The sequence below is a fragment of the Nyctereutes procyonoides genome, unplaced genomic scaffold (genome assembly GCF_905146905.1).
Source record: "Nyctereutes procyonoides isolate TBG_1078 unplaced genomic scaffold, NYPRO_anot_genome, whole genome shotgun sequence".
Classification (NCBI taxonomy): domain Eukaryota; kingdom Metazoa; phylum Chordata; class Mammalia; order Carnivora; family Canidae; genus Nyctereutes; species Nyctereutes procyonoides.
This window is the reverse complement of record NW_026575025.1, coordinates 11,055,439-11,172,394: the sequence shown is the minus strand read 5'-3', so window position 1 is coordinate 11,172,394 and position 116,956 is coordinate 11,055,439. Positions and strand designations below refer to the sequence as shown.

The 116,956-nt window shown below is 51.0% G+C and overlaps 5 protein-coding genes, 1 long non-coding RNA gene and 1 pseudogene across 17 annotated transcripts; 5 read left to right on the top strand and 2 right to left on the bottom strand.

The window, feature by feature from the left end:
* Positions 1 to 1,854: 1,854 nt before the first annotated feature.
* CDC42EP2 (CDC42 effector protein 2) lies at positions 1,855 to 14,043 on the top strand. Of its 2 annotated transcripts, none has more exons than XM_055315105.1 (2): positions 1,855 to 1,949; positions 7,226 to 12,432. In XM_055315105.1, the coding sequence occupies exon 2, from the start codon at positions 7,577 to 7,579 to the stop codon at positions 8,219 to 8,221; it is 645 nt and encodes a 214-aa protein (XP_055171080.1). In that variant the 5' UTR covers positions 1,855 to 1,949; positions 7,226 to 7,576; the 3' UTR covers positions 8,222 to 12,432. The 2 variants fall into 2 exon arrangements, 1 of the variants encoding a protein (XP_055171080.1); XR_008663123.1 differs by lacking the exon at positions 1,855 to 1,949 and adding an exon at positions 13,693 to 14,043 and having other exon boundaries at positions 7,226 to 10,359.
* Positions 14,044 to 18,182: 4,139 nt separating this feature from the next.
* Positions 18,183 to 32,645, top strand: DPF2 (double PHD fingers 2). The gene is made up of 11 exons (XM_055315104.1): positions 18,183 to 18,312; positions 22,907 to 23,067; positions 23,504 to 23,611; positions 23,972 to 24,135; positions 25,550 to 25,642; positions 25,806 to 25,884; positions 27,481 to 27,618; positions 27,732 to 27,860; positions 27,951 to 28,063; positions 29,303 to 29,384; positions 31,349 to 32,645. Exons 1-11 carry the CDS (start codon positions 18,281 to 18,283, stop codon positions 31,423 to 31,425), a joined length of 1,176 nt encoding a protein of 391 aa, XP_055171079.1. The 5' UTR covers positions 18,183 to 18,280; the 3' UTR covers positions 31,426 to 32,645.
* A 2,390-nt stretch (positions 32,646 to 35,035) lies between these two features.
* Positions 35,036 to 37,796, top strand: TIGD3 (tigger transposable element derived 3). The gene is made up of 2 exons (XM_055314362.1): positions 35,036 to 35,131; positions 36,052 to 37,796. Exon 2 carries the CDS (start codon positions 36,068 to 36,070, stop codon positions 37,484 to 37,486), a length of 1,419 nt encoding a protein of 472 aa, XP_055170337.1. The 5' UTR covers positions 35,036 to 35,131; positions 36,052 to 36,067; the 3' UTR covers positions 37,487 to 37,796.
* Positions 37,797 to 40,733: 2,937 nt separating this feature from the next.
* Positions 40,734 to 42,572, bottom strand: LOC129502942 (elongation factor 1-alpha 1-like; annotated as a pseudogene).
* Positions 42,573 to 48,983: 6,411 nt separating this feature from the next.
* SLC25A45 (solute carrier family 25 member 45) lies at positions 48,984 to 55,251 on the bottom strand. Of its 7 annotated transcripts, none has more exons than XM_055313810.1 (6): positions 55,122 to 55,251; positions 54,069 to 54,112; positions 53,761 to 53,832; positions 53,214 to 53,456; positions 50,583 to 50,841; positions 48,984 to 50,424 (listed from the first exon to the last, which is right to left on the bottom strand). In XM_055313810.1, exons 1-6 carry the CDS (start codon positions 55,156 to 55,158, stop codon positions 50,156 to 50,158), a joined length of 924 nt encoding a protein of 307 aa, XP_055169785.1. In that variant the 5' UTR covers positions 55,159 to 55,251; the 3' UTR covers positions 48,984 to 50,155. The 7 variants fall into 7 exon arrangements, with proteins under 7 accessions (XP_055169785.1, XP_055169787.1, XP_055169791.1 ...); XM_055313812.1 differs by having other exon boundaries at positions 53,271 to 53,456; XM_055313816.1 differs by lacking the exon at positions 53,761 to 53,832.
* A 3,711-nt stretch (positions 55,252 to 58,962) lies between these two features.
* Positions 58,963 to 83,828, top strand: FRMD8 (FERM domain containing 8). Of its 5 annotated transcripts, none has more exons than XM_055312602.1 (12): positions 58,963 to 59,105; positions 59,385 to 59,469; positions 60,955 to 61,119; positions 65,388 to 65,489; positions 65,882 to 65,940; positions 66,072 to 66,238; positions 68,193 to 68,411; positions 70,561 to 70,684; positions 70,787 to 70,915; positions 71,571 to 71,714; positions 78,291 to 78,495; positions 81,994 to 83,828. In XM_055312602.1, exons 2-12 carry the CDS (start codon positions 59,385 to 59,387, stop codon positions 82,110 to 82,112), a joined length of 1,518 nt encoding a protein of 505 aa, XP_055168577.1. In that variant the 5' UTR covers positions 58,963 to 59,105; the 3' UTR covers positions 82,113 to 83,828. The 5 variants fall into 5 exon arrangements, with proteins under 5 accessions (XP_055168577.1, XP_055168561.1, XP_055168586.1 ...); XM_055312586.1 differs by having other exon boundaries at positions 60,952 to 61,119; XM_055312595.1 differs by lacking the exon at positions 58,963 to 59,105 and adding an exon at positions 59,114 to 59,226 and having other exon boundaries at positions 60,952 to 61,119.
* A 12,405-nt stretch (positions 83,829 to 96,233) lies between these two features.
* On the top strand, positions 96,234 to 113,906 carry LOC129501436 (uncharacterized). The gene is made up of 2 exons (XR_008662736.1): positions 96,234 to 111,587; positions 113,685 to 113,906. It is a non-coding gene; the product is annotated as an uncharacterized LOC129501436 (long non-coding RNA).
* Positions 113,907 to 116,956: the final 3,050 nt, after the last annotated feature.

Sequence of the window (116,956 nt, the reverse complement as noted above, 5' to 3'; positions counted from 1 at the left end):
TTACACACAGCCAGAGAAGTTGTGTAAAAAAGTCAATTTTAGCAAATGAAATCCTGTTTCATAAATGTGCATTAATTGCAGGGCTTCCACAGCAGCTGGGTGTGTATGCAAAAATCCTGCCTATTCAGCAAAACCTTGAGGAGAGGAGCTGTCAGCAAGCTCCTTAGGGATTCCTCCAGCCGCAGCCTAGTGACATAAACTCATCTGCGCATGGAGAGAATGAACTGCTCACCTGAGTGCTTGTAAAGCACAGAACCCACCACCAGACCCAAATCATGCCTTGGATGTAGGCTTCGTGCGAGTGGGCCCTGAGCTCTGGCTGATGGCAGGAGTATACTGAGCACCATGGGGAGATAGCACTTAGGTGGAAGCTTGTCATGTCCAGGCGGATTTAAACAGTCCCCAGAGCACAGACGGTGATTCCTATGCTCTGAACCTTGGTTAGGAGTCCTGGCCTGGCAGCCATGCTAGAGAGGTTTCTAACTAGTCCCTGAAGGAGGTAGCAGGGGCTAGGGCCAGGCTGAGGGAGCCAAATCTGCTGTTCTCTGCTAATCCCCCAGTGCTCCCCATTGCCCACCCCCTCAGCCTCTCCAAAGAGTTCTGGAACTGGTTCCCAGTTTCATGTGGCCCACCTGCTGTCCCCCAAAGAGACTGTTAGCATGTATGCATGAAAGTGCCATCTGTGGGGCCTGTGTTCCCATCCACAAAACACACATGTTTCTTATCTTGTTTGGGATTCATATAACTCTCTTTTTACAGGCAGAGAGGCTCAGAAAGAGACTGTCCTTTGCCTGTGGCCACAGGGCAAGAGGACAGCAGAGCCAGCCCAGAACCCACGACCATGGCGCAGAGGCAGTCCTCAAGGCTTGGCACAGAGCTGTAGTCCTCTCCCAGGGCTGTGTGACAGAAGGCAGGGCAGCACAGAGGGGACAGTGTCTGGGTGAGAAGCCTGAAGCAGGAGGAAGGCCCAAAGACCACAGGTCTTGAACTTTCAGGCCAAGCAGATCACCATCAGGGCCCTGAGCTTCAGTTTTCCATCTTTCCTAGGGCGCTGAATCCCCAGCGACAAGAATAGCACCTGTCACCTAGTAGATGCGCAAATCTCTGTTGAATCACTGAATGGAGAAAGGGCAGTTTCCTTCCACCTGTCTCCAGCGCCCTGCAAAGGGCCTGCCCTTCAATAAATATTTATAGTACTGAGTGAGTGAGTGAGTGAGTGAGTGGGTGAATGAATGAATGAATGAAACAGTTGGAAGGAGTCTAAGTATGGATTCCACCCTCGCCCCGGAAGCCACCTAGACTGATGGCACACCAGCGTACCCAGGTCACTGCCCACACACCCTCCGTGCCCTCTTTTCAAAAGGGCAGTAAACTCCTTAAAGCTCTCACCAAGTGTGTAATATTTTAGCCCGGGGGCCTCCAAGGCCTCATTCATTCCCTTAGCCCCCACTGAGTACACTTGCGCCGGCCCCTCCCCGGACCCAGCCCCCAGGAAGGGAAGGGTCCAGAGGCACTTGGTGAATCCTGAAGAACTGTAATTCGGTCTTCCGGCTGCCGCCCCCTTAGGCCTCCGAACACCGAGAGTTTGGGGCCCCGGCAGGCGCAGCGGGAGTCCGCGGAGTCAGCCCCGGCCCCCACACCTCCTGGCCCGCAGCCGCCGAGCCCGCGCTGGAACCCGCGCTCGCGAGCGCCACGGGCGGGGGAGCACGGGCGGGGCCCGGAGGGGCGGGGCCCGGAGGGGCGGGGCCCGGAGGGGGCGGGGCCCGGAGGGGCGGAGTGTGGGCGGGGCCCGACTGGGGCGGCCTGGGCATTGGCTCCGCGGGCCGGGGGCGGGGCTTCGGGGGCCAAGGACCTCTCTGTGGGTTCACAGCCCGGATCGTGTCCCAGAGCCGCTCCGTCCAGCACTCGAGCTGTCGTAGCCCGCGGGTTCACCGCCTGCGCGCCTCAAGGTAAGTTCGGCCCGGGACTCTGCAGCCCGTCTGCGACTCCCAGGGGCCCCCGCGAGAGGGCTACCCCCGTGGGGTCCCTGCTCTTGTGTCACTACCGCACAGGTCCTTTCCCCGGAGCCTCGGGCTACACGGTGTTTCCCGCCCGCGCCTCGGTCCAGGCGGCCACGCCCGCGCCTCCTCCGCCTGCGAGGCGCTGCTCATCCCGCACCCGAACTCGTGGGCCCGCCCTTCACTCTGCGCCTTCGCCCCCTCCCCACACCCCGGACGCGGGAGCGCCCTCCCGCCGCCCTGCGTCCCCGCCCGGGCTGGGGGTCGTATTTTTAGTCTGTGATGAGGTGTCCTCCTATCTTTAGCTAGGGCCGCGAGTGTCCTGAAACGGATCCGGGCTGGGCGCTCGGGCAGAGGGCGGGGAGGGGTCGGCGCGGGAACCCGAGCTGCGGCTGGGGAACCGGACCCGCGGGAGCCAGGGGTGGGGGCCTGCACGCCCGAGCTCTGGCCCTGCGCCCAGCGGACACTCGGACATCGCCCAGGCCGGAAAGCACGCGGGAGGCTCCTCCCAGAGCTTGGAGACCCTGGCAAGGTCCCCATCATCCCCCCTCCCCCCTACTGTCTGGTTGTGAGACCAGAACGCTCCGAGACAAGAAGATCCCTCGGACAATCAGTCTCTGGTACGTGAACGTGCGGCCCCTTGGAGGGCCCCTGTCTGGAACCCCAAGCGCGCCGGAGACCCTAATGCGCGCCGGGACTCCTCTGAGAAGCGGGGCGACAGAGCGCGCGCCACCTAGCGGCCGCGGAGCCGAGCGCCGCCCCGCGCAGGGACCCCGGGAGACTCCGCGGCCAGCAAGCGAGCCTGCGCCCTCCGCCCCCAGCGCAGGCAGGCAGAAGGCGGTCGCTTGGAGGATGGGGGCATTCGTTTTTGGTCTTGTTCAGAGCACTGTCCTTGGATAATCAAAATGCTCGAGGAAGGCCCTACGGCTATTTGCGGAATGAATTGACAGGACTGACAGTGACCCGCTAACCCTGTCTGTTGTACTTCTGCTCTCACTTGCACTGTGGCGGCAGCGTCTTCCAGTAGCCCTCTGTTGATGGCTTTGTCAGCCCATTTTATAGATGGGGAAAGTGAGGACCAAAAACCTGAGGGTCACAGAGTGAGTCCCAGATGGACATGGATTCAAGGTCCGGCTGCTGATTTCAACATCAGGGGGCTGCTCTTTGAACATCATTAGTGGAGAGTGGCCTAGTACTCCTCAGGCGACAGAAGGGGCTGTGCCTCCCGGAAGTCATTTTCTCTGAAGGAGGCCCAGGGCTCCTGCCCAGAGTAAGCTCCTGTCTGCTCCTCCCACTGCTGGGGGAAGCTGCCCCTCTGAGGCCCCCCACAACCTTGTCCTGGTGGAGAGCTCATTCTCATATCTCTGGATCCTTGCAAGTTGGGGACCAAGTGACCCCAGCCTAGCTGGGAACCTGTCCTGCTCCTGTTTTCAGAAGTTGGGTGGCCCACTGCGTCCGAGCCACAGGGACCTGGTGCGTGCTGATACTCACTTGTCCTCTTACCAGCTGGGTGACCTCAGCAACATTCAGGTCTGTGAGGTTCAGCTTCTGCCTCTGTAAAAGGCAGTGGTGACACCCACCGTGCTGTGCCTGGGAGCTTTAAAATGGGAACTATGCAAGGGCAGCTGTAGCCTGGGGTCTCACACTTGCCAAATCAGAATACTTGGGGCTTGATGATTGCAATTCCCAGCTCTCCCCTGGGTGGCTGACGCTGGCCCAACCCTCCCCACCAGCGCCAGTTCTCCCCACATCTGGAATTGGGCGGGTACATCTGGCTCAGAGTGAGACAGCTGTCAGGGACGCCTGATTTGTTGTGGAAACACTCAGGCTGTCTTGGCGCCCTGTATGATTGGAGGGGGGACGACAAATCCCACCAGTCTGTCCCACTCCTTATGAGTGGAAAGGAAGGAGAAGCTGCCCCAGGACTGCTCGCCTACCAAGGAGACAGGTAGGATGTGTATGGGCATGCCCCCTGGTCTGGCATGGTAGGCACAGGTAAATGTCTGTTCAATGAGTGAGGGATAGGATCCCAGGACCTCGAGGTATCCACTGCCTCCCCCACTCTCCCTCCAGATCCTTTCAAGCTTAGCTGGAATTCTGCCATTGGAGACTCATTCCTTTGTTTCCTGTTAAGCGGCAGGTGCTCAGGGAGGGGCAAGATGTCCGGTCTCTGTGGCTCAGTGTAGCTGACCTGGGGTGTCCGGTCCTGGGGTGGGGTTTCCTGAGTGAGGGCCTGGGCTGGGAGTTGGGACTCTGCCTCTCCTGTATCCTCCTTCCTGCTCCCTCCTACCAGCCCCCTCATTCTCCCTTCTCCTTGCCCAGGGTAGAGAATTGGACTGGCCAGGCCTCCCAGCCGTTTCTCCGCCCCTCTCTGGCCTATTTCCCACCTGCTCAGCTCCTGGCCGCCTGGGGAGGGGGCCGTGGAGGAGGGGTGCTCATCTGGCTACCCTCTGGATGACCTTGGACACGTTTCTTTCTTTGCTTTTTGTGCTCTGATTCTCCATCTGGGTTCTCTCGGATCCATGTACAGGGGCCAATCCCCCACCGTGGGAACACCAACAAGGGCTTGCAACCCTTCCTTTTTCTATTAAGCCACTATGACACCCCACCAGAGTGCTCTTCTTTTCTCCACAATAAAAATAGTTTTATTCTTTCTGATTACATAAATACTATGTGCACCTAAATAATACATGCTTATTATTAAGAACTGAGCTTATAGGGATCCCTGGGTGGCGCAGCGGTTTGGCGCCTGCCTTTGCCCCAGGGCGCGATCCTGGAGACCTGGGATCGAATCCCACGTCGGGCTCCCGGTGCATGGAGCCTGCTTCTCCCTCTGCCTGTGACTCTGCCTCTCTCTCTCTGTGTGTGACTATCATAAATAAATAAAAATTTAAAAAAAGTCGCAAGAACTGAGTTTATAAAAGTATGAAGAAGAAAGGCAAAGTCATCTGAAATCTGCCACCTGAAAGATGAAAGAACCATCACCAACATTTTGGCAACCATCCTTTTCACAGTTACATATATCATTTTAGAATAACAGTACTGAATATCGCAGGGAATTTTTTTTTCCAAGAGAAATGTTTTACTTTATAATGTATCCTTTGGTTACCTCAGCTTACTTTCCCAGCAAATATCACAGATAATTTTTATCGAGGACACTTTTCCTCCTTTGGCACTGACCCCACCCCACCTTCCCTGCCCCCCACCTCAGTCTACACAGCCCATATAACCCAGTGCTGGTCTTCCAGATTCTTCTTTCTCTTCCCTAAAGATAGATTATTTATTTATTTATTTATTTATTTATTTATTTATTTATTTATTTATTTATTCATGAGAGACACAGAGAAGCAGAGAATTAGGCAGAGGGAGAAGCAGGCTCCCTGTGGGGAGCCCAATGTGGGACTCTATCTCAGGACCCTGGGATCACAACCTGAGCCAAAGGCAGATGTCCAATCACTGAGCCACCCAGGTGCCCCCTCTTCTCTTTTTATATAGGATATTATCCTATTCGTACCTGTATCTGTAGGTACACGTGCATTCACGGAAAGGGACAGAGAGGAGGGGAGTTGGTCACTGCTATCAGAAATGGAATCTTTGGGCAACCTGGGTGACTTAGCGGTTTAGCACCACCTTTGGTACAGGGCGTGATCCTGGAGACCCAGGATCAAGTCCCACGTCAGGTTCCCTGCATGGAGCCTGCAAGCCTGCTTCTCTCTCTCTCTCTCTCTCTCTGTATGAATAAATGAATAAAATCTTAAAAAAAAGAAATGGAATCTTTTTTTAAGATTTTATTTATTTATTTATTTAAAATATTTTATTCATTTATTCATGAGAGACACAGAGAGAGAGAGAAAGAGACAGAGACACAGGCAGAGGGAGAAGCAGGCTCCATGCAGGGAGCCCGATGTGGGACCCGATCCCGGGACTCTAGGATTCTGCCCTGGGCTGAAGGCAGGTGCCAAACCACCGAGCCACCCAGGGATCCCCTATTTATTTTATTTTAGAGAGAGCGAGTGCTTAAGTAGGTTAGAGGCAGAGGGAGAGAGAGAATCTCAAGCAGACTCGCCACTGAGTGCAGAACCTGTTTTGGGGCTAAATCCATTGACCCCGAGATTGTGACTTGAGCCAAAACCAAGAGTCAGATGCTTAACCAACTGAGCCACCCAGGCACCCCAGAAATGGCATCTTCCATACTACTCTTTTGCATTTTGCTCTCTCCCTCAGCAATGCCTTGTGCAAATCCCTCCAAAATGTTTTCTGGCTCCAATTTTTATTTTTTTTAATTTTTTTAAATTTTTTATTTATTTATTTATGATAGTCAGAGAGAGAGAGAGGCAGAGACACAGGCAGAGGGAGAAGCAGGCTCCATGTACCGGGAGCCCAACGTGGGATTCAATCCCGGGTTTCCAAGATCGCGCCCTGGGCCAAAGGCAGGCGCCAAACCGCTGCGCCACCCAGGGATCCCTGGCTCCAATTTTTAAATGGGGATGAGAGGAGGGTGGTTGCAATGATGAAATGAGATGCGTTTGCAAAGAACTCAGCAAAATACCAAGCACAGAGCAGAGTCCCCCAAAATATGTGTACCCTCCACTCCATCTTCCCCTCAGGTGCAGGGCAGGGCAGAGGGATGGTAACTATGGTTAGACTCAGTCCCAGAGCAAGGAATTGCACACCTGGATGATAAAAGAGGAGCTGTGAGGTGACCTCACTTCCGGATGGGACTGAGATTGGGTCAAACAGAAGGGATCTGTCATTCAGTCCTGTTGGCTGAACACATACCATGTGTCCAGGCCTGGCACAGACAGGTAGGAGAGACAGAGGTTACGAGATCTCTCTCCTTGGTCAAGCCGGGGATTGGGACAAGTCTGTGAGAACCCCACAAACTTGGCACTTGCTATGTCTTGGGGCACAGTCAATGTGCAGTAGGTGGTGAGTACCCAGACAATGGTGATGAGCAGAGCCAGAGCCCCAGGGCAAGAGACTCAGGCTCCCAGGACTCAGGTTCGCCACTGGTCAGGAGAGGGGCTCGGTTCTAGCAATCAGGCTGTAAGGTGCAGGGAGCCTGTAAGCAAACACCTGTTTCCTCCAGCATGGCTCATCGAGGGAGAGTCACCCCACTTGGACTCCCCTGGGGCGGCTGATGCAGGGGGCCCGGGGATGACACGGATGCTTCTGCCTTTTGTCCTTCTGTCTCTGACTTTAATACCTTTGGTGTTTCATCTCTTCAGCCCCCAAGAAGACACCTACGAGAACAAGACCTGAGAGCATCGCTGCATATGAGAGCTCCACCTTTCTGCTGCTGACTTTCCAGATCCATTTCAACTCTTTTGGGAGAAAGTGATTTTTGTTGTCTCAGCCTTCTGACTTCATTGACTATTAATCTTTCTTTTTCTCATTCCTTGGGCCAACTTCGATCACATTCCACACCATAGTCTTAGTCCTTTGGTAGGTTTCTGTGTCAGGAAACCACGCTCAGGGTGTCTCTGGCCGAGGTGGTACGAGGAGGCAGCAGGAGGCTTCTGTCCCCACGGGTGCACTGTCCCCAGCCCCAGGAGCCAGGCCGGGGCACCGAGATCACCATGTCCACCAAGGTGCCCATCTATCTGAAGCGTGGCAGCCGCAAGGGCAAGAAGGAGAAGCTGCGGGACCTGCTGTCTTCAGACATGATCAGCCCGCCACTGGGGGACTTCCGACACACCATTCACATTGGCAGTGGCGGTGGCAGTGACATGTTCGGCGACATCTCCTTCCTGCAGGGCAAGTTCCACCTCCTGCCGGGGACGGTGGTCGAGGGACCTGAGGAGGATGGCTCCTTGGACCTCCCCTTCCAGTTCACCCGCACTGGCACGCTGTGTGGGCGTGAGCTGCCCGACGGGCCGTCCCCTCTGCTCAAGAATGCCATCTCCCTCCCTGTCATTGGAGGGCCCCAGGCCCTCACCCTGCCCACCACCCAGGCCCCACCCAAACCCCCGCGCCTGCACCTGGAGATCCCACAACCTTCCCCGCAGCCTTCCCCACAGGAGGCAGGGAGTGTGGACATCTGGAGGATTCCAGAGGCTGGCTCTGTGCACAATGGGCTGACCCCTGAGTTGGGGGCCGAGGAGCCCTTCCTGTCCCATGCCAGCTCCCTGCTCTCCCTGCATGTGGACCTGGGGCCTTCTATCCTGGACGACGTCCTCCAGATCATGGACCAGGACCTGGGCCATATGCAGATCCCCACGTAGGACCAAGGCTGGCCAGGCCAGGAGATCAGGATGGAGTGAATGTTAGAAGGCAGAGGGTGGCTGCAGCCCTGGCCTAGATGTCGGGACCCCGAAGTCCCACGGTGTGGTCTCTGGCCAGTGATTTCTTTCTTTGAGCCTTTGTTTCCCTGCCTCCCAGCCTCTCCCCAGGGGCAGTGTGCCTTACTGCTTTCCCCTAAAACCCCCTGAGGACACCTGCGGAAGTCAGCCCAAAGTGCTCTGAGCATCTTGGGCCAGCTGGACCCCCAACTCCTCCTCCTGCCCTCACATCCCTTGGATGAAGGTGCTGTCAAGGTGGACTCCTCTTCCCACCTGACTTCTGCCTCAGCCCCATGGGAGTTTGGAGGCAGGGGAAGCAGGGCACAGCCAGCCAAACCTTTGGCTCCTTGTTCTGGACTAGGAACATGGCATCAGTGACCAAATGTCCCTCTGCCCCACCCTCTCACATGTCAGGAATTCTGGTGGCAATAAAACTTGCTGCTGCTGGTAGTCACACTCCCCACACCCTTAACCTAGGTTCCCTCCTGAAAACAGACCCATCTCTATGACCTGGGCTCACCTTGGGAAAGACCCCAACCTCAGAAGTCTTCGTGCCCTTTGAAATCTTCTACCTGATTCCAAGCCCATAGTAAAGAGGGAGCAGGAACAACCCAAATGGCAACTGGGGCAATTACAACATTGCTTCTGGTTTACAAGAGGTGGCTGAGAGCTGGTGTAAGTCAGGTGCCGTCCCCAGGCTGCTGGGGTCTATTGGGGAGACCCGAGCATGAAAGAATAACCCCAAGGCCTAGTGCAAGGAACCAGCAGCTTCTCCAGCTTCAGAGGACTAAAGGAGCACACAGGAGGGAGGACCCCTGCCCGGGGCTGAGAGGGATCCAACAGCGCTCATCAGCACTACTTAGTGAGCATTTACAGGGTACTCAAGGATGTTCCAGGTGCTGGGGATATCAGGCAGACTCAATCCCTGCTCTCCTGTAGCTTATATTCTAGTAGGAAAAGATGTTCAATTTGTAAGCAAGTAAGATGATTTCCAATTTTGTTGAACACCATGAAGATAATGAGATCAGGAATTCCTGGGGTGGAGGTGCAGCTGGTATCAGGGCCCATTAGGATGGTCAGGTGTGACTCTGAGCCAAGCCTGAAGGCTAAGATATGCTTGTGCATAAGCAAAGGCCCTGAGGCACCAAAATGAATGACAGAGGAGCCTCCATGTGGTGAAAAGAGCATAGATCTCGGAGTGATCTAATCTGTATGAAACTCAGTTTTTCCATCTCTAAAACAGAGTCAATGGTACCTACCTTGCAGGGTTGTGGGAAAAATTAGGGACAACGTTTATGAATTGCCACGTGGAAGGTATTCAAAAGTGGCTGTGGACATGAAGGAAGGGGCTTGGGAAAGGCAGGACTGTGAAGCTGGAAAAGCAGGTTGGCGTCTGCTGGGAATAGCTTTGCTTGCAAAGCTAAGGAGAAAATGGGGAGCTAGAAGGATTTTAGCAGGAGAAGCATGTGGTCAGATCCAGGTTTTAGAAGGATCACCACCCAGGCCAATGGATGATGGACCATAGGTCAGAAAGGAGGAAGCCATTGCAGGATGTGGAGGCCAGGACGGGCCAGGGACAGTGGGGACAGAGGACGGGACAGTGTTAAGGTGGGGGTTGTGTCTGATTGGTACAGACCACGGAGGGGGGCCAGAGGCAAGTTCAAGTCTTGGTCTCCCCTTCTTCCATTCTCTGCTAATTCTTCTCCATCCTTCTGACCCTGCGAATCCAAGCCTCCCACCTTGCCCCCAGTCTTTCCTGCCTCCAGCCTCTGTGTCGATGTCATAGTGGGGAATTTGAATTTGACCAGGAGGCATTTTGTTGGCCACAGGGCTATGAGTGTGTGTGTTAAAATATATACAATATGAAATTTACCATTTTAACCATGTTTTAAGTGTATGATTCAGTGCCATAAAGTACATATTTTGCAACCATCACCACCAACCATTCCAGAACTTTTTTTATCTTCCCAAAGTGAAACTCCATACCCATGAAACACTAATTTCCCCTTTCCTTCCCCCAGCCCCTGGCAACCACCATCTACCTCCTGTCTCTATGAACCTGACTACTCTGGAGACCTGATGTAAGTGGAGTTACACAGTATTTGTCCTTTGGTGACTGGCTTATTTCGTTTAGCCTGACGTCTTCAAGGTTCATCCACCCTGCAATGTGTGTTGGAATTTCCTTCTTTTAAAGGCTGAATAATATTCTATTATCTACCTTTACCACCTTCTGTTTATCCACTCATCCATCAATAGACACCTGGTTGCTTCTACCTTCAGGCTATTATTGTGAACAACGCTGCTATGAACATGAGTGTACAAATATCTGTTTGAGTCCTTGCTTTTAATTCTTTTGAATATATATGCAGAAGTAGAATTGCTGGATCATACTATGGTATGACATACTGTCATTCTATATTTAATTTCTTGAGGAACCACCATACCATTTTCCATAGAAGCTTCATTATGTTATATCCCCACCAAACTTTGTCTTTTTAATCTGAAAATTTTGCCATCACTTAGAGATTAGGGATTTCACTATCAGTAGTGGGATTTTATTTTTTTTTAAGATTTTATTTATCTATGAGAGACACACAGAGAGAGGCAGAGACGTAGACAGAGGGAAAAGCAGGCTCCTCACAGGGAGTCCCATGCAAGACTCGATCCCTGACTCCATCCCTGGACCTGGGATCACACCCTGAGCTGAAGGCAGACGCTCAACTGCTGAGCTACCCAGGTGTCCCAGTAGTGGGATTTTAACCCAGGCCCGTGCCTCTACCTGACTACAACCCCCTCCTCCAACAGGGTTTCCACCTTAGCCCCTGGGAAAGTGTGAGGGCAAAGCAAGAGGAGCCGAAGCCCAGCAGCTCCTTGCCTGCAGGCTACCTCTCTGTGCTTAAAAGGCTTGTCCCTTCTGCCTTGGAAAGGGGAGACAAGAAAAAAGGAAACCCTCCTTAGAGCTCTACCCAGCTGGAAGACCACACCTTCACCCTGGACCTGAGCTGAGGTCAGGGTAGCCATGCCTGTCTTGGTTCCCCTGGAACCATTCCTCACCCACCCTGCATCAGGGACCCAAGGGCTCTGGGAAACCACTCAGGGCTGCTGTGTCAAGCTGGAAAAAGGGGCCTAGGCAGGGGACCTGAAGCGTCAGATGAACTAAATTAGGAATACTTGTGAGACACCTGGGTGGCTCAGTGGTTGAGCATCTGTCTTTGGCTCAGGTCGTGATCCCAGGGTCCTGGGGTGGAGTTCCACATCAGGCGACCTGCAGGGAGCCTGCTTCTCCCTCTGCCTGTGTATCTGCCTCTCTCTGTGTTTCTCATGAATAAACAAAATCTTTTTTAAAATTAAAAAACTAGGAATACTTGCTTGCACCAAAGTAGCCATGGATGAACAGAAGGATCTTTCCTCTTCAGTTTGTACAGTACTACCCGGGCACTGTGCCCTACAAACACCACCCACAAAAAGGAATTCCCAAAAATAGGAACAGAAGCTGTGGGGTGGCCAAAGAAATGTCTGATGCCCCTATAGTCTACTGTTTTAAATGCCCAACATCCATGCAGTACTTACTATAAACGTAAGATAATATAAGCCTCCCTAGTATAATGCATCTACTCTTCTTTCTGTCAAAAATATATTCACACACACACACACACAAAATATATACATATATATATATATATATACACACACACATACATATATGTATCTATTTACTCTTCTTCCAAAGGGAGACAACTCAAAATCTTGCCAATGATCATATCCACTTACAAGTCCAGGATTCCCAGGTGTTTTGTTTGGGGTTTTTTTTTGCAATTTTTTTTTACCAACCCATCACAATGTTTTGCAAACTATGAACCATGCTGTAAAGTTAGTTACCTCCAATACATCCTATATTTGGAAGTGGAAAGGAGAGAAGAATGGGAAAATTAAAATATGTAAAAATATACTTGACACAGCAAGAAGAGAAGTATCTGTAGAAGCTACAAACTTTGGGACGCCTGGGTGGCTCAGTGGTTGAACGTCTGCCTTCGGCTCAGGGTGTGATCCTAGAGTCCCGGGACAGAGTCCCCACATCGGGGTCCCTGCATGGAGCCTGCTTCTCTCTCTGCCTGTGTCTCTGCCTCTCTCTCTCTCGGTCTCTCTGTCTCTGTCTCTCATGAATAAATAAATAAAATATTAAAAAAAAAAGCTACAGACTTTTTCTACAATGGAACTATAGCTGGTATGAATAACTTCTCTTCCTTCACTATCCAGTTTGTATTCCCTTTGCCTTCAAAGATTTTCTTTTACTTTTTTTTTTTTTTTTTTAGGGATTTTTTAAAAAAAGATTTTATTTGACCGAGAGAGAGTACAAGCAGAGAGAACAACAGGCAGAAGGAGAGGGAGAAGCAGTTTCCCTGCTGAGCAGGGAGCCCAATGTGGGGCTCTATCCCAGGAAATGCAGGGCTCAATCCCAGAACCCTGGGATCATGACCTGAGCCAAAGGCAGAAACTTGACCAACTGAGCCACCCAGGCGTCCCTATTTAAAAAAAAAATTTAAAGTAACTCTACCCCCAACATAGGGATTGAATCCACAACCCTGAGATCAAGAGTTAGACTTCTATTTTTAAAGAACCCGAGTCCTCGGTGGATCTCTCTGTATAGAATTGACTTTTTCCCCAAAACACTTACTTTGAAACATTTCAAACCTACAGAAATACTGAAAGACTAGCACAATGTACATCCACATACCTTCATCTAGATTTGCTCATTTTTACCATTTGGCCTCGTTTGCCTTATCTCTTTGCCTATAAAAACTTTTTTTCTAACCTTTTGAAAATAAGTTGTGGACACTGTTACCCTTCATCCCAAATACTCTAGCCTTTATTCCCATGAAGTCTTTATTTAGCTTGCTTTAGTTTTATTTGGCTTCTTCAATCTATAGATTCACATCTTTCACATTGTTGGAAAATTATCATTTTCTTTTCAACTTTGCTCCTGCTCCTTTCTCTCTCCTTACCCTCTGACATTCCAATTACAATTACCCTCTGGCATTCCAATTACAATTAATGTGTTTTAGGGGGCACCTGAGTGGCTTAGTTGGTTAAGCATCTGGCTGTTAGTTTCAACTCAGGTCTTGATCTCAGGGTCATGAATTCAAGACCTGTGTTGGGCTCCACACTGGGTAGGGAGCCTACTTAATAAAATAAAAAATCTTAAATGTATAATAGATCTCCCAATGTATCTGTTTCTGCTCTACTTCTGTATTTTTTGTTTTGTTTTTCTATGCAGTATTAAGGACAATTTCTGCCTACCTAGCTTCTAGTTTCTATGTTCCTTCTTCAGCTATGAGTAATCTGCTTAAAGAATTCATTCACTATCTTCTTTTTTTTTAAATTTATTTATTTATTTATTTATTTATTTATGATAGGCACACAGTGAGAGAGAGAGAGGCAGAGACACAGGCAGAGGGAGAAGCAGGCTCCATGCACCGGGAGCCCGACGTGGGATTCGATCCCGGGTCTCCAGGATCGTGCCCTGGGCCAAAGGCAGGCGCCAAACCACTGCGCCACCCAGGGATCCCTCATTCACTATCTTCTTAATTTTGGTTATCTTATTGTTCAGTTTGAGAAGTTCCATGTTGTTCTTTTAAAATTCTTTTGTGGCACTTCTTAATAAGTACTTGTCCCCAAAAGATGTTTTTCTGCTCATTTTTAACTCCTCTAAACACAGTAAGCAATGTTTTTTTATGGTCAATATAAGATAATTCCAGTATGTTCAATCTTTGGGTCAATTTCTGTCTTATATTTTTTGTATTGTTTCTTGTGCCAGGTTTTTCCTCTCTGTTTGCCTGGGTATCTTTGATTACAGGCTGGATGTCATATCTGAAAAAGCTAAAAAAATAATTTGAGGACCAGGATAAACAGTGCATTCCTTCATAAAACCTATTACTCCATACCAATATGCATGTTTCTGCCAGGTGACCTGGGGCAGGATAAGGATGGGTCTATTTTAATCCAAATTCAAGGCTTAAGCTTCTCTGAACCACCCAGATATAATTCTGGGCTACAAGTCCAAACAAGTTGGGATCCTATCTTAAAGTTGTCCGTCTGTGGAGGGGTGTCCATCTTCCTCCCTTCAGCAGGCTTTGGATTTTGATTTTTAACCCTCCCCACCAAAAACCACCAACCAACACCTCAGTTTCACCTCAGTTATATCCTCCAGATTAGTAAATGTCCCCAGGACAAAAATTGCTTCGAATTCTGAGTTTACCTCTTTGGGTTTTAGTTTCCTAAATATCAGTCCAGTTATTCTTCACATCATTAGTTTTTCAATACCTTTAAAAGTTTTTTTTTTCATTTCCTGTTTTTTAGTTTGTTCAGTTGATAAGATTGGAATTAAATACCTAACTAGGAGCTTGTCTCTCATTAACTACCCAAATGTAATTTTAGGGAGATGCCGAGTTTCATTTATATTTCTCCGTGCCCCCACTGGTTAGTAAAAATCCTATTTCACCTTGACAATTAGAATCAATCACCCCAGCCAATAGTAGTACTTCCTTTTTACTTTTTTGCTCAGTGGCAAGCTGAACAAAAAAATAGCCAATTGGCAGTCTTAGTTCCTAATTCAAAGGAATCATTGTTGTGCCCCCTGGTGGAAGCATTCCTCCCTTGGCTCAGGCTGAACCCAGAGGCGCAGGAATAGGAAACATTTTGCAAGTCATTAGTTGAGATTGGGAGAGACTGCATCCCACTTCCATTCCTTTGTTCCTCCCTGTATATGCAGGTCACTGGTTCAGAGCATCTGTTGTTCAGTGATGTGGCATGTCTTAAAAGAATCCTAAAAGAACTGAAAGACATTGGTTCTGGGTCCTTAAACTACCTTTCTGGTTATACGGAAATGGCCTACATATTATTTCTAATGTTTTTCATTTTAAATTTTTTTTTTTAAGATTTATTTATTTATTCATTCAGAGAGAGCGAGAGAGAGGCAGAGACACAGGCAGAGAGAGAAACAGGTTCCATGCGGGAAGCCCGATGTGGGACTCGATGCCTGGTCTCCAGGATCACACCCTGGGCTGCAGGCGGCGCCAAACCGCCGCACCACCGGGGCTGCCCTCATTTTAAATTTCTTATTGAAATATACATGCTGTGAAGTGCCCAGATTTTGTGTGGTTCAATAAAATTTTATAAAGTGAACAAATCTATTGTACCCACTACCAGATGAAAAAGAACATAACTAGCACCTTTCATTTTTTTAAATAATAAATTTATTTTTTATTGGTGTTCAATTTGCCAACATACAGAATAACACCCAGTGCTCATCCCGTCAAGTGCCCCCCTCACTGCTTGTCACCCATTCACCCCCACCTCCCGCCCTCCTCCCCAACTAGCACCTTTCAGTAGCCACCTCATGGCGCTTCTTGTCACTATCCTCTGAAGAGAAGTACTCTTTGAGTTTTCACCCCAGAGATTAGAGTGTCTGTGTAAGTTTTTATAAGCGGAATCATACGCCATGTTTTCTTTTGAAACTGGCTTCTTTCACTCAATATTAAGTTTTTGAGATTCGCTCATGTTGTTGTAGAAAAATAATTTGTTCTTTCCATCTTGTTTAATTCATTCTACTGTTATGGGCATTGGTTTTTTTTTTGTTTTGTTTTGTTTTGTTTTTCAGGCTTCAAGCTACTACAATTAATGCTGTGGTGTACATACTTGCACATGCTTTTTGGTGTATATATCCACAAGTGAAGTTGCTGGGTCATAGTATCTCTGTGTGTTCAGCTTTAGTGATAAAACTGTCTTAGTCAGCTTGGGCTACTATAACAAAATATTATAGACTGGGTGGCTTAAACAACAGACATTTATTTCTCACCATTCTGGAGGCTGGGAAATCCAAGATCAAGGTGCCAGCAGATTTGGTGGCCGGTGAGAACCCGATTCCTGGCTTGTAGACATCTGACTTCTTGCTGTGACATTACATGGCCTTTATCAGGGAGAGAGATCTCTGTCTTCCTCTTCTTATAAGGGCACTAATCGCATCATGAGGTCCCCACCTTCATGACCTCATCTAAACCTGATCACTTCCAAACAGCTCACCTCCCAAATACCATCATGTTGGGGGTTAGCACTTCAAAATACGAAGAAGGGGAGCACATACATTCAAGCCACAACATACACTGTACTTTTCACTCCTGCTTTGGAGTCACCTCTGATACTCTTTGTTCCCACAATCATTTAGTTCCTAGGGGTAAAAGAGTGGACTGGTATTGTTTCTGTTTTTTTTTTTTTCCCCAAGCTGCTGGCACCTATTCTGCAAGTTGAGTGCAGGGTAGGCAGTGACAAACACCCTGCAACTCTCATCTGCCAAAAATTATTTTAAGGCACAGTGATGGTAAGATGTCACCTGGTCTGAAATATTAAAATAGAGGATGGGGGCAAGAAATATAGGCATCTCGGAATTTATGGAATGAGGTATATGGCAAAGACGGAAGACCATGGCCTGAGGACTGTGACATTTACAAGTGGAACAAAGGACAGACTTAACAAAAGAGGTAAAGGAACTTCAGTGTGCGTAGAGCACATCTAGGAGAATGCTGGTCTCTGAAAAGAGACCCTGAAAAGAGCTTGAAAAAGGAGGGAATGTGGGGGGAATGTGGGTTGAATGCTGGACTCTTGATTTTGGCTTAGGTCATGATCTCAGAGTCATGGGATCAAGCACCCCCACCCCCATCGGGCTCCTTGCTCAGCGTATCCCTCTCCCTCTTCTTCTCACCCACTCCTTGCACACGCTCTCTTTCTTAAATAAATAAGTCTTTAAAGAGGAAAAAGGAGGGAATGGTCAGTGGTGTCATGGTGTCTGTGTTTCAACGAACCAGTAGGAACAAAATCACCATTAAACTGGGCAGAAGGGGCCTTGGAAATAAGTCAGCAGAGATATGGAGTATAAACAGAAACTTTGCCTTGAAAGGATGGAAAAAAATGGGACGATAATCCAAGGCCACCATGGGCTGCAGGAAGGGCTCTGATTCTTATTTTTTAAATTTTTAATTTTTGTTGTATTATTTATTTATTCATGAGAGACACACACAGAGAGAGGGAGGGAGAGAGAGGCAGAGACACAGGCAGGAGAAGCAGGCTCCATGCAGGGTGCCTGACGTGGGACTCAACCCTGGGTCTCCAGGATCAGGCCCTGGGCTGAAGGCAGCGCTAAACCGCTGAGCCACCGGGGCTGCCCAGGGCTCTGATTTTTAAAGATGTTAAGCCATGTTTGTACACAAATTTGCGATTCAACGGTGAAGGAGAAATGAATGGTACGAAAGATTCAGGGATAATTGCAGGAGGGAAGTTCTTAGAGCCTAATTGGAGGGACAGAAGTAGGAAGCAAGGGAGGTGGGTATCACTGAAGTTGGTGGCAGGGTTTTGTGGAAGGAAGGGGAGGTAATTTTTGCCAAGACTCCAATACTCATGCCAAAGAACTGCTCAGTTCGGGACGTTACTTTTCTCTCCCTGAACGGGCACACGACTGGAGGCCCAAGCGGCTGGTGCACCACTCGTCTTCTGCTATCCACCAACAGCCCCCTCCCCGCGCCCGGAGTGAGGACAAAGGGTTAACCACAAGATTAAAGGTCGGTGAGGCAGCAGTACGCATATGCTCCATCTAGCCTAACTCTGGGCCTCCAGTTTTCACCAGCTGCATGCCATCATTTCATCAATCCTCTCCTTTCTGTACGAGCCCAGACGCTCCCTCCCCGGTCCCGTCCTCACGGTAGAGGACCCGGGCTCCGGCAATAGCCTCAGGGCGCGCGCGCTCCCCGCCCCCCGCCCCCGTTCCCGTCGCGCCTGCGCATTGGGCTCCCTCGGCTCCCCCGCCCCTGTGGACAGTCACGAAGCTGCTCTCGGGCGCGCGTGCTCGGGCGGCGCCTGCGCAGAGGAACGAGGAAACCGGTTCCCCGGTGCGGTCCCGGCGCCTGCGCGCTGAGGGCTCCGGGCCTCCCGGCCTGAGGGAGAGGAGCAGGGAAGATGGCGGCTGTGGTAGAAAATGTAGTGAAGCTGTGAGTAGTGGTTTCTTTCTCTCCCAGGCCAGGAGGTCTTGTAATGGGCCTGGGAGTAGGGGGCGGTGCGGCAGGGGACTAGGCGGAGGGAAGGACGTGCCCGAGAAAGCCTTGTTGCGACTCCTAGTAGGGAGGGCAACAGGAGACTCACAAGAAGACGTTGCGCTTCTTTGGAAACTTGTGGAGGCCCTGAGGGGGGCACACGGGAGCCCCTTACGGGCAGCCTCCCTGCGGGGCTGTGCGGGCTGAGCGCTCCTTCGGGCTCGCGGTGTCCTGAGTATGGCGCCCACGTTGCATACGAGAAACACGGTCTGAGTGCGCTCCCGAGACCAGACGCCTCGGAACCGAGGGGCCGGGCCGAGGGCGGACCCGGGACCCACCCGCGTCCCCGCGAAGCCAGGCGCCCACCCTTCCCGACCCGCTGCCCGCAGCGGTTCCTGGAGCAACAGGCTCAGCAGCCCTTGCGTGGTTAAGCATGGCGGGGCTGTTTTAACAGCCCTGTGACGTTCGGGGGTGGGGGGTGGGGTGGGGGGTCTTGAGTATCTGATACCCGAGACCAAAAACATTATTGGGAAGAATTTGTTGAGGTGCGGATGCAGCAAGGAAAGAACTTGAGGGCCCTTGCGGCGGCCAGTCCTGCCACCGAAAAACGGGAAGTGGACGGAAGCGGTCCAGGACGCCTCTGCAGCCTAGAGGGGCATCTAGGTCGGCATGCTGCGCGCTGTGCAGTCCCCTGGTGCTGGGCAGGTTTCGAGCAAAGTTAAAGTTAATGGTTGTTGGGAAAATGGAGTGTGGTCTGTTTGCCGTGAGTTGAAAATGCTTTGGGACTTGATTTAACCCAGCCTCCTCCCTGAAGAAGATTGAAATGGGTTCATACCTGCTGGACGAATAGAGCAAACTCTTTTTAATGGGTAAATTGGGCTTGGTGCAGAGGTTGGAAAATTGAGAGGTGACTAGTTGTCCAGGCAGGGCTTGTGGATTTTGACTGGATGACAAGGTAAAGATTTGGAACTATTCTGAGGGACTCACAGCTTCTCAGCTGCCTTTGTGGTGGGCTGAGCCCCCACTCTTCCCAAGAGTCTTTATAAAGTGTACGTTGCTTTGCCCACATCCCCCCACTCCCACCCCTCCCCGCCTGGAGCCTTTTCTTTCAGAATGCATTCCCACTTCCATTAAGCTAAGTGCCTTCTTCTCCTCTTGTGGTTTTTTTTTTTTTTTTAAACTTGCTTTCAGCTCCATCCTGCGGCCTCTTTTCAGCTACCCCTCCTCCCAACACTATTATCTTTCTCTCTGATCTGCCCACTCCAGTTTCCCCCAGCTCTTTCTTCAGGCTGACATTTCCCTCAATTTAGAAATGTCGCTGTTGATCTACCATTTATATAGTTATCCTTCCTGACTCCTGTTCTTTGTTTCCCTGCGTTTCTCTTTGTTGATTACCCTCCACCCCAATCCCATTGTAAAGGGAGGTTTTTCACAGGTTTCATGCTTCCCAGAAAAGAATCAGAGCTCCTACCTTGGAAGTTTACTGCACTGGGGGAATGTAAGACTTGCCTAGGTTTTGAGAGTTCATGGGTAATGGGACTTTATGTTGGAAGACTTTCTTCAGAGGAATAGAGTTGTCAACCCTTTCATGTAGTACTAGAAGGGAGGAGTTGCCCATTTCAACAGAGCATGACTTATTTCTATTAAAGGAACTACAGAGATTGTGAGGGGCACCAGCCACTAGTTCCTGAGTACTAGTAACGAGAACGAGAAACCAACTTTCTCCTCAGTTCTAGCTGCAGAGGACTATGGACCGCAATTAATACATTTCCTTACAAAACTTGCCCTTTGAGAAGGGGTTTCCAGTCTTCCTGTACTATTCTCACCCAGGAGAAAGATACTTTTCTGGAGCTTCTCTTGATCGTGGTGTGCTTGTTTTTTGAACAGCTGAGGTTATACATTGAGGTCAGCACTACTAGCTCATCTTCTCTGGCTTGCATCTTGTTCTGAGAGAATTTTCTTATTTATAAATTCTCTCACTCTCTCTTAGTTTCTCCTCATCAGATTCTCTCTCCCCCCCAACTTAGGCGTTTCATTCCCAGTTCTCTTACTCACAAGACAGTTTGCACCACCTTCTGAAATCCCACTTAACTCACAAGTGCTTTGATAGAACATCTCTCATTGTTCCCCAAAAAAACCAATTCTGGCCTCCATGCTGTGACTTTGCAGCCCTCAGCCTGTCTCTCTGTCCTTCCATTTGACTTCCAGTGTCAGTATCCATTCCCATCAGCAGAAACAAAGGAGCTGCTGCACTCGGCCTGTTTATCCAATTTTCCTCTGTGTGGTGAGGACATGGCTGCCTCCTAAAGGCCAGCTAATGTGAGCCTGTTCCCTTCTCTTCACTCTCCAACACAAAATTCATGCTTACCTCAAATTATAGGCATTACTGCTCATTGAATCAAGCCAGGCCATCTTGTGTTGTCATCGCCTTGTGTGTGATGTGTGTCTTTTTCAGTTGCTTGGGAACACACTAAGCTGTGCCTAAGTACTATATTGTGACTGCTCTGGGAAGCCCCTCTCGGATTCCAGAGCATGGTTTGTCGGTGTATCTTGAATTATGGACATAAGCAACAGAGACTCACTCTGCCCAGCTTCTCATGCTAGGGGTCTCCCTCATGTAGAATATGTTAGAGCTTATCTAGTCTAGCAGAGGAACTTGAGCTGCATGTGGGCTGACTAAATGTCCACGTTTGTGTGACTTGCGGCCATGCAAGGTCTTTTTACTCCCAAGTCAAGATGTCCCAGACACCTTCATGGGTGCTGGGGAAACTATGGGTAAGAAACCACCTCTGCCCTCAGTTTATTTAAGATTGATTGTATATGTAAATACGAATCACTGTAGTTAAAGTTCCAATATTAACATGCTTGTTAAACCCTGAGGATGAGATTGCTTCTATATACATGCTTCGTAGAACCAGGTTAACTCCTGGCACTGTGTAGTTTTCCAGCTTTTTGAAGCACTTAAAGGTTTGCCCTTGATTTAGATTTCAAACTGAGTCTTTTGAGTATAAGAAGGTTCTTTCCTATATAATTTGATGGTGTGAGGGGCGCTTGGGTGGCTCAGTTGGTTAAGCATCTGCCTTTAGCCCAGATCATGATCCCAGGGTCCTGGGTTGGAGCCCTGAGTCGGGCTCCCTGCTCCCTGCCACTCGCCCTGCTTGTGTTCTCTTGTGGGTGTGTGTGGGTGTGTCAAATAAATAAATAAAAATCTTAAAAAATAATAATAATTTGATAGTGTGAGAATGGAAAAGGGCCTAGGATGGGCCTCTCTGAGCAAACAGGGTTTACATCACTCTGATAGTACTCAGTGAAAAAGTAGGCTTCAAGGAAGTTCAGGTATTTTCAGATGTTTTCCATTGACTTTAAAATTAGCATATAGAAAAAAATTTTTTAATTTAGCATATAGAATTAATTAGTTGGCTAAATACAAGTTTCCCCCCACTCCCAAACAAGTAGAGTGTTCATATGAAACTGTTTATAAGCCAACATGGCATAAAGCAAAGAAACCATTACCACTTCTTAAAAGTGACAATCCGGCAGCCCCAATGGCTCAGGTGTTTAGCACCACCTTCAGCCCAGGGCGTGATCCTAGAGACCCGGGATCAAGTCCTGCATCAGGCTCCCTGCGTGGAGCCTGCTTCTCCCTCTGCCTGTGTCTCTGCCTCTCTCTCCCTCTGTTTCTCATGAATAAATAAATAAAAACCTTTAAAAAAAATAAAAGTGAAAATCCTCTCTGGATCTTTTTGGTTAGTGAAAACAGATACTAATGTAGGTCTTTTGTAAAAGCGAAGTGACATAAAGTAAATATGTCAGATAAGGAAGTATGTCAGATAGTGGGAGAAACCTGTACCTAGTTTAAAATTCAAAAGACATAAAATAACATATAGGAAAAATTCCCCCCAGTCGCCCCGTTTTCCTTTCTAGAGGCCTACAGTTTCTTTTCGCCTCTTGTTACATAAATGGTAGCATCCTAATACACTTCTCAGCCTTGTACCTTCCCTTTTTTCCCCTAGTCACCTTGGAAATTGTTTTATGTCTGCGCATGAAGAGCTTCCTTCTTTTTTTAATGGCTAAACAATTTCATTGTGTAAAGATGTGCTATAGTTTGTTAAATATATTTTAGAAAGCCCCCCCATCCCCACCCCCAGAACTTGAACTCTTACTCATTTGTGATAAAACTAACCTCTGCTTCTTAGAGTCATGAGGGTTAAGAGAAACAGCATCTTGACTAGCACAGGGCTGGACTCAAGAGGCACAGAATGAACATTAGTTTCTCTCTCCCTCTTTGTGGGTTAGGCTTAAGTTTGAGTAGACACATGAGAGATCATGTTCCTGAAGGTAATTTATTTATAAAGTTCCTTTCCTCATAATGACTTAGTAAAGGAGCACAGTGTCCCATGAGGCAGAAATGGAGGCAAATAGGACCAAAGCCACAGTCTCCCGGTCCCTTGAGCCTTCCAAAGAAGCAGATGGCAAGGGAAAGGGGTAGCTCAGCACCCTGTGCTCCACCCTGCCCCAACATACACACACCTGATGTTTGTCTCTCCTGCAGCCTTGGGGAGCAGTACTACAAAGATGCCATGGAGCAGTGCCACAATTATAATGCCCGCCTCTGTGCTGAGCGCAGTGTGCGCCTTCCTTTCTTGGACTCACAGACTGGAGTAGCCCAGAGCAACTGTTATATCTGGATGGAAAAGCGGCACCGGGGTCCAGGTGAGGGTGCAGGCTCAGGAGCACAAGGAAGGAAGAAGCTTCTTTATCTTAAGTGATTAGTCAGCTGAGACAGTTTTTCCTTACTGCATTCCACCCATGGGTGAATACGGTCTTGCCTTGATTACAATCCCAGGGAGGATGAAGCAGACAGGTTCATAACAGCATCTTTGTTTTCTGCAGGACTGCCCTACTAAAGCTGTCATTGGGCTTCTGGGGAGCTATGTGTTAACCAAGGCCCCTGAGCTTACATCTGTTTTTCTTTTCCATAAACTCCCTCCTACCCTCAGGCCTTCACTGACCATATTCCTCCCTCACTCTAGAACATGGTGGGCAGGAGGGGATGGGGAGAGAGTGCTACTCCCCTAGAAAGTGTTTGATATTATTACCTAGGACTGGGTTAGAGCATGACTTTTCTCTCTTTTCTGTTTTTCCACAGGATTGGCCTCTGGGCAGCTATACTCCTACCCTGCTCGGCGCTGGCGGAAAAAGCGGCGAGCCCACCCTCCTGAGGATCCAAGACTTTCTTTCCCGTCTATTAAACCAGGTAAAGCACGCCCCTCCTTGAGCAGGGGTAGGACCTGCTACATGTAAGAGGCCTGTTATTCACCTGTTCTGTACCAGGCCCAATACTAGATGCCGAAGATGCTAAAATGAATGAGATGTCATTCCTTCCTTTAAAGAACTCAGTCTAAATACAAACAAACAAAAAAAAAGAACTCAGTCTAATAGAGGAGACAGGTAAACAGGTAAATTACAATGCCAAGTGTATTGGGGTATCTTCGTTCCTGGGCAGTCAGAGACCAAAAGACAGTTACTGGCCCATGGCTGGCCTAGCACTGTGTAGACCCAGAGCGGTCTGCTTTCAGCCCTTCTGAGTCTCGCCTCATCCTGATCTTGCCTACAGACACAGACCAGACCCTGAAGAAAGAGGGGCTGATCTCTCAAGACGGCAGTAGTTTAGAAGCTCTGTTGCGCACCGACCCCCTGGAGAAGCGAGGTGCCCCAGATCCCCGAGTGGATGATGACAGCCTGGGCGAGTTTCCTGTGACCAACAGTCGAGCACGGAAGGTACAAAATGAATGCTGTGGCTAAGGGAGCTTTGATGGAAACCAGCCTCCTCTTCATCAGAGGCCACCCAGTAATCAGAATGGATGCAAAAGCTTTGGGCCAGGTGGCAGGCCCCTGGGGTTCTGTTCCTGCTCAATCTCTAATTAGCACTGGATACTGACTGGCTTCACAATTAGCATCCAGTTTTTCCTATTCCTTTCCTTCTAAGTGGAGACTCTCCCTCATTCATCTTCTTTTGTCACAGATGTTTTTTGGTGCCTGGGATTACATGGGTGAAGCAGACCGGGTCCCTACCAACAGGGAAGATAAAACTATACACAGAAATAACAAGAGCTAAAAATATGATAGGCACTGCACTAAGTGCTTTTCCATCATATTCTCTAGTCTCTACAACCTTGTCCTTGTGAAGTAGGTATTATGGCCCCTGTTTCACATACAGGGAAACTAAAGCAAAACAGTTTTAAAAAAAAGGGCGGGGGGACCCTGGGTGGCTCAGCGGTTTATCGCCTGCCTTTGGCCCAGGGCATGATTCTGGAGTCCTAGGATCGAGTACCACATCGGGCTCCCTGCGTGGAGCCTGCTTCTCCCTCTGTCTGTGTCTCTGCCTCTCTCTCTCTCTGTGTGTCTTTCATGAGTAAATAAATAAATAAAATCTTAAAAAATAAAAGACTTCCTGTGACACCACACAAAAAAGCAACAGAGCTCTAATTTATTTTATTTTATTAAATACTTCATTTATTTATTCATGAGAAACACAGAGAGAGGCAGAGACACAGATAGAGGGAGAAGCGGGCTTCCTACAAGGAGCCCGATGTGGGACTCGATCCTGGACCCCGGGATCACACTGAGCGGAAGGCAGACACTCAACCACTGAGCCACCCAGGCATCCTCAGAGCTCTAATTTAAATCTGAGAAGTAAGGGCACCTTGATGGCTCAGTCAGTGGAGCACACAACTCTTGATCTCAGGGTCATGAGTTTAAGTCCCACATTGGGTATAGAGATTACTAAAAATAAATAAACTTTAAAAATTAATCTAAGAAGTGAGATGTCAGAAGGAAACCACTGGGAGTGTGCTCCCAGGACAGCAGATCAGAGGCAGGAGAGGACATGACTACTTGGGGTGCCAGGGAAGACTTTATGAAAACATGGCATTTGATTAGGCCCCTTGGAGATGGTGGGGAAGGCATCCCAGGGGAACAGCAGGGAGAGAGGCACAAAGGAAGGAAAGCCCAAAGCATTGAAGGGAGAAGAAATGGGAGTCTAGGGAGTTGAAGGACAGTGTAAGGAACGAGGCTAGAGTGGAGGGGCCAGCTCCCGGAAGAGGTTCTGGGTGAGCTGGCCAGGCCCCTCGGTGGGGGAGCTTTTGGATGTACTACATTGCATCTGCCCATCCTAATGCTCCTGTCTGCTCAGCGGATCCTAGAACCAGATGACTTCCTGGACGACCTGGATGACGAGGATTATGAAGAAGACACTCCCAAGCGTCGGGGCAAAGGGAAGTCCAAGGTGAGGAGTCAAGGTGCTGCCTATAAGGGAGCCTGCAGAGCCCCTGTGCTCTTGCTTATTGCCATTTTTTCTCTTGAGTGAAATTAGCAGCCACTTCCGGGAGAGTTTAACTTCTTGGGCCTAGATGACTTTATAAGGGCATCTTTGTGTTTTCTTTTCACAGGGTAAAGGTGTGGGCAGTGCCCGTAAGAAGCTGGATGCTTCCATCCTGGAGGATCGAGACAAGCCTTATGCCTGTGACAGTGAGTGCCTCATGAGTGGGTGGGTAGCCCCTGCCTTGGACCCAGCCCCTGCTCAGGATATGAGAGGAGGGAGGGTTGTATTCTTGCTCAGAGTGGTTGCAAAAAGCCTGAATGCTTTCTCCTGCCTGCTGACCAGTTCCCTCTGAGACCCTTGGGAGGCCCCAGCCTCTGCTACCCAACGGGTGGGACCTGCATGCTCTGGGAGAGGTTTCTGCTTTCCCCCCTGGGGTGGGGTACTGGGGCCAGGGGCACACACAGCAGGCAGAATTGGCCCCTTGGTAGACCGCGTATAGGTCTGCTGGCCCCAGTCAAGCCAGGACCCCCAGAGTCCAGCACCGAGTTTTTCAACGTCTGCTCTCCCCCTTTTCTCTGACTCCACCCTTGGGAGTGCCATCGCCGCTGGTTTCTCTCTCGTTTGCTCCGCTTTCCTGCTGCTGCCGCTCCTGTCTCAAGTGTATCAAGGCCTTCTTCTCATGACTTTTCTTTCTGTCTTTCAGATAGTTTCAAACAAAAGCATACCTCGAAAGCGCCCCAGAGAGGTAGCTCTCTCAACTTTTCAGACTTTTGGTTTTCCTATCCCTTTTCCCTCCTCCCTTGATTCTCCCACCTTTCTCATCTCCTGTGATGCTAGTATAAAAATCTCTGGAATGGCATGGGGATAGGAGCGATGGGCTTTCTGTTGTACTCCACTCCTCATGGTCCTGGAAGCTGCCTTTACCACTGCTTGTCTCCCACAGACTTGCTCCTAGGGCTGCTTGGCCCCGCTGCATGGGGTGGCTTCAAAAGCATTCTAAGGGCCCTGCTACAAACAGATCCCTCTGCTTCCCCTCCTAGAACAGACACTTGGTGATCAGCTCATGTTTTTCACCATCCCTTCACCTCCTCCTATCCTCTCCCCATTCCTTCCTGCTGGTCCCTTGCTCTTCTTGATACCACTGCTTAAGAGTACAAGATGCCTCGTGGGGTTCTGCTTTCCTTGCTGGTTGAAGGGGTTGCAGGTGGGTTGGGCCAGGCGCTGAGGTGGGAGTGTCTTTGAATTGCCTTGAGGGCCAGATACCCTAGCCACTTATTGACACCCCCTCCCCCCCAGTCATCCACTCCCTACTCCTTTATCCTCAGTGGGCAGAGATGAGCTCTGTGGGATACAATGAGTAGCTTGAGCTTCCCATGTTTACTGAGAGGTAAAAAAAAAAAAGTTTGGAGTCTCTTCCTTATCTTTTTTCCTTCCTGCCATATTGCAAGATTATAGAAATTCCCTTCCCTTCCTGACCCAGAGCTCCCCAGACTATTCTTAGGGGAAATGGTATCAGGGCCAGGGTTCAGCCTCCCAGACAGCCAGTGTGGAAGAGCAGAGGGGACCATGGGCTGGGGTGTAACAGAGAAGAGCCATGGCAACTGGAGAGCCCCAGGGCCTGATGTTCCTACCCAAGGACAGGTGGCTGTCATTGAAGGCCTGTCGCAGACAGAGCCAAGGGGGGGCAGGGTGGTTGCCTCTGCCTCAGGTGGAGCCCCACAGCTTGCGGGGGGGTGGGGGGTGGTGGGGACATGGCACTCTTGGATCCTGACACCTTTCTCTGTCATCTTCTCCCTACTCAGTTTGTGGAAAACGTTACAAGAACCGGCCAGGCCTCAGTTACCACTATGCCCACTCCCACTTGGCTGAGGAGGAGGGTGAGGACAAGGAAGACTCGCAGCCACCCACCCCAGTTTCCCAGAGGTCGGAGGAGCAGAAATGTAAGCTGACAAGTCAAGCAGGAATCATCTGCTCCTGAAAAGCCTTTCCTGTAGGGCCACTGGGTGCCTAGAGGCCCCCGTGAGCCTCGTCAGAACTTTCTTCCTCTCTGTAGCCAAGAAGGGTCCTGATGGACTGGCCCTGCCCAACAACTACTGTGACTTCTGCCTTGGGGACTCCAAGATCAATAAGAAGACGGGGCAGCCTGAGGAGCTGGTGTCCTGCTCCGACTGCGGCCGCTCAGGTACCTCCAGCCCGGGGCCCAGGGCCTGCCCGGGAGCCCTCTGCGTGCCCCAGCTGCCTGTGTGACACCCCCTCTCCCTCCCGCCCCTAGGGCACCCTTCTTGCTTGCAGTTCACCCCAGTGATGATGGCAGCCGTGAAGACCTACCGCTGGCAGTGCATCGAGTGCAAGTGCTGCAACATCTGTGGCACCTCCGAGAACGATGTGCGTGTCCCCTCGCCATCCCCCTCCCCTCTCTCCCCTCTGTGCTGTCCCCCACACCCCAGGGAGGACTTGCTTGGCCAGTGCCTCTTGTGTGCCATCTTGGCGTCAGATGCCATTCCAGGTGCTCATCGTGCTAAACAAGACCAACAAGGTCCCTGCCTTCATGGAATTTACCTCCTTGTGGGGAACAAGCAGTGGGCAAGGAAAGGAGCGACGGTTTTGTGGCATGCTGTGAAGAGAAGGACAGCAGCAGTGGGGCAGTCATCTGGTACCTGAGGTAGATAGTCAGGACTGGCTTTTCCAAGGAGGTGGTCTTGGTGTTGAGATTTGGATGAAACAGAGGAGCCAGTCCAAGGAGATTTGCGGCCACAGCGTGCCCAGCATGCCCAGGAGACAAGCAACCAGGATGGGGCCCTCAAGGCAGACAGGCCAAGTTTACCAAGGCTGTTTGGCTGGCTGGGGCTTCCTTGCAGCGGGAGCACACTAGGAGAAGGGACTGGAAGGCGGCCATCACCAGGTCTGAGGGTTTCATTGAGAGTGATGTGCTGTCTTAACTTTTTTTTTTTTTTTTTTTAAAGATTTTATTCATGAGAGACACAGAGAGAGGCAGAGACACAGGCAGAGGGAGAAGCAGGCTTCGTGCAGGGAGCCTGATGTGGGGCTCAATTCTAGGACTCCAGGATCACTTAGCCACCTGGGCCAAAGGCGGCGCTAAACCACTGAGCCACCTGGGCTGCCCTGTCTTAACATTATTTTTTTTTTTAAGACTTTATTTATTTATTAGAGACACAGAGAGAGAGGCAGAGACATAGGGGAGAGAGAAGCAGGCTTCAATCAGGGAGCCTGATGTGGGACTCTATCCCAGGTCTCCAGAGTCACGCCCTGGGCCGAAGGCGATGCTAAACCACCAAGCCACCAGGGCTGCCCATGTCTTAACATTTTTAAAAGATAACTTCACTCTGAAAAATAGAATGTAAAGGATGAGTGGAGGCCATGAGCTGAGTTCGGATGCTGGTACAGTTCAGGTGGAATGACAGCGACTCAGTCTGGATGGAGAAGGATAGCAGCCTGAATTTCCTATCCAGAAATTCCTGAATCTGCTCTTCCCTGCCATCTGCCCCACCCCTCCTGAAAGCAGCAGTGTCTGCGGAAGCCCCCATCTCTGCCCACCCCTGGTGGGCCACCTGAAGCCCACCAGTCACTCACCTGCCTCTTCCTCTTCCATCTGGCCTTTTCTAGGACCAGCTGCTTTTCTGTGATGACTGTGACCGTGGCTACCATATGTACTGTCTCACCCCGTCCATGTCTGAGCCTCCTGAAGGTAGGTTGCCCTAATCTCTTATCAGAACAAGTATCTTATCAGTAACAGGAAAGGAGTTCTCTTACTAGTAATCTGTTCTTTCAAAATTGGGAATAGATGCTTTGTCTTCACTCAGAATGTTTTCCTAGTATTTTGACTTCCAGGGTCTAACATTTGCACATTATCACCAGATGCATTTAGAAATGCAGAAAATCAGCAGCCCTTGAGACGACTGGTGTTGAGTGGAAAACAGTTACCAGAAGGAGCGGTTTAACTTCCTTCAGCCAGTCCAGGAAACTCAGTTTGTAGTTACATGAGGCTTTGGTAGCAGCTCTTTGAACATGACAGGTTTGAGTGTCCCATTTCTTCCTATTTCCCTTGCCCACTCTGGAAAGGTGTTGAACCTAGAGCCTGAATGGATCACTCTGCCCTTCCAGCAATTTGCTTAATAATGCTCCAAGTTAAAAAAATAATAATAATAATGCTCCAAGTTTGTGGAAGCTCTTTAGCCACACCAGTGGTGGCACCAGAAAGTGGTGGTCTCTCTGCAGGTCCCCCTCCAGCCAGATCTCTGTGCCCCAACCCCTCCTTTATAGAAATTCGGGAGCTTACTCAGGAGGATGTGAATGCCCAGTGGTTTTTACTGTGCACAAAGGATGTGGGCCAGCATTACAGACCAGAGAAAGTGGCTCACTGTGGTTAAGCTGACTTGTAATATAGGTCAAACTGCTGTCAACCCCCTAGGGAAGGAGGCATGAACAAAGTCTGAGAGTCCTTTGGCAGCTGCAGGGGAGCACACAGCTATTGTCATCTGTCATGCCCAGTTTATAAATCTACTTTGGGGAGAAGTAGTGTGTTCTTTTATTTTTTTTAAACCATAAAATACCAATTTACAGACAAAATTCTCCATGAACTGTAGAAGGGCTTTCCTATTGAAGTACTGTCAGAGGCCAGTGAAGAGCTACAGGCAGCTGAGGGAGAGCCCTCTAGAAGCCACGAGATTCTTAAGTCAGGGCATCAGCAAACTATAGCCTGCAGCTAGTGTGTATAGCTCATAAGCTAAGAATGGTTTTTACATTTTTAAAGGAGATTTAAAAAAACATGGAAGCAAGACTATATGTGGCTCACAAAGCCTAAAATATTTAACACTCTGGCTGGCTGTTTACAGAGAAGCCTGCCAGCCCCTGTGGTATTGACCTTTGGGTTAGAAAGGACTTCCTTACATTTTGAGGGCCCTGTATCTCTGAAGAGTTTACAAGAGTGTGGATTCTTGCCCCCATATGCATTCACATAAACATATGTACAGTTGCACTTACAATTTTGAGGCATTAAGAGCTAGCTTTGTTTCTATAAAAAACACGGGAGAATACACCCATAAGCAAATTATGAAATGCTTGTTTTTCTGGTCAGGGACATTTTTCCCAGTTTTCCTAAGGGGCAGACTGTAACACACTGGGTCGTCAGAGTTCATCTGTCCCCTTTTCCTGTTACTGGTCCTCGGCCTCTTCTCAAGCACCTGGTGAGGGTGGAGGGGCCCCTCTCATCTTTCCATGATTTTCCCAGAAAACTGTCTTACGTGTAGTCAAAACTGGTTTCTCTAAAACCACTATTTGTAATCTTCATTCTGACCTTGGGGCCATGAGAACAAAGTTGTTCTTCTGTAATCACAAGTCCAAAGCTGAGATGCTTTTAAAAATTCCATCTGTCCAGGCCCTCATAGAGATTCTGATTCAAGAGGGCCTAGGAGTGTATTTGGAAGTAGTCCTCCAGATGATTATTTCCCTCATCACTACTGAAAATTATTTTTCATAATCTTTGAAGCCCTAGAGGTTTCTTCTGGTTCAGGATAACCATGAAACTGTGCTGCTGCAGAACATCTCCCACCCTTCCTGTAGCTGATCCTGCTGGAAGTGAGGTGGGGAGTGGAAGGGCAGCACATTAGGGTTGTGTGGGACCCATCCTGACCCCTTTGTGCTTCTCTGCAGGGAGTTGGAGCTGCCACTTGTGTCTGGACCTGTTGAAGGAGAAAGCTTCCATCTACCAGAACCAGAACTCCTCTTGATGTGCCCGCCCCCACCCCCTGCTCCCCCCATACATCTAGGGCTGTTTCTCTCTTCCTCTCTTGTTTTTCATACCCACCTTTCCCCTCCCCCTCTTTCACAAGTCCAGAGAACCTCGGGTGGTCGTGCCAATCTGCCTTTGGCAGCAGTAAGCTGAGGTGGCAGCTTTGACCGCCTCTGGCCCTAGGCCCTCAGGGAGAACGGAGCAGCACACTGCCCCAAGGTATCCCGTGGCCCAGCTTCTCACTGCTCTCCGTGAAGTGCATTCACTCTGCCTGCCTTGGGCCCCTGGCCTTGGTAATCACAGGGTTCAAACAGTGTCCTCCAAGAAGGAGTGGGAGAGCAGCTCACTTTCCTCTCAGCTCCGCCTCCACACTGGTCCCCAGGGCTTTAACTTCCCCTGGAGGTAAGCCAGACCAGGGCCTCTCTGCTAGAAGCATCTGGGAGTGAGCAACTGAGCAAGCTGAGGCAGCACTTGCAAGGAGCCTCCCAGGCCTCTGTGCTGCTTCTGCCTCCTTCCCCCAGAGTGGCTCTCTACAGTCCTCTTTTCCTGCTACCCAGAATCCTTTGAGCCAGGATGCTCTTGGTCACTCTCCTTGCTCTGCCCTGACCCACTGTGCCCCACCCCACAGGGAGTCACGGCTTCACCCGATTCTTGTGCTCACCTGGCTCGATTCTTGTGCTCACCTGGCTCGCTCACAGGCGGTTTCTTAATGACCGAAGCATTCCCCGCCCTTAGAATTTCTGCCTCCTCCTTATTCCCTTTGATTTTGTGGGGAGAGGGGAAGGGTCAAGGGGCCAGGCCAGCAGCTTGGGGGCCACAGGGAAATGTTGGATAATGTGCCTGTTTTTTAACTCGATGAAAAAGCCTACCTCCGAAATCCCCTTTTTGTTCTTCCTGGACCTGGACATTCAGCTCCTGTCCTTGATTGAATTGGGAGCCACTGGCTCCTGGGTCATAGGGAAGCCGCATAGACATCCCTTTCTTCCCTTGCACGCTCACTAGCAGCTGCTAAGGTCTTCACACTCTGATTCCTCAGTTTTTTGCCTGGTGACACTGACATGAAGTAGTGGGGGAGATAGTCCATGCCAGGACCCCCTGGAGTGGCCTCCTTGGGTGTGGGCAGGCCCTAATTCACTGTCGCTTTGGAGTTGAGGTGTCTTTCTTTCTTTAGTTCCTGTATTCTAAACATTAGTACAAATAAACATTTTTACACAGAACTCCCTACTGGATGGTTTATCTCCCTACTCCCTTTTCCTGCTTGAGAAAGTCATTTCATCCTAAAACTCTCTTCCTTAGGACAGTGGTTTTTAAGTGCTTTGAAATAGAGCTTTTAATCCCAGATTGAAATTTTTGCTAAAGCCCAATATGTAAAGCAGATATAAAATTGAATACTTTGTTGTAATTTCCTGGTTTTAAGATTTTATTTATTTGAGAGGGAGAGCGAGCACGAATGGGAGGAGGAGGAGAGGGGGAGGGTGGGGGGAAAGAATCTCAAGCAGACTCCACACCCAGCACAGAATTGGAGACAGCTCAATCCCATCACCCTGAGATCATGACCTGAGCCAAAATCAAGAGTCCGATGCTCAACCAACTAAGCCGCCAAGGTGCCCCTGTTCTAATTTAATGTAAACTTATGTTCTAACAACTCTTGTTATAAAGGATAGGTTGTTTTAATGTAAACCTTGGGTTAAAATGAATTCTAGCAACCTGTTTTTTTTTATATATATTTTGGTTGGTTTGAAGGTAATTCTGCTAGACATATGCAAGTGGTGACAGTTCTATGGTAGTTGATCTTAGGATTTCAGATACTTTAAATAGGTTCAGAAACTTAATTTTACATAAATAGAAAAGAATGACAAGACAATGTCACGGTGAGACATGTGAAAGCTTTGTGCACAAGGAGCATGGAGACCCCTCCACCTTGCTTGCCTGGCATTCCTTCCTTTACATGTATGTGCATGAACTCAGCCCGCCCTGCCACCTGCCTCCAGGCATGTTTATTTTTTTTTTTCAGGCATGTTTATATGTATAAAAATGAGCTTCCTCTCCTTGCAGCCAACATTTTTTTTGACAGCTTCCATAATGGATCTGTATCTCACTTGAAAGTGTGTTTTGTAGTTCTTAAACCTTTTAAGACTTGGATCAATCAATTGTGAAGTCCCTGAGGTGTCCTCAGGGTTATTTGAAACAATCTGAAAACCATTGCACCCATTGTGGTCTAGGCCATTGCCATAAGTAAGCAGGGTGCTCTGAGCTAAGAATCTTGTTAGTAACAGCACATCCCCTGTCCTTAGGCTTTTACATGGAAGTAGGCCAGAAGCAGAGGGAGCAAAGCAGTGATCCTTGGTGGCTCAGTCAGTAGTCTAGAAGTCAGGAAAGAAATGAAGAAAACTGTAAAACAAAGATACTGTAGCAGGCATAAGAAATTTGAGGAAGGTTTGCAGGAGGTCGGATTTAGGAGGGGACATAGAAGGATAGAAGAAGGATCAAACATAGATTGGTTTGGGGAGGGAAGCCTAAGAGTAAGGCAGAGAGATGGGGACCTACCTATCTGTGGCCCTGGGCTTCTCATCAGAGCTGGGAGTCAGGAAGTGGAAAGCAGGCTGAAGTTGAGAGTGGGGAGCACTTGACCGCAGGTTTAGATACCTACATTCAATTCCTAAGAACAGGCAGAACTGAAGGTTACTAAGGAAGGGACTGGTATTAGATCTTGAGTTTAGAAACTTGAATCTTGGGGCACCTGGGTGGTCCTGTCTGTTAAGCATCCGACTCTTGATTTCAATTCAGGTCATGATCTCAGGGTTGTGAGATGGAGCCTCTTGTTGATCCCCAAATGGGCTCTGCACTGGGCATGGAGTCTGCTTAAGATTCTCTCTCTGCCACTGCCCCAACTCTCTCTCTCCCTCTCAAAAACAAACTTGAATCTTGCTAACAGGTACCAAAACTAAAAAATATTCGTCCTTATTCACCCTACATCAGGGGGAATCAGGGCCGTGGGGCAGGTGGCATGGGGCTTGATCTTGAGGTTGTAAGTTGGAGTCCCACCTTGGGCATGGAGCCTACTTTTTAAAACTGGCTCCAGTTTTAACCGGATAACTACAGGCGCCAGGCAAGTAGTTATCCCTAGCTGGACGGATCAACCCTCGGCCAGCGCTGTCCATGGTAACAGCTTTCGTGTGGCTTAAAGCTTTCATCCATTTTCCTCCCAAACACTCCGTGAAGGGTATTAGCCCTGTTTGGTAGCTGAGAAAGCTGCGACTGCATAGGTCAGGGCCAGGAAGGCCTTGAGACGCCAGGTCTGCTCTCCGGCCCCAAGCCTCGGGGACTCCCGCAGGGTCTCGGCCCCGCCTCCCCGCCCCTCGCGCCGGAGGCCCCGCCCCCAGGACGGCCCCGCCGCTTCTCCGACGTCCAATGAGGCTCGGCCGGGGGGCGGGACGGGACGTCATTGAGGGCCAATCCGGTGGGGCCGGGGCGGGGCTGCGGCGGGTGGGAGCCGGGCGGCCGCGCCGCGGTCTTCCCAGCCGGGAGAGAGCCCGGCGCGGGCGGCGCGCTCGGGGTCCTGCTGTGCGCGCGCCCGCCGCCCGCCGCCCGCCGCGCGCCGCCCGCGCAGCCCCTCGGCCCACTCCGGGCCGTGGCGCCCGTCCCTCCCCTGCTCTCCCCGCCTGGACAGGGGCTCCGAGCCAGGCCAAGCCGGGGCGCCTGAGGTGGGTGCGGGCCGGGAGGCCGGGAGGCGGGGAGGCCGGCCGGTCGGGCGCCCGGGTACGCCCAGCCAACGGACCCCGCGTCGAGGTGGGGAGAGGCCGTCCAGGTTGCGGAGCCCGGCTCCCGGCCTGCCTCGGCCCCAGGCGCTCGTGCCCGCGTCCTAGTATCCTTCCCAGGCCACCCCCCTCCCCTCTGGGCACTGCCGTCCCTCTCGCTGCCCGCGGCCTCCTCACCCCTCTTGCTGTTTGTCGCCTGTGCACCTGCCGTCTCGGCCCTGTGCTACCACTCCCTCTCCCTCTCCGGGTGGGACCCCCGCCCAGTCTTACCTCCTCAGGACCCAGGACCAAATAAGCCTCCGTCCTTCTGCCCCATCTGTCCCTCTTTGTCGTCTGTACACTTGTCACTTCAACTCTGCTCATCCACTCGTCACCCCGCCCCCAACATCTTCATTTAAATACCCCCCAGGCTATCATCCCCATCCCCCTCCCAGGGACTCCTCCCCCACCCCCCATTATCCCCTACACCTGCCCCACTCAGCCTCAGTCCCGGGTCCTCCCCCATCCATACTCCTTTGTTGTCTCTGCAGCTGTCCCCATGGCTTTATTCATTCTTCTCCCGCAAACCCCAGCCCTCTCTCTGACCACTGAGCCACCCCCTCCCCAGCTCTGTACTGGCATTCCTCCTGGTCCGAGCCCTGCCCACTGCTCCCGCAGCCTAGCCATCCCCTTCCTTCCAGCCCAGCCCTCTGAACACCTACCCAGTGTACCCTCTCACTCTCGCCCAGCTGGCCTGGTCTTCCCTGTCTCTCGCACACACCAGCCTACTTCCCTGTCCTCAGATATTCTCTTTTCCTGCCTGCGCTCCTTTCCCTTTCGCCTGGCCTCGGCCATCTGTACCCCGCTCACCGTTTCCTCCTGGACAGGTGCTGCAGAGAAGCCATGGAGCTGAGCAGCAAGAAGAAGCTTCATGCCCTGTCCCTGGCCGAGAAGATCCAGGTGCTGGAACTCCTGGATGAGTCCAAGATGTCCCAGTCGGAGGTGGCCCGGCGCTTCCAGGTCTCCCAGCCTCAGATCTCACGCATCTGCAAGAATAAGGAGAAGCTGCTGGCAGATTGGTGCAGTGGCACAGCCAACCGGGAGCGCAAGCGCAAGCGGGAGTCCAAGTACAGCGGGATTGACGAGGCTCTGCTCTGCTGGTACCACATTGCCCGGGCCAAGGCCTGGGACGTGACGGGGCCCATGCTGCTCCACAAAGCCAAGGAACTGGCTGACATCATGGGCCAGGATTTTGTACCCAGCATTGGCTGGCTGGTCCGCTGGAAACGCCGGAACAATGTAGGCTTTGGGGCCCGCCACGTACTGACGCCTCCATTCCCCCCTGAGCCACCTCCCCCGGGCCCCACGTCCCAGGCCCAACCTCCTCTTTCTCTTAAAGACTTTTCCCCAGAGGACATTTTTGGCTGTGCCGAAGTGCCCCTGCTGTATCGGGCAGTGCCTGGCAGAGGGGGCGGCACATGTGATCGGGTACAGGTGCTGCTGTGTGCCAACAGCAGAGGAACAGAGAAGCGCCGGCTGTTGGTCAGTGGGTTCCAGGCTGCGCCAAGGTGCCTCTTTGGAGTCAGCAGTGAGGCTCTGCCTGCTTTCTACCACCCTGACCTGGGCATCCCCTGGTCAGAATGGCTGGCACAGTTTGACAGGGACATGGGACAACAGGGCCGACAGGTGACCCTGCTGCTGGCTGCCCGAGTGCTGGAGGAGTTGGCAGGCCTGCCTGGACTCAGCCACGTGAGGCTTCTGCCTCTGTCGGCCGACGGTGGCGCACCTTCCCTGCCCAGCTCTGTGGTCCGGGCCTTTAAGACCCATTACCGGCACCGTCTCCTGAGCAAGCTGGCCGCCGTGCAGAGCAGGAGGGCGGGCATCTCACTGGCCGAGGCTGGGGCGGGCATCACGGTGCTGGATGCGCTGCACATGGCGGCGGCGGCCTGGGCCAAGGTGCCCCCCCAGCTCATTGTAAGCAGCTTCATTCAGGAAGGGCTGGCTCCCCGCAAGATGGCCCCGTCCCTGGAAAAAGCCTCTGAGATGCCGCCAGTCCCCAGTGGGCTGAGCCTCCAGGAGTTTGCCCGCTTTGTGGACCTGGAGGGTGAGGAGCCTGTGGCCGGAGTGTGCAAAGAGGAGACAGGCACTGAGGACGAGCAGGGGGCCGGAGAGGACAGCTTTCAGCCCCTGCCCACCAAAGCCGACGCCCTCCAGGCCCTGGGCACGCTGAGGAGGTGGCTTGAGTGCAACAGCACCTCCCCTGAGCTATTTGAAAAATTCTACGCCTGTGAGGAGGAGGTGGAGCAGCTCTGCTGCTTGTGAAGGGCCCCTTGCTGCTCGCAGAGCCTCTCCTCCTGTTTCCCATGGAAACGCCCTCTCTAGGAAGGCACACTGGAGGCTGGTCTCTTTCCCGTGGAAATGGAGCTCTTGTGAAAGTTGTAGAAGGGAGACAAGCGGGGAGACCAAGTCTAAGCTCTGAGAGAAAGTTGTCCAAGCCTTGAGAAAGAGGGGTCTAAAGGTGGGGCTCCAGGCGGGGGTGAAGCTAGCGTATAGTTTCTGGACCTCTAGGGAGGCTGGGACTTGGGAAGGTGGAATTGGGGCTTTACAGACAGGCTGATCCCCTTGAACTCTGTGTTTGAAACAGTTCTGCTTCTGGAAATAAAGTTTTTAATCAGAAAAAAGGTCAGGGTGTTAATTTCCTGGGAGGAGGGCAAAAACTTTCAACTCAGATTCTTTAAATCAACCACTGAGGCTTGCCACAACGCAGCTGTCTGGGCTGTCTGCTGTGTCTGGCAGATGACCAGCAGACTCCCCCTGTTCCAGAATTCCAGCAGGAAGGCTTCCCAGGGGAATGGGGACTCCTTACCCGCTGACAGATCCCGAGTATGGCCCCAGCACAGTCTCAGATCCCGGCTGGGCCGTGGTGTCAAGGAGAAGGGGGACAGGCTAGGGAAACCGAAAGGAGCCAGAACTTGGAATAGTCATTTGTTCATCTGATCATTTCACAGCATCTCCAGCAGGCCTCCTGTGTGAGAGGGTATGAAGATGGAGTCTCTACTGGGCAGAACCTTGCACACAGTGACAACACAGCATGATTAAAGCCTGTCACGGGTGTGTGCAATGTGCTGTGGCCCTGCAGAGCCTGGGGAGACTCCTAGAAGGGGTACACTTTGAGCTGCAGCTTGAAGGACAGACGGAAGGGCAGGAAGGACAGTTCAGGCCCAGGGGTGGCAGGTGTGAGGGCCAACTAGGATGGAAGGCCCACAGTGTGGTGGACAAAGGCCAACGGTCCCTCCAGAGCACATGGGGAGGCCTGGAGAGTGGTGGGGCTGGTTAGCTCACCAAACTTGGTTGGGGGGCACCCCAAAGTGTCTCCATCAGGGTGGGGATAGGTCATTCATAGAGGTTTTAGAATAACAGACGTGGAGGGTGGATCAAAAATGTGAAAGCTACAGGCAGAGAGAGTCCAAGTGGTCCAGGTGAGAGATGGGCAGCATGAGCCAGATCGGGGAGCAGGAATTGAAGAGGATGGATTTACCTGGAAAGGCCATGGGCTGTAGACACAGACCCCGGCGTGGTGAGGAGTCGAGCTTGGGCCAACATCCTGCTGTGGACTAAGGAGCCAGTGTGGTGCAGGTTTCTAGGGGGCATTGTGGTCCAGGGCTCAGCTCCCTGACTCTTAGGCATCTCCTCACTAAGGGCACTGAGTGGCACTTTCTCCACTTCCAGAAGTACCTTTCACCCCAGCTCTTCTCTCTCTCCCTTCTGTGGTCCTTAAAGAGGCAGGAGCCTTTTATTTGGGGTTCCTGACAGATCACCCATATGCCCTGCACATTATCCGACCCTCACCCAGCACTGTCTAGTTGGGGAAGACAGAAGACTGGGAATGGTGCCTCTTTTTGCACTATCATCACCTTCAGTTTGGCTCATTGTCCTAACTGACCACCTGTACACCTGGCAGCTCAGTGATTGACTATTTGCTTTTCTTAAAAGATTTACTTATTAATTTTAGAAAGAGCGCACAGCGGGGGATGGGGGTAGAGGGAAAGAGAGTCTTAAGCAGACACCTTGCTGAGCGTGGAGCCTGACATGGTGCTTGATCAATCCCATGGATCCCAGGAGTCTCAGGATCGATCCCACGACCCTGAGATCATGACCTGAGTCCAAATCAAGAGGCGGACAGGACACTTAATTGGCTGAGCCACCCAGGTGCGCCCCTGACAACTCACTTTTAAACAATTCTGAGGCCAACTGCTGATGTTCCAAATCCCAGATCATGTAGAATTTCCTCACAGATTCTAGTTTTCCTATCTGTGTTAATTTAAATTGTCCCTTTTCGGGGATCCCTGGGTGGCTCAGCGGTTTAGCGCCTGCCTTTGGCCCAAGGCGCGATCCTGGAGTCCTGGGATCAAGTCCCATGTCGGGCTCCCCGCATGGAGCCTGCTTCTCCCTCTGCCTGTGACACACTCTGCCTCTCTCTCTCTCTCACTCTGTGTCTATCATAAATAAAAAAATAATTCTTTAAAAATAAAAAATAAAAAATAATAAATTGTCCCTTTTCTTGTTTATCTCATTAAACTTTTGTGTTTTTTTTTATTTTACTTATTTATTCATGAGAGACACAGAGACAGGGAGAGACACAGGCAGAGGGAGAAGCAGGCTCTCTGTGGGGAGCCCAATGTGGAACTTGATCCAGAACCCCGGAATCATGAACTGAACCAAAGGCAGATGCTCAACCAGAGCCACCCAGGTGCCCCTAAACTTTTGTTTTAATGGATCTCAAAATTCTGTGACAGATTTTTGGTCAGGTTGTTTCCATTAAAAAGTATTGATTTTTAAAACTAATAAAACTGCCCCCCTCAAACTCCAAATGGTCCACAAAACATTCTCCTTTCATTCTGAAGGTTTAACAATGCATTTGGGGATCCCTGGGTGGCGCAGCGGTTTGGTGCCTGCCTTTGGCCCAGGGCGCGATCCTGGAGACCCGGGATCGAGTCCCACGTCAGGCTCCCGGTGCATGGAGCCTGCTTCTCCCTCTGCCTATGTCTCTGCCTCTCTCTCTCTCTCTCTCTGACTATTATAAATAAATAATAAAAAAAAATCAACTGATAAAAAAAAACAATGCATTTGGCTTTTTTTGTTTGTTTTTTAAGATTTTATTTATTTATTCACGAGAGACAGAGAGAGAGAGAGAGGCAGAGACATAGGCAGAGGGAGAAGCGGGCTCCACAGAGGGAGCCCAATGGGGGACTCGATCCCCGGTCTCCAGGATCACACCCTGGGCTGAAGGTGATGCTAAACCGCTGAGCCACCCGGGCTGCCCTAAAATAATCTTCTAAAAAAATAAACTGGGGCACCTGGGTGGCTCAGTGGTTGAGCGTCTGACTTTGGCTCAGGTCGTGATCCTGGGGTCCTGGGATTGAGTCCCACATCGGGTTCCGTACATGGGGCCTGCTTCTCCCTCTGCCTATGTCTCTGCTTCTCTCTGTGTGTCTCTCATGAATGAATGAATGAATGAATGAATGAATGAATAAACTTAAATGGCCAATTGACACAAACAGTTCTTTTTTTTAATTTTTATTTATTTATGATAGTCACACAGAGAGAGAGCTAGAGAGAGAGGCAGAGACACAGGCAGAGGGAGAAGCAGGCTCCATGCACCAGGAGCCCGACGTGGGACTCGATCCCGGGTCTCCAGGATCGCGCCCTGGGCCAAAGGCAGGTGCCAAACTGCTGCGCCACCCAGGGATCCCGACACAAACAGTTCTGAGACCATTCTTCCACGATTGATTAAGACTGGGGTGGCAGGTATTGGGGATAATATTCATTTAGCCTTTTGAGCTTTCCGGGCAGACTTGGTGACTTTGGCAGCTCCAGGTGCCTTCTTGTCCACTGCTTTGATGACACCCACATAAACCATCTGTCTCATGTCACGAACAGCAAAACTGCCCAGAGGAGGATAGTCAGAGAGGCTCTTAACACACATAGACTTCCCAGGAGCCATATCAACAATGGTAGTATCCCCAGATTCCACGAACTTGGGACCATCTTCCAGCCTTTTTCCAGTACAATCTATCTTCTCCTTCAGCTCAGCAAACTTGCAAGCAATGTGAGCTGTGTGACAATCCAGTGCAGGTGCCTAGCCAGCACTGATTTGGCCTGGATAATCGCCTGAGCCGTGAAGCCAGCTGCTGCCAGTAGTGGGTCATTTTTGCTGTCACCAGCCACATTGTCATGGCAAACAACTCTGACAGATATGTACTTGACATGGAAGCCCACATTGTCCCAGGAAGAGCCTCACTCAAAGCTTCATGGTGCATTTCAACAGACTTTACTTCAGTTGTAACATTAACCAGAGCAAAGGTGACCACAAGCCAGGCTTAAGAACAGCAGTCTCCACTCGACTCACTGGGACAGGACCAATACCACCAATTTTGTGGACGTCCTGGAGAGGCAGGCGTAAGGGCTTATCAGTTGGATGAGTTGGTGGCAGAACGCAATCCAGAGCTCCAAGCAGTGTGGTTCCACTGGTGTTCCCATCTTTACAGGTGACTTTCTGTCCCTTGAACCAAGGCATGTTAGTACTTGGCTCCAGCATGTTGTCACCATTCCAACCAGAAATTGGCACAAATGCTACTATGTCAAGGGTATAGCCAATTTAATGTAGATGCTGACTTTTTTTTTTAAAGATTTTATTTATTTATTCATGAGAGACACACACACACAGAGAGAGAGAGAGACAGAGACACAGGCAGAGGGAGAAGCAGGCCCCATGCGCGGAGCCCAACATGGGACTTGATCCTGGGTCTCCAGGATCATGCCCTGGGCCAAAGGCAGGTACTAAACCACTGAGCCACCCGGGCTGCCCCAATTTTCTTAATTGTAGACGCTTTCTTAACAATTTCCTCATATTTCTCCTGGCTGTAGGATGGCTCATTGGAATCCATTTTGTGAACACCAACAATTAGTTGTTTTACATCCAGTGTGTAAGCCAGAAGGGCATGCTCAAGGGTCTGCCCATTCTTGGAGATACCTGCTTCAAATTCACCAACACCAGCAGCACAATCAGGACAGCACAGTCAGCCTGAGACGTGCCTGGAATCATGTTTTTGACAAAGTCTCTATGTCCTGGGCCATCAGTGAGGGTCACCTAATACTTGCTGGTCTCGAATTTCCACAGGGAGCTATCAATGGTGGAACCTCGTTCACGTTCACCTTTCAGTTTATCCAAGACCCAGGCTTACTTGAAGGAGCCCTTTCCCATCTCAGCAGGCTCCTTCTCAAATTTTTCGATAGTTCTTTTGTCGATCCCACCACATTTGTAGATCAGACGGCCAATAGTGGTAGGCTTGCCTGAATCTACGTGTCCAATGACGACCATGTTGATGTGAGTCTTTTCCTTTCCCATTTTGGTTTAGGTTTAACGGTAGATTTCACACCTGCGTTCTGGCAGCCAACCCATTGCAGAAAAAGCTAAATTGTCCCTTTTCAAAAAGGTGGCCCTATTACCAGCTTCCTCCCAGAGCTTTTCTTTTAAAGCCACAAGAGGCCCCTTCCTTTCGTGCATCGCTGTCCTACGTCATGCTTTGCCTGTCTGCGGGAGACTTTATTGGCTCCTTCAAGCAGTATTTATTGACCTTTTTGCTGTGTGGGTCAGGCAGGCCCCGTTCTGGGACCCTGCAGCTCATACAGAACAAGACGGAAGGATCCCTCCTCTCCAAGCCCTTACTTTCTGGTAGAGGGAGATCAAGAAGAGACAAGTAAACAAACTAAGACGGTCATTTTATTTATATTTATTTATTTATTTATTTATTATTATTTATTTATTTATTTATGATAGTCACAGAGAGAGAGAGAGAGGCAGAGACACAGGCAGAGAGAGAAGCAGTCTCCATGCACCGGGAGCCCGACGTGGGATTTGATCCCGGGTCTCCAGGATCGCGCCCCAGGCCAAAGGCAGGCGCCAAACCGCTGCGCCACCCAGGGATCCCCCATTTTATTTATTTTTTAAAAAGAGTATTTATTTGTTCATGAGACACACACACACAGAGGCAGAGACACAGGCAGCGGGAGAAGCAGGCTCCATGCCAGGAGCCGATGTGGGACTCGATTCCCCGACCCGGGGATCACGCCCTGGGCCGAAGGCAGACTCTCAACTGACTGAGCCACTCAGGCACCCCACAAATGAACATTTATAAGATGTTTACTGTTGGGGCACCTGGGTGGTGCAGTCCATTAAAGCGCTGACTCCTGGTTTCGGTCGGGTGGTGATCTCTGGGGTTGTGAGACCAAGCCCCAGATCCGGCTCCATGCTCAGTGGGGAGTCTTGGAAATCTTCTCTCTTCCACTCTCTCGGTCCCTCCCCATCTCTCAAATAAATAAATAAATCTTTAAAAATTACAAAAATAAAAGCAAAACGTTCACCGCTTAGTCATCACCCTGGGTCCTGAGAAGATGATAAACTGGGTGCAGGAAGCCCACAAGCCCACAGACAGGCTCCCTGACATGTGTCTCTGCCCTGCACTCTGAGTAACTTCTTCCCACCTAAGCTTCCAGCTCTCTTCAGCCACGATTGTTTTTCTTTTTTTTCAAATATAAATAATCAGGACAGCCCCGGTGGCTCAGCAGTTTGGCGCAGCCTTCTGCCTGGGGCTTTATCCTGGAGACCCGGGATCGAGTTCCTTGTCAAGCTCCCTGCATGGAGCCTGCTCATCCCTCTGCCTCTCTCTCTCCCATTAATAAATAAATAAAACCTTAGGGAAAAAATATATATGTATATAAATAATCACATTTATACTCTCTTGCTTCTTCTAATTTTTTTATATATTCAAAAATTTCATGAATGATTATCCTGACATGCTGTATCTGAGAAATCTAGTATCTGAAATCCTTGGTGGGGGGCTAAATCTGTTGCTTTTTGTTTCTTTTGATGCTTTAACTCACGGTGGCTTTTTTTTTCATTGTGTGTTTGTTAATTTCTGGTTGTGGGAGTAATTTTTTAAAATATTTCGTCAGGGGATGCCTGGGTGGCTCAGCGGTTGAGCGTCTGCCTTCGGTTCAGGGCATGATCCTGGGGTCTCGGGATCGAGTCCCGCATCGGGCTCCCCGCATGGAGCTGGCATCTCTGCCTTTCTCTCTGTGTCTCTCATGAATAAATCAATAAATAGCATCTTTTTAAAATATTTTTTAATCAGTTTATTTTTTATTTTTCATCTCTGGAAAACCTAAAGGTTTGATTTAGGAAATGCGCCTTCAATAAATCTGTAGTTACTCCTACCAAGCACGAGAGGGCGCTACTACCACAATCAGTTAAATTCTCGGAGAAAAATGTCCCAGACCTGAAGAACCGCAAGTAGGCGTATGGTTCCTGGTTCACAGAGACTATCTTATTCTTAATTTCTTTTTTTAAAGATTATTTATTTATTTATTCATGAGAGATATGGAGAGAGAGGCAGAGACACAGGTAGAGGGAGAAGCAGGCTCCATGCAGGGAGCCCGACAGGGGACTCGATTCTGGGTCTCCAGGATCACACCCTGGGCTGAAGGCGGCGCTAAACCGCTGAGCCACCCGGGCTGCCCTCCATGAAGTTTTTTTTTTTTTTTTTTTTTTAATATTTCTTTTTATTTATTTATGATAGACATAGAGAGAGAAAGGCAGAGACAGAGGCAGGCTCCATGCCGGGAGCCCCACGCGGGACTCGATCCTGGGACTCCAGGATCGTGCCCTGGGCCAAAGGCAGGCGCGAAACCGCTGAGCCACCCAGGGATCCCCTCCATGAAGTTTTTTAACCTCCAAGGTCTCAGCATTCATGTGAGCCGGAAAGGTAGCTCCAATTTATCACCCTGATTTACACTTAACTTCCTTGATTTGAAGGGCCCTTGGGAAGTTCCTTACTTCTTGAAAAGTTAGCAATGGTTTTAAGATCATATGTAATAATGGATCTGTAATCTAGTTGCCTTGTAGTAGGAGGGCTCCGGTAAAGCCTAGAGCACCAGCCTGCCAGAGGGGAAGTTGGGAAGACCAGTTTTCTTTCTTTCATTTACTCATTCATTCATCTGTTCAAAGCTCATTACTGAGCAACTCTGTGTGCCAGCTAACATTTTGATGATGAACAAAAGCAGACAAGGTCTCTTAGAGGAAAGACAATTATAATAAAAGAATCACACACACAAAAGTGTGTGCTTACAGATGAAGAGGGGATTACACGAAAGTGCAAGCTACTGGTTCTCAAGCTGTGGCTCACACCGGCAGCATCAGTAGGAACTTAGTGAAGCACAAATTCTTCTCAAACCTACTGAATCAGAAGTCCCAGGATGAGACCCAGCAATCTGTATTTTAATAAGCCCCCCAGGTGATTCTAAACCACTGGCATAAGCCAAAGGAAGTGGTGATGACAGCAGAAGGAGTGGGAGGCACACAGGCAGTGAGAACAGTGAGAACGCAGATGTCCTGTGGTGCCGGGGAATGTGGTTGTTTAAGGAACCAAGAGAGGGTGAATGTCTGAAGGCCTTGAAGGTTGTAGAAGGAGCTTGTCCTGATTCTTCAGAGTGATGGAAAGCCATTGAGGGGGACAAGAAAGTAGGAAAAACTTATTTGTTCAGATTCAGGGCAGGACCAGGCTGTGGTTTGAGGACAAAGAAAGAGGGAGTGATTCCTAGAAAACTTTAAGAGCAGGGTTAGCAGGAGCTGGGGACTCCTTTGATTTGGAGGAGGGGAGCTGATCCGAGACATCTGGCCTGATGACATAGCTGTGCCACAGAGCACTGCAGCAGGAGCAGGCTGGGAGGACACGTGAGGCACTTCTGGGATGCTCAAGCATGTGTGACCAGGGACAGCCAGCAGTGTGCACCTGGAGCTCAGGACAGTGGTTGGGCTGGAAACACCAAAGCAGGCACATTTGCAAAGTGAGTCCCCATGGCTCAGCTGTTTAGTGAGTCTGGAAGCAGTGATCTCAGCCAGAATCGTCCCAAGGTGTGTCCTTTCCCCCGACCCTGCACGTGGAGTCCTCGTGTCACTATCCATGTAAGTTAGTCGCCTGTAATTTCTCCTACTGTGATCACTGCTATGAAAATAAGTGTCATGTTTAACAGCACGAAACCAGTGATATGTTATTTACATTTGCCCAAGTCACAGGCTCCTTACACACAAGCCTCAGACACTACCCCCACTGGCAAGCTCAAAGCAGGTACATTTGCTATTTGGTTCTCAGGGATTTATGTTCTTTACTCCTATCCTACTAATCCTTCCATCTCAGTGAGCTCTCAAAAAGAATGATGACCTCTAACAACACGTTAATTCTTTGAGGAATTTAACATGAGTATTATGAGACCCTGCTGATGTAAAAACATGTGGCTTTTAAAAATATCCTTGGCCACAGTGGCACCTGTGTGGCTCAGTCAGTTAAGCATCTGACTCTTGATCTCAACTCAGGTCTTTTTTTTTCTCCCTTTTTTCCTTTTATTTTTTTTAAGATTTTATTTATTTATTCATGAGAGACACACACACACACACACACGCAGAGGCAGAGACACAGGCAGAGCGATAAGCAGGCTCCACGCAGGGACCCCGATGTGGGACTCGATCCCGGGTCTCCAGGATCACACCCTGGGCCAAAGGCAGGCGCCGAACCGCTGAGCCACCCAGGGATCGCCCTCAGCTCAGGTCTTGATCTCAGAGTTGTGAGTTCAAGTTTCGTGTTGGGCTCCATGCTTAGAGTGGAGCCTAATGAAAGAAAGAAAGAGAAAGAAAGAAAAAGAAAGAAAGAAAGAAAGAAAGAAAGAAAGAAAGAAAGAAAGAAAGAAAGAAAGAAACCCTTGGCTACTTCCTGCCTGATCTTTGTCTTTCCACCCTCTTTCCCAAGCTGTTGTGACCTTTTCCTGGGCCCCTGAAAGTGAAATGAGCTGTTTTCTCACTAATCACGTCACACTTAACCCTAGCCTCACTCCAGCTCTGTGGCAGCAGCCCGTGAGCCCAGCTAGCAGTGCTGGTCAGGGGAGTGGAAGGAGTGGGCCTGGAACAGAATGGCCGGCCCCATGGGAGGCCTACATTCCCTCTGGTTGAAAGTGAGGAGCTAGAGGGGAAGATCTCCAGCCCCCAGAGACACCTCTGGAAAGAACCCAATAGGGAAAGCTGACAGTACAAAGGCAGGCTTATGGGTGTAATTACTGCCCCCAAAAGAAGATTTAACTAAAACCGAATCTTGAAAGAATTTTTAGGGGCGCCTGGGTGGCTCAGTGACTGAGTGTCTGCCTTGGGCTCTGGTCATGGTCCTGAGGTCCTGGGACCTAGTCCCACATCAGGCTCCCTGCATGGAGCCTGCTTCGCCCTCTGCCTGTGTCTGCCTCTCTCTGTGTCTCTCATGAATAAATAAATAAAATCTTTTTTTTTTTTAAAAAAAAAGGATTTTTCAGTTTTATTCTCTTGCTGACTGGTAATGTGACTAAGGGCAAACTACAGAGACCACTCTGACCTCTGGCTCCCTTCTTGCCTATTTGTATGTGCCACCTCCTCTTTCACACGCACACCCCCCCCCCACAATGACTGTGGTACCATCACTGCTTGCATCCAGCCCCAAACCTCTGGCACTGCAGCGATGCTGGAGAGCCACTGGGCTCACAAACTGACCAGACATCAGAAGAAATTGAGGCACAGAAAGGGCAGTGACTGGCCAAGACAGACCCCGCTTTTCCATGCCGGGAACACAGGCTTCCTGAGTCTGAGCAGGAGGAGAGGCCACCGGAGTTAGGAGTTCAAGTCACTTCTACTGGATTCACAGCTCCCTTAGCTCGAAGGGGCAGCACATTTCTGCTAGAAGGAGCTCCTGAACACCATTTCTTAAACTTTAGCGTGTATAAAAGGCACCAAAGAGCTCTGCACAACATGGATTCCTAGGCCCTAATCTCAGAGATTCTGATTCGATCCATCTCCCAGGGGGACTCAGGATTCTGCATTTCCAGCCAAATGCCCGTGCTCCACAGACCACACTGGATTCATCCCTGACCTGGAAACCAGCAGACCCCCACCTACTGTGTCAGTAAGGGCAAGGCGAAACTAGCAGAGCAAGCAGGTGCCAGAGTGCAGGGGCCTGGGTGGTCAGATGGGCTGTGCTCCCCTCACCCAGGGTCCCGGCCAGGGAAGTGTCTCCCACATCCTCACCAGAGCCAGTGAGGAATCTCCTCAAGGACAAGAGAGGGCAATTGCACACATTACACATTTCTCGAGCAAGAGACCACATATGTGGGCACATTGAGTTGCAAGGGAGGTTAGGGAGCAGAGCCTGGTTCCCCATCCACAGCCCCTGCGGTCACACTGTGACAGTAGAAGAAGAGGGGACTGATTTGGGGGCCACCCATAGTTGGTAGCCCATGATCCAGTGAAAGAGGGCTCTGACAAGCACACGTGGGGGCCAATGCCATCAGGCCCAGGCTGGGGGAGTCTGAACTTTGATGGGAGACTGTCACAGGCCCCAAGTAGAGCAGAGGAGCAGAGTAAGGGCTCTGGAGCTGGAGGCTCAGATGTGTCCAGGTGAGATGTGTGACCCTGGGCAGGTTCACACTGTCTCTGAACTGAGGCTGTGATCATAGCTATAACCTTATAAATGATGATAACAGTGTGGGTTTTTTTTAAGATTTCATTTTAGTTTTTTTAAGTGTGCCCAATGTGGGACTTGAACTTACAACCTGAGATTCAGAGTCTCATGCTCCACCAACTATGCCATCCAGGTACCCCTATTGTCACGGTTTTTACAGGGAGCCCCAGCAAATGGCAGGAATTCCGGGCATTCAGGTCATCATAAAGTGGGCCAAGGTTGATCTCAAACCAGATCGGGACATTGGTGGGTACAAACTCTGCTCATCTTTATTGCCAATTAAGTAAACCTTCTTGGCCAGCTTTTAATTGCCACTTAGCAGTTGAGGTGGGTAAAGCAAACAAGCACCATCAATGAGAGTGGGCCAGGCAGACACCCTGGAAAAGCGGCCCCGACTCCTGGCACCACGCCACCAGAGATGACTCCGAGAGGGGCCAGGCAGGCAAAACCTCTCAGTGGAAAGGTGGGGGCGGAGACAGGACCCAGGGAACAGGTGTGGTGGTTGGAGTAGGGGATCCCATTGTAAGTCTGACGCCTGACCTCAAGGAGCTCTCGGTATGACGGGGTTAGGTTGAGAATCAAATCAACAACCCAACAACCACGGCAAAGCACAGGGAGGGCTGCGATCTTGGCCTGTGGGAGATGTGGGAGGGATCAGGGGCCCGGTGGAGGTGGTATGAAAACCCACAGCCAGTGGGGGCAAGGGAGACTCCTGTGCTTGCCAGGAAGGACTCAGGAGAGGTGCTCAGCCTGGGCCCAGGGGCGGGTTCAGCCAAAGAGTGATGGAGTCACCGTGTGGGCGCTGCCCCCTGCGGGCCAGGAGGGAATAAGCCTTCCAGGCCAAGGCCAAGGATAGTCCAGTTTGCAATCCCTGTGCAGGGCTGGGCTGCCAAACCCCCCAGGAAGAAGAGGGGGAATAGGCAGGGAGGGCCCAGGGGGTGGGGGAGGTGGGGCTTGTCCCCAGAGGCCAAGGGAGCCGCTGAAGGATTCTGGACCAGAGGAGACTGAAGGCTGCTCTCCAGTGGGGGTGAGGTGGAGCAGTTAGAAAGGAGGTGAGGTGGGGGGCAGGGGAGGATGGAGTGCTGCCCAGGAGTGCAGGCTCTGAGAGCTCTCTGAGGGTGAAGTCTCTGGGATGTCAACAGCACCACTGGCCAATGAGTGTGCTTCACGGGCTCTCCGGGAGCGTGGGAATCCAGGCAAGTGCAGCTGGGTGGCCGAAGCCAGCCTTGCCTTCCCGGAGTCCAGGGCCCTGGGCCTCCTGCTGCTCCCCGCCACTGCCTACCCTTAAGGAAAGGCCAGGCCCCTCGAATTGGAATCGCAAGCTGGTGCTTTCACCTTGGCCTCCAATCTGGGCGGCTGGGCAGTGGTCTGGCCGGGAGCTACAGGCCTCACCTGGCCACGCTCATCCCCATGAGCTGAGGAGGTACTCGTAGGTGAGGAAGGTGACAGCGTTCACAGGAAAGGCGCGGGCACTGTTGATTGTAAGCCCCCGGAAAAAGACCCCCAGTCCTTCCTGTCGGGCACTGCTTACCATGCAGTCCAGCACCCCCCGGTACACCCTGTGCTTCAGCCCGCCCATCTGCATCCGGGACTTGATCACGTCCAAGGGGGTGGCTACAGCCCAGGAGGCAATGCCTGCAAAGCCCCCTGCCACCAGCACTGTGGCTGCACCTGGGGTAGAGGAAGCCCAGGCAGGTGTCAGACTGAGGAGCAACAGCATCCTCCCATCCCATCCCATCCCCAGCATCCCTCTGCATCCTCCACGGCCTGGGCCAGCTCCCCTCCCCCACTCCTCTCTGTCCCCCACCCTCTCATGCCACTCCACTCACCGGGGTTCTGGCGATCTGGTGTAGACTGGCGGCAGAGCCACTCATAGGTGACAAAATAGATCCCCAGTGTGGGGGTGTCCCTCAGCGTCAGGGCCCAGGCTCCGCGGAAGAGCCCCCAGGGCCCGTCCTCCCGGCAGATAGAGACTGCACAGTGCACAGGACCCCGGTACCGGGGTGGGGGGCTGCCCGGCCGAGCCCTTGGCTCCATCTGGTTTTGTAGCCGGACTTTGATGAGGTCAAAAGGGGCCAAGCAGTAGGCCTGTAAGGGAGGAAGCACGAAGACCTGGGTGGGGCTCTGGGTGAGAACAGCGGCCCATTGTAACAAGAGGAAGGGAGTGGGCAGAGAGGGTTGCATCTTCCCAAGGGGCCTCGCCACCCCCGTGGCACCCAGGGTGGGCCATGGGCTAGACCGCTTCCCTTAGTATCAGACCCCTGATGGCGGGTGGCACAGCCCATCCCCTGGATGGCACCAAACCTGCCTGGCACCTACACGGTGCTTGGAGACAATCCTGGATTATTTCTCCAAGAGTAGGTAGGTTTCTAGCCTCCCAAAAGCCAGAAGTGAGAACCCCCCTGCAGTGACTGGGGATTCAGTCCTCAACCATGAGACAGCTCTGACACCTCCCCAGAGTGAAGGAGGTCACCTCAGTACTGTTGGGGACTCAACTTCATAGATTCTCACTCTCCAGCTTCCTGTAGGACACCTCTCAGAGGCACCTGAGGGGGTCAGGTGCTGGGCCAGCCTTTCCTGCATCCCGCAAATCCCCAACCACTAGTGTCCCAACGGAAGACAGGTGGGTGGGGTCTATGGGTCCTAGGACTCATCACCTGGCTGAGGCAGATGGGACATTTTGGGTAGTATCAGGACTGAGGGTGGTTCTGGGTGGATGCAGAGGGAAATGGAGCCAGGGGCTAATGTGAAGGTCAGGGATGCACTAGGTCAAGGTCAGCTGTTGAAGTTCAGATGAGAAATCAGCCTGAGGCTAACATGTCATGAGGGGTTTCTGTGGATTTTGTTTCTTTTGTGGAAAGTACACAAGCTTAGCTCTACAGCCCCGGAGATGGCTGATGGCAGAGGCAGCTGGAAGCTGGCTCTGGCTGTGATGTTCAGAGGTGGCAGGCCAACTTTGCTTACTTCCTCCCCTCCGGGAAGGGCAGTGGGCTGGGCTCTCTCTTTCTGAGGCAGGATCCAATGTCATCCTGCAGAGCCCATGGGCAGCACCAAGCTCAGGGCTTCTCCAGGGGACATGCCTTTGAGCCCAGGGCTCCTGACTGAGGAAATGGCTGAGCTAGAGGTAGGGTGGCTAGCAGGGACAGGTTAGGGCCCCTTCCCTCCCCATCCCGGGTCCATGGCAGAGTGGGGATGGCAGATGCTGCCACGGTGTTTGCCAGGGTCAGCTTTTGCTGACCCAAAAGCAACTTTCGCATATCACAGGTTGTCATTCCCTGCCCTGGACTGGCCAGAGTCACACCCTGCCTCTTCCTCCCCGTCTCCACACTAAAACACAATTTCTGCCCCGAGACCTTGTTAAGCTGAATCCATGGGCTTGATGGCAAACTGGGTTCCAGTTGCCTTGAATCTGGTCCCCATCAGTGACCCTACAGTCCCCAGTGGCGGTATCTGTTCTGCTTTGCAAAGAGCTGGAGGGGAGGGTGACTTAGGACCTGGGCCTGGCTGGGCCAGCCACTAGCTTAGAGTCTCAGTTCTCTTCCCTGTTTTCGTGGGATGCAGGTCTCAGGGACTGAGAAAAATGCAGGCATGTGCCCTGCACAAGAAGGGGCAGAAGAAAAGCCAGAACCTTTTGGGGTCTCATGAATCACTAATTCACTTGCGTGAGCCCTCTGAGTCTGTCTTTTGCCCTTGCTCTCCACCCCAGGAAGTGTGTCAGGGGCATCAGGGCAGGTGCCAAACATAGTGTGACACCCCCCCCCCCCGCCCTGCACCTGACTGGGGTGTGGGATGGAGCCAGGCACCAGTCCCTCGGCCTCTATGCTCACGCTTCCCCCATCAGCTGGGGTTCCCCCTGCTGCCTGAGGCCCCTCTTTCCTCCACCCCACCAATCAAAAGCTGGATACTTAAGTGCTCAGAACAAAGACCAAAACAAATGATGGGATCTATTTAATGATTAATACCCTGAGCCCCTCCCAGTGAGATCTGTGGACTGGGGCCTGATGAGGCTCGGAGATCTCAGCCAGCTGCATGCTGTGGGCAAAGGGGCTGAGCAGGGCATGGGCTGGGCCAGGATCACACTGGGGCCGGAGGGGCTGGGCTTAGGGTCTGGGAGGGCAAAAGGTCACCTTAGAGGCAGCACTGAGGCTGGCAGACCCCTCCAGAGGTGGGCGAGCCCTGTCAGCCTCAGCATGGGGCATCAACTCTGCTCCATGGTGTCCTCTTGGCACCATCTCCCCCCATCTGACCCCCAGCTCTCTCAGCCTCCTGCCCCTCTGCTCTCTGTGACACTCCCCTCCAGACCTGCAGCCCAGAAGGCCACAGCTCAGCCAGGCCAGGTCACTGGGAGCAGCCAGGAGCTGGCCATTTCCCCACAGCTCCTCATGTACTCTTAGGAAGGCCTGGAGTCTACAGGGTGCCCCTGTGTGCATGTGTGTGCATGTGTATGTGTGCATACTCACAGCTGTTTGTGTGCTTGACAGCACCTGTGTACACATGCCTCCGTGCCTGCCTCTCACCTGCACGAACCCTCCAGTGCAGCCAGCTATGAAGACATGCGTGTAGCTGGGTGGCTGGGCCCACCGCTCCTGGTGGGAGGTTGCTGTGAGAGCCAGCAGCGTGTTGCTGTAGACTCCAAACAGGACGGAGTTGACCACAGCTATGCTTGCAATGGGGAAGCTCATTCCCTTGAAAAAACCCAGAAGCTGTAGGAAGACATGGTGGCTATAAGGCAAAGGAGCCTCCTCTTTGCCCTTTCCAGCTCTGGCAGGGTCTCCTCTGGCTGGAAACCACTCCTGAGCCCTGACACAGGGAGACTGAGGCAGGCTGAGGCTGGGGACAGCCTCAGCTCCATCATCGGGGTTACTAAGCTATACCACCCAGCCCCAGGTAGCCCCAGACTCTGGGCTTCTCTCTTCCAGGGGCAGCACCCTGCCAGGGGAGAAGAAAGCTGCTTCTGACTACCCAGATACCTCCCATTCCAAAGCCCCAAAGAAGCAAGACACCCACCGACTCATGGCGGTAAGTCTTAACCATGCAGTCAATGATGCCCTGGTATGTGGTCTGGGTCTGTAGCCGCACCTGGATGAGGAGGACAGGGCAGGCAGCCCAGCAGGGAAGAGCAGGGATGGGCAGGGATGAACAGGGTGGCTCCATCCAGCTCCTCCCCCTGCCCAGCAGGATGCCATTAGGGCAGGATTGATGAGAAAGATCCCCCATCAAAGCTGGGCCCTGCTCTCAAGGCATCCTGCCCTACACATCCTGACATCTAGCTCAGGTAACATCCTTCATGCTTTGGGAGCCTCCCCTTGACTCACCTTTACAGTGTCAAAAGGGTGTCCCAGAACCAAGCCCAGAGCTCCTGTGTGATAAGAAGATGCTATGAGCAAGGCCCCTTGCACCTGGCTGAGGAAAGAGGGATTTGGGCAGGAGAAAACGGGCCAAGGCCTTACAACCAGACTCCAAAGAAACTCCAGCTGGCCCCTTTGCATCTTCCTCCGCACCAAGCACTGGGCTGGGAAGGTGTGGGGACAAGGGGAGAGCCCTGGCCCTATCAGGAGGACATATAGGCAGAAGGGAGGAGCCAGCCACAGACACAGTGTCCTCACAGTGTCCAACCCTGACTGTCCTGCTTGCTTATCTAACTGTGGGGCTGTGGGACAGATTCTCTGGTGCTCCTGCCTCCCTGCCAGCCTGGCCTCTTCCTTCCTTCACCTCACCACTGCTGTTGAGTACAGAGCCTTGTTCCAGACCAGGTCCTGCTCTCCCAGCACTCTATCCCATCAGCCAGCAGTATGGGGCTGGAGGCCCCGAGGGGAGTCTTGCTGGCCACAGTGGAAAAGAGTCAGCCCCCAGGCCACCTCCCCACCTCTGGATCTTGCCTTCCATAGCAGACGCTGGTCCTGGAGCCTGGAGTGGAGGTCATAGCCCCAGGAGGCAGGTTCAGAATGTCCCCCTCTTTCTTCTGAGAGAAATATCACCCAGGAGCTGGGGTGGATCTACGACGCACCAGGCCTCGGTGCCAGAGCATGCAGGCCACCACCAGGTAGGGCAGAGGCCCAAAGGGGAACACAGTCCAGCTGCTGGGGTCAAAGGGGAAATTCCCTCATGAGCCCCACAGGGCGGGCCTAGAGAGTGGGGTTCTCAGTGGAGGTCTGCAGGTGTGTCTGGGAGAGTGCTCACCTCAGCTCCAGAGGTGAGGGCAGATGGCTCAGGGACCTGCTCCCTACTTAGGTAACTGCCCAGAGGCTCTGGAAAGCTGGCTCTGGGTGCTCCAGGGCCACCAGGACTTTGGTCTCTGCTCCTTCTATGTCCCCAGGAAGTGACCTACCACTAGGGGTGATATGATGGAAGGAAGAAAAATGTCTCACCAGAGATCCAGCCGGCCACAAACTCCTCCACAGGCATTGTCTGGCAGGGGCTGGAGCTGGTGGCTCCAGCAGAGGAGACGCTGGAGAGGGAAGGTCCCTGATCTCCCTCCCCCCAGTCTGCCTGATAACCTCCCACTAATGTTTAACTCTGCCTGCAGGGTGAGCAGTGGCCTGGTGCCCAGACCTCAGCACCAGGAGAGGGGAGGGAGTCAACTTGGGTGGCCCTGACCTTGGAGGAGGTGTGCAGCGTGTGAAATCTCAGGACAGGGATGATGCACCCTCCCTCTCAGGAGGCCTACCCGCCCCTGCCAGCCAACGATGGCCTTGCAACCTTGCTTCCTGACCAAGCATGGCAGCCAGGCCCCAGCCTCTAGGGCTGCCTTACCCAGCATGACTTTAAGGGGGGCCAGGCCCTGCCCACCCAGCCTGGCCAGCCCAAACCCCCTGCGTCCCCACAGCACCGCACACCAGGCTGTCACCCACCCCGGACGGGCCAGCAGAGATGGAGTGTGGCCGCCAGGGGACAGGGCCAGTGAGGTCCCCATATCCCTGGAACCCCAGAGCCTATAGGGTGGGAACAACTCAGAGAGGAATGACTCCCAGGGCCTGAAGCCCTGCCTTCCCCCAGGGTAGTGTGCAGCTCCCCCAGCTCCCTTGCGTGAGTCATAAACAGCCTCCTTCGCTCGGCCTTCTCTTCCCTGGGCCTCCTTCCCACGGGGAAAAGCTGCAGATATGAGTGTATAAAGGGCTGTGTGTGTCCCAGCTCTGGGGTGACAACTGCTCATTTCTCTGGACAACAACCTGAACGGACAAGGCAGGGACCTGCATCCCTTTCTCTTCCTCTCTGCTTCCTTCAACCCACCTTCTCTGTTGCCAATAGGTTTTTTTTTTTTTTTAATAATTTTATTTATTTATTCATGAGAGAGGCAGAGACATAGGTAGAGGGAGAAGCAGACTCACTGAGGGGAGCCTGATGTGGGACTCTGATCCAAGACCACGGGATCACAACCTGAGCCAAAGGTAGACGCTCAACCGCTGAGCCACCCAGGCATCCCTGTAGCCAGTAGGTTAAATGAGTTACAGCCTGAATCATTAACTCCACTCACCCATTGGCTCCTTACGAGCCCAATATAGTTAAATACCCTCACTCTTCAATGTTGACTTGAGAGTGATATTTTACATCATTTTAAAATTTGTGGCATCTTTTAACAAACCAGATGACTGCTCACGCCCTGTGTTTCTCACAACTGTCTGGTACTTTTATTTTTCCTGCTTCCATCTTCTCTGTCACCTGAGAGGGGGCCGTGTACATCACAGAGGCAGTGGGGCTTTGGTGTTGTCCACACTGGGGTTCCAATGTCAGCTCTGCCCCCACCAGCCGAGGGATCTGTGGCAAGGCACGTGCTTCCTGAGACTCTTTTCTCCTCTGTCCTTTGGGAGGCTCTGGAGTTCATCTGAGGGGGTTCCTTGAAGGGGGGGACCGGTATCCGCATTCAGGATCACAACATGTCCATTATACTTCATGATTCTGACGCAGTAGGGCACAGGAGCACAGCAGCGATCCCGTATACTTCGAGCAGGACTCAGATGCACATGTGCAGCCAGGACGCTGGGCAGACCATCAGAGCAGACCTGTGGATGCGGGCAGGCCAAGAGCTGAGTTTGCTGCAGATGACAAGCATCCAACATTAAAAGAGTGTCTGGGGTGGGACGCATATGTGGCTCGGTGGTTGAGCCTTTGGTTCAGGGCGTGATCCTGGAGTCCCAGGATGGAGTCCCGCATCGGGCTCCCCGCAGGGAGCCTGCTTCTCCCTCTGCCTGTGTCTCTGCCTCTCTGTGTGTGTCTTTCATGAATAAATCTTTAAAATCTTAAAAAAGAGAGAGAGAGAGTGTGTGGGGTGCTGATGTAACGTGTTGTTTGCATCGACGGCCACAAGATCTGTCAGATTCTATTCTTAGGTATGCTGGGAAGTGGAACAGGGGTGGGGTCCTCTTTCCAGGGCACAGAGACTGGAAGAGGGGAGGGGTGGAGACAGGGAGGCCAGGTAGGAATCTGAATGGAGGCGATGGTGGCATTAGGCCAGGGCAGTAGCAGTGGAGGAGTGTAGTGTTAAAAAAATATTTTATTTATTTGACAGAGAGAGAAAGGGCACAAGCACTGGGGAGGGGCAGAGGCAGAGGGAGAAACACACACCCCACTGAGCAAGGAGCTCGATGCGGGGTACGATCACAAGACCCCGGGATCATAACCTGAGCCAAAGGCAGGTGCTTAACCGACTGAGCCACTCAGATGCCCCCATCTTATGTAGTTTTAAATATGCATTTCTTTCTCCCGGGCTTCTTTCTTCCTCCTCTCTACCTCCACTCCCTAATTGAACCATAAGATAAGCTTCCTGAGGGTAGGGCAGTGTCTCACGTGGGTCTCCATCCCCTGCCCCAGCCCAGATCCTGCACCGAGTAAGCACTCAACCACACTGGACTATGTTCCTGCTTTGATCCAGCTAGTTAAGGGAGGCCACCAAGCCATTGTGTCCTGGTCTGAGGGTCCCAGAACTTAGAACCTGGAAGAAGAGGCATCTGCGTGGCTCAGTAGTTGAGCATCTGCCTTTGGCGTAGGTCATGATCCCGGGGTCATGGGATCAAGTCCCACATAAGGCTCCCTGCAGGAGTCTGCTTCTCCCTCTGCCTGTGTCTCTGCCTCTCTCTATGTGTCTCTCATGAATAAATAAAATCTTAAAAAAAAAAGAACCTGGAGATGCTTGTTTTATAGCACACTCTTGTCTCCAGCTCCCATCTGAGCTTCCTTGAGTCTTTAGTTCACACAAAGAAGACATGTTGTAATGGGCTCAAGTGTGGGGTAGCGTAGATCCTGGAGGGCTGGTAAAGAGCTGTTCCTACTGAGGAAACTTGGCCTGGGTTAGGAGATGGGCCTGCCTTCCAAAGCCAGGAATGAGGGCAGGGTGAGCCCACTCCTTCTCTTGCACCCCTACCCCCATCCTTGATCATCTAGACCATTGTCGTGGCTAGAACTACTTCTGGTTCTTCTGGCTCAGGAAGGTGCCCCATGGACCTGTTTTTCTCCCTGAGATCTACACTTCAGGCATACACAGGCTGGCGTTGCCAGGACATGTTGGTGACGTGACCCTGGGAGAGGTGGTTTCATGTCTGTCTCTTCCAGGCCCCAATGCCTCTTTCCAGGCTGGGAATGGCTCAAGGTCTCCAGGCTGTGTGTCTAATAAGATAGAGAGGGCTCATGTGACTGCTCCTTGGAAAAATCAAGTGTGCCTAGCTTGGGTTTCCAGCATATAATTGGAGAGTCGCTGGAGACCATTAAGTTCAACCTCTTCACTTTACAGATGGGAAACTGGGGCCCGCTGGAACAGGGGCTTGTCCAGGCTAAGTCTGGACAGGGACCCATTCTTCTGACCGCAGCGAAGAGTCCGCATCAGCCATCATGGCCCAGGGCCGCTACATTACATGCTGCTGCCTGAGTCACCTGTACCCAGCACCCAGAACTGTGTGCATCCCTGATGCGTCCCAGGAAGCATCTCCCTTTTACGGGTGACGGGACCAGCCCCAAACCACACGGAGTGCCCAGAGCTAGGCCACCACTCCCGACTTCTTGAACCTTCGCTACACCTTGTCACAGGCCCGCGGGCAGTCCTGCGGGGGCCGGGGGGGGCCACCCGCTGACCACGAGCGAGAGCAAACGCGCAGAACCACCGTGCGGGGCGTCCCAGGCTTGCGCGGGCCCCGGGCAGGGCGCGTGCGCAGCAGCCCCGAGCTCCCATTGGCTCCCGCGGACCGGGAGGCGGGGCCGTGCGCGTCGCGCTTCCTCCGCCCCAGCTTCCGCGTCGCGGCTGGGCCAGCTGGACCCCGGGTCGGTGGCGGAGTCCTGGCTCACTTTGGGGCGGGAGGCGGAGCTGGAGGTCGGAGTCAGACCGGGAGCCTGGGCTCAAGCGGCGGGCGCTGACTCCCTCCGAAGTGAGAGCGCGGCGACGCCCTGCGCGGGTTCCCGCCCCGGGCATCCCGGCCAGCCCCAGCCTCGACCCCCTCCCGACTGCCGGCGCCCTGACCCCTCCCACCGGCGTCGGCCTCGAGTTGGGTGAAGACCCGCTAGCCTGCGCACCAGTGCCTCCAGCTAACGCTGTTCACCTTTGCAGATGAGCGGGGACTCCGCCCTTCCCTGAGAACTTGAGGGCTCCCCAACCCTCCCATCCCTGGATCCCCCCAGTAACCAGTGCTTTCTCTTTCCCTCTGCAGATGGACGGGACAGAAGGCACTGCTGGGCAACCGGGCCCCGCTGAGCGGTCCCATCGAAGCAGCGTGTCCTCCGTGGGAGCCCGAGGTGGGTCCCTGTCCCCGCCACCTACTTCTCTATACCCAGCTGGGGCCCTAGCCCTGGGGAAGTGGCCGTGGCTTGTCATCTCTTTCATTAGAGAGAATGTTATATATCAACAGGCAAGGTCTGTGAAGGTGTAGAAAAAAAGAAAAAAAGACAGCACCTGGCCTCTGCCACTAGGCTGTTGGCCAAGGTGGGTACTGTTCTTTAATTTCCCCTTTCTCATTTGTAAAAGGAGTATGCCTTGCAGAGCTGTGAAATTCAAATGAAATCTCATGAATGAAGAGTGACACATTCACGTTCTCTGATTTCTTTCTCACAAACAATGGTTTGGAAGCAGGGATCATTATCTTCATTTTATAAGGAGGGAAATTGGGCCCTAGAGAGGTTAAGTCACTGGGTACTGGAGCCTGCAGTGCCTCTCAGTTGCCCCTACCTGAAAAGTGAGTGTGAATCACAGGCTCCTGGAGATGATTTTATGGTCCGTCAAGAAAATAGCAGTTACAGAAGAACAGACTGGAAATCCAAAATGCCCTTTCACTTGTGTTAGTGATAAACTATGCCTTTGCCTTTCATTGGCTTCACTCCATTTGATCCACAGCCACACTTTGAGAGAGGTGTGTTCTCCCTGCTTTAAGATGAGGCGACTGACATTCACACTTGCTGGAGAAGTCAGCGTGTTAGCGGGGGCCCAGGCTAGGATTGGAACCCAAGTATATTGGCCTCCAGGCTCGGTGCTCCCCTATGGTTCCTGCAGCTCCAGGGATGGGGATTTGAATGTGGCTACTCTTCCAAGGGTCTTCCTTCAGCACCAGACTCCAGATAAGATCATACGGGCTATCACAAGTAACCACTCAACCGTTTTAGGTTGTATTTCTCCTGGCCTGTTTAGACAGTCCTGAAAGCCCATAGAATTGGGTCCTGAGGCTTGAAGAATCCTGTGGGAGCTGAACCCTGGAAATTGCTTTACCCTGGGGCTGCCTTGGGAATCCTCTATTCCATCTTAGCTCGGGCCAGAGAGAGACAGCTACTTGCCTAAGGATAACAGTGAGTTTGGCAGCTCTCCTGCCTCACAGCCTGATATACTCCTGTAATCTCAGGACAGATTCAGCCTGTTTCTGCCTCAGTACCCACCTGTGGAATGTTCTCTGTCAAGGAAGAAGCTGAGCAGAGTTGTTGGGGCTGCCAGGAGAGTGTGTGGGGTGCAGTAACCAGTCTTAATTTGAACCTTTGGGAGTTAGGGTGGGGCTGGTCCCTGGGCCAGAATTGCTGGATTTCTGGGTGGTTTGAAGGTCTCAAGTAAGTCTTAACAGCACCCTACACAGGATCCTTTGGGGATGCTGGGGCTCTGTATCTGCAGGGTAACCTTGGTCACCCCAGGGGGCGTAGGGTGGGAACTCCAGCCCCAGTGGAGGGTAGTGAGTTCCTTGTCAGCATATGTATGCTTAGGTAGCAGGCTCAGCTGACCCTGGCCTGCCTCCATTGCAGCAGCTGACGTCCTGGTGTACCTGGCGGATGACACAGTGGTGCCCCTGGCTGTGGAGAACCTGCCCTCGCTTAGCGCCCACGAGCTGCACCGAGCTGTCCGTGAGGTCCTGCAGCTCCCGGACATCGCCCTAGATGCCTTCGCACTCTGGCTTGTGTCCCCTCTGCTGGGTAAGCCTTGGCAGTGAGAAGCCCATGCTGGAGGGTCGGGAGGGCAATGAACCAGTGGGAAGGGAAGGGGCAGCTTCCAGAACTTATGCCCGTTCTCCATAAGAAGAAGGTGGGACCTGTGTATGTCCTGGAGCTATCCCCCACTTTGAGGCCCTAGAGCCCTAAGAGAACACCTGGCTCTTCTGCCCCCACCTTCTTTCTCTCCTAGTGGCAGAGGAAGGGTCAAGTCTGACTCTCAGCCTGGATGCTGGAGTCTGGGGCACAAGGTGTAGCAGGGAGGAAAGGGCTCCACATTCAGTGAGCATGTAGTCAGTGCCACAACTTGAGCTGGCATTTCTTTCTTTCTTCTTTATTTTTTTTAAAGATTTTCTTCATTTATTCATGAGAGACACAGAGAGAGAGAGAGATGCAGGGACACAGGCAGAGGGAGAAGCAGGCTCCATGCAAGGAGCCCAGCCTGGGACTCGATCCCAGGACTCGATCCCGGGACTCCAGGATCACACCCTGGGCCAAAGGCAGGTGCCAAACCGCTGAGGCACCCAGGGATCCCCTTGAGCTGGCATTTCTTGAGCACGATTTCTCCTTACCCTCACGGCCCAGCCCGGTGTTGCAGATAAGGCCATTGAAGTTTGGAGTGGCAGGTTCACTGAGTAGTAGGACTGAGGCCAGAGTGGAACCTGGGGGTACCCTCAGCCAGCCTCTTTGAACTGCATTCTGCTCCTTGCGGGAGGGAGAAGGTGGACCTGGCCTAGGGGAGTGGCTACTCCTGAAGGCAGGGAGGGTGGAACAAGTGGGAGCCCCACTTTTCTGCAGCCCTGCAGGAAGGGAGTCAAAGGAGAGGATGCCTTGCGAGGTGCCAGGGCCAGGCATATCTGCCAAGCTTAAATATTCTCCTTTCTTGTAGAAGAACAGAGGCTAGAAGAGGGGTGACTGGTTCCTCGGAGGCCCCTAGCAGTTACCTCTTTCTTGAGACCAGTAGAATTTATGCCTCTACCATAGAGGGAGGATCTCTGCCAGCCTGGTGGGAAAGGGAGTGCCTTTCCCATATGTCCCTGTCCTGTCCTTGTCTGTCCTCCCATGTCCCTTCCCATATGTCCCTGTCCTCCCTCCCATTGGAGCTTCCTGTCCAGCTGCTACTCTCGCCTACCCTCTTCCTGCCAACATGTCTCCTCCGCCTGCTTCCCACCCAGGGCAGCTGCCCCGTTGTCCCCCCCACACCCTGGGTGTTGGTCAAAACTGTTGGTCCCTTGGTTTGTGTCTTTGGGAAGCTGGGGGTGGCTGGCCTCTGTCCTGCCTCAGGCTCCCTGTTCCTGCAGCTGGGCGGCTGTTTCTTCCTCCTCCTTCCTCCGCCCCCACTTCCTCCTCATCACATTCCTCTTCCCCTGTGGCAAGAACATGAATGGGCCGCCTGTGTGGCCAGCAGGGTCACCCTGGGGCACCACCCTATCCAGGACGAGGGTGGCTAGAGGCCCCAGCACAAAGTCAGCGCCCACTTGGTTCCCAGGCTGGGTTCAGGAAGTCTGAAAGGCTGTTTCAGCTTTGACTCGGGTCCCTCAGAACTCTTGGCTGCTCTCCATCCCCCATAGTGGGTTAAGCGGGGAGCAGATGGCCCAGGGCTAGGTGGCCGGGGCAGGGTGCTGTCTGGTAGAGCCACTCTTCAAGCTGGATGTGTGGGGAGTTTTGTCCTTCACAGTGCCCTTGTCACTGCACGGAACAAGCTCCGGGGCACACGAGTCTCACTTGGGTGAAAGCCTCCAGACAGGAAGGGCCCATCTGATAGTGTGTGGGACCACAGGATCAGTGCCCTGCTTTGATCATGGGAGTCCTCGGAGCTGCTGGGGCACAGGGTCGGGATGGGCTGTAAGCAGAGGGAAGGGCACCGTTGCCCAGGGTCCCCTCTCCTCAGTGTGTCCAGGGACCAGCTCATCAGGTACCTTGTTCATCTCACGAGTATGTGTAGAGCCACCTCCTCCACCCCGTTTTGGCTGGTGATCTCGATGCTTGGGGACGCAGTATCCTGGCTCTCAGGGACCTCACGGTCTAAAGTGTGCTACGGGAGCTCTGGTCCTGGTTTAGCCACCAACACTTGGTGGCCTTGGGCAGGCACTGTCCCTCTTTGGGCTTCAGTTTTCCACCTGGCCAGTGGGTGGCCTCATGCACTCCAGCGCTGACATCCTGTGAATGTCCAGGCAGAGAGCAGGTGGAGGCCCTGCTGAGTGGCCTGGGCAGTGGGGTTGCAGAGGGAGCCTTTCCTGGAGAGGAGAGGACACTGTCGCTGGGGGCTTGTGGCCAGTCCCCCTCCTGGGGAGTGGTGAGGCAGGGCTGGCAACAGATGGGTGCAGCAAGCACCTAGATAGGAAATGAGGGCTGAGGAGAGGTCAGAAATCTGATTCTGAAAAACGCTGGCAGAGAAAGGGATGTGAAGAAGCTGGATGCAGGATTGGATGGGAGAGGCTGCAGGCAGGAGGGAGGCCAGTTTGGGGGCTGTGACTACTGTTTTGGGTTAAGATTAGGAACCAGGGGATCCCTGGGTGGTTCAGCGCCTGCCTTTGGCCCAGGGCATGATCCTGAAGACCCGGGATCAAGTCCCGCATCGGGCTCCCTGCATGGAGCCTGCTTCTCCCTCTGCCTGTGTCTCTGCCCCTCTCTCTCTCTCTCTCTCTCTCTCTCTCTCTCTCTCTCTCTCATGAATAAATAAATCTTAAAAAAAAAAAAAAAGATCAGGGACCAAATGGAAGCCTGAAGAACAGAGATGAGGACCCTTGACTTCAAGCTGGGAGGATAAGGCTCTGGGGCTCATAGTGGGAGATTAAGCAGGGAGAGAGGGGTCCAAAGAGGGGTCAGACGGCAGGAGAGGTTAGTTGATGGGATAGATGTTGTCATTCCCATTCCTCTACTTCCGCCAGCCACCTTTGTTTATCACCTGTGGCTTAGAAATGGCGTCTGACTTCTCAGAGGTGTGGTTGCTGGCACATGAGATGAGAGCACTTTCTCATTACTGGCCCAGGTTGTCGAGTCCGGGGTCCCGCTGGCTGCCCAGAATCAAGAGATGGGCATGAGTGGTGCACTTGGCCATTCTGCCGACCTTTGTGAGGACCTATGGCCGGCCAGGGGTACAGCAGTGAATGGGACAGAGCCACTCATGCTGGAGTAACCTGAGGGCTCACCAGCTCGTGGGGCATAGACCAGGAGATGACATCAGATAGTGGTAGACAGTGTCAAGGCAACCAAATGAGGGTGTAGTTGGTGTGGTGGAGGGTGATGGAGTGGGGGTGCTGCCTCAGTGGATGGTCTGGGGAAGGAGACACTTGAACCAAGACCCAAGCCAGTCAGCCATGTGAAGATCTAGTGGAGAGAGAGCCCGAGGCAGGAGGAACAGCAAGTGCAAAGGCCCTAAGGCACTGACAAGCTGGGAAGGTTCAAGGAATTGAAGAAGGCCAGTATGGCAGGAGCAGAGTAGGAAGGGAATGAGGTGGGAGAGCTGGATGGCATGGAATGAAGGTCAGCTGGAGCCCCTGGGGGAGATGCTGGAGGTGGGGCCTGGTGAGGGAGAGGTCCAGCCTCTGCCAGGGGCAGGGGAGGGCAGCCCCTTGGGCCTCTAGGCTTCAGTTACCAACTTTGAGCTCTGCTTCCTAATGGCCGTCCTGCAGGGTTCATCTGTACCACCATCCCTGGCACCTTCCATCAGCCACAGCCTCTCCACTCCGGGCCACCCCCATGCTGCAGGGAGTCCGAGGCTGGCACTGTCTAGAACCTCATCCTCTCTCACTGTGTGACTTTGGACAAGTAACTTAACCTCTCTGAGCCTCATTTCTCCCAATGAGTGAAATGAGGATAGTGTTTTCATGGGACAGATGTACATAATCCACTTGAAGTGCTTCTGACCGCTGATACCTACTCAGTTAACACTGGCCGTAACTGGGGTGCCTAGTGGCTCAGTTGGTTGAGTGACACTCTTAGTTTCTGTTCAGGTTGTGATCTCAGGGTTGTGAGATTGAGCCCCACATCGGGCTCCACACTTAGCAGGGGTTCTGCTTGAGTTTCACTCTCTCTCCCTCCCCCTCTGCACCTCCCCTCCCACCCTGCCCCAGGCATATGTGTACGCTCTCTCTGTCTGTCTGTCTGTCTCTCTCTCTCAAATAATAGATAAATAAATCTTAGAAAAAAAATTCCTGGCCATGACTGCCATCGTCGTTGCTGTGTTAGTGGGCGGCAGTCATATCACTCAGAGGCCGCATACACAGGCCGCTTCCTCTCTCGTCCTGCAGAGGTGCAGCTGAAGCCCAAGCACCAGCCCTACAAGCTGGGCCGCCAGTGGCCAGAACTGCTCCTGCGCTTCACTGATGCTCCTGACGATGACGTGGCCATGGGTTAGTGCTGCTGCCAGGGTGCCCCTGTCTCAGGCCCACCTAGGCCTCCCCTGGCAGGTGGGGCTGCCCTTGCTGAGGGGTGGGACCAGCATCTCCCCCTGGGCACCATCACCTCAGGATGCTGGAGGTGGGGCCTGGTGACAGGGAGGCCCAGCTGCCAGGGCCAGGGGAGGGCAGCCCCACAGGCCTCTGGGCCTATTACCAGCCTTTACAGGTTCCTCGAGGGGAACCCAGGAGAGGGTGGCCTGGGGGTCAGCTATGCATCCCCCTCTCTGGACAGTCCTGAGGTTTTGTCAGTTATGGTGGGTGAGGGGGCACTGGGCCTGTCAGGGGAGAGGGTGAGGCTGGGCCAAGCCAGGGGACCAGGCAGTGACCCCAGCCTTTCTCCTCAGATGAGCCTTCCCTGCAGTTCCGAAGGAACGTGTTTTTCCCAAAGCGGCGGGAGCTCCAGGTGAGGCCGTGAACCCCAGGTGGGACCACCCATCTCTGGTGCCCTGTGTCCCTCCTCCCCTTGTCCCTAGACCCCTGAACACTGGTCGTCGAACCAGCTGAGCAGCCCCTCCCTACCACACCGGCCCGTAGATCCATGATGAGGAGGTCCTGCGGCTGCTCTATGAGGAGGCCAAAGGCAACGTGCTGGCCGCACGGTACCCATGCGACGTGGAGGACTGTGAGACCCTGGGCGCCCTGGTGTGCCGCGTGCAACTCGGGCCCTACCAGCCTGGCCAGCCCACTGCCTGTGCCCTGAGGTGAGGGCCAGTGGGACCTGAGGCAGGGGCATGGGGTGGGGAGGGTTGCCCTGGAATCCTACTTCCAGGAGGAAGTCAGGAGGCCTAGGCCCTAGGGCTGGCCCTGACACTGTGTGACCTTTGACAAGTCACCCTACCTTTCTCAACCCCTTTCCCTCATCTGCACTGGACCTGAGAATTAGGAGATTTGAGTGAAGTGACATCTGTGAGAAGAGCCCCAGGTGTGCATGAGGGTGGAACCCAGCCTCCACCTGAGGTCAGAAGGGAGTTGAGCTTGTTCTTCTGGGGTCACAGCCCAGACTGACCAGATATTGACCCCCAGTCACCAGGAACAGTCCAGCTTTGTCCCAAACTCCAGGGACGAGGCCCTATTCCTCAGACATCCCAGGATGCTGGCTCTGTGTCTTCCATCTCCGGAAGCCATGCTCCTTGCTCTGTGAATTGAATCTGCCGTGGAAGCAGACCAGGCTATTCTCTGACCTCCTTGAACAATGATCCTGAGGCTCAGAGATAATCCCAATGAGGATGAACTTTCAGCACAGCCTGCTCCTAGACCCTGGGCCCATCCCCACCCCAAAACTACAGTGGACAGTGTGTTGGAGGAGAGGATGTGCAGAGACAGGGCCCTGTGCCAGGTGACTTAACAGCTGGGACTCCCCAGGGACCACCCAGCTTAGCTGAGCCTAAGGGCTCCCACTGAGCCGGCTAAGGCTGGTGGCCATAGGAATCCTGGCTCTGGGGCGTTTCTATTCTTGCTGTGGCTGATGGCAAACGCAACCCAGACTGTTTATACTTGAGGGACTTTGTCAGCCAGAATCACGGACAGGTCCAGAGGTGGTCGAGATGCAGAGGTTCTCAGATCTGCAGACACTTGTCCTCTCTCTCCTGGGCCAACCCTGTGTCCTCTGGGCCGGCTTACACTCAGGCCAAATGGCCCAACAGTTGTTTGCTGGCAGGGAGAGGCCTCTCCCCTTACACTCCAGTCCTCAGACTTACTCTGACACCTCCTTCCCCTGGCTGAGCCTCAGATCCACCCAAAGGAGACCCAGTGGCCAGGGCACGGATTGGCTTGCCCTGAACCTACACAGACCCCATGCATAGGAGAGTGGGGAAGGCCAGATTTCCAGATGACAAGCAAGAGTTGTTGCTGGAAAAAGGGATGTGGGGGCACAAGCAGTGGAAATGCCCACAGCAGCTCCGAGAAGGGTGGTTGGGCCTCCAGGTCAGCATGGGTTCTTTCCTCCCCTCAGCCCTCCGGAAGCTCCAGCAGAGCCCCCTTCCCTCTGGTGAGAATGGCATCCTCAGCAATAAGTGTTTGGTGCCAGGCCCATGCTGGTGCCCTTCCATGCAAGTAGCTGTCTGTGCCCCTGTTTCCTCTGTGGAGAAACTGGGCCTCTGAAAAGGTGCTCCCCACTCCCAGACAGAGCTCTGGCTGCAGGCCCCCCACTGGCCCCGAAAGCAGCGCTGTTACCTCGAGGTGCTTACTGTAGGGTTGCCTGTTATTGGAAACCTTTCCTTCTTGAACCTGTGCTGGTGGATTGTGGGTTGCTGTTTTGGTTTTTGTTTTTCATATCCTTGTTTGGCAGAAAATTCATGAAGAGCTGTAGGTCACTTGCCACACCATTTTTGCATTGTAAAAGTTCCACTAGCTCAGAAATCCAGACCTTCCTGACTCAATGACAGGTGCTATGCTGGAAGCCTCCAGCCAACAGGCTGGCTGCGAGGCAGGTCTGCTTTCAGCCTGCCTGCTGGTCCGCTGGCCTGCCCTTCGGGCCTCTCACCAGCCGGGCTTGCTATTGGGCTCACAGCCGTGGGCTCTCTGTTGGTTCCCATCCAGGACCTTACCTGCCTTTGCTGTGAGCGAGCCGCACCCTGAGGACCTCAGCACCTCCAGCCGGGCCCCCAGCCCCAGAGCCCCTCCTCATGCTGGGCACCCACCTTCCTTCCTGTGCAGGGAGAAGCTGGATTCCTTCCTCCCTGCCCACCTCTGCAAGCGGGGCCATGGGCTCTTTGCGGCACTCCGGGGCCGAGGGGCCAAGGCGGGGACAGGTGAACAGGGCCTGCTGAATGCTTACTGCAAAGTGAAGGAAGCTGGCGACGGTGAGCACGGGGCCTCCTTGAGCACCCACTACCGTGCCTACCTCCTCAAGAGCCACGAGCTGCCCTTTTACGGGTGAGTGATTCCCTGGCTTTGTCGCCATGGGCAGCCACCGCCCTGGGGTCTCTGCTGTCCCCTTCCCCTGACAGCCCAGCCATTGGTCTTGGCCTTTACTAGCATGGCCTGCCAGGGCATCAGTCTCTGCTCCAGCCAGGCTCTGTCTTCACATGAGCCAGCACTGCAGGCCCCACGGGTACTGAGCTAGACGCCTGTCCTTGCCTCATTCCTGTCACAGGCCAGACCACCAGACAGGTCTTCCTATTCCGCCTGCCAGTCACTTGGTCGGTAGGCCTGCTGACCTCCCATTGAGCCCACTCTCCCTCTCACGCCTGTTCACGTCTGCTTGGTAGCTCTTGGGCACCTGCTGCATGCCAGTGTTCTAGGCGCCAGCAGGACCTCAGTGAGCAAAGGGACCTGGTCTGTGCCTGATGGGGCTAACGATCCAGAGGGAAGAGAGACAGCAGCAGAGGTTGAGAACAGACTGCAGGTGGGCAGAGGCACCAGCCAGGTGACCAGTGAGGACAGTCACCAAAGGGGACAATACTCCAAAGGGGAGCAACGGCTCAGGCCAGGCGGTGATGATGCCAGAGGTGAGACATGGTCAAGTGTCGGAGATGTTGAGGTGTAGAGTCAACAGAATTTGCTAGACAGGTAGACAGTGGAACAGATGAAGGAGAGGAGACGGAGCTCCCAAGGTCTGGTCAGAGGCAACTGGAGGATGACGTTGTCATCAAATGAAGTGGGACCGTGCCATGGAGCAGATTGGGGAAGGTTGGGGGTTTGGTTTTGGATGTGCTGATCTTAGATGCTTGCTGGATATCCAGGTGGCATTTCTGAGTGAGCATTAAAGTTTCTGAGTCTAGAGGCAGGTAATAATTGGTGGGCATCAGCATTTGGGTGGTTTGAAACCTGGAGCTCCAAGACATGGCCAAGGAGGTGAGTATGGACCAGACGCAAGGAGACCCTGGGCCAGCAAGGCAGGCAGGTGGGTCTCTACAGGCCAGGTAAAGGGGCCTTCCAGGGCAGGAGAGAGTAATTGAGCCTCCCATGCTGCTGCTTCCAGGTCAAGTTCAACCTGTCCTGTGCGACTGGTGGTTGACCTCCAGCATCAGGGTGGCAGCGGGTGAAGGAGAGTGAGAAAAGACTGGAGACAGCGAGTGTGACCAACTCCTTCAGGGATCAGTGCTGTGAAGTGGAGTCGAAAGATGCAGCATTTGTGGGTGGGGTCGGGGCAGAAGATCATTAATTTTCCTGATGGACGAAATGTGTGGGTACAGACAGGGATGACCCTCTAGAGGAGGGGGTAGATGAGGCTAGGCAAGTGGCTGCTCCCGGTTGCTTCAGTGACTCAGTGAAGTAGGAGTCCCAGCCATTCGCTGGGCTCATAGAAGTTCTTCCAGGAGTAGGGACAGGAGTGAGGCTGCTTGCAGGAATCAGAGGGAGCACATGCTGGCCTCCAGGCCAGGTCTGGGGTGAGGGTACAGCAGCGCGGAATTCGGCAAGGGCTCTGGCTTCGCCTGCTGCCAGGGGGCAACAGGCCAGACTGCCAGAGGAGGAGGAAGGACACAACAGGGTAGGGGAGAGGGCGGCAATTCAGTGGGTCGGCGTGCCAGGGCCACATCCTTCCCCCTTCCCCGGTATCAAGCCCCAAAGCCTCCCTCATGGACCTTGAGCAAGTGTAGCTTGACCCCACTGCTGCTGAGGGGCCTTGGCCTGACAGACAGCAGGCCGAGGGGCTCTCCCAACCCTGACGTGGCCTGGCCACCTCCATCTCTGCCCCAGCCCCTACAGCCCAAGTCCTTGGGCTCCTGGTAATTCCCTGAGCACCGCTTGCTCCATCCCACACCCAGATTCACGCTCTTCCTCTGTCTTCAGTGGCCGCCCTCCTCTGTGCCACTCACTTCCTCCTCCTGCCTGTTCAGACCTTCCTGTCTGGTGAGACCAGCACAGATGCCGCCACCTCCAGGAAGTCTCCCTCCTCTTCTCTCACGATTTCTCCCTCCCTAGGGGCAGGTTTCATTGAAACTTCAGGTCATCAAAATGGCTTAAACTTCTCATGTGCCTGGGGCAGGCCGGGCCAGAGCATTGTGGTGGTGGAACCCAGACCCTGGACTGTCGGTTCTTAGTGCCAGAGGCAACAAATTAATAGCAGTTCTCTCCCCAGGTGTGCCTTCTTCCATGGCGAGGTGGACAAACCGGCCCAGGGCTTTTTACACCGGGGTGGGCGAAAGCCAGTGGCCGTGGCCATCAGCTTGGAGGGCGTGCATGTCATTGACAGCAGGGAGAAGGTACCTCCGGCTCCTCCAGGGTGGGACCTGGGTTGGGGGTGGAGGGCCTCACTGGAGAGGGAGTGGGGCCCTTACCCACGCCTTCTGGTTCTCTTGGGCCAGTGGTTGGCCTGGAGGCAGACTGGATGGCTTGCTGACCTCCCTCCCTCAGATGTCCCCATGGCCTCCAGTGCCACCCCGGGGACTTCCTTGGGGTCTGTTCTACATCAGCTTTTCTGCCTAGCGTGTGAGGTAGGAGCGTGGTTAGGGCAGGGGGAGGTGCAGCTGGGGTGAAAGCCTCTGAGTGGAGGGAATCTGGCATGGCCTGGCCGCTCTGTTGGACCAATGGCTGAAGACTAGTTATTGGTTTTCCAGAAAAGCCTCACGACTAGAAGCCTTCCTTGGCTGCCTGAGTCCTGCTTCTCCCACTCCTGCCCTGTGGGGCGATTTCTCAGCACTTGGGCAGGAGTCTCTCCTAAGCTAGCAGGAAAGTTTTAGATGACTGCTGCTTGTCCCCAGAGTGGCACCCCAGCCCTTCCTTGCGTGCAAATATGCCGGGCCCAGAGCCCAGCTCAGCTTCTTGCTGAGTTGCTACCTAGTTGATTTCCAGGAAAAGGTCATCCTTCCCACTGGCCTCTTGCCTCAGGTGACTATCTCAGCTGTCAGGGGCCTGGCTGGCTAGTGAGAAGTGCTGTGGGTTAGGAGTTGTCAGCCTCCCCAGACCACAGCCTCCTCTGAGGGTCTGATGAAAGCTGCCACTCCTCAGAGAAATTCACACGGGAATTTAGCCTCAGCCTTACAGGTTTATAGCCTGGTAAAGTGTCCCCTCCTGGTGGCACCTGAGCAGGATGGGGTAGGGGAGTGGACTGCTCAACCGAATCCAAACTCTGCATCTCCCTCTGGCCAGCATGTCCTGCTGGGCCTGCGCTTCCAGGAACTGTCGTGGGACCACACCTCCCCCGAGGAGGAGGAGTCTGTCCTGTGGCTAGAGTTTGATGGGGACAACGAGGGCACACCGGTCAACAAGCTCCTTAAGATCTACTCCAAGCAGGTAGTGGGCGTTGCCTACACTGGGGGTGGGGATGGGGTGAAGTGTGGTAACCCTGAGCTTAGGGTGCCCCAGGCTATGGGAGGCTCCAGGCTGGCTGACAAGGAGGTGAGGGCTGCTGAGGGCCTGGGGACCAGGGAAGCTGACATCAGCTTATCTGTGGCCACCCTTGTGAGTCAGAAGGCCTAGTTTGATGCCACCCTGGGCTTCCTAGTTCTGTGTGACTCTAGGAGTTGGGTGCTTTCAGAGCAGGAGCAGGCGTGACAGGGTGAAGGCCCCACGTGCCTTGGTTTCGCTCTGTTCAGCCAGCCCCCACCCCTGCCCCTCCTGCTCCTGCCCTGGTCATGGCACAGGCCTTCCTCCCACACTTCCTCCTTTCTTCTCAGCAGACACTGGTCAGAACCCCTGTCCTTGAAAGCACACCTCCACCCCTGCTGCCATCTGGGGTCCCTGGACCCTCCATAGGTGCTCTCCTTACTCTGGCCTCCCCTCCCACTTGGCCACACATCTGGCCACAGCCAGCCTCTGCTTTGCCACACGTCTGTCCTCTATTGCCACTCAGCTTGACCTGGGGCTCCTGGACACTCCACCCTGTCCCCTGTGGTAGCTGCCCTGACCTCCTGCCCTGAGCATCCACAAGTTCTTCCCTCTTACAGCTTTGAATACTCAGCTGGCCCCGCCTTTTTGCTGATGATTCCATAATTTTTGCATTACCAGGCTAGACCCCTTTTTAAAGTAAATGTTTTATTGAATTATAGAGAAAAGCGCCCAAATCCCAAGTGTAGAGCTCAACGGGTTTTCCCAGAATAACCCACGTAATACCTTTCAGGTTGCAAAATAGAACTAGGACCCCAGGAGACCCCTCGAGCCCCCTCTCTCGCCTCCCCTCGACCACCACCAAAGGGACCCCCATTGTGACTTGTTTCAGCCATGAGTCATTCTGCCTGTTTTTGAACCTTCTGGTGGCAGGTCTGCACCGTGTGTTCTGTCCCGTCTGATTTGTTCTGCTCTGCGGTGTGTTTGTGAACTTCGTCCTCACTGTAGGTAGCAGTGACTGGATCTTTTGGGGTGCTCTCTGATGTTCCAGCATCAAATTCACCGGTCTTGACTTTCCATTCCATTGCTGAGGGACGCTTGGGTTTCCGGTTTATGACTATCGCCAGTGACACTCGTGATCGCTGCCATGCGTGTCCTTTGTGCGCGTGTGTGGGTGTACACCCGGGAGTGGAACGGCTGGGCTAGCAGGTCAGTGCATGCACCCTCGAACAGACACTGCCCATTGTCCACGAGAGCTTGCTGCTTCGCATCCTCTCCCTCGGCCCGTTGTAGCCGCTCTGGAGGAACAATCGTGCTATCTCCTTATGGTTTTTTCCTATGTTTTTTAGTCCATTTTATTGAGGTATAATTTACAGTAAGCACCCATTTTAAGAGTAAGTTTTGATGCATTAACGTGCCTGTGTAACCACCACAGCCAGGCAGCAGAGCAGCTTATTTGCTGAGCTTGTATCTTTCTAGATGTTAAATGTCTGTTCACACCTTTTGTCCATTTTTTATTGGAGTACTTGTATCACCCCCCAAATCTCCACCTGGCTATTGTTGGCCTCTCCCACTGCCTAATGAGGTTGGCAACTTTTTTTTTTTTTTTAAGATTTTATTTATTTATTCATGAGAGACACACACAGAGAGAGAGGCAGAGACACAGGCAGAGGGAGAGGCAGGCTCCATGCAGGAAGCCCAATGTGAGTCTCAATCCCAGGACTCCAGGATCAGGCCCTGGGCCGAAGGCAGCGCTAAACCACTGAGCCACCCGGGCTGCCCCAGGTTGGCAGCTTTTATGTATTTATTTGCCATCTGGGTGTCCTCTGTTTGTTGAAATTTTTGCCAGTTTTTCTTTGTGGTTGCCTTTTTTTTTTTAATTCATCCTTTAGTACCTTTCTTGTCTGCTTTTAGAGTCATCTCCCACCTGCTACTTGATGCTTCCCACAAGCTCTCCCTAGAGTTTCGCTTTCTCCAGAGCTCGCTATAAATACACTCCGCTACATGTGTACATGCACATAACCCTACATATTTACCCAAGCAACATAAAGACATATGTCTACAATGATACTTGTACTCAGGTGTTCATGGCAGTTCCATTTATAATAACTGAAGCATCAGAAACAGCACACATGTCCATCAGCTGGTGAATAGGGAAACAAATTGTGGTATACACACACTATACGTAACATGTGCAGCCTTTGCAACTGGCATCTTTCCCTGACTTTATGTTTTTGAGACCCGTCCATTGTATGATGTGTCAGTTGGTCCCTTTACGTTGTCAAATTGTACTCCACATTGTGCGTGAACCTCAGGTCAGCTCTTCATCCACTGAAAGATATTTGAGTTGTTTCCAGTTTGGGGGCTTTTGTGAATAAAGCTGCTGTAAACATTTGGGCATATGCCTTCATTTCTCTTGTATAAGTCCCCAGGAGTGTGATTGCCAGATTGTGTGAAAAACCTCATATCGTCCCTATCAGAAACCAAACTGCCAAAAAAGAGAAAGAAAGAGAGAGAGAGAGAGAGAGAGAGAGAAAGAGGGAAAGGGACCAAACTGCTTTCCAAAGTGACCGCACCATTTTTGCATTCCCACCAGCACCATCTGAGAGTTCCAGGTGCTCCAGTCTGCCCAGCACTTGGTCTCTGCCAGTCTTGTCTGCCATTCTCATAAATGCAGCAGCTTCCATTTGCCTTTTCCTAAATTTCGTGATGTTGATCATCTTTCCAAGTGCTTATTCTCCATGCACATATTGTCTCTGACAGAGGGTCTGTTCAGATCATTGGTCCATGTTTTCATTAGTTTCTTTTTCTTTTTCTTTTTTTAAGATTTTATTTATTTATTCATGAGAGACACAGAGAGAGAGGCAGAGACAAAGTCAGAGGGAGAAGCAGGCTCCCTGTAGGGAGCCCGATGTAGGACTCAATCCGGAACTCTAGGATCACGCCCTGGCGGAAGGCAGGCGCTCAACCCCTGAGCCACTCTGGTGTCCCAGTTTCTTTTTCTTTTAAAGATTTTTATTTATTTATTTGAGAAAGAGAGAGCACAAGGGGGTGGGCAGAGGGAGAGGTAAAAGCAGACTCCCCACTCCCCAGGACCTGGGATCATGACCTGAGCCAAAGGCAGAAGCCACCTAGATGCTCCCTCATTGGGTTATTTTCCTATTTGGGTTGTGAATGTTCATTCTATAATCTGTATCCTTTATCAGATATGTTTTGCAAATCTTGCAGTCTTTGATTTGACTTTTTACTTTCTTAATTTTTTGAAGAGATGTTAATTTTGATAGAGTCCATTTCATCAGGTTTTTTCTCCTTATGGTTCCTAAGAAATTATTGCCTTAAAAAAAAAAAAAAGAGGGGAGCCCTGGGTGGCTCAGCAATGTGGCACCTGCCTTTGGCCCAGGGTGTGATCCTGGGGTCCCTGGATCGAGTCCCACATCGGGCTCCCTGAGGTGAGCCTGCTTCTCCCTCTGCCTGTGTCTCTGCCTCTCTCTCTCTCTCTCTCTCTCTCTCTCTCTCTCTCAGTGTCTGTTATGAATAAATAAATAAAATCTTTTTTAAAAATTAAAAAAAAAGAAAAGTAATTATTGCCTAACCCGAGGTCACAAAGATATTCTATATTTTTTCCTAGAAGTTTTATAATTCTTAGTAAAATTTCAGAAACTAGACGTTTTATAATTTTGGGTCTGTGATCCATTTCAAGTTGCTTTTGTACATGAGGTGTGATATATAGATCAAGATTCACTCTCTCTTTTGTTTTGGTTTGGTTTGGTTTCAGTGTTATTTGTTGAAAAGACTGTGCTTCCATCATTGAATTGCCCTTGTGTCTCTGTCGCAATTGGCCAAGTGTGTGTGGGTTTATTTCTTGATTATCTGTTCTGTGCCCTTGATCTATGTGTTTGTCTTTCACTAATAATCATACTCTATTGATTACTGAAACTTTATAGTAAGTCTTGAAATCAGATAGGATGATTTCCAGAACTTCGTATTTTCCAAAATTGTTTTTGACTATTCCAGTTCCTATGCATTTCCATATAAATTTTAAGATAAGCTTGTCGATTTCTACCCTTTCTTCCCCAGAAAAGCTTCTGGGGTTTAGACCAAGATTGTGTTGAATCTGTAGATTAATTTGGAGAGAATTGACATCCTAAGTCTTCCAGGCCATTTATTTTTATGTCTCCATTTATTTGTCTTTGATTTTTTTCACTAACATTTTATTGTTGTCAGCATACAGATGCTTTTATCATATTTTTCTCTAAGTATTGCTTTGCTTTACTTTCTCTTCTTGGTGCTAGCCTAGGTGGTACTTTTAAATTTATTTACTAGTTTTATAGTGACATAAAAGTTTATTGCTCTCTCAATAACATTATAGGTAGGCAGTCCAGTCTAGATCTGTTATTGTGGACTCACAATCCTTTAACCTTATTGCTCCACCATGCATATTCCCTAATCTTATTTTTCTTTTTAGGATTTTAATTATTTTTTAAATTAAAAATTGTATTTATTTATTAATGAGAGACAGAGAGAGAGAGAGCAGCAGAGGGAAGAGCAGGCTCCACGCAAGGAGCCCGACGTGAGACTCCATCCTGGGTCTCCAGGATCAGGCTCTGGGCTGAAGGCAGCGCTAAACTGCCCAGCCACCCAGGCTGCCCAAGGTTTTAATTATTTATTCACGAGAAACACACAGAGAAGCAGAGACCTTGGGAGAGGGAGGAGAAGCAGGCTTCCTGCAGGGAGCCCGATATGGGTGGGACTCAGTACTGGGACTCTGGGATCACACCCTGTGCTGAAGACAGACGCTCAACCACTGAGCCACCCAGGCATCCCTATTCTCTACTCTTAAATTCACCTCATGGTCCAGGATAGCTGCTTCAACTGCAGCTATCACATCTACATGCTAGACAACAGGAAAAAGAAAAAGGAGAGGACAGGCAATCCCCCCTTTTAATTTCAATTTTTAGTTGTTCGTTGTGGTATGTAGAAATACAGTTGATTTTGTTATCTACATATTCATATGTCCTGCAACTCTGTTAAACTCACTCACTGGTTCTCATAGTTCTGTTGCAGATTCTTTGGGGTTTTCTCTGTAGACAGTTGTGTCGTCTGTGAACAGGGATAGTCATGTTCTGGCTTTCCAGTCTGCATGCCTCTATTTACTTGGCCTGATTGCAATCCCTTGGACCTCCAGTACAGTGTTGAGTGCGTGTGAGCAGACATCGCAACTTGGTTCTGACCTTAAGGGGGACATATATCCAGTCTTGCTCTCAATAAGTATGGTATCAGCTACAGGTCTTGGAAAGACACCCTCACTGGATTGAGGAAGTTCCCTTCTTTTCCTGGTGTGCCAAGCTTTATCTTGAATGGATATTAATTTTGTCAAATGCGGTATAGTTTTAATGGCAGGCAGCATCACACCATGATTGGGGTTTTATTCCAAGGAACTTAGAGGGCTCCCCTGTTGTGCTTACAGCCCAGGGGCCTCTGTTTCCACTGGCCCTCCTGTTTACCAGCCTAGTGCCTGCCAGCTCTGCTTGGTGGAGTCACTCAGTGAGAAAAGGAGGCAGGGGTGGAGAGTAGATGCTGGCTTCTGCTCCTGGGCCTGGGCTGGGTCTCCTGCCCTGCCCCCAGCCCCCAGGATGGGTTGTGTTACTTCAGAGAGGCCTTGGAATGCACTGGATGGGGGCAGGTACCAGGCCACTTGCCACTTGTCTGTCACCTGGGGGCCATTCCCTTGGCCTCTAACCCTGCTCTTCCTGTGAGTGCTTTTTGAAGCACAGGCAGGTATTATTGATCCACCTCCGTCCCTGCTGCATCCCACTGCCTATAGCAGCACCTGCCACAGGTAGGTACTCAGTAAATGTGTAACCTGACTAAAGGATGCCACATGCTGACGGCTTTCTCTATATGGATCCACCAGACTCCCGGCATCCCTGTCATACGGTGTCCAGACCATGCTCACTGACATCCGGTCACTTCTCCTTTTCTGTCAATATGTGTTATATTTAAAATTTGTTGAGAAGGTAGCGCTTTGGAAGAATGTGTTCAGAGGGAACCCGTCAGCCTGTGGTCTGACCACCATCTTCTTCATAGGCCTGCAAACTCTTCTCTCAGACAACTCCCCTCCATTCTTACAACCCAGAAAGCTCTGTCCTGGGTCCTCTTCTTCATCAGCCTCCTGTAACTGCTGAGATTCCTCCCCTATCTGGCTTGACTGCTACAGCCCCTGGCACTCAGCCTTCCTGGCCTGGGCCTTCTGCCAGAATGTTCTTTCTTACCCATCCCACCTCCCAGACCTGAGATGGGAACTCATCCATCAGGCCTGACCTCCAAATTCAACGCAGACGGATAGCTCCCCTGTCCCCTGGCCCGCAGAGCACCTGACCCCCTCTTCTTTTTTGTGTGTTTGTTTCATCATCTGCCTCCCCCAGCAGAAAGCAGGGGCTAGTCCATCTCATCCATCTCACTCCGCACAGCATGAAAAGGCTGGGCCTGGGCCATACATAGCTCACCACCCAGGCCTCAGGGTGGTCCCTCTGTCCTCCCCAGGCCGAGCTGATGAGCAGTCTCATCGAGTACTGCATTGAGCTGAACCAGACTTCAGAGCCTGCTGCCTCCCAGGAAAATGTGTCTGGCACACCCTCAGCCGCTGGTGCCCCACCACCTCCCATTCAGCGCCCACAGCTGCGGAGGCAGGGCAGCGTGGTATGCAGCCGCCTCCAGCATCTCTCCACCATTGACTACGTGGAGGAAGGTGAGCACATGTTCACGTGTACACACATACACACACACATGTGCACACCTAGGGAGCCCTAGGGACAGGGAGCTGCTAAGTGATTCCAGAGGCATCGAGTTAGGGTCCAGCTGGAAGGGACCTAATTGGAGGATGGGGGTGAGGTCAGGGGAGGGTTGCATCTGTGAGTTCTGTGATTGGGAACGGGCCTTTGGGACCCTGGCAGGAAGGATCCCTCCCTGTCCCTGTCCACAGATATGTTTCCTGCGGCTGTGTCCAGTTGTGAAAAACTAGAAACTCCTGAAGTCTGTTCTTTCAAGTGTGGATATAGAAACAATGGGCCACATCCGGTGGACTCGGGGCAAGTGGTAAAAGGGCAGGACCCTTAATGCAGTGTGGTGTCTCACATCAGGCCCCGGAGCAGACAGACATTTGTGAAAGAGCTGGTGAAGTACAGAAGTCTGTAGTTTAGTTAATCATGTTGCATTGATGTTTATTTTTTACTTTTGGCAAATATACGATGGTATTGGAAGATGCCAGCATCAAGAGAAGCTAGACGAGAGTACATAAGAACTCTTTGTATTATCTTTTCTTGATAAATCTAGAATTATTCCAAAATAGGAAGGTTTAAATGTAGTAAGGATGACCTGCATTTAGATAGCAAAATGTAGGGGATTCCTGGGTTGCTCAGCGGGTTAGCACCTGCCTTCAGCCCAGGGCATGATCCTGGTGTCCCGGGATCGAATTCCGCATCGGGCTCCCTGCATGGAGCCTGCTTCTCCCTCTGCCTGTGTCTCTGTCTCTCTCTGTGTGTCTCTTATGAATAAATAAATAAAATCTAAAAAAAAAAAAATAGCAAGATGTAGGGGCACCTGGCTGGTTTAGTCAGTGGAGCATGTGACTCTTGATCTTGGGGTTAGGAGTTCAAACCCCATGTTGGGTATAGAGATTACTTAAATATAAAATTTTTAAAATAGGGATCCCTGGGTGGCGCAGCGGTTTGGCGCCTGCCTTTGGCCCAGGGCGCGATCCTGGAGACCCGGGATCGAATCCCATATCGGGCTCCCGGTGCATGGAGCCTGCTTCTCCCTCCGCCTGTGTCTCTGCCTCTCTCTCTCTCTCTCTCTCTGTGACTATCATAAATTAAAAAAAAAAAAATTAAAATAAATAAATAGCAAGATGTTCACAATAAGGTCAAGTAATAAAAATCAGGTAATAGGACCACCCACGCAAGACTGCATCTGTGTATAGGAGGGACATGTGCCAACTGTAGTGGTGAATTGCTGTAACTTCTACTTTTTTCCTTGTGTTTCTTTGTAGTATTTACATTTTTGATGACAAGCATATCTTTTTTTTTTTAAGTTTTTATGTTTTTTTTTTTTGTTTTTTTGTTTTTTTTTTTATGATAGTCATACAGAGAGAGAGAGAGGCAGAGACATAGGCAGAGGGAGAAGCAGGCCCCATGCACCGGGAGCTTGACATGGGATTCGATCCCGGGTCTCCAGGATCGCGCCCTGGGCCAAAGGCAGGCGCCAAACCGCTGCGCCACCCAGGGATCCCTCTTTTTTTTTTTTTTTTTTAAGATTTTATTTATTAGAGGGGAGAGGCACAAGTAGAGGGAGAAGCGGGGAGCCTGATGCGGGGCTCAATTGTGCAACCCTGAGATCATGACCTGAGCTGAAACCAAGTTGGCCACTTAACTGACAGACACCCAAGCACCTACAAGCATGTCATTTTTATCATCAGGAAAAGCAAAACAATATTTTTTTTTTAAGATTTTATTTATTTGACAGAGCATGAGCACAAGCAGGGGGGAGATGCAGAAGGAGAGGGAGAGAGGGAGAAGGAGAAACAGGGAGCCTGACACGGGGCTGGATCCCAGGACCTTGGGATCATGATCCGAGCCAAAGGCAGATGCTTAACCAACTGAGCCACCCAGGTGCCACGTGAAACAATTTTTCTGTAACGTGACCGTTTCTCCGTTTCTACACCTTGGTGTGGCTAGCAGGCGTGTCACCCCAGCTCCCTATTGTGGGACATGACAGTTATTTCCAGTTTTCAGCCACTATAGACAACACAGGTATTGCTAAATCCTTGCTTGGAATCTGAACCATTTCCTCAGGATCATTCCCTAGAAACAGGGTTGCAGTGTCAGACGGCATGCCTGCTGGCCCCCCTCCTGGGAGGGCATACACTCCAGTCATCTAGCCACTCTCCAGCACACTAAAAGAGAACTTGTTTGGGTTTGGTTTGGTGTTCGAGCATTAGTGAGGTTGGACCGATTTTGTGTGCTTGGTCATTTTTCTTCATGGATCATTGTTCACTTATATGTGTTGTCTATTTTTCTTTTGTTGCTAGATTTCTTTTTTTTAAGATTTTATTTATTGGGCAGCCCCAGTGGCTTAGCAGTTTAGCACCGCCACCTTTGGCCCGGGGCGTGATCCCAAGGACCTGGGATCGAGTCCCACATCAGGCTCCCTGCATGGAGCCTGCTTCTCCGCCTCTCTCTTCTTTGTCTCTCCTGAATAAATAAATAAAAACTTAAAAAAAAAAAAAGATTTTATTTATTTATTCGTGAGAGACACACAGAGAGGCAGAGACATATGGAGAGAGAGAAGCAGGCTCCCTGCAGGGAACCTGATGTGGGATCATGTTCTGAGCCAGAGGCAGACACTCAACCACTGAGCCACCCAGGTGCCCGTTGCTTGATTTTGTTAATTAACATCTTACATTAATGTGGTGTATTTGTTACAGTTATCGAACAAATAAGGATACAGTATCATTAAACTCCTTTATTTTAGCCTAATGTTCTTTCCAGTGGTAGGCTCCCATCCAGAACGCCACACTACATTTAGTTGTCATATCTCCGTAGGCACCCCTGGGCTGCGACAGTTTCTCAGATTTCCCTTGTTTTTGATGACCTTGGCAGTTTGGAGAAGGACTACTTGGGGATATTGTAGGATGCCATGTAACTGGCATTTGCCTGGTGCTTTCCTCATGCTCAGGCAGGAGTTGTGGGCTGGGGAGGAAGGTCCCAGAGGTAAAGTGCCATTTTCATCACACCTGTCAAAGGTGCATTATCAACATGACTTAGGACAGTTGATGTTGACCTTGGTCACCTGGCTTGAAATTTAACTTATATGAATTCCTTTTTTTTTCTTATGGAGGCTCACCTTCAGCCAGCCTCCTGTGCTGTAGGTGTTTTATTTCTTTGGTCTGTTCTTGAACTGGGTTGAGCAAAAGCTCCTGGGACAGCAGAGCTGACCCAGCATCAAATGCAAAACCCGGATTTGCCTCTGATGCAGAAGGCTAACCACATGTCTTGCCCTTGGCAGCACTGGCAGACGAGCTTCAGTGGGGTCTGAGGCTCAGACAGTTCGTGGATGCAACGAGGGGGACCCAGTGTGAGCAGGTTCTGGAAGGAGCCAGCCCCTGGTGCCAGAACCCAGGCTCCCAGGGGCGTGGACCATCACACCCCAGGAAGCCCTCCCTCAACACGTTCTTCTTATTCCTTCATAGGTCAGCAGATCAAGCGGGTGAAACCAAAGCGCACCACATCCTTCTTCAGCCGGCAGCTCTCCATGGGCCAGGGGAGCTACACCGTGGTGCAGCCCACCGACAGCCTGGAGCAGGGCTGAGGGTGGCAGTGCCGGGCAGGGGGAGGGCACAGGGAGGTCCTCCCTGGACCTAGCCCAGCGCTCTTCTCCCAAGGGGCAGGACCAGGCTGTGGCTCTGGTGTTGGGTAGGAGGATTACCTCGGAGAAGAAAGAAGCAGCTTCTGTGCCCGTGGTGGTACATGGGCCACGCAGAGCTGGCTGGGGACTCCCGCAGGGTCTTCCTTGCAGCCTGCCTGCCTTTCCCCTGGACTCAGCCCCACTGCTGTCTCAGGACCATCTGAGGAGGTTCTGGCCACCTCCTCCCAGCCAGGGATGTGCCCTTCTCAAGATGGAAAGTGTCCCCAGCTCTGAAGTCCTCAGTGACAGCCCTGATGGCAGGTGGCCGACAAATAGGGTTCAGGACTATAGGTCCAATGTGTGTCTTTGGTCTTTTCCCTGGACTTTGGTGACCACATCCCTGCATTTCTTCTGCCACATTCCACCCATGCTGCCAGTCTGGGCATGGCCCTGAGGGGTGGGAAGGAGGCCTCCCTGGATTGAACCACAGCAGGAACAGAGAGAGTGAAGCCTCCCACCCATACTCTCTCTGGCTGGATGGAACTGGAGGGAGCCAGGCAAGGCCTGGCTCAGGGAGCACTCTGTGCCCCTCACTCAGGCCTCTTGTGGTCAGGACACATTCTGACTGGAGGGAAAGTGCCTTTTTGCCAGCTTTTGATGACAACACTGTTCCAGGAGGTGGCTGCCCTGTGGACCAATGTGCCCACCAGATCCACACTCTACACTTAAAGAGGCTCCCAAACCACCCTGGACTTCAGGTTCTAGTTTTGCTCTTTTTTTTCATCTGCTTCAGTTCCACAAAGCGTGTGAACTCTAGGGTAACGAGAAGATGCCCCCACCAACCTCAGAGCTGCTGGCTCTCCTTCAAGATGGCGCCATGGTGTCCACCCTCCTGACCCTGGGGGTGGCCCATGCAGGGAAACGTCCTATGCGACTTGGTCTCCTCTTTCCAGGGACATTGTAGGGAGGCTGGATGTGGCACTGGGCATGTTTTTTAACCTGCTTTCCCCTCCTGGCATCTCCCAGAGGAGCCGTCCCAGCCCCTCTGCTCCTCCATGGTGGGTCCATGGCCCTCACAGCACTTCCTGGGACTTTCCATAGGAAGAAGCAGGCGCAGCTCAGCACTGGATTCTGCTTTGTCCTCCGTCTTCCCTCCCTCCCCGCTGAGAGCCTTGGCAGAGGAAATGCAAACTGGTCTCCAGGGTCAGAGCCCATTCCCTCCTCTTCCTTATAGTGGCTTTTGAGCACTCCAGATGTTCTGGGGCGGACTTGCCTCCAGCAGTAGGGACTTTGTTACTTGTTATAATAAGTAGGTGTCCCCAGCCTTGTGGAATGTCCCAGCCAGAGGACATCTTGTCTCCCCTCCTGGAGTCACTGTACCTGAGTGGCTGCAGCCCGCCAGGCACCCAGCCCTCTGGTTATCTCTCCTCTCGATCTTTTGACCCAAATGAATGTTTATCTGCTGGGCTTGAGGGTGTCGGGCGTGGACACACATTACTTGTTTTTATCCTTCAGTCTGTCTGTTTTATCCTTCAGTCTTCTGTTCTCTGAGCATCCTTTGTGCCAAGACCTTTTCTGCCTGCCCTTTGGGACAAAGCAGTATTTTACCAAGTGCCCTTTGAATATTCTCATTCTTTTGTATCATGTGACTTCTTAATAATAAAATAAATTTCTAGCGAACTTTGGGCGGTTTTTGGTACTGAATAATGAGGGTGTGTTGGTTGCACCCCGGGAGTTGACTACAGGCTGCTTGTTTGAAGCCCGACGACGTAAGACTCCATCCCCGGTCCCCAGGATTATGCCCTGGGCTGAAGGTAGCGCTAAACCGCTGAGCCACCCGGGCTGCCCTTGGTTGCTTTTTTATTAAACACACAGCAAAAGGGCAGCCCGGTGGCTCAGCGGTTTAGCACCGCATTTGGCCCAGGGCCTGATCCTGCAGACCCGGGATCGAGTCCCATGTCAGGCTCCCTGCATGGGTCCTGCTTCTCTCTCTGCCTGTGTCTCTGCCTCTCTCTCGCTCTCAAGAATAAATAAATAAAACATTAAAAAAAAAACACACACACACAGCAAGGTAATGCAGCTTTCTGGGCTGCTGAGTTCAATGGAGAGCCCAGAGGGCGGTTTTCCAATGTCAGTGATTGGTCAGGGATGCCTTTGGTAAGGTCCAGGAGGGACTTGGGGATTCATGGTGGGACCAAGGTGGGGGGGTGTGCAGGGAGGCCGGGGGAGGAGGAGTCAGTAGTGGGCAGGCTAGAGCCTTTGTCCCTGTCCCCTGAGCCTACGCCATACAACAGTGGCCTATAGATCCCCCACTGCCCTGTTCTTCCTCACACTGAGGGCTTGGGGCTCTGGGGAGAGTCTGGATGCCAGCACATCAGCCAAGAGGCCAGAGAACCCAGAACCCTTAGGCGATTCTTATGTCCACCCTGGGGGCCCTTTGTGGCCTGGGCCCGGCCAGGAGGCAGTTTGTTCCCCACAGATCCTGTTGTGGGTAGCCACGGGCTTTGGCCCTGTAGGGTAAGCACCATATGGGGTCTGGAGCTCCCATTGTGAACGATTTGGGAGCGTCTCTGTGGCAGCGAGGTACTGGGACTAGGGCCCCCTCCCCCTAGTCATGCCTTCTGTGGGGTCCTCTGACAGGGCAGCATGATACCTCGATTGTGGGCCCTTCGTGACCCTCTACACCTTGACCTTTAAGATGGGAGTGATAATAATACCCACCTCATAGGGTTGTTGGAGTGCTTTGGGGTCTGGTGGTGACGAGGCCCTTGGTGGCTCTTAGCTATTTTCACCATCATCTAGAAGTCCTGTGTCTGGAAGCTGGCAGAGAAGCCAGGATCCCCTGAGAGGCCGGGGCCTGCTGACTGCACACACACCCCCACTCTGGTGGATTAAGGGAGTACCAGCAGCCTGGAGCCTGGCCCACCTGGAGCCCCTTCCTCTTACCCATGCTGCATCCACCCTCGCCACCTGTGACAGCCCTGAGAGGCAGGCACAACCTTAATGGCTGAAAACCACACACACTCATTATCTCACAGTTGTGTAGAAGTCTGAAACGAGTCTCATTCTACAAAGGTCAAGGTGTCGGCAGGGTCTCATTCCTTCTGGAGGCCCCAGGAGAGAGTCCCTTTCCTTTCCCTCTGCAGCTTCTAGAGGCCACCCGCATCCTCAGCACGTGGCCCCTTCCTCCATCTTTGCCTCCAGCCAGTGAAGGCGAGTGAGGTCCTCACATCTCTCTCCTGCTCTGCCCTTCCAGGCTCGGGGTCCCTGTGATTACCTTGAGCCACTGTGGATAATTGGGGACCCTCTCCCTATGAAAGCTGGCTCACAAGCACCTTAGTTCCTCTTTGCCACATAACCCAACAGCTGCAGGCTCCAGGGGTCAGGATGCAGGCATGTTGGAGGGACCTTGTTCTGCCTGCCTCGCCACCCTCCCGCCACCACGGCCCTGCTCCACTTTGTGCCCTGTCGGCCACGTTGGCTTCCTCTGCCGTCTCTGACCCAGCCTCGTCCCACTGCCTGCCCTGGGAGCCGGGTGAGCAGGCGCAGCTGCCTGTCCTGTCTGTGGGCAGGCCCGAGCTCCCCAGGGGCCTCCCTCCAGGACCACCACCCAGTCCCCTCTGCTAGTTCTCCAGTTGACTCGTAGGCATAAGTTCAGAATGTGTCCCCCCAGCCACACACACACATACACACGACACACATCCCATTTCAGTCATCAACGGGCTGTCGCTCCCAGAAGGGATTTTCTGCTCTCTCTGGCCACCCAGCATGGCAGAGGGAGAGGACACTTGCCCACCCATCACCGTGTGTCCTTCCCCACCCCCCACACTAGCTGACTCATACAAACCACCCCTTGTGATCTGTACAGACACCTGGCCGTGGTCAGGGAGAGGGTGGGTGCTGGGGGAAGCCTCTTAGTCGTCTGAGGGCTTGGAGCCTGTGCTCCCAATCCCAGGCACTCTTGAGATGATCAAAGAGGGTTCAGGGGAGGGGACCCAACTAGAACCAAATCCCCTTGGGGAGAGCACCTCTACATGGCAAGGTGGCTGCTGAAGCTCCCTGGGAGTCAGCTTCCTGGTCTGTAAGGTACTCTGCCCCCCTTTTCTGTGCAAGCCTGCTGCCCAGACTGTGGGGGGGTGGGGGGTCCCACTGCCTCTCCCATGATCACCCTGGGGTCAGGTCCTGGGTTACACATGCCCCTGAGAAGCCATCAGCCCAAATCCCTGCTCCGAGTGGGTGGTCAGCAACATCTGACTGGATGGTGAGGGCAGCGATATACACTCCAGGCCCTCGGCCATGTCCACCCCCACCCCCACCCCCACCCCCCCACCCCAACCTTCGATCAGCACACAGAAGGCAGGCATGCGGCCCGCCACAGCCTGGGCGCCCTGAATGAAGGTCAAGCTTCACAGCCCTCCCCTTTGCAAGAGCTCCCCACTTGCCTCCAAGGCTCTGCTAGCGCCATGTTCAATGGTTTTGTGAAATAGGCAAAAGAAGGATTTAAAAGATTATTTTTTTGGAAAAAGAAACCCTAAAACTAAGCTTCAGTCCACACAAACCCTAGATGTCCTTGTCTTCCAGAGGGATTAGATCTTTCTCCTCCAGGAGGCCAAGACCTATTCACTGTCTGACTCCTCCTCCCTGCTGTGCAGCCTTAGGCAAATGTTATCACCTCTCTGGGCCCTCCATTGGCTCATCTCTAAAATGGGACAGTAGCAACATCTACTGTTCTTGTGACTGGGGGAGATACGAGGCCTAATGATTTCTTCCCCGCGAGGCCTAATGATTTCTTCCCCGCGCTCAAGGGCAGGGCACAGTGTTTTGCACACATCCACAACTGAGAGGCAGGCACCTGTTTGCAGAGGCAAGAGAGGTGGTCAGAAAGACCGGGATCCCCACCCTTGGGAGGCTAGACGTCACCTCTGCGGGGCCCCAGTCTCTTCACGCGTGAAGTGGAGATAATCAGCCCTGCTTTATGAGGTTGTGGGTGATGCTGGGGAACGGATATGGAACCATCCGCAGCCTGTGTGACTGTATCTGTGATTGTGTCAGGCTCCTCATTAACTCATCTTGGAAGAGCGTGTTCCGGAAGTCATTTTCACGCATCTCTGTTCGACCTTCATTAGGTTCCTGGAGCTGCTGTAACAAAGCGCCTTGGGCTGGGGGGCCTAAGGCAATGGAAATTTATCATCTCACAGTTCTGGAGGCCAGAAGTCCCAAACCAAGGTGTCGGCAGAGCCACGTTCCCTCTGAAAGCTACAGAGGAACCCCTCCTCGCTCCTTCCTGGCTTCCGGTGTTTTTCTGCAATCGTTGGCATTCCTGGGCTCAAAGCTGCATAAATTCAGTCTGCCTTTGTCATCACATGGCTTCTCCCTGTGTGCATGTATCTTCATAGGGGTGTCTTCTTCAAAGGACAACAGTCACATTGGATTAGGGGCCCACCCACCTTAGGCTTCTTCATCATAACTAATTATATCTGCAGCGACCCTATTTCCAACTAAGGTCACATGCTGAGGTCCCAAGGGTTGGCACTTGAACATATCTTTTTGCAAGGGACACAATTCAACCCCTAATACCATCCTAATGGTTTACAGTCTCGGTCTTCGTTGGGGCTGTTTAGTGCATCAAAGGTGGTTATTTTAAAATACCAGCTGCCCTTGGGTTGCATAGTGGCTTACCTCCCCCAGGCTAGCACACACAGACTGCCTCAGCCAGCACCTGCTCCAGAGGCCCTAGGCCAGAAGAGGTTCATGAGGGTCAGTGCAGCAATACAAGGGTCTTCAGAGTCCCTCAGGACCCCTAGCTCTTCCGAACTCCAACGGCAGAGATCACTGGAATAATCAGCACAAGCAATCCCTTCAGAAGTTAGGGCATTTCTGGGCCATTCTCCACCACTTAACAGCATCCGGGACCTTTCCACAAGCCTTCCTAATCCCAGCTTCTCAGTGAGTCAGGCATGGGTGGCTCCTGTCACAGCTGCAGCCAGTAGGCTGCCTCAGATCCAGCCACAAGAGGAGGGCTTCGTGCTGCTAGTGGGACAAGATACCCACAGGAAGCCGGAAGTCCCACTGGACTCAGAATACAGCAGGGCAGCCGGGAAAGCTTCCGTGCTCGGTGTAAGAAGCCAAAGGCTCGGGCAGCCCCAGTGGCGCAGCGCTTTAGCGCCGCCTGCAACCCAGGGCATGATCCTGGAGACCCTGAATCGAGTCCCACGTCAGGCTCTCGGTATGATGCCTGCTTCTCCCTCTGCCTGTGTCTCTGCCTCTCTCTCTCTCTCTCTCTGTGTGTGTGTGTCTCTATGAATAAATAAATAAAATCTTAAAAAAAAAAAAAAAGAAGCCAAAGGCTCAAGGTACACAGATAAAGCTGAAAAGAAAAGTTCAGAGTGACCATCCCAGGGTGGCCATGGGAACACACATGACCAGGAACACAAGCCACTTTGTGGCTTCTTTTTTTATTTTATTTTATTCATATAGAGAGAGGCAGAGGGAGAAGCAGGCTCCACGCAGGGAGCCCGACGTGGGACTCGATCCTGGGTCTCCAGGATCACACCCCAGGCTGCAGGCGGTGCTAAACCGCTGCGCCACTGGGGCTGCCCCACAAGCAACTTTGTATACATATGGTTGCCCAGGCAGATGAGCTGGCCATACCCAAACTCAAGAAGACAAAGGAACAGACAACAGATGGGAAGGAGAGTCAGTGATCAAAGAAGGCTTCCTAGGGGAGAGATCCTGACAGGTTCTGTAATAACAGATACAGTGAGAGGGTATGGGGGTGAGGGGCCTCACAGCGGAGCCACGCCCAGCCTGGCTGTGACCTTGAGCCTGACAGCCCAGAGCCAAGGGAAGTGGGAGACTTCAGGGCAGATTCTCATGGCTCCTCCTCCTCCCAGGCAAGGAGGACATTTTACAGCCACCTGACACACTCTCCCTGCCCAAATCAGAGAAGGCAGGCAACTTACCCCAGGGTCAGCCAGAACGGGGTGGTAGGGTTGGGCCTGGGTCAGGACTTCAGTTTTAAGCAGCAAAGTCAGGTGCTCCAGGGTTGGCCACCTCTTTTGGCCTCCACCAGGCTAACAATTTAGCAGGGGGAGCGGTCTGTGAAACCGGGGGAGAGTGGACAAAGGTCACTGCCTGCAGGTCCAGCTATGGCCAGAAGGGGGCAGTTGAGCCCGCCCTTTCCTCCTGCAGCTGCACCGCTGAGGCGGTGTCCGGGCATTTACCGCCCAGATCCCTGTAATCTGGGGCCTGAGGCAGAATCTGGGGGGCCTTTCACCTGGCGCTGCATACGTCCCTCGTCTCCAGGCAGGGGCCGTGCCTCCTGACTGCCACCACCTTCCTACAGTCCATGATAGGGGGTCCTGGACCTCCAAGGGCACCAATGGGTGAGGCGACCCACATTTTCCAAACACCAGGATCCATGTCCTGCAAAGAGATTCTGCTTTGGAATGTTTATGTTTCTCTGTGAAATGATAATCGCATCAAAAAAAAAAAAGAAAAGAAAAGAAAAAAAAAGAAATGATAATCGCGTCAAAATATTTAAAACTAGGGCTTTTGGGGGAAATCCAGGAGGTGGGGTGGGCACACCCTGGGCTAGTCCTCTCCCTCCTGCTCCACCCTGTGCTCACAGGAGCTGACTGTCCCAGGTCCCAGCCAGGTGGGCCCCACCCCCATCCCAGCTGTCTCTCTGGCACCTGCCTCCCCGACCCACACTGAGCCCGCTGATTATTTTTAAACTACTTGTCATAAATACAGTTTGCAAGAAGGAGAATAATAATAGTCCTGGCTCTTCCTCAGGACTACAATGTCCCCTGCCTATTTGACCTTGGAATTTGGTGAAGAGGGTGGTGGTAACTGCTGATACTCTAGGCCAATGAGAGCATAGGCCTCCCTCATAGTGTCAAGGTCAGCAGCCTCCAGGGCCAGTGGCACCACTCAGAGGGTTTCTACTGTACCTGCAGAAGCCCTGGTGCCATGCACGCCTTGTTCAAGATGCCACTGTGGGGGGAGCGGAGGCGGTGCACAGCAGAGGTTAGAGCAAAACACGCTCCTTCAGAGGTTCAAGGACAATTTAAATTACCAGTTCTGGGGATCCCTGGGTGGCTCAGTGGTTTCGCGCCTGCCTTTGGCCCAGGGTGCGATCCCGGGTCCCAGGATTGAGTCCCGGGATTGAGTCCCGCGTCGGGCTCCCGGCATGGAGCCTGCTTCCCTGTGTCTCTGCCTCTCTCTCTCTCTCTCTCTCTCTCTCTATCATGAATAAATAAATAAACAAACAAACAAATAAATAAATCTTTAAAAAAATAAAGAAAAATAAGTTACCAGTGCTCTGGTGGAGTCACTGTAGGGACAAGACTCAGGCCTGAGAACAAGGACTCTCGCAGCAGGCACCCTAGTAGAAGTGGGAGCCTTGACAGTAGGGGCTGCATGCAGCCCGGAGAAGGAAGAGGGTTTCTCGGAGGTTATGCAAACCTAGTAGGATGTCAGCGTCCCCCAGCTACCTGCCCAGAGGAACTGTCACCAGACAGTTCCTGGTGGATTCCTGGTGGATGGGGACCAGGGACAGGCTGGCAAGGTGAGTACAAGCCAAAGAGTAGTGCCTAGGAAAGCGGGACCTGCTCAGCCAGCAATAGGGAGGTTGAGGAAGTTTGGGGGCTACTGGTAGGACACAGCTGGGGTCAAAAGAAACAAGGCTTGTGGGATCAGGTCTCTAGATCCATAGGATTTCCCTCTGCTGGGGGCTGAGGAGTGATGACACAGGTGCTCAGATTTGGGGGGGTAAGGGGGATGGGGAACCCTTGGGGGCAGTGGCTGCAGAACACAAGGAGGTGACAGTGAGACAGAGAGAGTTGGCAGGAGAAGGGCAGGGCAAGTTCTAGGCAGCAAGTCAGCTTGGGCAAGACTCAGGGAAAGCAGGAAGTGGTCAGCAGGACTGGGCCACCAGGGCCCTGATGCCAGGAGTCTTGGGTATATGTGGCAGCGTATCCAGGAGCTCCAGAGGCAGGAGACTAAGTCTCATCCTCCAAGTTGTTTCCCCGGAGGCACAGCCAAAGCATAAGTAAAGTCTGGTTCTAGCAGCAGGGAGGCCTCAGGAAAGAGCATCAGGGACTGAGAGCCCACAGGCCCCATGCCCTGACCAGACACAAGGGTCAAGTATGTAAGGACTTCTCCCCTAACCCCTCCCCTAACCTCCCAGCTCCCCCCACTGGCTGCCTGCCTTTTGGTCCATGTGGGCTTAGAAAGTTCAAGCATGGGGATGCCTGGGTGGCTCAGTGGTTGAGCATCTGTCTTTGGCTCAGGTCATGATCCTAGGATCCAGGGCTCTCCAAAGGGAGCCTGCCTCTCCCTATGCCTATGTTTCTGCCTCTCTCTCTGTCTCTCATGAATAAATAAATAAAATCTTAGAAAGAAAAACAAAAGAAAAAAAGAGGAAGGGAAGGGAAGGGAAGGGAAGGGAAGGGAAGGGAAGGGAAGGGAAGGGAAGGGAAAAAAGAAAGTTAGTTCGAGCATGAGGTGTAGGTAGGTATGTCCAACTCCTCTCCCTCATGAGCCAGGGTCTGGGGAGTCCGAACCCTGACACTCTCTCCCTCAGATGCCTTCTGCCAGCACCAGCAGACAGGGACCCTCTCAGTTGGGCCCTGGCGGTCAGGTTGAGAAGCTGGGCCCCACCCACAGGGAGCAGCCCCTGATGCTTTCTCCTCATCTCCTGACCTGGGCATCCAGGCTGGACAGGCCCCTAAATCTGGGCCTGTCATTGAGTTTGTGGGACGGCTGCTGACCTGGGCACTTGTTTCCTTCCTTCTATCCACCAATATCACAAATATTTGTTGAGAGCCTCACAGTGAACAGAGTGACCTTTATAAAAACATAGACTGCTTTTTTTCAACACACTGAGGTCTGCTGTGTGCCAGGGACCGGGGAGCCAGCGGAGGGCAGAACAAACAGAACCCCCCCCCCCCAAGGAGCCGAAGCCCCAGTGCGGTCCACGACCCACTGCGAAGGTGACCTCCAGGCAGAGGCCTGAGCCCCTGAGGGACGGCTGGCCCAGATGGGCACTGGGCGAAGAGCCTTCCAGGCAGAACCGTAATAGGTCAGAATTACCTAAGTGAAAATGAGAAAAGAATGGGAGAGGTTAAGAGCCTGCCCAGGACCACACTGTGAGATGGGGGCTGTCTTCCTGAGCCCGGGCTGCTGGGGGTGGGGGTGGGGTGTGTGTAGGTTGTTGATTCTGCATGGGCTGCTGTGAGGTGGGGCCTGGCAGGGCAGTTAGGGCTCCCGGGCCAGCACACGGTGACTGTGCAGCTTCCTCCTGGGCTGAGACAAGAGGCCTCATGGCTCAGAGGGTAAAGGGCCCAACTGGTAGGTTCTTGTGAGCAGACGGCCAAGGTGGCCCAGGAGGCCACAGCCCTGGAACTGGACCTGTGGGGAGTGGGAGCAGAGTCTGGCGGCACATTCTCTGGTCGCCTGCCCTTGGTGTGAACCTGAAGTACAACCTCTTTTTCTCCCCTCTTCTGTTTTCCAGTGGCTCCTGCAGGAAATCTGGGTGCTTTCCTAGGCTGGTGTGTGTTTGGAAGCAGAGCTGAGCTGGCTTCAGAACAAGGTGGGGAGACAGCCATGGCTGTATGAAAGGACTTGGAACCGCAGCCCCGACCCTGAAAAATCCAGATGTTGCCCAATGGGTCCTTTCCTGTTCTCCTTTCCCCTCCAACCCTAAGCTCTCAAGTGGGCTCCCCAGGGAGGAGAGGGCTTCACTCCGGTTGGGTGGATCCCGCACCAGCCCCACCGAGTTCCTGGTTGCTGTTTCCTGGAACAGCTTGTTTTGATCCAAAGAAATCTGCTGACGCACTGCCTGCTCTCTTCCTCCCTCAGGGTGGAGGTATTTTTAGCCTTATTTGCAGAAAAAGAGGCAGAACCCAAGCACCACATTTGTCCACCTCATTGTAAGACTATCTTGGCCTTCCCTAAGGCAGGACAGAGATGCCCCTGTGTGGTTTTCTACTGTTAAAAACAAAACAAAACAAAACAAAACAAAACAAAACAAAAAAAACCACAAAATTCAACTGAGTAAATGTAAAGACCTAACTGGCTGTATTCAATGATTCATGAATTGGGTGTTCCATCTGATAAATGGAAAGGAGCTGCAGAAAATAGAAGGGTTTTATAGACCAAAATAGGGTATGACAAGGAGGATCTTAGCAAAAGAAAAATAGTTCAAGCCAAGGTCACCTTACTTTAGATGGAAGAGCAGGGGCCTTCTAATGCAGGCTGCCTCACTAGAGTGAATCAGGAAATTCCAGACTGATTGGTCTGACACTGCAATTAAGTTAGGCATTCAGTTTTGGTGGGGTTTAGCACACGTGACTCCGTTTTAGATATGCCATTTCTTTTTAACACTATCCTCCACTCCTCTCAATAAGTACATTCCTTTCCCAAAGAACACCAGCTGTATAGAACTGGAGGGCAGGAGAGCTTCTAAACAAGACCCCCTGAAACTGCCATTTTGTCCTTGCAAATGGAGTTAGTGGCCAGAGCAGCTCCAGTCACCAGGGCACACAGGGCTTTAGGGCCTTTTGTGATGGAGAATCCTAAGCTTTGTAGAATCCTAATGTTTTATGTTGCTAATTCCACCTACTACTACTTTTTTGGGGAAAAAAAAATCTAAGGAAGTTTGTTTCTGGAACTTGGGAATGATAACGTTGAAGGACGATTTTTAAACTACAGGTAGAGAAAAGCAAGGTAAGACTTCAAGTGGGCCCAGGAAGCAGCCACAGAGCCATGGAGACTACCGCCTCTCTGGCGCCTTGTAGATAAATATAGGGCTGACTCCACAGCCTGGCACTGTGACGCAGCAGGAAAGGAACTTGCTTAGTATTATACACACCTCAGAGCTTCTAGAACATTCTGATAAATCCCTCTTCTCACATTGTTCTTTCACGCCAAGTCTCACCAACCGACCCCTGGAAACATTGTCAGAACAAGACTGAGGGGGCAGATCTAAATGAAGGTGTACTGCAGGAATCTTTCCCTGGCAGAAGAGCAGCTGCTAGAGGACAAGCCTGGACTTGCCACAAATTCTGTTTTCAGTGCTGAAGGTCACATGAGAGTCATCAGTTTTGTAAGAACCACAAGGAGGGGCCCAGCCCCACCTGCCCACGCCTTGTTGCAGAGGCTGGGGAATAGTTCTCTCCCAGTTTCCTCTCAGTTGCTAAGGGAACCTATTGTCAGGGAACGTTTTGTTTTGGGGCATGGGTGGTTACTTTTGGAGGAGACTTTCTGGCAGAGAGTTGGTCAAGTCCTCCTCACTTCTGGTTAATCTGACCACAGTCCCTCCACCCTATACTTCAGGGGGCCAGGGCTGAATGGAGGCCACATGGTCTCAAGCTGTGGTTCTCCCCTCACCCTGACAAGGAGATGCTAACTGCCCTTTGCAAAAGCCTCACCAAGCACTCAGGCCTGGCCTTGGTCGAGGGGCTAAGAGTCTGAGGGTTTGCTTTTACCTCTGCTTTAGAAGATCCACACAGCGGGCACCTGGGTTGCTGAGTCGGTTAAGTCCCACTCTTGGTTTCTGCTTAGGTGGTGCTCTGAGGGTCATGGGATGGAGACCCGAGTCAAGCTCCATGTTCAAGGAGGACCCAGCTTGAGATTCTCTCTCCCTCTCCCTTGACTTGTGCTCTTTCTCAAATAAAAATCTTTTAAATAAAGATTTTGTTTATTTACTCATAGAGACACAGAGAGTGAGAGAGGCAGAGGCACAGGCAGAGGAAGAAGCAGGCTCCATCCAGGGAGCCCGATGTGGGACTCAATCCAGGGTCCCCAGGATCACACCCCAGGCTGCAGGCAGCGCTAAACCGCTGTGTCACCAAGGGCTGCCCTCAAATAAAAATCTTAAAGAATAAAAGACCCAGGTTGGAGGCCTGCTGTATGTGAGCAGCCAGCAGGCAGTGCCCCCAAGTCCTGTTTGATGGCTCAGAGTCCTGAGGCCCAATCACAGGCTGTAAACTGCCCTGGACAAATTCAGTCGTTGTTTATTTTTTTGTCTCCCTTTTCCCCCACCTCCCAATGCAAACGTAAAACGAGTTGGTCATCTACACCCTTTTGATCTTACAGCCATGCAGTTCTGCAGTTTTCCGCCATAAACAAGACTTTGATTTCATTATTTTGCCAACTACTTATTTCCACTTAATACATCACGAAAAATCATTAAGTAGCCTATTTGAGGAGGGAGTTTTGCTATGAAAGACTTCAAACCTTCAGGCCCCCGGCCACAGAGCACAACAAAACCATAAACACAATCCCCAGGAGCCACCCGGCAGCAACGTCGGGGCTCAACGTTCGGATCAACTTGCCCCCAGCCACTTCTAACAGCCCAAAATGACAAGAGTTTCTGAAGCAGAGGCGCTACGCCCCCAGCTCCGCGCGCGCTTCACAGAGGACAGCGTGCGGACAGTCCCCCCTTCCTGGCGACGGTCGTGACTCCCGCCGCGCGGGCCCGCCCCGCCCCCCACGCGCGCCTGGGCGCTGACGTCACCGGCGCTCACGAGGCCGAGCCGCCGCCCGAGGAGTCACGCGGTGCGCCCCGCCCCCACCCGCCGCCGCGGGGAGTGATGCGCCCTCTGCAGAGATCCCTCCGCCGCCGCCTGGAATTTTCCAGACGCCGCGCCGGCCCTTCTTTCGGGCTCGCGCGGGGCGGGGTGACCTGAGGCGACCCCGGCGTCTCCTCCGGGCCCCTCGAGAGTGCGAGCCCCAGGCGGCCTCCCCCACGCTGCCCCGCTCCGCTTCGGGGAGCGCTGTTTCCACCCCCTCACCCTCCCCCCGCCAGGAATGAAACCGGTTTCTCGCTCACGGAAATCGCATCCCAAATATAACTTTGAAATATTTTCCCCGGGTCACGAAGCCCTGCTGAAGGGGAGGCGTGGGCAACCCGGGAATCCGCGGGACGGCCGCCCGGGAGACCCGCCCGAGCCGCTGCTCGGGGAGGGTGGGGGGAGGGACTTTTTTCCCCGGTGGCGGTGGAGGAATCGTCCCGTTGAGCAATGCCCCGAGTGACGCGGCCGTGGGCTATAAAAGCAAAAGTCGTGGCCTGTCCATCAGGAGTTAGCGACAAGGAGGGCCGCGGGCTTGGTTTTAGTGGTGGGGCGGAAGCGGCCAGTTCAGGGCCTCAGGGGGCAGTGGGGGAAATGGCAGAGGAGACTCCGGGGGGTGGGGATGCCAATGCCAGGACGAGGAAGGTCAAAGAGGAGACTAGGTCTGGGGGGAACTGTGGTGGGGAGAGTTGCCCTGAGGGTTCCCGCCGTGACCCCGGGGAGGACAGCCCTTCAGCTGCTGCCTTCTGGGGAAGGGGAACTTGACCTCTGGGAGGGCTGCTCCTGCGTGGCCCCCCGGGGCCCCAGCGCCTTGGTTTGTGTGGCAGGAGGAAGGCAGGTAGAAGCTAGGTGAGACAGGATCTCGCCACTCTTCCTGTAGAGGAGGCAGACTTGGGCAATTGATGCCCGGGGAATGAGGAGGAGGAAGGAAGGTAGTGGGGTGCAGGGCTGCAGGTGGGCTGCTGGCATGGCAGGCCTTGAACTTGTCAATGCCAGCAGCCCCCCCCCTTTTTTTTCCCAGAGGGTTGCGAACCCGCGAGGGGATGAGGCCTGGTCTTGTGGAAACTGAACTTAGCTTCGCGGGCCGACAGCTCTGGCCCAGGGTAGTATGTAATGTTGGTTCGGCTTGGGATAGAGTCCAGGCCATGCCCAGCCTGCTGGAACCCAGTTCTGGGGGTGAGGCCAGACCCCTCATTGGTGGTGAGGGTGGTCTCAAGAGTGATTGAGGAGGTAAGGTGCCACCTAAGCGTTATTGATGTGGTGCCGCATGTGACAGGCTGGGGATTGCCGAGGCAGGATGTTGGTGTGTCTGTGGACAAAATTGACCCACGCTTTATTTTCCAGGTGCCAGTGTTTCCATTCGGACTTTTCTCTCTAGCTTCGGTGCTAACTTCTGTGAGCTCACTCTGCCCCTCCTCCTCCCTTTAGCTTTCTCAAGGTTATCCATTCACTTAAAGCATTGCTTCTGGTAACCTGGTAAGCCTGGGAAAGTTGCTGAAGGCCCTGAACAATTTGGTTGGTAATCGCGAAGGAGGGAAGGCCCTCCTTGCTGAGACCCAGGGTGGGGTGGGGTGGGGTGGTGTTGCTTGCCTGCGGAGAGGGTGGGGATCGAATGTATACGTTGGGCGGGCCTGCAGCAATGGCCCCCGGTGACGGTTACCAAATGCCTCATGGACCAAGGTTTGTTACTGTAGTGTTCATCGTGGTGATCAGATGGCACCAGGAGAATTGGAGCCCCTGGCCAGTGTGAGTCGTAGCAGTGCAGGAGGGGAGACCCTGAAGGAGAGATCCCGCCTAAGTGGATGTCTGCAGATTGAATTTCCAGAGCCTTAAGAGGTGGAAGTTCTCCTGTGTCCCGTTTCCAGGCCTTGCTCAGGAAGCCCTATATTCAGGAGGCCATTTAAGGTTTTCAGATGAGCTTATGAGGGGGCAGTCCTTCAAGGTCCAAAGCAGATGTGTCCGGCCATCCACAGATGTGTTTGATTGTCTGATCCAGGAGCATCAACTTCCAGGCTTATGAATGCCAGCAGACACCCCTCCTTTTTTCTGAGGTGGAGGTTTTCAGATGCTGCATCTTCTAAATTGAGCCCCCAGTCATAACTAGTTCTGGGCTACGAAATTTGAGCTTCAAGAAGAATCTTAAAAGCTGTAGGACATTCTAACATGCCTCAACGCAGAGTGATGCCTTGTAGGTGAATCTTGCAGATGGAGCCCAGTGACCCTCTCACCTACCCTGCTTCTCACCTGCCTACCTGCCCGCCTGTGCATTGTTTGGAGGAATTAGTGTTCTAGTCTAACCTGTATTTTGGGAAAGTGTTCACATTTGAAATGCTTTAGGCAATACTTATGCATACTGGCAATTTGGGGGAGGGGAATTGTGTTTTGCTGCTACAGTCTTGGGTATAAGTTGGTTGTGGCCAAATTGTTAGAAATGACAGGTCTATTTTGGGCATTCCAATTGCATTGCAGATAACTAAGCAAAGGGAATGGTTGGGGTACTACCAGTGATCGTTTAGTTCTATGTATTTTGTAATGTGAATTTAATTTCAAGGTAATCTTAATGGGACAACTCCGAGGTGAGGGTTGGGCTGCCATTGGTGCTGGGAGGGGTGGGGGTGAGGAAAGGGAGAGGGTTGGTTTGGTTAGCTGTGTGCTGCAGACGGTGGGGATGGTAGGACATGTGGATTGAAGGGAATTCTTGTAAAAAGGTCAAGTAGAGCTCTGGGCATTTGAATGTAATAGACAACTGGGCAAAGAAAAGTAGTTAATGCTAGTTGTCTCTTGGAAGCATAAAAATTGCTTAGAAACTTAAAAAGTCCTTTGGAAATCTGCTAAATGCAGGTAAAGAAGCAAAATTGTTTTGTTTTGCTGTAAAGTAGGGAAGACTGAAAAAAATGTAACTGAACAGGAATGCCAGTCATTAAAGGCGGGGTGCAGAAATTCCCATCAGCTGAGTAATAGCCTTCACTGCTTCGCTAGGTTCTTCAGTGGTTTATGTGAAGGTGTGCAGTACTGGGGAGCTAGAGGTCTTAGGAAAGACTTCAAAATTGGGTATTTAAAGTATTAAAAAGTATTTAAAACAGTAAGTTCAAAATTTTGGTGTGCACTTGAGATTAGATGTACTTGTGGGTCTGTAACATTTCTATTTACTCAAGATTTTGTGATTGAAAATTCTGAACAAAGTGAAAATGCAATGACTTTTAAAGGAATCATACATCTCTTTGTGGTCTGTATTGGCAGCAGTAAAAAAGTCTTGCTATTCTTGTAATGGTTTCTGTAAAATTACTGTAATATTTGGTAGCAAACCATGTGCCCTTGTGATGGTTAGAGTTAATTATATATTTAATTTGAATGTGCTTTTTAAATTGATTTAGTGTTTGAGGGGCAACTCAATTTGGGGAATTAGCAAAGTGGAGGGGGACCTGTACTCAGATGTGGTCTGTTAAAAATTCAGAGAAAAATCTGAAAACCATTTATGATGACTTTTATTTCCGAGATGCATCTATTGAATTGGTAAGGTAATACTGGTAGCTTTTTTTTTTCAGTAATGTTTATCATTGCAGCGCTGCATTTTTTTTTAAGTTTTTATTTATTTATGAGAGACAGAGAGAGGGGGGTGGGCAGAGGGAGAAGCAGCTCCATGCAGGGAGCCCAACCTGGAACTCCGTCCAGGGTCCCCAGGATCAAAGGTCCCCAGGATCAAACGCCGGGCTGCAGGCGGCGTCAAACCGCTGCACCACTGGGGCTGCCCAATACTGGTAGCTTTTAATTCTGTGCCTCTTCCCTTAAATTTCATTTTAAAATCCCCAATACTTGTTGCCTCTGGGATTTGTCTTCTGGGTTATTTTTAATGTTTAAAAACATGTTGGTATTGTCCAGTTTTTAATCAGTGACTTAGTATGATGTAATTGCTGTTACACGAATTTAAAGAGTAGGAGTCCTGCATGTATGGGGCAATGTGTTTGGGTGTGCTGTTGTGAAATTGAAGCTGTGGTTAAAGTATTTGTGTTGCTCTGTGGTAAGAACTAGCCCTGTTGCATCATGTACATTACTAATCATTTTTCCTCCCTCTTTACAGCACAAATAAAGGTTTGAGTTCTAAACTCATAATTGTTGTATTGCTATGTTATGATTTCCGACTTTTATTTTTGTGTAAATGAGGTGTTCTTGATAATGCAATTTGTTACATTACTGTAGATTTAGACTGAGATTTGCTCTTCAGTAGTTTTAAATAATTGAGGTCGTTTAATGGAGCGTGGTGATCTTAAATAGAACTGGTAGGGCCTGAATGGCCTGCAGCCTGGTGGATGGGAATGGGGGCTCTCCTCCCTGTGGTGTCTAATGGTTGTGCAAAATATGATACTGAACCATCCAGCCGAGGAAGGTCAGTGTCAAGGTACTGGGGGAGTACTTTGTAATATCCTTGAACTTTAACTGGTTAGGTTTCCAAACCGTACTGTCGAAAAGGGGGCGTATCATTCTCTTTGCTTAGAGGAAACGGTCTAAAGCATACAGCACATGTAATCTGTTTTCCATTTTTGTGGTTTTGAGGAGGCTGGAGTGTATCTGGGATTTGGGTCTAACCACATAATTCTCCTCTCCAGTACTAAAGAGTTTGGCTTTATTGGGTGACCAAGAGTTTGAGCTCAGGTGTCTCTGCCGTGAGAACCAGGTCGAGGTTATGCAGAGGGCATGAATCCCGTTTGCCTCATGGCTCTTAAGTTGATCATGTATCCTGGGTGGGGATGTGGCAGTGGCTTCATCCTGGGAGAGAAGCTCTGCTGCTGCTGATAGGCGTTTACTCTTCGGCCCTACAGGAGACAAAAACTGGGCTCAGAAACTGCTGCCAAAAAAAAAAAAAAAACTGCCAGCCTCTTAAGGCTTTTGTTTTCAAGGGAGCTGAAAGGGAAGCTTACCTCTGAAGGAAAGGTTAAGATGTGGAATGGGGATGGATGAGTGCCTTGACCTGAACAAGGGGTGGGAGAGCCTGGCCTAAGGAATTCCTTCAAGAGCATAACTGGGGCCTCAGGAGCCTTTATTGTCTGCTACTGAAAAACTGGTGCCAGGCAGGAGGAGGTGGCCGGTTGGGGGGGGAGGCAGAGGTCATGGATCTGCTGTGAGTGGGTGCCACTGCTTGCTCCCCCAGAACAATACACTTTCCTACATAGTCCTCTCTCCTTTTTTTACCCAAGCCTTCCATCCGCCCTGCCCTTTCCAAACTTATTTTTTATATGGTGATTACAAAACTCTTACTTCCAGTCTTAAGGGTAACTGCTATAAATGCCTCTCTAAATGTCACTGTTTCCTAACAACTATGTTGGGCTGATAAAGAATTTCCATGAGGGTGTAATGTTTGGTGTGGGCTGAGAGCAGGCAGCTGGGGCCCATGCCTCCTAGCCTCCACCCAATCCAGGGGCTCCTGAGATGGTTGGTGAAAGAGATTCCTACCTGTTCTGCACCTGCGCCCAAGTGGGGTGGGTTGCAGGTGTTGATGGCAGTGTTGGTGATTTTTGCTAATCAGTTTGCAGTCATCCTTCTCTGAACTCCCACAGGTAGTGGATGATACGATGAAATCCATTAAGTAGAAAATGGTGATGTGCAAATTAAAGGATTGGGGCATAAGGACAGCAAAATGCGCATTTGGAAGTCCCCTTCAAAAAGAAAAATAGGGCAGCCCAGGTGGCTCAGGTGGTTTAGTGCCACCTTTGGCCTGGGGCGTGATCCTGGAGACCTGGGATGGGGGTCCCACGTCAGGCTCCCTGCATGGAACCTGCTTCTCCCTCTGCCTCTGTCTCTGTGTCTCATGAATAAGTAAAATCTTAAAAAAAAAAAAAAAAAAAAAAAAGCCTGAGAGTGAGTATGGGTGGAGGCTCCTCTGGGAGCCCAGGTTGGACCTAGAACTGCAGAAGTGGCTGGCCCTACAACAGGCATTGGACAGTAACGCCCTCCTCCCCCACCGTCAGCTGCCCTTGGTTTGTCTCATTGACCCTGAACAATCACTTTTTTATGCTGAACCCAGCCTCTCTGTGGCTGTCTCTGGAAGAAATGTTAACTTCTGGTCTTGTACAATGCTTTTGTGTGGTGCTGATATTAAATGTGAAACAGGCTTACAGATTCTTGTATGTATTAAGCATTCATATGTAACAAAAATACACTGATGCAGCCTGGAATGGCAAGAGGAAGGTAGCAAAAACAATTAGAAATAAAGCCGTGAAGGTGTAAGTACCCAGGAGTATGGCCTTGACCTTGCTCTGGTGGGTGTCCCCTGTGGACCCCTCAGCTCTGTACCACCTTCCTTCTCTTTAATTCTTAACTGAGTTCTGCTGTATAAAGGTTTATTGTGGGGTTTACAAGTAAAATTGGGAAAAAACAAAATCCTCTGTTAATAATTGTTATTGACATTTGCATCTAGGGTTTTTCTTCCTACTATGCATTGAATATGCTTTTTTTTTTTAATACACTTAATGTATAATGAAACTTCCTGTTTGAAGAGCGTTTGGTGGGGACTGTAATCTATTGTAGGGCTGTGTCGATTGAAACAATCTCATTTATATGGCATGTTTTCCAGGTTTTTTTTTTTCTCTTGGGAAGTTGTGATGACCTGCCCCAAAGCGCACACTTTATCACATCTGATATGTTTTCTTTGGGATATATTAATATATGAAATGCCTATGTCAAACTTAAGACTTTAGGTTCATTCATAGGTTAAATAGCCCTCCCTGGGTGGTATTTTCTAAATTAGTTTTCTCACAATTGATGTAAACCTGGCTCTGTTTCCCTTCTCCACAGAACAATCTTGCCGTGTTAAAAACCTTAGATCCTTGGGTGGATCCTTGCTGCTTTATTTACTAGGGCTGTGAGCGTTGCTTTGCTGCTACTAAGACTAAACATCTGTGTGGATTGGTCATTTGTAGTGGTGTGTGTGCATGCGCGTGCGTGTGCACGCTTCAACTTCCTATTCTTTATAATTTTTTTTAATTCTTATTTATGATAGTCACAGAGAGAGAAAGAGAGAGAGGCAGAGGGAGAAGCAGGCTCCATGCACCGGGAGCCCGATGTGGGATTCGATCCCGGGTCTCCAGGATCGCGCCCCGGGCCAAAGGCAGGTGCCAAACCGCTGTGCCACCCAGGGATCCCTCAACTTCCTATTCTTTTGTGAAAGCACATATGAAGGATATTAATAATCTGATGCAAAAAAAATCTGATGCAAATATTTTTCCTGGTTTCTAGATTGCCTTTCATTTTGTTTATTGCTTTGGACATACAAAAGTGACATTGTTCTGAGGTCGTCACTCTTTAGTTTCTATATTTCATTGTACTTAGATCTCTCCCATCTCAAAGGTATATAAATATTAATCTATATTATGACACTTATGGTTTGATACATATACCACAGCTGGTGCTTATTGTGCCTCCTGTGGGCGGGGAGTGGGAGCTAATGCCCCCTGAGAGCCCCCAGAGCTTGCTCCCCTCCTGGTTCTGACCCCCCTGGGGCTCCACAATGGAGTGACAGTCCTGTCAGCCATGAGGATTGTTGTCCCAATGGGACAGTTCACTAGAGAAGACCTTGGGGACAGGCAGGTATTGATTGTCCCTACCGGAGTCCTGGTTGTCGCTCCTCCATGACTCCCCATTCCACCATCCTGTTTTGGACATAGCAACCCCCCACGAGAGAGCATCAAAAGTAGGTACACAAAGATGGATCTGGGTTCTACCAGTGGGGTTCCTGGCAGCTTTATTTGAATTTGAATCAGAACTACCTAGCCCCACCCACCAGGCCTGCTTTCCCTCATCTGTGAGATGGCATAAAGGTAAGTGTGTGTTGGGCACTAGCGTTTACAGTGCTACCTTCCTTTATTGCTGGGCCTCAGGTCCAACCCCTTGGTCCTTTCCCTCTCCTGCCCTTTAGGCACCTGCTTCCCTTGCTCTGAGCCTTTTATGTAATGACAATCAGTGTATATATTCTGGTCTTGTTCTGGTTTTGCATTTAATTTTGTTTCCATCCACATCTCCCTGTATCAGCAGAGTCCACAAACACTGTGGAAATCAGTTTTTTTCGGGGTAGTTAATTCTACAGGAATGGCATGGATGGGCTTCTAGAAGTCTGAATGCTCAGAAACTATATTTTTCTGTGAAAAGCATAAACTTGCCAAAGAGGTCCAGGACCTCAAAAAAGATCAAACAACTGCATTATTTTATCCCAAAGTACTTATAGTATAGGATATTTAGTCAAGTCTCTTAAGTTGTAAGCAGTGTTTTGACTATTTTCGGTCACGCCTGCTGTGAGCATCTCTTTGAATTTGGCGACTGCATTATATTCCCTGGAGGGGTGTTGCTTGGTCAGTGAGCATGCATGGTTTTACAACTTGTGTCAGAGACTCAGATACTCTGGAAAGCTTACATTTCCTCTCGTGAGTCTCTCCATTTCCCTACATAGTTGCTAATACCAGATTTTTTCAATTTTTGTAACTTTTTAAAAATGTAAAATACATGTAAAATATATCTTCTTAATCATTTTTAGTGCACAGTTCAGTAGAGTTCAGTGTTGTGCAACCAAGCTCCAGAAATTTTTCATCTTGCAAAACTGAAATTACATACCCAGAAAACTCCCCATTCCCTTCTCCCTTTAGCCCATGGTAACCGTTACTGTATTTTTCTGTTTCTATGAGTTTGAGGTACCTCATGTTGAGTAGAATCATAAAGCATTTGCCTTTTTGTGACTGGCTTATTTTCCTTGGCATTAGATCCTCTGGGTTTGTGTTACAGCATGTGTCAAAATTTTCTTTCTCCTTAAAAGTTGAAACAAGTGCACCTGGCTGGCTCAGTCAGTACAAGGTGCAACTCTTGATTTTGGTGTCCTGAGTTTGAGCCCCATCTTGAGTGTAGAGATCAAGTAAGTGAGCGGAAACATTCCGTGTTTGTATGTAACAGTTTATTTATCATCTGTGATAAATGGATGGCTTCCACCTTTTGGTTATTATGAATAATGTTGCTATGAGAGGTGTACAAAAAAGCCTTTTGAAACCCTGTTTTCATTTCTTTTGGAGATACACCCAGAAGTGGGATTGCTGGATTATACGTATTTCTATTTTTAATTTTTTGAGGAGCCTCACACTTTTCCAATAGCAGCTACGCCACTCTAGAGCCCCAGCAGTTTGCAAGAATTCCAGTTTTTTTTTTTAATTTTTATTTATTTATGATAGTCACACACAGAGAGAGAGAGGCAGAGACATAGGCAGAGGGAGAAGCAGGCTCCATGCACCGGGAGCCCGACGTGGGACTCAATCCCGGGTCTCCAGGATCGCGCCCTGGGCCAAAGGCAGGCGCTAAACCACTGCGCCACCCAGGGATCCCAAGAATTCCAGTTTTTGAGGATGCCTGGGTGGCTCAGTGGTTGAGTGTCTGCTTTTGGCTCAAGGCATGATCCTGGTCTGGGGATTGAGTCCCACATCGGGTTCCTTGCAAGGAACATGCTTGTCCCTCTATGTCTCTGCCTCTCTCTGTGTATCTCTCCCAAATTAATAAATAAATAAAATCTCTTTTAAAAATTTCAGTTTTCCATTTGATCACCAACACTTGTTCTCTGTTGTTTGAAATAGCAGCCATCCAACTGGGTGTGAAGTGGCATCTCATTGTGGTTTTGATTTGCATTAACATGATGGTGATGTTAAGCATCTTTCCCTAGAATTGCTGGCTGGCCATTTGTGTCTTGTTTTTTTTTTTTTTTTTTTAATTTTTTTATTTATTTATGATAGAGAGAGGCGCAGAGACATAGGCAGAGGGAGAAGCAGGCTCCATGCACCGGGAGCCCGACGTGGGATTCGATCCCGGGTCTCCAGGATCGCGCCCAGGGCCAAAGGCAGGCGCCAAACCGCTGCGCCACCCAGGGATCCCTTGTGTCTTGTTTGGAGAAATAGTTTTTCAAGTCCTTTATTCGTTAAAACTGGGTTATTTTTTATTGCTATTTGTAGTTCTTCAAATATTTTAGATATTAACCATTTATCAGATCTGTGATTTACAAATATTTTCTCCCATTGTATAGGTTGCCTGTTCAGTCTGTTCATGGTGTCCTTTGATGCCCAGAAGTTTTTAATTCTTGTAGTCCAAGTCAGTTCTTTTTTTTTTTTAAACCTTTGTTACTGTGCTTTTGGTGTCCTGTCCAAGAAATCCTTGCCAACTCCAATGTTCATGAAGTATTTATTGCTACTTTTAAAAGTCCTTTGGGGGGAAAAAAAAAGTCCTTTGGTAATCTTAATCCGTGTTTTTGAATTTATTGGTTAGTCTCTTTTGCCACTTGATTTACCATCTGCCTCTTCCTCTGACCACTTACCATATGAAATTCCATATTGGTTTTCATAATGATCATGCACTCTGTTCACTTTGGAAGATCAGCTTTTGCCAGTTATGATTGTGGAATTAACTGTTTTTTTTCCTTTTATTGTTGGTGCAAAAAGTATCTGTTACATGAGGACTTTTTAAAACATTTCATCTACCAAGTCCAGCGGTAACTACTACTAAGTCTGTTAGGTTTGCTTCTGATTTACTTTTTCTTTGGTATCTAAACTCATCACCATTTAAGGAGTTATGAATCCACCTTAGGAGTGGGTTTAAATTATACTTACAAAGTTGAAATGTCAAACTTTTATTGAGGAACCCCTCTCTTTACTTTGCTCCAGGTCAGTGTTAGTGTCTGAGGATCATGTTCCTAAATCGCTAGAGTTTTTAGCCTCTAGTTTTTGTTTCTAATCAAATACAGCAAATTTTAATGACCGTCACTGCTTATTATGTTTTAAAATCTAATAAGTGGAGGCTCTGCTACTTCTTAAAGCGCAAATATTCTCTCCCTGTTGGAACTGAAGTACACAAAACTAGGTTAATCTTTGGTTGGTGACATAACATGGCTCTCTTATTTGCTTCCTTGATGTTTTTAATAATGTGGTAAGCATTTCTGAATCGTCTGTATAGTATGAAAACTAGGGCTTTAGGCAGTAGCTTCCTCTACCCATGTGGTTGTCTCCCCTGCTCTCCCTCTGTCCCCCCCCCCCATCTCCCTGCCTCATTCTAGGCCAGCATATCTCATCCTGAATACAGGGTTTACCATTACTTTCTTTTCATAGAACTAAAAAAAAAAAAAAAAAAAAAAAGAAAAATCTGCCTAAGTGTATTTTTTAAGGAAGCTGCAGGCATTCACAGCCCCTCTGGGACAGTACAGCAGAGAAGCTCTACCTCTCTGTGCTATCTGGGTCTGGGACTCTCTGTTTAGCACAAAGCAAGAATGGCCTTAATAAGACTCAGTCTACTTCTGCTGTTCTTTCCCCTAAGCAGATTGAAAAACAAACTATTCTAGGATAGCAGTTGTGACATTTGCAGAAAGCATTTAATTATATTGTTTGTTTGGTCTGTTGAAATCTCATTGGGCTTCTGTCTATAGGCATTTCTAATCCTAAGTGGAAAAGGAGTGCGCTTCAGTGGGGCACAGTCCATTCCCTCTCCTGCTGTCTAGCTTAGCACCAGCTTGGCTGATTTAAGTACCTGCTGTCTCTGACTCCATCAAGTGCCAAGAGCACAGGTGTGAACCCGGCTCTGTCTCATACTCACCTATTAGCGTCACAGAGAGCTTAACATTGGGAACCCTGAGATTGGTTCACTGTAGCCCTGACACCTCTGTTGATGTAATAGCTGTGTGGCCAGCTGTCTGGGTGTCAGAGCAAGGCCCTGCCTCTGCTCTATGCTGACCTGACAGCAAGGCTCTGCTAGTTTTTTTCTAGTTCATTTAAAGATGTAAAAATGTTCAAAGTGAAATAGCTGCAGATGTTAAAAATTGCCTCGGTTGGGATCCCTGGGTGGCGCAGCGGTTTGGCGCCTGCCTTTGGCCCAGGGCGCGATCCTGGAGACCTGGGATCGAATCCCATATCGCGCTCCCGGTGCATGGAGCCTGCTTATCCCTCTGCCTATGTCTCTGCCTCTCTCTCTCTCTCTCTGTGACTATCATAAATAAATTTAAAAAAATTATAAAAAAAAAAAAAAAAAGAAAAATTGCCTCGGTTCCTATAGAGGCAACTATTGTGGCCAGTTGCTGGAGTTTTTCTGGAGAATCCTGTGTATATATTTCACTGTGGAGGTCCTGGTACACCACACACCCTGTCTTGCACTTTGAATTGTTAAGTTAACGGTACATCAAGGTGCTCACTGCATCTTTTTTTTATGGTCTCCCTTGGGCTTTTCCACATCTGTGTCATAGTCCATGTTTGAATTTCTCATTTCCCTTTTGGGGAACAATTTGTTTCTAGCAACCTTTATTGTATAGGAGGCTATACTGAATATCCGCCTACATGGTTCTTTGTATGTGAGAAGTGACAATAGTATTTCACGGTAGTTTTGATTTCTTTCGGGCTGTGGGCTTATGGATTTTCAAAGAGCTCTTTATATACGGAAGAAATTAACCCTTTGTGATTTGTGCTACAAATACTTTCCTGTTATTGATCATGATTGTACATTTCATGCTAAAATTTTGCTGGTCAGGGTTTTAACCATACTTATTTTTTATCACTGTTTTCTTTTATGGCTTCCAGGTTTTAAGACTCAAGTTGGAAAGTACCCCCCTTAAAGATAGGCACACCTCAACCTTCCCCAGCCCACCAGCAGCACAGGTTCCCCCAGCCCAGCCCTTGGCTGTTTTGGGTTTTATCTTTGCTAATAGGAAAATCGAGCTTCCCCGTGTTTTAGTTTGCAAACCTTTGATCCTGTGAAGCTGAATGAACACTTTGTTGGCTGATGTGTGTGTTGCTTTGTGTTTCACTTACATTTTTACTTCCAGAGAATTCTTTACCCTTTGCCCTTGTATACTGCGTTTACCCTTGTATATAACAAAACATTTTTCAAGTTTATAGTTGCTTTTCTTTTTTCTTTGAGTATAGGGGACACACCACGTGGCGCTGGTTTCAGATTGTAGTTTGCCTTTAAATTTACATGTTGGAGGGGTGCCTGGGTGGCTCAGGAGTTTGACCATCTACCTTCAGCCCAAGGTGTATGTAATCCCATGGTCCCGGGATCAAGTCCCGCATTGGGCTCCCTGCATGGAGCTTGATTTGGTCTCTGTCTCTTATAAATGAATCTTTTTTTTTTAATTTTTATCTATTTATGATAGTTACACACACAGAGAGAGAGAGGCAGAGACATAGGCAGAGGGAAAAGCAGGCTCCATGCACCGGGAGCCCGATGTGGGATTCGATCCTGGGTCTCCAGGATCGCGCCCTGGGCCAAAGGCAGGCGCCAAACCGCTGCACCACCCAGGGATCCCTAAATGAATCTTTTAAAAAAATATTTTTAAAAATAAATTTACATGTTGGATCCTGCTGATGTAAGTTTTAAGTTTGGTCATCAAATCTCTTACTGTTATGGTTTCATACTTTGATATTCTATATTTTCCACTGGTTTCTTTGTGCTTTAGTTTTTGACATTTGACATATCTATGGCTCTTTAACCTATCTAGAAGTTTTTTGGGTGTTTGTATAGTAGGAGGTAAGAATCTTAATTATTTCAAGATGGCTAGCTGATTTTCTAAGTACCACTTCCTGAATAATGCTTTCTCTGCTAATCTGAAATGGTGTGCACTTGTAAGTTATGGGCTAAATACTTCAATATAATTGAGTCTATTTCTGAACTTTCTAGTCTTCCACCAATTTGTCTTTCCTCTGCTACCAGTGTTTCATTTTATTAGCTTCATTGTATCTTATTATAATGTGTGTTAATACAAGCCTCTGGCATTCTTTTTTAAGGTATTCTGATTTTTACTGGAATTGCATTACATTTATCAATATATTATGATATTGAGACTTTGCATTTAGGAACTGGCCTCCCTGTTCAGGATAGGATGACTTTTATGTCCATCAGGAATTTCAGACTTCATGTGCAAGTTAGGTGCATTTATGAAGTTTGCTTCTAGAAATGTTATTCAGTGTTGTGGTTAGAGCTATTTTTCCTATTAAAATTTCTGATGATGGTACCATGTGTTTAAGACTTTGTTTTGTTTATATACTTTCTTAAATTATTCATGAGAGGCACAGGCAGAGGGAGAAGCAGGCTCCTTGCAAGCAGCCTGATGCAGACCTTGATCCCAGATCCTGGGATCACGCTCTGAGCGGAAGGCAGACACTCAACCGCTGAGACACCCAGACATCCCAGCAGATATTTTAAATGTCAACATTTGCATATTTATTTTAACAGGTATTCAAAAATTGGTGATAATTACGTATTTCCTCTTAAAAATATTTTCCTCTTCTTAATTGAAATATCCCACACGTACTATAAAATTCAGGCTTTTGAAGTATATAATTCAGTGGTTTTTAGTATATTTACTGTGTTTGCAACCATCACTACTATCCATTTCCAGAACTTTTCCATCTTCCCAAACAGATGTCTGGTACCTATCAAACAGTAACTTCCCATCCTGCCTTCCCGCTGGTCCCTGGTAACCTTATTATATTCTCTATCTCTCTAAATTTGCCTGTTCTTGGTCCCCATTCTAGGTACCTCATGTAAGTGAAATCCTAAGGTATTTGTCCTTTAGTGTCCATCTTTGTTCAGTTAGCATAATGTTTTCAAGGTTCATTCATGCCAGGGCGCATAACAGTTCCTTTGTGAGGCTGAATAATAGCTCATCGTGTGGCTAGACCACATTTTGTTTATCCATTCAGCAGTTGGACATTTGGGTTATTTCCACATTTTGTGGGATTATGAATAATGCTGCTATGAACTCTTTATGTGAACATGTTTAAATTGTCTTCGGTATGTACCTAGGAGTGGGACTGCTTGCTGGGTCAAATGATAACTTTAACTTTTTGAGGAACTGCCAAACTGTTCTCCAGGGTAGCTAGCTGCACATTTTACATTCCTGCCAGTAACTTTTGAGAGTTCCAGTTTCTCCACATCTTCAACACTTGTTCTTATCTGTCTTTTTTTGTGGTTTTTATGTAAGCTCTAAGCCCATTGTGGGGCTTGACCTCATGACCCAGAGTCGCATACTCTTCCAACTGAGCCAGCTAGGCACCCCTCTGGCTTTTCAATTGTAACCATCCTAATTAGTGTGAAGGAGTATCTCATGTAATTTTGATTTGCTTTTTTCTGATGACTAATGACATGAAACACCTTTTCATGTGCTTGTTGACCATGTATAGATCTTTGGAGGAGTGTCTACTGATCCATTTGTTCCCTTTTTTATTGGGTGTTTATCTTATTGAATTGTAAAATTCTTTCCATATTTGGGATACTAGACCCCAATCAGATGATTTGCAAATAGGTTTTTCCCTTCTGGGGGCTATGTTTCTACTTTCTTGGTAGTGTTCTTTGACATAAATTTATTTTTTATTTTATTTATTTATTTTTTATAAATTTATTTTTTAAAAGTAACTTGATTAAGGGGAAAAAATAGGACTGGCCATATTCAGATGTGGCAAAAAATCTCCAGGTATTGTGTGAATGATTGATGTTTGGGAGCAGAGAATAGAGTGTGACCCGATCCTGTAGTGTGATGTGGGATCACTTACTCTGGTGTGACCTTTCACATACAGTGTCCCCAAATGTCGCCTGGTACTTGTGTTGGGATCATCTGTCAGTAGATTGCTTAGAAGTTTTTGTTTTGTCTTTTAAGTCTGTAATAGATACGGAATTTATTCAACTGTCTTTCCTGCATCTTTTTAGATGAGCATCCAGTTTTTCTCTCACTTTCTCATGATTAATTGCATCATGGAATATTAAGCCCTCCTAGGATTTCTGAGACAAACCATTCCAGGCCTGGAACTTTATTCTGTCACCACAGAAATGAATCAGAAGGTCCACTGCAACTTAAGGGCGCTGTCAGGTAGGTGTTGGTATCAGGATGTTCAGAGAGGCATAGACACCATTAAGAGTGGTGGCTTAAAAAAAAAAAAAAAATGGTGGCTAATGGGACGCCTGGGTGGCTCAGTGGTTGAGCATCTGCCTTCAGCCCAGGGCATGATCCTGGGGTCATGGGATCAAGTCCCATATCGGGCTCCCTGCATGGAGCCTGCTTCTCTCTCTGCCTGTGTCTCTGTGTCTCTCATGAATAAACAAATTAAATCTTTTAAAACAAAAAAGAACGGTAGCTAAGAGCAAGCTTTGAGCTGGACCACTGGGTTTCTGGTCCCTGCATTGCCACTTATTATTAGCACATGACTTTGGCAAATTTCTTAAATCCTTGAAGCCAGTTTCCTCAATAAGATGGGGACAAAAATAGAGCTAGAACATAAGTTGTGGTTTGTGTGAAGCTGGAATGAGGTTGTGTGGCCCAGGTGCTGGGAGTGAGGGGTGCTGCTGTCACTTGTCCTTGCCAGGGCAGACTGAACGAGTTCCCCCTTCACCCAGAACAGTGTTCTGTTAACACCGCCTGGGGCTGCCCCCTTCTCTTTGGAGATTCGGTGATCTCTAAAAACTTTCAGATTCTTCTGAGTTACATGCTAGTCCATATTTCATTATAAGTCAGTTTTTCAAAATTAAATTTTCTAAGAAAATTGCCATTCTCATAGGTATTAGTGTAGAGCATTTTTAAAAAAGATTTATTTATTCATGAGAGACACAGAGCAAGGGGCGGGGGGCGTGCAGAGACACAGGCAGAGGGAGAAGCAGGTTCCATGCAAGAAGCCCGATGTGAGGGATCCCTGGGTGGCGCAGCGGTTTGGCGCCTGCCTTTGGCCCAGGGCGCGATCCTGGAGACCCAGGATCGAATCCCACGTCGGGCTCCCGGTGCATGGAGCCTGCTCTCTTTCTGCCTATGTCCCTGCCTCTCTTTCTCTCTCTCTCTCTGTGACTATCATAAATAAATAAAAAAAGATTAAAAAAAAAAAAAAAAAAAAAAAAAAGAAGCCCGATGTGGGTCTCAGATCCCAGGCCCCCAGGATCACACCCTGGGCTGAAGGTGGCACTAAACCGCTGAGCCACCTGGGCTGCCCCACTTTTTTTTTTTTTTTGGCACTTTAATATTTTTATCAAGAATTTCCACTTTTTATTCCTGGATTTTATCTGAAACAGACTTTCAAGAAGCAGATTTAGATAGAATAAGCAGTTCTGCTCTCATGTTGTAATTTATCAGTTCTTCAGCTTTGCTTGGATATTTTTTTTTTTTTTGGAGTCTTGCATTGCATGCCGAATTTCAGGCAACGTACAGTAATGGATGGAGGCTGTAGCAGGAAGCAGTCATTCCTGCTCCAGTCAGGCCACCACCCGCTGTGATGGTGGACAAGGGCCTCAGATACCAGGGTGTGGACTCTTTCCTAAGGGAGACTACTGATACCACCTCAGAGGCTGTACAGGTGCCAGGTAGGAGCTGGAGCCTAGCAGGAGCACGGGAGGGAAGAGCTACCGAGAGTCTTAACAGCTATTCCAACAACCTCCTCCATGTTGGCCAGATTCTGAGCTGGTCTCCACATACACAGGAAAGTGAGATGAATGGCCTTGCCTTCCTCTGGCACCTCTGTTCCATGGAGGACAGGTCTCAGCTGGTGATTATACAGATCATGAGTGAACACAGTGCAGTAACAGCCACAGGGAGTTACAGCCTGAGTGAAGAGAGAAAGCCCCAACCCAGGGAGGGGGCCTTTGAGCTCTCACTTGAAGGGTAGGTGAAGCTGTAAGGAAGAGCATTCCCAGCTGAGAGAAGGGCATGAGCAAAGCCTCTGAGTTGTGAAGGGAATCTGGCTCCCTTCATTGCTTAAGGTATGATTATTTTTATACATGTTCTGTGGCATTTGAGAAGGTATTCTTTGTCACGTTCTGTATTTTGGATCAGTCCCTCTAGATGGTTTTTGGTCCAATCCAAATCCCTACTATATATCCTTGTGTAATAAGAAGGGTGATGACATTCCCCCCCACCCCCGCCACTTCTGGTCCCCATGCACCCACCCAACTGCTTACCAATTTTGTTCTATGTGTTTTGCTGCAGTGTATTTGGTACTTGGAGATTCCAGGCGGCACAGGCCGCCCCTGCTGTGTGGAGCACTTGATGCTGGCAGTGCCAATGGGAACCTACACCCTACCCTGTCCCCAACCGTCTTCTCCTTTGCATTTGAATGAAGTGCCTGTGTGTTGGAATTTTCAGCTGGTGAATTTTGAAACTGTTTTTACATCTCTTTTCTGTTTCCTGCTCATATACATGTTTATCTTACACAGTTGTGATTGGGAGTTATTTTGCTTCTTTCACGTCAGCCTCTGTTACGGGCACAGTTCCCCATGCTGAAATAATCCACCTGTTCTAGTTGAGGCCCGCGGGGGGCATTCCAGTCTGTGAGCCTGCCCCTATCCACTTGTATTTTGTGATTATAAATTACGGGGTCACAGACATCTTTGGGCAAATTAGACCTCAAGGCTTTTTGTGTGTATTTCCCACCGGCCCAAGGGAAGGGGCAGGCAGTTGCCTGGTTCTCTGCTTACTTGCTTTGTCCTCTAGGTGGTTCGAAAGGGCCAATTATGTGCTCCATTTACCCTGCCAACACAGTTTCTGACTCTGAGTGTGTAGGGCTTCCTTGAAGTCACTTTAACATTTGCCAGCGTCATGTTTCCCTGTGTAGATCACTCTGGGTTTTCAAGTACGTATCTCGAGCGTTTTGTCACTAACATGTTGAATTCATTCTTTGCTCGTCTTACAGAGTATGTTTTGACTACCACCTCTACCCCAATGTTTTGACTACCACCTCTACCCCACCCCACCCCCATTTCTGAGGCCTTTTAAGGCCAGAGCCTTGTTGCTTCATCTCAGGTTGGGACTTAGATGGCTGTTTCCTCTCTCCTGCTGCAGTAAGTAAGTGCCTGTGCTCTGTGGTGTGTTTGGGGGCTGAAGCCTGAAGGGGAAGCCACGGGGGAAGCTAGGAGGTGTGGGGGGGCACATAGGGAGATGGGGTGAGGGGGATAGAAGCCTGGCTCTGAGCCCACCCAGTGGTCCCCCAGACCTGGGGGGGGAGAGAGAGAGAGAGAGAGAGAGAGAAGAGGAGGGGTGGTGGGACTGGTTCTGCTCTACTTCCTTAGGACTGGTCCCAGAGGACCCTGTTCTCAGCCTGACCTGATGCACCTGTGTGACCCTGAACAGGTTGCAGGCTTCTCTGAGCCTCTCAGCTTCTCATCTGGACCCTGCTGTGGAGGGGCCACTGAACTCCTCAGGGTCAACAGGAGAGGTCCAGCCACCTCCATCCCCTCCATGAGAGCCCAGGCCAGGACTCCTGGATGAGGACCGCAGAGCTTGTGAGGGTGCTTCCACTGGACCCGCTGTGGGCCCACTGAGGCAGAGCCTGGCCTGGGAGTGGCAGATGCTGTGAGCAGCAGACTGGGAGGGTGGCCCGGGACGGGAAACTGACCAAGGGTCCAGGGTGGGCTTCCTGTTCCTCCTGTCTCTTGGGGCCCAGGTGACTTGGACCCGTCCTCTCGGGACCTCAGATCCCCCCTCCCCATGAGAGGCAGGTGGGGGTGCTGTGCTTCTAACTTCATTTTCAAGCAGTGGCAGTTCCCAGGAAGGACCCCACAGTGGGCAATGGTGGAGAGATGGAGGATGGAAGGTGAGACAGGTGAGCTAGTCTGTGTGGCTCCACACAGCAGGGGCACAGCAGACTTGGAGGACCATTGGCATTTGAACTGGACCAGGGTACTTGAACTTTCCCCTAGTTGTTAGATTTCCTCTTCCGATGAAAAACTTGAGATTTTTGCCTTCAAATATAAAAGTGATCTGCATAGAGTTAAAAATTCAAGCCATGGAAAAGGTATAAAGTGGAACTTAAATCCCTCTCGCTTTATCCATCCCCGCACTACTACACAGAGGTGGCCTCTCGAGTTTCTTAGGATCTTTCTGGAAATTTCCATATACATACAAAGGCTTGCCACTGTCCTAGAGTAGGCAGGACCATAATTTGTGGTTCAGTTTTTCCTCTCACTTCCTGATCTGAAGCTGGGATATGCATCCAGCATAACAAGAAATGTGTAGCCATAAAGCCAGGGGATGCTCGTCCCCTTGGCTGCACCTTGACAGGGCCCTCAGGGTAAGAAAGGCTGAGCCTGGGAGGGAAGGAGGGAGGTATGGAGCCGCCGCAGGTGTTTCTTTTACTGGATGAGGCTCATGGCCACATTCAGGTTTTGCTTTTCACCTTTGAGTCTGTGCGAAAACAAGGAGGAAAAAGCAAAAGACGCTGGTGGTGGCACGCCCAGCGCTGCTGGGCCAGGGTTCAAGTCCCTGTGGCGTCCTGCTTCCTTCCTGCTCCCCGCTCTGTGGTCCTGAGGGAGGCATGAGGGCCAGGGCACCTGGGCCTCCCTCCATAGTCCCCTTGCACACCCCTTTGGAGGGCTGGAGCCAGCCTTCAGGGGCTCCCGCTGCTCCTCTCCCTGCCCTGAGCCACATGCAAAAGATGGATCAGTCCCTTTGAGAGGAAGGGAGCTTAGGGGCTCTGAACCACAAGGCTGAGGGGCCCACCTGGAGTGACCACATTCCTCAGGGTGTGCTCTCCACCTGGCCTCTTCCATCTGAGGCTCCCAGGACCAACTCACCACTGCCCTCCACCTCCAAGGACCAGGACAGCTCTTCTGGGAGGGCAGAGTGGATGAGGTCAGAGGCAGAGCTCTGGGCAGGCAGGTCAGGGTGTGGACTGGCCTTGGGGAAGCAGAAGGGAGGGGCCAACTACCTGACTCTGGTGCCAGGGTGGGCACTGAGGGGTGTTAGACTGCACTCTCCAGGTGCCTGGGACCTGGAGGATGGGTCCCAGGAGACACCCCCCCCCCCCCATCAGGACCCGGCAAGGGCAGTGTGCTGTGATGGTAAGCAAGTTCCATGCAAGCTCACAGGAGTTGCCACCTCTCTGTCTCTGGGATTCCTTTTGCCTCTCTCCCAGCTTTGGCCAGCCTCCCCTATCTCTCCCCTACACCCCCAAAAAAGTCAGAAGATCACAACCCATTTCACTGGCCATGATGCTGATGCTGTCTGCACCTTAGAACTGGGCTGCCTTGTCTCCAGCCTGAGCCCGTTTCCCGGGAACCCCTGCTGTCACTGAGATAATCTCTTCCTTCCACAGCCCATCTCATCAGATCACTGGAAGCAGAAGGGGAGGTGAGCAAAGTTGACCTAGGAGGCAAGGCAGGCTGGGGGCTCCCCAACCTCTCAGAGCCGGTTTAGAGTACCACATCCTGGTCTCAGCCCAAACTCAGGTCACATGATAAGACAGGTCCTCTCCAGATATCTTG

Coding starts and splice junctions, on each gene's coding strand:
- CDC42EP2 (XM_055315105.1), top strand. CDS start 7,577: ATGTCCACCAAGGTGCCCATCTATCTGAAGCGTGGCAGCCGCAAGGGC.
- SLC25A45 (XM_055313810.1), bottom strand. CDS start 55,158: ATGCCTGTGGAGGAGTTTGTGGCCGGCTGGATCTCTG. Junction 53,457..53,760: donor AGACTTACCGCCATGAGTCG/GTGGGTGTCTTG, acceptor GTCTTCCTACAG/CTTCTGGGTTTTTTCAAGGG. Junction 50,425..50,582: donor ACCAGATCGCCAGAACCCCG/GTGAGTGGAGTG, acceptor CCTCTACCCCAG/GTGCAGCCACAGTGCTGGTG.
- DPF2 (XM_055315104.1), top strand. CDS start 18,281: ATGGCGGCTGTGGTAGAAAATGTAGTGAAGCT. Junction 18,313..22,906: donor GTAGAAAATGTAGTGAAGCT/GTGAGTAGTGGT, acceptor TCTCTCCTGCAG/CCTTGGGGAGCAGTACTACA. Junction 24,136..25,549: donor CCAACAGTCGAGCACGGAAG/GTACAAAATGAA, acceptor CTGTCTGCTCAG/CGGATCCTAGAACCAGATGA.
- TIGD3 (XM_055314362.1), top strand. CDS start 36,068: ATGGAGCTGAGCAGCAAGAAGAAGCTTCATGCCCTGTCCCTGGCCGAG.
- FRMD8 (XM_055312586.1), top strand. CDS start 59,385: ATGGACGGGACAGAAGGCACTGCTGGGCAACCGGGCCCCGCTGAGCGG. Junction 59,470..60,951: donor GTCCTCCGTGGGAGCCCGAG/GTGGGTCCCTGT, acceptor CCTCCATTGCAG/CAGCTGACGTCCTGGTGTAC. Junction 65,941..66,071: donor CAAAGCGGCGGGAGCTCCAG/GTGAGGCCGTGA, acceptor ACCGGCCCGTAG/ATCCATGATGAGGAGGTCCT.